The 115,504-nt window shown below is 47.6% G+C and overlaps 2 protein-coding genes across 2 annotated transcripts; one reads left to right on the forward strand and one right to left on the reverse strand.

Annotated features, from left to right (window-relative positions):
• Positions 1-21,162: 21,162 nt before the first annotated feature.
• On the reverse strand, positions 21,163-47,952 carry NSUN2 (NOP2/Sun RNA methyltransferase 2). Its single transcript, XM_019631643.1, has 19 exons — positions 47,602-47,952; positions 47,328-47,485; positions 46,699-46,803; positions 42,989-43,094; positions 40,523-40,594; positions 39,626-39,710; positions 38,147-38,339; positions 36,334-36,408; positions 35,165-35,295; positions 32,452-32,525; positions 31,586-31,716; positions 31,113-31,209; positions 28,329-28,489; positions 27,926-28,018; positions 27,050-27,185; positions 26,216-26,296; positions 25,719-25,857; positions 24,439-24,478; positions 21,163-22,571 (listed from the first exon to the last, which is right to left on the reverse strand). Exons 1-19 carry the CDS (start codon positions 47,704-47,706, stop codon positions 22,280-22,282), a joined length of 2,274 nt encoding a protein of 757 aa, XP_019487188.1. The 5' UTR covers positions 47,707-47,952; the 3' UTR covers positions 21,163-22,279.
• Positions 47,953-48,131: 179 nt separating this feature from the next.
• SRD5A1 (steroid 5 alpha-reductase 1) lies at positions 48,132-78,583 on the forward strand. Its single transcript, XM_019631642.1, has 5 exons — positions 48,132-48,590; positions 67,772-67,938; positions 71,062-71,163; positions 72,995-73,145; positions 76,887-78,583. The coding sequence occupies exons 1-5, from the start codon at positions 48,310-48,312 to the stop codon at positions 76,951-76,953; spliced, it is 768 nt and encodes a 255-aa protein (XP_019487187.1). The 5' UTR covers positions 48,132-48,309; the 3' UTR covers positions 76,954-78,583.
• Positions 78,584-115,504: the final 36,921 nt, after the last annotated feature.

The following is a 115,504-nucleotide window of genomic DNA, read 5'->3' on the forward strand; positions in this document are numbered from 1 at the left end:
TGCCAACTTGGGCCAGTGAAGCAACATCCTCCACAACTAGACTGAAGAACAAAACGACAGCAACTTGTCTGTCCCCCTTCCCCCAATTTCCTAGTGCTGTTCCCATCCCCCCAATTCCCCAATAAAAAAAAATCTTTAAAGAGTGCTAGCTCTGAGCAATAGGGTCGCCAGTTCAATTCCCGGCCCGAGCTGAGCTGCCACTGAGCTGCCAACAGGTGGCAGGATGGCACAACTAAAAAAAAAAAGAAAGGATGCAAGTGAGGATGTGGAGAAATGGGGCCCCTGGTGCCTTGCTGGGGGGATGCAAATTGGTGTAGACACTCTGGAGAACAGTATGGAGGGTCCTCACAAAATAGAGCTGCCACGTGATCCAACCATCCCACAGCTGGGGTTTATCCTAAGGAAACGGGAACAGTAACCCGGACCACGTGTGCCTGCCCTGAGTTGCTGGCACCCAGCGCTGTAGGCAGTCCCTACAGCAGGGACAAACCCATGTGGCTGAGGCCCATCCTGTCCCAGCTGTGACTCAGCTGTGGCATGACTCCCCCCAAAGCATGGCCCTTGGATGACAGCGATGAGGCTTCACATCCCTAACCTGCAGCCAGTCTCATCCAGGTGGGGCCGTGTCTTGGCTTGCTGGGGCATTGTGCGTGCCCTTAGTGACAGGTCAGCCCAGGAAGGGGAATGGGGCTCCCACCCCCACGTCCCTTTGGGCCATAAGGAAGCTGCCTGCAATGTCCCACTGGGGCCTTCTGAGGGGGAGGAGGCCTGTCCTGAGCGGGGCAGGGCGTCAGGTGAGGCCCTGGCTGAGCACAGCACAGAGTAGTGGGGGAACTGGGGAGCAGACAAGGCCCCAACCCCCAGTGCCCACTCCTGCCTCCTCTGCTGTCTGAGTCCCCTGAAGCCACAGAATGACCATTTTCCACTTGCGTCCCTTCCTTGGGGAGCCAGTCTTCAGGCCTGGGGGCTCCTGGAGACACCTGCTCTGGCTGAACCCTAAATAAACCATGGCATCCAGAGGCTTCCTGATAACATGGGGAGTCTGAGATCTCTGCAGTGTGGACAGGTGTCTCACAGACATGGATGGAGGGTGCCATTCCCTGGGAGAGGAGGCAGCCCTCCAGGGCACCCATCCTGGCCTGCAAGGTTCGGGGTGAGTCAGCACCGAGCGCTGCTCCATGACCCAAACCCGTCTGTCACCTCGCACATTTCGTTGATGCAGGCCCAGGGTCTTGGCAAGCCTGCTGTCTAGACGCCAGGGCTCTGGCCAAGACGAGCTGTTTTTCTAAAAGAGCTTGTGGCATTCTTGGCAGAGAGGGCAGAGAATGCCCTTCCTGCAGCACGGCCAATGCCTAACGCTCTGAGGAGCAGTGACGCTGAAACTCACTTGCAGGGGTTCCCCAGCAAAGCCTTCGGAAGCCCGTTGGTCCTGGGAGTCCTGCTGTGGCTCAGATGGCCCAAGGCAGCAACAAATTGAAGAGTGAAACCTCTACAGGGACCAAACCCCTACAGGGACCCTGTCGCCCTCACCCTGTATTGGTGCCTCCTGTGAAGGATGGACAAGGATGTTGGCAAGGAGACCCTTGGGCTGGAGACCCTGACAGCTGAGAGCTCAGCTCCTCCTACCCCCAAATTCCCAGAAGCCCTGGGGGAGGAACCTGGCGGGCTTTGTTTCTTCTCCAAGGGCTGGGGCTGCACATGGGCTGGTCAGCGTCCCTCCCACCTTAGCTGCATGGAGCACTGGGAACATTCATTTTTTCGAGGGGCATAGTGTTGCCTCAGATAAAATTGGGTTTCCATTGGTAAGGAAGTGGGGAGGAACGCTGGAGCGGCAAGCAGCATCGTCTGCCCCAAACGTGGAGAAGGGGTACCAGGCTCCTGGGCTGAGCAGTGAACAGGGCTGGGGAGGGTGGGCAGTGGGTACAGGCAATGTTCTCAGGTGGGCGGAGAGAAAGAAGTTTTTGAGTTTTCCTTCTTAGGACAGTAAGGTGCAGTCACACTGGTGGCGGAAAGATCTGGGGGAGGTTTGGGGGGGCAGGGAGGTGGTAAATCAATGAATAACATCCCAAGAAAGAGGGCCCTTCAGCCCACCCCCAGAGGAGGGTGGGAGGCAGGACTTGGAGGGAAGCAGTGCATCTCGTGGGGATACGGGTGCTGGGGGGGCCCCGGAACTTGCCTGCCTGAGGTGGGGGGAGTGCTGTCACACGGGCCCTGCAGCCGGACTCCCTCCTTCCCATCGCACCCCAACACCCTCACTCTGGCAGATGCGCAGTCTGGGGCAGGGCCCAGTTCTGTGTGTGACCTTGCAGGCTGGACTGCAGGAGGCTGCAAGGTTTTGCCTGGTGGGCCTTGGGGAGCTGCCCCCACACCAGGCTTAGCAGGTAGCACGTGGCTCATGGCTTTCTGGCGGCAGCTGCAGTCGGGACCGAAGCCCTGAAGCCACAGGCTCACGCGCACGCCTGCATTCTCAGCCCAGGCGCCTCCATTCACCTCCCTGGGGGTCTGGCCTCCCCGCTCTCCCCCTCCTCGCTCTGCCCCTCTCCTCCCCTGGCCCCCAGGGCCGGGCCGTGAGGAGGCGGGAGCCATGTCCCAGGTCTGTGGTGACCCACCTGCCCCGCCTGGTGCCCTCGGGGAGCGCGTGGAGCCCTGGGGGGCGCACCTCCTGCCTCTCCCACGTCACACTGCGTCAGTCACGGCTGTGTTGTTGCCTTCTGTCTGGCTCACTCATCACCTCGATGCTTCAGTGCTCAATAGTCTCCTGGTTTTTCATGTCAATCCAGGAGCCTCTGACCTTCGAACACGGGGCGACGATGATGTCGCAAGAGAAGCTGACTAGCTGACTAGGATCCACTGCAGGAGGGAGCTTCAGGCCCACAGCCGACTGCCCTCAAGCCCGAGTGACAGGAAAGGCTCCAAGGACCGCCCCCCACCCCACCCTGGGACGGCCACCCCCGCCGCCAGCTCTGGAGGCCACACTGCTGGGCACGCTCACGGGCACAATTTAACTCACCTGCAGGGGACCAGGATGACTGTCTTTTGCACACTGGACTTGAAGCGGCTGAGGGCCACTGGACCAGCTCTGTGTTCCATCACTGCTGTGTTTCCAGCACCTGGCACAGAGCCCAGCCTACTCACCGAACCATCCCTGAGGGAGTGAGGGAGTGAAGTCCTCAACTCTCTGAAGAGATCAAGCCAGAGCCTTTGGCTGCCTCGCGCATGCTCTCCGCCCCCAAACACCACGCAGCCTTCCAGTTACTCAGCCAATAGGGCCGACCTGGAAGCCCTCTGCATCGCAAGCCCCTGTGGAAACGCCTCCTTCACTGGAGGCCCCATGTCCCTCCCTTCTGTGCTCCCATGGATGGAGCCATGGCGTGCCCCGAGGGCCAGATTTCAAGCCCAGGCCTTGAGAAAGAGGCAGCTCCTTCTTCCTGTAGCCTGGGGCTTGGTCTTACCCAGCAGCCATGCATGGAGGGAGCCCAGGCCACACAGAGAGGCCTCATGGACTGTTCTGGCCGACAGCCCAGCTGAGGTCTGAGCTAACAACCAGCATCAACCACCAGGCGTGTGAGCGGGGACAGCTTTGAGATGATACTTGTTCCAATCGCCACCTGAGAGCAATCTTGCAAGAGGCCCCAAGAACCACCCGGCTGAGCCCAGTCAGCCCCTAAGGGAGGAGGACGAGGGCCGCTAATACGAATAAAAACAATAATAAAGTCATTGTTTTTGCTTTAAGCCATTAAGTTTTAGGATGATCAGATATCCAGCAATAATAACTGGAACAAATGACTAATAAGGGTTGTTGAAACTGCAGTCATAGCTCACCACCCGTCCATCTTAGAACAAGCTTACTCAGCTCTTGTTAATACTAGTAATAAGCTGTGCCTCGTCTTCGCAAAACTGCAGTACTCTTTTTTTTTTTATCACTTTGAATCTCGTTTGAGACATGCCACTAAGCACCACAAACATTGTGTGCCAGAGCAGAGAGAAGCCAGATCATTGAAGGGATCTATAAATTTGAAACTGCCCGTTTGCAACACATGCGCTGAAGGCTACTCATAAAAATACCTAAGTGAGTCTGTTTAGTTGGTTCATTGCTACAGTATTCATTTTCTGCCAACTTCTCTCTTTGAGCAACGTAAAACTGTTTGCTCAGTATTTGAGCATGAACAGGTTGCTTTAATAATTGATAATTAAATAACTTCAACATAGAATACAAGTTAGAGTGTAACACAAGATAAATGCGTACATGAAAATGAACTGGGTTAATAGCATCCCTGTGGAAAAGACCTCCTAATGCCAAGCAGGTTGGTGTTTACTTGACAAGAAAAGCTAGTTACCTCATACAGAGGGTCAGAGCATGTCAGCCAAAGGCAGGAACAGGCAAGGGACAGTTTAATGCCTCGGAAGGAAGTTCTTTCCATGTACCCAGGGACTTCTTCAAAGAGTGGGTGTTTACAGAGCAGGGACTCTGAGCCTCCTCTACAGCAAGTTCTTGGGAACACAAGGCTTCTCCCTGTTGCCAGAAAGACAAAACCAAAACAGTTTCAAGGAAGTTATTGACAGCTGCATGGTGGCTCCATGTAGACTCTATATTCTAGAGCAGCATAGAAGAAAAAAAGTAAATAAAATAAAATAAAATAAAATGGTGTATTTGCTCGGGGTTGAGGTAATCGAGATTGTCTGAAAGACTTTATAGTATCATATTTCAAGATCTTTTGACCTTTCACAATGCACCCCTTGAATCAAGAGTGTCTGTCTGTCTTGGAATATAGGTTTGGAAACTGAGGCCAACCCACAAGATTTATGAACGGTTCATTTGTTCTTCGGTTTCTTGGCATGTGATAGTTCAACCAAACTAAAGTTTTTCTTTTCACTTTCTCTCTCTCTCTCTCTCTCTCTCTCTCTCTCTCTCTCTCTCTCTCTCTCTTTTGTCAAAGAAATTGGACCCCAGATGCACAGGATTGGGGTATGTGCATAATCCTAGATTCAAGTTACAATATCATCACTGGTCCATGCATGGCCCTCTTTGTTAGTATATCTATCTATCTGTGTTATATAATGAATGACCTTGAACTCACCAGTCAACCCAAGGATGAGAACGTTGCAGATAACTAACTCCTTTATATGCATTCTTTTCCCATGATCACTTGTCTCTTTCCCCAGAGGCAACTACTATCTTGAATTTGGGGTTCATCATTTCTTTGCTGTTTTAAAAAATATATTGTGGCATACAAATGTAGGCCTGAATATATTTTGTTTGGCTGTGCTTTTTAAAACCATATAAAAAGGGTCTCATACTATATAAAGTCTTTTGGAGCTGGCTTTCACACAACACACGGTTACTACGAGGCATCCGTGTTTCCTGTAGCTCATGGCTTTTCACCCCTGTCTAGCAGCCTGTTGTGTGAACAGACTCCGATTATAGAGGTATTTGGGGTGTTTCCAGTGTTTGCTATCAGAAACAGCACTGCTATAAACATTCTTGTTCAAGATTTCTTATATGCATTTGCAAGTGTTTCTGTTAGCTATGTACCTAGGAATGGAAGTGCCAGATTGAAGGGTATGCCAATGTCCAAATTTATAAGACTGATTTCCAAAGTGGTTCTAACACTTTACACTCCCACTGGCAATGTATAAAATACATTTTTGATTCACTTGCTCTCCCATACTTGGCCCTATCAGACTTCATAATTTTGCTGGTCAAACATGGGTGTGCAACGGTATATCACTGAGTGACTGGCGTGTCCCTGGTTTCTAATAAGGTTTATCGTCTCCTTAGTTTATTGGCCCTATGTATTTTCTCTTCTTCAAAACACCTGTTGGTGTCTTTTATCCATATTTTTGAAATTCAGTTTCCTTTTTCTTATTACTTTGTAGAAGTTTGTTTTATACAGTCTGTGTTCATTACATGTGCTGCAAATACCTTCCTTTTTTTAAGCTTGCAAAATTTGTCAGTATTTTATAGTGCAGGCTTTCTATGTATTGTTTAAGAAAGCTTTCCTTGGGCCAGCCAAATGGCGTGTTGGTTAAGAGTTGGCTTGGGGCGCCAGCTCTGAGCAGCAGGGCCCTAGTTCAGATCCCACATGAGGGCCAGTGACACTGCGCCCTCTACAGCTAAGATGGTGAACAACAGCTCAACCTGGAGCTGGGCTGCCATGAGTTGCCTACGACGGTGTAGGCTGCAGCCCCTGCTGCAGTGGGCTGTTGTGAGCTACCGTGAGTGGCCAGCAGCCAGCGTGAGCAGCCAGCAGCCGCAGTGAGCAGCCGTCCAGAGGCCGGCGACCGATCTGCCTCGCCCAGGAAGAGCGCAATGATAACACCAACCATGGGCCAGTGAAGCAACGTCCTCCACAACTAGACTGAACAACAAAAGGACAGCAACTTGTCTGTTCCCCTTCCCCGATTCCCCAATAAAATATTTTAAAAGAAAGAAAGAAAGAAAGAAAGAAAGAAAGAAAGAAAGAAAGAAAGAAAGAGAGAGAGAAAGAAAGAAAGAAAGAAACCTTTCCTGATCTCAAGGTCAGAAAAATAATTATATTTTCTCCTAAAAAATGTCAAAGTTTTGTTTCTACTTTTGATCAACATGGAGTTGACTTCTGTGGATGGTGTGAGATAAGGACCCCGTTTCCTTTCTTCTCAATGAGTGATGGAAAACCAGCTTTTCCAGTTCCATTTACTGAACATTTTCCCTTCAGCCAGTGACGTCCCTTCTCACCTCTGCACTTATCAACTGGCCATACACCTGTGGTTCAGTTTCTGGGTTTTCAGTGCTGCCCATTGGTTGAGTTCTTATCCTTAGCTCAACATCACATGGTCTTAATTACTACAGCTTCATGATAAGACGATGTCTGCAGACAAATCCTGCTCCCTCTTGTTCTGCTGTAGAATATTCAGGGATATTCTCAGTGTTTTGATTTTTCCTACACGTGTTAGAATTCAGGAGTCAATTTCATGAAAATCTTGTTGCAATTCTGATGGGAGTTGCATTACATCTAGAGATCTATTTGAAGAGGACTTATATTCTTATGCCATTAAGTTTCCCTATTCATAAACAGAAGATATCCATCCATGTATTGAGTCCCTCTTTAATGTTTTTGTGTACTGGTTTTCTGTGTATGCGTTTTACAAATGATTTCTTAGATTTGTTCCAAAGTAACTTGCAGATTTTTGTCTATTATACATTTTTGGATATTAACTTCTGTATACCACTTTTATATCCAGCCACCTTGCTAAACACCTATTTTTCTAGTAATTTATAGATTTTTGTGTTATCATTGTAGATAAACATGTCATCTGCAATTAAGACAAATTTCCCTCACTTCGTATCTTTTTTGGGTGTAATGTCAAAAGAGGCATAACGATATGGGGCGTCGCTGTATTGTTGCTGATTTTAAAGTGACACTTCCAGTGTATCATCATTAGAATAATTCATTTTGTTATTGTCAGGTTAAGAACATTTACTGCTAGTCCCAGCTCAATAAGAAAGTTTATATTTTTCGTCATGAACGGTTAATTTTAGCAGATGCCTTTTCTACATCTACTGAGATGGTTTTCTCTTTTAAAACAATGGCAATTTGCAGATTTTCTAATAGTAAATTTTCCTTACATTCATAGGCAGTTCCTAGGTGTTGGTTATCATAATGTTGAATACACTCTGGCACTCAGTTTACTAGTGTTTTGTCTTCATAAATAAGATGAGCCTGCGATTTGGTTTCCTGGTACTATCCTGGTTTAGTTTGGGCTTCCAGGTCCTTCCTGGCCTGTAATGTGAGCAAAGGGCAGGTCACTCAAATAAATTACTGTTTTTCCTCCACGGGTCGGCTCACTCAAATTAACCTGGCCATCTCAGAAGGAAGATGGGAAGGGTTTCCAAAAGAAGCAAGAGGGGAATTTAAAAGTTATTAAGATTTAAGCAAGTACCTGTTTTATAGACTGCCTATTTCAGCGTTTTTCCATCCTGGCTGAAAAGTAGAATCACCTGGAGAGTTTTTTTGGGTTTTTTTTTTCTTTTAATGCCTACGAGAGGCACACCCAGGCCAATTATTGGGTTGTCGGAAAAGTCATGACATATTTTTTCTGTTTTTCGTTGCAATGGCTGGGCCCAGCCAATGTATCAATGAAAAGCCCCCTGGGTGAGTCTAACCTTCAGCCAGGACTAGCAAAGCTGGCACATCAGAGCCTGAACTTGCCTTTCTGTGAAGCAGTCTTGCAGATCTTCATCTGATTGGTGGGCCAGCCCGTCAGTCCATCAACCAGGGAGTATTTGCCAGCTGCTGACTCACTTCTGCATGGTAACAATAGGGCTGATCGCAGCATAAGCAACACAGGCAGTGAGCAGCAGGGGGCTCAATAACTAGAGTTCACTTTTCCAATGAAGTCTATGCAGCCGCCAAAAGAAAGCTCCACAAAGGTGTTAGTGAGCTAGCGCTCAGGCAGATTACAAAGCTGTAGGTGCTGACCACAACAGTTCATGGAATATGCAGATACAGAAAAACGTTGCACGGGTAAGCAACAGATGACCATGTTAACTGCTTTGTATGCACAGTAGGATTGGTTTGGTTTGCTTTTATGGTTTTTTCCCCCCCAGCCTGTTGGAAATGCATAGAAATTTCTTATGCAAAAAAATAATAATAATAAATGCAAACTACAGTACAACAGTTACATAGCTTACTGTATTTAAGGTGCTTGTGCTACCAAAAAGGTCGCTCATTTTAGCTCCAGCGTGAGGGGACAGAGAGGCTTTTTGTACGGGACTTCCACAGACAAGAACTGAAGGAAGTCAGGTGGGCACAGCAGTGGGGCTAGAAATTCAGATGCAGCACCTCCTCTAGGGTCCTGCCTCAGTCTCCCCGGAAGCCCACTCTACCCAGGTCTGCAGTCTGCTGTGGAGGGCTTCAGACAGTAGTCATGGCCACGTGATCTTTTGAATCCAGTGCGGCCCCTTTAGGCCCATTTGCGAAAGCTCCCCGAGCCTTACTTTGTCATTTATAAACAGGCACATAATAGAAAGAGGTCAAATATTTGAGAAGGAAATTTCTAGCCAAGTACTGTCCTGGGAACACACAGTAGCAACATGACGTGTCCTCAAAGCTGCTAAAATCCTGGTCTTTTTTTTTTTTTTAACACAACAGGGTTCAGCTCTGCATCTTATACTTTTTAGGTGATAAAATCACATCATGGGGTGTTAAGAGAACATGCATCTATTTTTTTCCTAGAAATTTATGAATGAAATGATAAAGTGTCTTGGGTTGCTTTAAAATAATCTGGAGCAGGTGTGTGTGTGTGTGTGTGTGAGTGAGTGTGTGTGTGTGTGTGTGTGTGTGTGTGTGTGTGTGTGTTAGGGGGAAGGGCCTGTGTAGACATTACGAGATCAGCCCAATGTTACTTGTTGGAGTTGGGTGATGGTTACATGAAGAAGGTTCCTTCTACTGTTCTCCCCACTTTTGTATGTTTGTCATTTTTTTATAATAAAAAATGAAAATTAAATTGATGAGTCAAGAGACAAAAGAGTTACATATCAAAACATATTGATAATAACATATCCAAAATTAAAAAGCAAAAGCTGAATTCAAAGGAAGTAGAGGGCTGCTGTTGTACAGAAGACCCTCAGCAGTAAGTACTGAGCCTCTAAACCATGTGAATCGTTACCTGACACAAATCTGAAACCCATGTTGGGCCGGGAGCCCTGCCCCCACCTGACAGAGATGGGCCAGTTCTGCTGTGGGCCCCTTGGCAGAGTGCTCCTGGGGAACAGGGTTAGAGTCTGTGTGTCTTGGTGTCCCCAGCACCTGGCACGATGCATGGCACAGAGACGTGCCTGAAAAACCAATGTGTGTTGAAATGAACCAACACGGGCACCTCAGTCTCTTCTTCTCCTACCAGATCTGGTCAGGTCTTTGTGGAAAACACTTCCAGTTGGGGAGTTCCCCGCTTCTGAAGGATGTAGACATATTGGGGAGGGTCAAGGTGTTAAGAAAGAAAGGCCTTAGCCACGGGAGCAAAGACAAACAGCAAAATTGCCCAAGTCTGCGAAAGTCTGGAAGAGGATGGCGACAGCCTGTTTCTCCACATAGCACCCAACAGAAGACACATGGGTTTCTATCTCAGAAATCGGGTGAGCCACGTGAGAGGCATAGTAAAGATCTCTGCTGAGTGGTAAACTCCACAGGGCAGAGATCACGCCTGCCTTCTCGCCAGCCATCCTGAGCACGTGTCACCATGCGGGGCATGTAAGTTGTGGAGGGAGGGAGGGAAGGAGGAAGGTTGGTTTGTGACAGACGGGCCCCCCTGCATTTGAGGACAGCACACGTGGAAATGGCTCTGTGCCTGGAGATGGAACATGCACATGTGTCTCGGGCTCCTGACCACCTTCCCAGCTCTGTGACTTTGGACAAGAGCCCTTCTCTATCCAGAACGCCACTTCCTCACCTATAAATGAGGAGGGAGGGTGAAGTGAGCTCTGTCTTGGCAGATAATGAGTCTTTCCCGTAATTACAGAAGCTTATAGTTGTCATATTTCTGTTTTCATGACATCTGTTTGGCTTTAGCTATGATTAATTTGATGCCTTGCTATGACAGGTGACTCCGAATCATTTCGTACCATCTATTCATTCCCATTGTTCCTTTGGGAAAATGCTGCCTGCCTTCCACAGCTGATCTCGGAGTGCACTATAGCAAAACACCTGCGGTGTGGGTGCCTGTGTCTCCCGGTCACCTGGGTGACAGCTTCCGCTACCGTCAGGAAGGTCAGTCTGAGGGTGCTGCTGTGGGTGACGCCCCATGGCAATGGTCCCAAAGGCACACGGCAATGGAGGGGCCAGGGGAAAAAGGCTGGGGTTACATGGCTCTCCAAGGTGCCTCCTGTCACTAGGATGCTGCCACAGGGAGATGGGGCACTGAGCAGACTCTCCGTTCAAAGCATTCCAAACATCTGAAAGTACTTCTCAAAACACCACTCTTACTTCCAAAGGGATCAATCTTCCTGGGATTGTCTGGGAAGCTGCTGGGATGTCAGCATGAGCTCACTCTCAGAAGAAAGGTAAGATCCAGCAAGAACCAAGGTCTCTTCCACAAAACAGGAAAATCTCCCTCGGCCATATCACATGCCAGTCCTGGCACAAGGAGGGACCTGGCACAACAGCCAACGTCCACCATCACAGTGAGGTTACTGGGTATCGTGGATTTGGGCCGACACAGAGGTGGTGCTGCAGGCCAGCCAGTGAGGGCAGGACTGGCTTCGCGTGCTGTGGTTCTAATGGATCTTCAATGGCTTCCATCCTGCTTTATTTTGTGTCACTTCTGGGCTGCCTGTTCCCAGGCTGTGGTCTCAGGGGGCAGGGGCCATAGATGACCGTGACACCTGTGGTCCAGGCAGCCCATCCCAGGCCAGGCCCAGGCGGCCAGGAGGCTGATGAACCACAGGACATCATGATAAGCACACACACTACAGGAATTTGCTACATGCATTTAACGTCCCTCCAAGAGGCAAGGAACCAGTGGAACGGTACACACAGCAATTCCACTCGGCTGAGTGTGGCATAGGAAACCACAATGAGTCTCATTTCCCACATGGACATCCAACTGCCTGGGAGGTTGTTCTAGAGTTTGAAGATGTGTTTCCTTAACCCCAAGCCAACTACTTCATCAGAGGCTCAGCTAAAGGAGGAATCTGTTCCAAAGCGGAAGCAAAAGCTATGTCCACCTCCCAATGGCGCCTTGCCTTATATGTCACATGAAACGGTTTGCCACATGAGTGAACTTCTGTCTCAGTCAGCTTGGGTTGCTCTACAGAAGATCACAGACAGGGCAGCTAAACAACAGACATTTATTTCTCACAGTTCGAGATCAGGTGTCAGCGTGGTTGGGTTTTGGTGAGGGCTCTCTTCCTGGCTTGAAGACGGCCGCCTTCCTGCCGTGTTTTCACATGACAGGGAGGAAGCAAGCCTCCGATCTCTTCTATAAGGGTCACTAGGCCCATCATGGGGGCCCCACCCTCCTGACCTCATCACCGCCCTAAGGCCCCACCCCCAAAGGCCATCATGTTGGGGATTGAAGTTTCAACATGTTAATTCTGGGAGGACATAAACATTCAGTCCGCAACAACATTATTAGTTTTAAGAATTCTATTGATTTTTAATAAGCAATACATGTACACAGAACACAATTTAAAAGTATACAATGCATTGCCCTCCAATTCCTGCCCCCTAGACACCCAGTGTCCTCCCTGGAGACTAGCACTGTGACAAGTTCCATGGGTATCTAGCCTTCCAGAGGTACCCATGTCTAAATGTAAATGTCTAAAGCCGGCAGGTTATCTGGGCCATTCTTACCAACACATATTGGAGAATCATGTCAGTAAATACAAAGCTACCTTATTCTTTTAGCAACAGCATAGTACTATTCCATTATGGACACATGATAAGCTAGTCCATCAATTCCCTATTAGCCAGCAGTGCCCGATCCTTTGCTCTTACTGTGCTGAGGTGACTGACCTTGCATGCACATCCTTTCACACTCACCAAAATATTTGTTGGCTAAGTTCCTGGAAGTATAATTCCCAAGTGAAAGGATATGGGCACTTCAAATTTGACAGAAATTGGGACGCTGCCATCCAGAGCGTAATCCGTGTGGCCCCATCAGCAATGTGTGAGGGAGCCTTGCCAATACAGTGCTACGGGGACGGCAGTCGCATCTCACTGCTTACACTCGCGTCCTCTTGAGAGTAAGCCCACGTCCCATGTTTGCTGGCTATTTGTATTTGCATATGTTCCTTATTTCTCTGTTTGTTCATCTTTTTCTTTTTGATTTGGAGTCACTGTATTCATCAGAGAACTTAGCCCTTTAATTTGGTAAGCCTTTCAATTTGTGTTTCGTCTTGACTATTTTCTAGTTTTTGGGGTTTTTTTCCACACAGATTTTTTTATGTAGCTGCATTTATGAATTTTTTCTTTCATGTTCCTGGGTTTGGGGTCATATTTTTAAAAGCCTTCCCCACTCCAAGACTGTAAAAAGCAGCTGACTTTAAATCCCCCCTACACACACACACACACACACACACACACACACACACACACACACACTGTATTAAATGCAATTCTACAGCAGTTAGATTGTTTAATATCCACCCACAGAATCACCTATCTTCTGAGCTGAAAGGGAGATCAAAGACCAATATGTACAGCTCCCCTTGTTCTGAGAGAAATGATCGAAGGAGACCCCTTGAGTGACTGCTATCACCTGATGTCACACGGCCAGCTGGCCATGTGGCTATGTGAGCTCAGGCCACAGGGAAGCCACCCTCTGTCCTCTGAATTCTTCCCAGCCCCACATCACCCATGTCTGCCATCTCTGGGGAACCCAGGAGAAGAGCTGACCTGTGACTTCCGCTTTATAATCTTCATGTACAGCTTTTCAATTGATTTTAAAATAATGCAACGCCTTAGACTGTGGGCTTTGGCAGGAATTTTGACATACAGATACAATTCCAGGGAGCAAAGAGAAATGCTTTCCCTGCCAATTCTTTTTCGGGGGAATAAAAACAAACAAACAAACAAACAAAACCCGAGTTCTTGAGAAAGCTCACCCTGGCTGTGGGTTCCCCTGGGAGAGGGACACTTCACAATACAGGACTGAGAGCTCAAACAGGAGGGGCCACACCCTGCCACCCATACACAGCCCCTGGGGAGAGCCCAGCGGAAGGCACCTGGGCACCAGGCCAGCTACTTGTGGTGGGTGTGGGGGCAGGGGTTGAGAATGGAGGGACAGTGGCCAACGGAAACCCTTTTTGGGTGCTGAGGGTTAGTTACTGCTCACTGGCAGCTAGCTCAGTGGCATCCAGTCCACCTGTCACCTAACTTTGAGACTGGGGTAGTAGGTGGCTGTCTTGCTGGCATGCTTTTCTTCCCTCCCTTATAAAATAGAGTCATTCATGACCTATCCATGGGGACAATTCATTTCCTAATACCTGTAAATCAAAGAGCCGGAATCTGTAACCTGGTCAGTGATCTCCAATAAATTCACGTAACCTGCTCCACACTGCAAGTCCTGGGGGCCCAACACTCAGAAAGCGCCCCAAGTCCAGTTAAGGGATGGCAAAGCCACCGCCCACCTGGGGAGCTGGCCGCTGTGATCCAGGTCAGGGGAAATCCGGCTTTGCAGAGAAGCATCTTTAGTGATTCTTCCTGGCTCTGCTCCAGCCAAAGATGAAACGGGAAGGCAGGCAGGAAGGGGAGAGGGGAGGGTTTATTCAGAGCCATCGACACCCTGTGGGTTTGATTGATGTCTGTTATTCAAGATACACCAGGGAGCCTGTGGCCTGTGACAGGGCCCTACCCTGCAGGAGTTAGCTCTGTAGGGGAACGTGGGATGTCCACATGCCTGTGTGGTCTCCCACACTAGGGGGTTTGCGGTCCCCACCAGCCCTGCAGGTCCCACCTTCCAGGCACCGGGGCTCACCCTGGTCATCCCGGAAGAAGCCGCGGGATGCACTCCCCCTCCCAGGCGTAGGGAGCCGACGCGCTCCTGGGTCACCTGGCCCCTCCCCGCCCTCCCCAGGGGCCGCCCAGGGCACCCGGGGCCCGGGGCCCTCCTTCCGCCCAGCCCGCCCTGGCTCGGAGCTGCCCCCTGCCGTCTCATCCGGGAGCGCCTGACCGCCGCCAGCCCAGGAAGGCCAAGTCCCAGCTGCGGACCCGCGGGCACAGCGCCGCTCGGAAAGCGAGGGGTCCCCCGGCACGTTCGCCCGCCGCGGTTACGTCCCCCGCTGCGGCTCGCGGGGCTCGTCCCCGGACACCGGCGTTGCAAAGGCGCACAGGTTACGACCGCACATGCGCGCTGCCTGGAGCAGCGAGGCGGCGGCTTCGGGCGCCAGTCACGGGTAGTCACCCCCAGCAGCAGGCACTTGGAGGCGTCTGTGCTGGACGCTCGCGTCCCACTCCGCCGCTTCCAGGTGACAAAGCAAGAGAGGCGGTCTGAGGCCCACCCTGTCGGCTCGCAAACCCGGAGCCGCCTTCCCGACCCAGAGCTCCAGGTGTTTCAAAACTTCTAAGACCTTTTCCAGGAAGCTTAGCCTGTCTCCCCGACACGCACCCTCCTAGAGATGTTGGTACACTCCCCGCGTGGGTGGGAGTGGGGTGCCCCAGGCCAGGAAGGAGGCTTTCTAGGTAACTCCGCCGGCCAGGAAGACGATGCCTCCGTTTTCTGCAGTTAACGCTTTAACGTTTCGGCGCCACCTTCCAAATGTAAGCTCCGCATTCATCGTGCTGGGTGAGCGCGCATGCTCAGCCACATCCCCACAGGGAGCGCCTGTCCTCTCTGCAGCGCAGTCCCTGGAGGAGGGGGGCACCCAGCGCTGCCGCCCGCGGGCAAATCCTTGGGAGGCCTTCCTCCTCACAGGTGTGGGGGGGGGCTGGGTGTAATGACGCCCTCCTTGTGGCCTGTGTCAGCAGGTGCTCAGCGGACGTTGGTAAGGCGACGATGGGGGGACCCACGCGGGGGCACCTGCCAGGTAGTCGCTTCACAAGCACCGCCCGAATCGCCGAGGGGCCTCAGCCCCTGGCTTCTCTAACACGGTTCCCCGTCATCAGTGACTCCGCCGGGGCACACGGGGGTGCAGGAAGGGGTTAGCATAGCAGGCCTGAGTGCAAGGCTGGCTGGTGCCTGGCTTCTGGGAGCTGGGGTTTCTGGAATGTTCTCCCCGCCCTAACTGATGAGGAAGGCCCCTTGTGCTAAACCGTTTATGCAGACAGACTGGGCACCCATGTTTCCTCGTGGAAGCCTGCAGTCACACAGGATGCCTATGTGACCAGCCCCCAGGAAAAACCCTGGGTGCCGCGTCTAATGAGCTTCCCTGTTGGACACTGCACAGGTGTCACGACTCGCGGATGAATCAAGTGCGTCCCATCAGAGTCCCATGGGCGAGGACTCTTGGAAGGTCAAGTCTGTTTCCTCGGGGTGTCACCCACGCACCTTTTCCCTGTGAGCGTTTGATCCTTTCACTGTAATGACTCAGGCTGTGAGTCCAATTATAATGAGTCCCCCTAGCGAACCATCAAACCTAGGGGTTTGGTCCGGGCCACCTGGCCCAGGGAGAGCGCCGGCAAGGCAGAAGTCACCATCTTCTGTAACCTTAACCTTCTAGAACCTTCTATAATGTGTGCCTTCTATGCGTTGGAAGCCAGTCACTAGGTTCAGTCCACACACACACACTCTCTACCCAAGGGCCTGAATACCAGTGCTGGGGGTCACGGGAGGTCGTTTTAGGGGGGGCGCAGATCCAGGATCCAATGGGGACCGGTGCCCCCGAGGCCAGGCACCCACCCTCCACACCAAGCCGTCCATGAGCGAGGACAGAAGGGAGCCCAGGCAGCCATTTTCTGAGAAGTGCTCCGAGGCTGGGTCTGTGCTAAAGTGAAACAGGTCCAGTCCAGGGGCCATGGGCACCCGCTGAGTTTTGCCCTGTGGACTCACATATGCACGGAGCCTTTCCGCATCACCTACTCATTTAGTAAGTCCAGCGCACCCACTCTTTAATATCCAAAATCTACCCTGACCTGGGCCTCTGCCCACCTAGATCCCCTCCCCCAAGGCAACCAACACTGATTTCTTCTGTATCCTTCCAGTTATCTTATGCAAATTCAAAAGCACCGTGTATGTCGCTGTTTCTTCCTGCTCACAGGAACAGCGGAGTAAACACACTCGTCTGCATCTTGCCTGTCTTACTCCATCCTTGGCCATTGCTGCGTTCTAGCCCACGGCAAGCTCCTTCTGACGGTGGCACTGTCCACCGTGTGGCTGTGCCTCATGGATTTATTTCCCCAGTGTCCAGGGCCTGGACATCAAGGGTCTTCCCAGTTTTCTGCTTAATAAACTTGCATCAAATGCCGTTGCAGACACCACTTTGCACATCTGCCAAAGCTAGGGAGTGGGCTTGCTGGGTCAAAGTGACGGGTGTTTGCCATTCTTTTTTCAGGAATTTATTTTATTCGTCTTCTCAATAGGTATCTCAAAGTTCATAGGGAACAGAGGGTTTCAAGTGACAAATGTGTCTCCCTTATCACCCACCCGTAATGAGGAAACTGTCATTTCCTGATGGGTGGGTCTCCTTCAGAGATGCCATTATGAGCAAGAAACCCTTCTTCGGCCAAAGCTGTCTTTTCTTCCACAATGCCCATATTTTGGAGTGAAGCTACTTGCCAAAATGTTAGTTAAAATTGGAGGAAAAAACTTTGAGTGTAACTGTTCATGTTCAGAACATTTTTTTTTCTAACTGGCTCATCAGGCTTTGCTAGACACCATCATTGTCTAGCTTAATGTTTAATAAAAGGGATTTTTAACAAATTTCCATCTCCCTGTGTAGTCTGAGCTCCTGCCTTTCTAGCTGCTTTCTCCTGTTTGCTTTGATCCCTGTATTCAATGACAAGGCTGCTTTCAGATGTCTGGCAAGCCTGGCCTTTCTACTCTGATTAAACGAGGAGGGGCTACAGGAGTGTTGGCAGCAATGCCAGGGCGACTCGTCTTCTCTGAGGGGGACACGAGCAGGTCATTTCTTGGGAGCCCGAGGCCACTATCTTTAGATCTCTTCTCGAGCTGGACAGGCTCCCCAGGAGTGTCCTCCAATAAGCTCCTATGGAGACGGAGACCTAGTTGCCCCTAACATTGTGGGGGCGAGGGAAGGGCTTCCTTCGTGTGTTATCCAGGCCCTCCGTGCACAGAGCCCGCTGTCTGGCAGCAGATGAGGGAGAGCTAGGCTCAGCGGCTTCTCAAACCACCGCAGCCCACCCTGCTCAGCCAGGTCTGAGCCTTAGGAATTCTGTGGAGCACCGTGGACTGCTTCTCGGCTGTTCCACACTGGTTTAGGGTTTCACTCTCTTGGTTCTATTATTACCACCTGTCTACTGGCCTTCCAGCTTCCAAAATCGTGTTGCTTCAGTACTCCCCTCTCCTGTTTCGTTGGTTAAAATGTCATTTCTGTTTGTTTTCCTGGGGCGTGGGAGGCAATGAAATGAGATTCATGGATCCAGTCTGTCTCTCAGGCCAGACAGACCCTCCATATTATCCTCCACTCTGAAAAAAGTTCCTACATTTACATTTGATAAAAAAGCTCCGAGGCTTTCAACAGCCTTTATTTTAAAAGAAAACGTACACTCAAATATCACATTTGTCCCTCTGGAGTTTGCTCATTTCTGGCAATTTTGGAAAGCTGCAAAAGTCATGAAAATGTGATGACTAAAAAGTGGCTGCTGCAACGCAACGGTCCACGTGGCACAGACCCCACTTACCGGAGTCCAGGCTCGGCTCCTGTCGGTCAGGACGTTTTCAAATTCGAATCCTGGCTTTGAGACTTCCTCTGTGACGCCTGCTTCCTTAGTTTGCTTCACTTTTCTTAGAAGTAGGGTAACCCTGCCCCCTCCATTAGGTTGTTGATTGAAATGAGTTACACGCCAGTTACCAATTTACTGTCCCATGGCCCTACATTCATCCATCGTGACTCGCTCTGCCCCAACTAGATCTGGGCCCTGAAACAGCTTTGGCAAGCAGGGACCATGCTACGCTTGGTCAGAAGGCACCAGAGAGGCATCACAGGAAGACCCGGTTTTGCTATTGGTTCTGTTGCCCCAGGGCCCCAGGCTGCGCCACTGCCCGTGGTCCCAGGGCCAGGCCCCTGCAGAGCACGGTCGCCTATGGCACGCGGCAGCCACTGTCTTCCCCAGTGTCCCCTCGATGCTCTCGCTGCAGAGAGCCTCTGCTGAAATACTTCCTCATAAAGAGATTCCCCCATCGCCCTAAAAGGTGGATTTCCAGCAAGTTCAGCCTCCGCAGCACACAGCAAGTCCTCTGCCATGCAGTGAGCTGTGATCACGCCCTTCCCAACAAATTGGGGGTGGGGAGGGGATTCCTCTCGAGGTGCTGTCTCAGCCCTGGGTCACAGCTGTTTTTCCATCATTCCTAAATTCTGCTGTGTTCTCTACTTTGCACTAGCCAGTCCCTTACTGCCCAACCCTCTTTGGGTTGTACTTCTATTAAATTTTCCCTGTTCAAACTGTGTGGTGTCTTCTGATTAGATGCTGACTGATACCAGTCGATGCAAATACATCACTTAAACAGCGTTTGCAGTGGTCAGGCATTGTCCTGTGTTATTACCCAGGCCTTGCTTTGCTTACACGTCAAACTGGGAAGAGATCTGTGTAAAACAGGTTGTTTCATTGTCCATCTGAGCCGATGGTAGCTAGGATGCAGTGTGGATGGACCTGGGTTTCAACCTTGGCTCTGCCACGCAGTGTCTGGTCTTGACAATCTACCCTTGCCTCCAGTTTATTGCAACTACTCCAATAATGCTCGTGAAGCTCCTCAACTAGACAAACATTAGCCACCTTTACTGCAAAGAGGACACCCAGGGCTATAATTTGTCGTTATAGATGAGCTAAGGTTATTTAAGCCGAAGGGCTCCAGCCTGGACCCACACATCAGAATCAGAATTTATATGAAACAGAATCTCCAAGTAGGGCCTGAGACCCACTTTAAAGGAGCCCCAGAAGGAAACCTGAGAACTAAGAACTTCTGCGTTTGCCTTGTGATTCCACATGGAAGTGATCCCATGCAGTACTGGTCTCTCTGACTTCCCTCACTGAGCATGACACCCCCAAGGTCCATCCATGTTGTCACACAGGGCAGGACAGCCTTCTTTTTCACAGCCAAGTAATACCCCATCGTGTACGTATCTTCTCTACCTACCCATCCAAAGACTCTTAGGTTGTCCCCATGCCTTGGTTACTGTCAATAATGCTGCTACGAACATGGGCGTGAAGATACATCTTCAAGATGCTGGTTTTATTCCCTTTGGCTACACACCCCAAGTGGGATATTGTAGTTTTTAATTTTGTGAGGAGCCTCCAGTTTTCCATAGTGGCTGTACCAATTTACATTCCCACCAGCAGTGCATGAGGGTTCCTTTTCTCCATATCCTGGACAGCACTTCTTTTTAACAGCTATTCTCACAAGTCTGAGGTGATCTCAGTGTGGTTGATGTCTTCCCCTGAGATTAGTGAGCTTGGAAACCTTTTCATGTCTGTTAGCCATCTCTCTGTCCTCTTTGGAAAAATGTCTATTCAAGTCCTTTGCCCATGTTTTAATTTTTCTGCTATTCAACTGTGAGTCCCCTGTGTATTTTGGATATTAATCCCTTATCAGATATGTGGTTTGCAAATATTTCCTCTCATCCCATAGATTGCCCTTTCATTTTGTTGATTTCCATTGCTAAGCAGCTTTTGAGTCTGATGTAGTCCCACTTGCTTATTTTTGCTTTTGTTTGGTGTCAAATCTGAAAGAAATCATTGCCAAGACCCACGTCAAGCTCACCCGCTGTTTCCTTCTAGTTTTGCTATCAGTCTTACAGTGAAGTTTTTAATTCGTTTTGAGTTGATTTTTGTGTGTGGTGGAAGAGAGAGGCCATTTCATTTTTCTGCAAGTGGCTGTCCAGTTTTCCCAGCACGACTCAAGAGGCTGTCCTTTCCCACTGTAGATTCGTGGCTCCTTTGCTGAAAACTGACCATATAGGCCTGGGTTTATTCCTGGGCTCTCCGTTCTGTACTATTGATCTATGTGTCTGTTTTTATGCCAACAGCATACTGTTTTGATTACAGCTTTCTAAGAAAATATAGTTTGAAATCAGGACATACGATGCCTCCAGCTCTACCCTTTTTTTCAAGATTATTTTGGCTACAGGGGTCTTTGTGGTTTCATACAAATTTTAGGATTGTTTCTTCTCTTCCTGTAAAAAAATGCCATTGGAATTTTGATAGGAATTACACTGAATCTGTAGATCACATTTGGTACCATGGACATTTTCACAATATTAATTCTTCCAACCTATGAGCATGGAATACCTTTCCATTTATTTGTCTTCAATATACTTTATCCATGTCTTACAGTTTTCAGTGTATACACATTCCATGTAAGCTATTTAGGAATTGTTCGTTTTTGGTGTGAAGTTATTGAGGCTATTTTTAAAAAAGGGTCCTCATCTTTTGAAATATTAGATACAATTTATTTCAAAATAGTACAAATAGGTGGGGTGAGGAAATAAGAAGAGGTACTAATAGGAGTATATTAATAATTTGTGAAGGCTAGGTGACAGGGACATGAAGGTCCACCATACTATATTCTTTCTTTTTTTTTTTTTTTTGAAAGTTTGAAATTGTCTGTCTTGATGAGCTGTGTCCCTGCCCCCAGAACCCTGCCTGGCATACAGCAGGAACTTAGTGATTACCTGAAATAGTCCCATACCTCCTGTCAGGTCGATATCACCCACAGGCTCTCTCACAACAGTGCCCGAGGGAGCCCATTCGTACAGGAAATGCCCAAATTGCCAACTGTGCCCGCCCACCTGTCTCTGCAGTTGCAGCCTAACACCGCCCTCTGGAGGATAACAGGTGAGCCCACAGAGAAGCCCTTCATGCACTTTCATGCCAAACTACTCTTTCCTTAAGGGCCGGCTTCACATTAATATTCCTTTTACTACCTATGAATCCTTTAATGCTAACATTTCCGTTTACTCAAATAAGTCTGTTCCTTCTGCCTCACGAAGAATAAAACAAGTCATACACACATACACATTATCATTAGTAACTCTTTACTTAAGCGTTCCAAAGATCCCAAGCCCTATTTTAAAAATTAAAATTGCAAAGCACTCCATTCAATCAAAGCACATAAAACCCTCAAAATGAGTATCACGATTCATGATAGTTTTGTCTTACTCTGACAAAGTTTCTTTTACCCTTTATTACAAAGGCACAGAAGTCATCTGAGACCTCAGATGTTAACCTCACTGCATATTAACGTCGCACTGCTAGTGTGCAACTTAACACGAGATTATGAAGCTGACAGTACTGTCTCCCAACGACTCGTAAGGAGATACAAAGTCTTTCTATAAATAATAATTAAAAGAAAAACTGGGCTTTAAGACTGCGAGAGGCATAACAAAAGGGACCTGCAACTTTCTCTAAGGGCGGCTGTATTTCTGGATGGAAGTAAGACCTTACCTGGGAAAGTCCACCGCATATACCCGGCACACCGGCCCTGGCCTCACCAAAGAACAAAGTCAAATGAGCAACCGCTAGCAAGCTAAAAAATACTTTTCTGAAGCTCCATGTGAAAGCAGGACCGAGGTCATGCCGAGATGCTTCCTCATTCCGTCAGTAGCCACAGGTCAGGCGTTCTGGCTGTGGGTGCAGACGCCAAGGGGAGCCTCCGTGGTGCCGCCGCCCCAGGGCCGCCCTGGGTCTCCTCACCGGGGCGGCGCAGCCCCAGCTGGGTCGCTGAGGTCGCTGCCTGTGCTGGCGTCTGGGCTGGCGGCCTGCTCTGCAGCCTGGTGGGCACCCCCCTCGTCCTCCGGGGGCTCAGAGCTGGCTGCACTCTCATTGGTCAGAACAGTCCCGTCTTTCTTCTTCTCTGCCAACACCTCTAGCCCCATCATCCTGAGATAATGGAACCGTTCATTCTTGGGCACAAAAGTTCGAATTGAGGCCTTTCCCCGCCATCCACACAACACGATAGGACACTGCAGGGTATCTGGTTTCCTACAATGAAAATGGCTCCGTGTAAGTATTGCATCTAAGGAGGAATGCCATGCCGTCTCTCTGAAAGACCCACGGTGACACCATGGAAGGCGCGTCAGTCTGTGATCCCAGGGGGTTTTCTCCAAGGAAGGCCAGCTTCCTTCTTCACGTCCTGAGTATTACCCACACCCTCGGACTGGCCGTTTGTCCTTCTAAGAGCTCTCAGTGCGATGACCCCCAAGATTGCCCAACGCTTTCAATGTTAGAACTTCTACACTTTTCTCACACGTGAAGGCCTGTCTAGGACACCTCATCCCGCCGACCACCACACATCTCCGTCCCGTGGCTTCACTGCCCGTCCCAGTCCCTGCCTGTTCTTACAGATGACAGCCTGAGGCTCCCTGGAGGCCAGACCCGCCTCAGTCCTGAGCGGCAGTGCCGCAGGTTGGAATGCGGGGCTGGGACCCGGGACCGCCCATCCTTCCGAGACTCAGCGCGCCACAGTTTGGTCTCAATGCCCCTATTGCTTCTTGGTTACCCACCCACGTACAACAGGACCCCCTGGAAAGCACTGTACCCCACCATTTCCAGCACACACACAGTGGCCTCTGGGTCAGAGCATCCGGGCCTCCTGCAGTCCACTCGCAACCACCTGCTCGCAGGTGGCATCAACTCCCCTGTCCTCAACTGAGATGGTCACTGCTGTCTGTTTCTCAGTGCCGCTTACCAAGTACTATGCGTATCATTATTTACTATGCGTATCGCTGTTTAATTTCTTTCCGATGTGACTGGTCTCGTTTTTAGGCTCCTACAGGCCCTGTGTAATTAAACGTAAGTCCCAAACCTACTTCATGGCAGGCATCAGGGACAGAGGCTAAGGAAGGAACGGACACGGGGGGTTTAATTCTATTTTTTAAAAAACAAACAAGAAAAGAGAAGGGCCTAAATCAAGAGAAATAAACCACCAAAAAGAGAGAGAAATACAGCAGTATCTTTCCATTTTCCCTAGGTCAAAACATGGACAATAAGTTAATTAAAAACAAAAAAAACCCTGAGAGAAAAATACAAGAAATTCCCAAACTCCCGTTTTGATTTTCAGTGTGAAAGTTCCTGAGGCTGTCTTTTCGCCGGGGCACTTTAACCACTAGAAACTGTTTGTAGGGAAAAGGCAAATCCATGCTCTCTACGAAAATCACCCAGCGCCGTTCTTTAGAAACGCACTGCGCGGTCTGCCCGCAGGACCCCGTGAACCCAGCGCGCCCCGAGCTCCGCGCCCCGCTTTTCCCGTCAGGAGAGGCGGCCACCCCCGCCCTCCGAAGCCCCACGCGCTGTCAGCAAGCACGGCGGGCCGACCCCAGCACCGGCTCCGCCTGCACCGGCTCTGCACTCCGACCCCAGCACCGGGCCGGCGCGGTGCCTTCCTCAGCCCTTCGCTGGGCGCCATCTCTGTCCCCGCTGGGTCTCCGGAACCGCTCCCCCTTGGCTTCTGCAGTCTGCCCGCCCCCCCGCTGCTCCCATGTTCACTGGCTTCTCTAAAGGGCAAGCCCCTGCGGACCGCGCTCTTTCCCACGGTGTCCTCTTCCTCAGCTGCCACATCAGGCCTCATGGCTTTAAGCAGGACCTATCCGCTGGCGGACCCCAAACGCCTGCACCTGGAGCGCCCCCCGCCTCAGGCCCCACGCTTCTCCTACCCGCCTACCCGGGCCGACCTGATGGCCACGCCAGCACTTCAGACTCATTCGCGCTTCCCTCGTGTTTCAGGAGACGACGACTGCTCAACGCGGCCACCCGAAGCCACCTGAGGCTCCCGGCCCTTCCTTGCCCCCACCTGCCGCCCTAGCCCCGCCCCCGCACGCGCACGCGCACGCAGGCTGCTCCCGTCACTTACGTGGGGTCCGGCTCGTACTTCAGGACGATGCTCCCCTTGGCTGGAACAGAAACAGACAAGCGTTGGCCGAGCTTCCGGTCAGCGGACACCCTTGCTGAGCACGTCTATGTGCCCAGAATTGTGGGGAGAGAACAACGAATAATCTACACTTTGATCTGCAGAATCTCATGGAGAAAAGACTTTCTAAACACACGAGGCCACCAGTCAGCCAAGCCCCGAGTGGCGCAGTCAGGACAGTGTGGTTGGGGACAGTGTGGAAGAGGACCAGTCAGACCGCCAGGGGCTTCGGTGAAGCGACTCGGCAAGTCTCTCACACGCATGGAGGTGAGAACAAACTACTGGTTAATCCTCGAAAGTCAAGGTTAAATAATCGCTGCAACTCCCAGAAACTGCATGAAACAACACATTAAAAATGTCAAAATTTATACTGCCATCATCTAAACGTAGGAGTGTAAGAAAAAAACAAGTACAAACGGTTCCTTTATCCTTTAAAATAATCTATCACACTGCAGTTACACCTGAAGAGACAAGAGGAGACAGACTCAGCACAGCATGTTTCAGGCTCCTGAGGCCTCTAGGTTTACGCTTAAGACATACGATTATAAAACCGCAGTAACTGATTTGCTCAGTTTCCATCAAAATCATTCAGAAATATCGAACAACAAAAATAAACAAGAGTGAAGAGAAAAACAAAATTAGGCTCCTCAGTGGCTTCTTGTACTCTCAGGTGAAAGAGCACTGAGTGATCGGAAGTGGAGGTTCCTGAAATATAAAAGCGGCGATGTGACGGAGCGCCCATGTGGGCTGCCCAGCACGGCCTGGCAAATGCCGGCAGGACGGCATCTCCCAGTTGAATGGGACTGATCACAACGCCCAGCTAACTCCGTGCCCTGTGCTGTGATGTCCTCAGCCTCATGAAAGGCGGACCCGAGCCCCACGCTTTCTTCTGCTTCACGTGGGGCCTTCCCTGGCTGCCTGTCTGGTGGCGGGCGGGGGGCTTGGGGCTCTGGCTGGTGAGGTGGCCAGGCCCCAATCCTAGACCACACGGGGGGCTGGGCGGCACAGGGCCCCCAGCAGGGTGTGGGGAAGTCGGGCAGCCCCAGGGGTGCCCCTGACCCTCAGTACACTAAGGCATCAATGATGTTTCCACAAAGCCTTCTGGAAACTGACAGTCACAGAAAGCCACATGTACTAAGTATGAGCTCGAAAGGGACCCAGCAGAAGGGAACACCCCCATCTTTCCAAAGACAGTTAGCCTCTCAGCAAGTCACACCGCTTACCCATGTCCTTGGCTTGGCTGTAGGTCTCACTGCTAAGCTTTCTAAAAAATGGGTTTTCCTGGGTTAATAGAATTTTAACATCTTCCAACGGTACAGTAATAATTCTTGAATTGATGAATGGATACAATGTATATATTCCCTGTGGGAACAAGAGGCCACCATTACGAATGGAAATGACCACCCCCTTCCCAGTGTAAAGTGAGCAGCCGCTGCCCTCGGGGCCCGTCCCAGGGCCCTGTCTGGCCCTCCCCTCACCACAGTCCCCGGGGCAGGTGCGGTGCCCCTTGCCTCGAATCTATAGAAATGTAGAAAACGTAAGCAAACCGTCCCCCAGAGCAGGAAACCCGCCCTCAGGGAGTTCAGCCAGGCCAAGGGTGTTAAGCGCCAGCGAACTGAGTCACCCTGACCCATTGGGCTGGCTCAGAAATACACACTTGTGCCCCACTGTGTCCCACTCGCTCGTGGCCTGTGCCACCCATGTCTACTCCCCAAGTCACCTCCTGTGCTAGCCGGAAAGCACAATCAAACTCTTCCCCACTGTTATTCCGGCACCAGACTTTTATCCCGGTGTTAATAACCTGTAAGTGAAAAAACAGGATGAAACACACACAGTAATGTCAGAGTAATCGGTTACAACAATCCCTCCCCCACAAGGAGGCAGAGCTTCCAGGAGCTGCTGCAAAGAAGGAAGAGGAACAGGAAAGCTCTGAAGTCGTCTGAGTAAAACGGGTTTCACAGGGGTTCTCACGGCCCAACTGACCCTCTCCAATGGCTCTGGGTTATGTGGCTTATACTGACGAACAACCACAAGAGACACTGAAACGAGGACACCCTGAAAACACAAGATGTGACACATTCCACGGGCCATCAGAGCAAAGATGCTGTCGCCATGGACAGCCCAGTGAACACGTAAGGCTGGAGCATGAACAAAGGCAGCAAATGTCCTCGGACTGTTCTGAGGACATGCTGACCCTGCGACCTGCAGCCTACACTTGGGGACGCAAAGCCGTAAATACACAGGCAAAGGGCAACCTGAATTGGGAAAGCAGTCAAGCAAGTGAAAACGGGCCCCACGCAGGCAAACACTATGGAACGTGAAACAAGTAACGGCAGAGGCACAGGAGCCAGGCAGACCCTGCAACCCCGTGCACCTTCCTCCCGGGACACACGGTGCGGAACGGAAGGGATGCAGGCCGTGCCAGCACACGCCGGGCTCGGGGCCCTCGGCCCATCATGGACGAGAGGAGCCGGCGGCAGGACCAGCTCCTGCCACAGGGAGCCTGGGCAGGTGTCCTCCGTGACGCACCCGTCCACACCCGTGGCACACGCACCTTCATCCTCTCGCTGTTGTTCAGAAGCACGTTCCTCAGCTCCTTGGAGACCATGTACAGCTGCCTTTTCTTCCCTTCTGTGGTTCGAGTTAGCAAGTTCCTCCTCGGGAACGAAGGATCCAGAGCATAAAACTTCCTATAAACAAAGCAGGGCTGTTTACAAGAGCAGAGTTCCAAATTCCACAGACTGGCTGTCTCTAAGCGTCCTTCTCTCCCCCAACAGAGCTGGTGGCTTGAGGGCCCATGAGCTCCGCCGTGGACTCGTCTCCAGCCGTAACCCGCCTCAGCTGGGCCTCCAGCCCACAGCGCTACTCCAACAGCGACGGCTGCTCCCCCTGAACTGCTGCTCCACTGACGAGGACCCACGAACACACTGCTTTGGAGACATTTCACCGGGGATTTTTACTCACGCGTGCAAAGGACCAGCTGCCCGCCAGACAACGTAAGTGACCACGTTGGTAAATATACTCATAAACTTACTGAATAAGGAGAGAGCCTGACCCTGTGACCGTCAGCACCTTTCCTCTCTGTTCCGCCTGGAAGCCCACGGAGGCCCCACCTCCCACCCAGACCTGCTAGTCCTCGTCTGCTGCCTCGGGACCCAGCAAGGCAGCCTTGGCCACTGAGGTCGTAACTCATCGACTAATTTATCTTTGGGGTCACTGTCCAAAGTTCTTCACCTCTCTATCGTCTGTACCTGAGGGCAGCATACTTTCTCTGACTGCTCACCTTCAAGCGTTCAGTAAGCACCCTGTAAAGTTTCATCCAGCTCTAATATGCTAAATGAAAAACTAGGGTTAAATGTGACTGGTTATGCATTTATAACCCCAGTAAATGTCTTTAAATGAAGAATTAAAAGAATGACTTAATCCTTACTGGATAGGTGAAAATAATGGGTCGTCTTCAGGAATAAACACAAATGGATCTTCTTTAAATCCAAATAACTTCATCTTCTTCGATGGAGGAGGACTAAGAAGGAGATGGATGCGGTTAGTCGGTCTGGAACCTGGGTACCAAAGCTGACTCCCAACAGCACATTCCCCCTTCCCGCCTCCGCCTCCCCGCTGTGCAGCTCGGGCTTTTGCAAACGCAGAGCTGGGCTCTACCTGCAGGCGGCAACCCGCACACACAGCTCAGCTCATCAGCACTGAACCGCAACTACGCAGGAAGGACAGCCCTGTCCCGCCCGGCCCCACGGCAGGGAAGGCTCCGGGACCCGTCAGTCCGCACGCTGGGGAGAACTAGAATGTGGGGCTCAAGGCAGAACACTGTTTCTTACCCACACACGCCATCTTTCTTATTTCCATTATTCTCTAAATCCTCCGTTCTTTCAGCTACTTCTGTGTCGCCCATTCCAGTGACTGGTTTCCCGTCCAGCTCGGAGGGACCGGCAGGGCTGGGCTGCACAGGCTCTCTCGGCTCCGCAGTGTCCCTCTGCAGCTGTCACAGGGAACAAGTCTGTTTACACTCAAAGCTCGACTAGCTTTGCACTGCTACAAATAACTAAACACCGAGCTCACAGAATCCATCTGAGCTGTTTTCCACAGCGCTTTCTATATAAAAGGCAACAGAACTTTTTAAACCAAGTACTTTAAATCTATTTGCTATTATAAACAATTCACAAACATGACTTCTTGGAGGTGAAAATCAATTCCACGTTAACCCCATAAAGAGCACAGGCAGCCCATTCCCTAGTAGAGCCAACACCACCAGCTCGTCTCCATTTGAAACGCTGCTTGCCAGCTGCTCTGCGTGAGGCACACTGAGTGACACAAACGTGTCAATGCCATCACTAAAATATTAAGACAAGCACACAACTAACTGCAACACAAGCAAGGGCAGTAGAGGGGCCAGCCGAGTGGCTCAGTTGGTTAAGAGCTCGCTCAAGAGTGCGAGCTCTGAGCAACAGCGGTTTGAGGCCCGGTCTGAGCTGAGCTGCTGCTGAGCTGCTGCTGAGCTGCCAACAGGTGGCAGGATGGCTCAGCTAAAAAAAAAAAGGGCAGTGGAAACAGGAAGAGTCCACCTCCAGGGACCCAGGAAACGCCTGCTGCGTCCCGAGTTTCGGAACTGCGGCGGTAGCATCAACTTGGTTTTGAGAATGAGAAAAAGGTTTTACTTATGTTAAAATGGTGAAGAGTATCTTACATGAAAATCTTATATAAAAGTTATTTATAAGCATGTGTCCTAACAAGTCACAAGCTTGGTAAAAGTGCTAACTGCCAGTCCCCGTGAAGACATGCGCACAAAAGTTAACCGTGTCCCCGAGTTCACAAAGCAGTAAGAGTGTGGGGCTGTCAATGCTACACAACACTGCCTCCCAGAGAGCAGCTTATTTCAAGGTAAAAAAAAAGCAAAAACGAAACCACCACCACCAACCTCCTGACGAGCCTAGTGCCCCCCCCCCCCCCCCCGTGCTTCTGGAAACGCTGCTTCTTTTTCAGAACCCGTCCCAAGCGCCCTTCTCCACAAAGCCTTTCTATTCCATCTCAGCGACCTGCTGTTGCCTCCCTCCAAACACCAACAGCCCGTGGCAGTGGGGCTCTCCCTGACTCCAACTCTAGATCAGCATCTAACGCCTTCCCTTCAACGACGTGCCGGGTCCCCAAGACGAAGAACCCGAGTTATCAGCGTGGCCCCAGCAGAGCCAAGCACAGTCACCCGAAACATGCGTCCTCAACAAAACGAACAGGAACCGACAGAGTAAGAAAAGGGAAGAAGTAATAATAGCGAGATGACACCATATCAGAGGAGGTAGGCTGAAGGAAAAGTCCAAAACTCATGGACGTAAGTTAAGCACCTACGTAGCCAGCTATGTGAGAAAATGTCAATGCAGCCCCAAATGCAAGTAAACCTAGCATGCACTTATGTGTAACAGGCTCTAGACCTGTGTGTGTGGCACAGGGGCCACAGGCCACATGTGCTTTACGACCACTGCAAACGTGACCGGTGTCACTTACACAGAAGGTGCATCTTAGAGTGTAAAGAGCACACTATTTTACAACACTTACTATGACAGCATATAAAACGCCTTATTAATAACCTCCCATTTTCATTATATGGAAATGACACTTAAATATACTGGGATAAATAAAACATTATTAAAATTCATTTCACTCTTTTCATGTTTACTTTAATTTAAACATGGCTCAAGGAAACTGGTCACAGGTGGTGACACTGCATGGAGCGTGCACAGCGCTCCTACTCCTGCCAGGGACTTGGGGACTGAGTGGCGTCCAGAAACCCAGGGACTCGTCCCGTCAGGGCAATGACCTGGAGCCTCACCGCCGCCGTGGTGCCTGCCCGGCGTGTGCATGTGAGGCTCGCTCCATGTTGGTCTGGGCTGGCCAGATCCCAGAAAACTGTCTCCTTCCTGTTTCTGCAAAGCCTAAGCACCATCTGTGCTCACTTTTAAGCTTGGATCTGACGGAAATACAGGCCTTCAGACTGCGACTCCACACCATGGTCTGTGATTATGGAAGGCCTACGCAGAGACTAACCAGTGCCCAGTTGACAGAGAGGACAGCACATTAAACCGCAACTTTGTGTCAAGACTCCCAAGGCGGCCCTTTCCCAACCAGGGACCCAGGAGGCATTTCACTGCTTCCAGCGCGTCAGGCCCTACACGTTTCCTTTTCAGCCAGGCCTGGACAAAGTCTGTCCCGGCCAAGGTGAAGGTGGGCTGGCTGGAGGTCAGCAGAGTTCTGTCGACCTGAAAGAGGCTGAACTGAACACAGGGAATGAGAGCTCAGAGCCAGCTGAAGGATGGGGGTGGTATTCTGACGTTGGCCACAGGGTGCTCTTTAAATCTTTTCAGTTTTTATTAAAGAATTAGATTTAAGATGTAGAAGAAATGCACTCCCCAAAGTCTGCCTTTTCCACCTACCTATCCCTTACAAGAAATTGCTTTTGGTTTGGCAACCTCAGAATCTGAAAGAACCCCACCCGCCATGTTCAGGCTCAGCCACCTTCCAACCCCCAACAGCATTCCACTGACCTCCGTCAGCTCCTGCCTTAAACGCACAGAGATCACATGGCATGCACTGTTATTTTGGAAGACATTTACCTTTGGTGGACGTTTATTCCACGGCATTGAAGACTTTTTCACTAACACTGCCACAAAGAACCCTCCAGTATTTTGATGATGTGGTAATATTCTAAGACTAAAAAAAACATAATTCTCACTTTTTAACAGATCCAGAATACATTGTTTTAGTATCAAATATTAAGACAAATACTGTAAAGATGACCTGTGACAGAAAAGGCATGCCTTGTTGGAAATATCCACAACCCTCGCTCACGGAATGGTCAACGTGTAATGTGTAAGTTAATTCGGTACCCAGTGTATTACCACTGAGGTTCTAGCCACGTTCATGATTCACAAAAGGCTTGAAGCCAGCAGCTATCAGGTACAGAGGAGTTGTTCTGCGCTGGGAAGTTCACATACCTGAGGCTGGCCACGGGCGCGCCCAGGCCTCGCAGCAATGCCCGAGGGCCCAGCCCCACCACCACCCCAGACGGAGGGCCCCACGAACTCACCACCGCTCCAGGTGCATGGCCTGTAGCTTTTCCGGGTCCTTGGGTGGGAACATGGTCGGCCGAATCTGAGTATGTCTGCTGTGGGGAACCTCATCCCACTCTGCAAACCAATGTCCATCTTTTGTCATTACCTGCAAAACGAGGATGGGTTCCCAAATCACCTGCTCTACCTCATTGTAAGAAAAACTACAGGGAGCCGGGGACACGCTCTCCAACCTGACCAATGGCCATTCCCATTTCCCTCCAAAGCTAGGGAGGCTACTTGCAAAGATAAAAATGAGGTAATCTTTTATTACATAAAACAGGACAATCATTTTATAAAAAAGCATTTTCCATGTGGGATTAAAAAAAAAAAACACAAGCCTCAGACTGTTTCTGGTTTAAAACTGAAAAGTTCAATGTTTCATACTGGACATGAAGCTTGAGTTCTAGTCAATAATAATAAAAAAGAAGTACTAGAGGCCGGCCGAGTGGCTCAGTTGGTTAAGAGCTCGCTCAAGAGTTTGAGCTCTGAGCAACAGCGGTTCAATGCCCGGCACGAGCTGAGCTGCCAACAAGGTGGCAGGATGGCTCAGCTAAAAAATAAAAAAATAAATAAAAAATAAAGAAGTACTTATGGGGATGAGAATAAACAAAGTTATTTCTAATTGGAGAATAAAGGCAGAAAAACTTTCCCACTGCCAGAGAAAAATATTTCTATAATCACAAATTTATTATGTATAATTTTGAAACTGATTCTAAACTGTATAACGAAACACAGTATTATTCAAGATACTCAAGCGTGGCTGTTTTAAAACTTGCCCGACTATGACAAGCCGCCTAAGTTGCGCCTGCTCCTTTGAGCCAGACCCTCACAGAAAGGCTACCTTCCAGTGTGTGAGTCCAGGCATCCATTTCAGTCCCGGCAATTCAGACGACACATCAGCCAGCTCCAAAGCACCTATGTATCAAAAAAAAAAAAAAATGTTTTCACATTGTGCCCAGTTCAAGAACCCAGATGCAAAAGATCACGTATTGGCTGCATGATTCTATGTACAGGAAATGTCCAGGGAAGGCAAAACCACAAACACAAAGCACATTAATGACTCCTGCATGAGGTGCTAATGGAGTGACTGCACACGGGTGGGGGGGGGGCCCTCTGCCTGGGGTGATGGGAATGGTCTAAAATTGGACTGAGGTGAGGGCTATGATGCAATTCAGTAAATTTGGTAACGATCGCTGAATTGTTCACTTAGAACGAGTGCATGTTACGGTATGTAAATCAGAAGAGCTCCATAAAGCTGCTCGTTCAAATAGGAAGAAGCTGCGAGTCCCAGGACGCACCCAAGACTGACTCCATAGCCAAGGCCACCCCAGGGGCTCGCAGCCTGTGGTCCACTCCTGCTTTCCAGGCACACACCAGTCAGATGATGTGGGTTTTCATGCCTTTATGTCTAACAAACATTCCAGAGCTGAAACACAACATCTAAAGTGAACTGTGGCAAGTTTAACACATTCAATTTTAGGCCCAAGTCAGAAGTCAGTTGTCTAAAACTGCCCATCAGGGCACCAATTTGAAAACCACAGTGTCTACAGCAGCAGTGAGATGGGGCTGGGAAACCTCCACATGAACGGACTCCGATGCACATTTGGCAGCCTCAGAGGAGGACCCGCCATCAAGGCCCCGGGGGCCAGGAAAACTCAGGACAATTACAAAAGCAAGGCCAGATCTCTCCCCAGGGGCATCGAGCTGTGCGACACCTGTGACAAAAGCATGGCCCTGCCTTCCACTAGTGTATGAGAAGCCTTTCTTTTCGATGTGTGACTCAACAATAGTGCAGGTTCAAGGAAACTTCTCAAACGCCATCCAGCGCTCAGCAGTGCCCTCCTACCAGCACTTGGGTCAGAAGCCGCCAACGCTGGCCCAGCGGGTGTAGACTGAATGTTTACCGACGGCTCTCCTCCAGCTAAGTGTCTGGGCACTTTCAGGCGGGGACCACAGTCGCCAGCACCGTCAAGTACAGAGCCCAGTGACGGTCTACTGTCGGATGGGGCCACGCCTACAAGTGTGGCCTGAAACAACCACGTGCCAGTGGTGACTGAGAGTGAAGCCTACACTGCAGTCCACCTGCCCGGGAAGAAAACAGGTTCCGTGCAGGACACCCCGAGCTAATTTACTATTAAATTTCATCACCCACAATCCTTCTCTTCATCTGCCATTTGAAATAAAGCACCAAGAATGTGAAGATTATGACCACGCAAAGAACAGCACTCAGAAACCACATCCTTCCATAGGCCAACAAAAACCAAAGAGCAAAAACAGAATAAACACGACACACTCACTTCAGGTCTAACGGTGAACAGGGAGGCCTGGCCCACAGCACCGACCCATCAGCCACTGAGAACCTACTGTGGATACCAACGCAGGAAACACATAAACTCGTTTCAGTGTTCATGTTTCCACTAATGTCACACACACACGTGTAGTAAATTCGGTAGCACTCTATTCTGGAAGTTTGAAATTGCTCATTGTTTGCTTTAAGAAGATGATAGGAAATATTATCACTTCAGTGAAAACATAAAAGATGACTATTTCACAGCAGAACATTACGGAAGTTGCTGTTTCAGACGTTTCCGAGTCTGCCATCCCTCAGTATGAAGCAGTGCCCTAAGACCTCACACCCATAGGAGGGCCATTGTCAAAACCACGGAAAAGAACAGGTGCAGGTGAGGATGTGGACACCTGGACACCCTGTGCACCGCTGGGGGGAACGTACAATGGTGCAGCTGCGCGGGAGAGAGCATGCAGGGTCCTGAAGCACAGACCTGCCCTGCTGGCCAGCAATCCCACTTCTGCGTACATGTCCAGAAAAACTGAACGCAGGGCTCAACGGGTTACGTGTACAGCCACGGTCACGGCAGCACTATTCACGAGAGCTAAGATGAAGAAGCAACCCAAGTGTCCATGACCAGTGGCCGGAACACACACACAATGGACTATTATTCAGCCTGAAAAGGAAGGAAAGCGACGCATGCTACCACATGCATAAACCCTGAGAACATCAGCCCAGAGAAATAAGTCAGGCACAAATCGACCAACGCCGTGACGCGCTCACACAAGGTACCAAGAGTGGTCACCCTCGCAGAGACAGAACCCAACCCTGGGGAGGGGATTCTGGGAGTAACTGAGCGGGTTCAGGATTTCAGATCTGCAAGATGAAGCGCTCTGGAGGCTGGCGATGCAACAATGTGAACGCACTTAACACTGCACGCGCTTAACGCTACTGGAGTGCATGCTTAAATATAGTTAAGATAGTAAATGTTATGTGTTTTACCACAATTACATTTTTTTTTTAAGTGGGATGAGGATTGGACGTAACCTTTCACACTTAGGTAAACAAAATGGGCAGCCTCATAATTCAAGCAATATGACAAACCTGTAATACAGTGTATTTTCAGTAGGGATAGCTCGTTTTAGGGTTTGCAGGCTAATCACATGAACAAATGCCCAGAAGGCCCACAGGAATAGACACCATAGCAATAAAAAAAAGCTTGTGAAAACTGCGTACTTTTACTGAGAGACTCACGAAGCAGACTTACCCTCACTCTTCTCCAGTAAAGATGCAATGACCGCTTCATCTTCAACAGGGTTCAGGGAACACGTGGAATACACCATCCGCCCGCCTTCCACGAGCTGTTCTGCACCCCGCGTTGCAATCCGCAGCTGTAAGCTAAGGGTGGGATATACTAGGTCACAGACAGACAGCACATCCTTTATCAGCACCTATCATGTCACATTTGTTACAAGTGTTTATGACGGACTTACAATAAGATACAAAATACTCCAGGTAAAGTGAACCATTCCCATAAAAAACAAAAACCTAAACTTTTTCAGTGAAGTTAAAATAAACCTACATAAGTGCTTCATGTAAAAAAAAAAGCATTTACGTTGGCTGTCTGTGCACCTTTCCCAACATATCAACACATAAAGCACAAAACTCAAAATATTAGGCGAATTTCATTATTAAAAAGCCTCCATACTTGGCCAAATATTTGACTTTTCTTCCTATGAACGATCTTTATCCCTCAGTACGTCCTAATCCTGCCTGTTTCACAAAAATGTTAAGTATTTAAGAAAAACAAAGCTCTTGCTAGAGTCACCAGTGGTTAATATTCATTCCTACACTTAGGTCATCTACAGCTCTACACTTAAAAACATGTAATTTTAAAGTTAAGTGAAAAAAATAGGGAGTTCTGTACACTGTAGAATCAGAACTGTTCAAAACATGTAATTTAAAAATCCTCAGGCACAGAAAACCACAATTCACTAGACATTACAGAAGTTATCTTTGATTTAAGAGATTTTTTTTCCTTTTAAGAATTTTCCAAATTTTCTTTCACGGCAAAAAACGTTTGAGATCAAAACGTTAAACAAAATACTTCAACACAAAACAGAAAACTGGAGAAAGACTGGTAAGGGAGTAAGGTAAATGGCCATGTCATGAAAAATACATGTTTGAAGTGTCACTGGAAATTTTTATAAAAGGCATTGTTGATAAATGTATATGTGAAATGTTTACAATCTTCAGTTTGCTACTCTTCAAAATTCTAAAACCAACCACCTGTGGTAAGTACGCAAACTCCCGTGGACGGTGAAGGCGGCCATTAGCATTAGTGCTTAGGTCCAGCCGTTCGGCCGTCCCGGAAGCTGAGCTGGGCAGCCCCGGGGAAGTGGCCCCAGCCTGCCCGCCGGCCCCGTGCTCACTCACCCATGCAGCTGCAAGCTGTGTGAGGGGCTCCACTTCTTCCAGACGTCAATGTTCTTCCTCATGGTGCCATCTCCACTGGAAGGGGAGATATTTAAGAACTTAAAACTCTCTACAGATAAATGGTTCGTTTAAAAACATGTATTCAAGCTAAATTACAAAACAGGTGTTATAAATTCAACTTTTTAATGAAACTTCAATTTTCAATTCAGTAAGGAAAGGCAGACTTGAAAAGGAAACCTCAGTCAACACTTCGAGACGGCAATTTGCTTCCACTGGAGGAAAGAACCAGCAAAACAAAATTTTAGACCCAGGAGAGACACAACAATGAACACGTATAAGATGTTTTGATCTTGCTACTCAGAAACTTGGTTAATTCAACAGTGGCATTTTAATCAGAATTACGTGTACATGAATAATGACAAACTTATAAAGGACTTCCCACAGCAAATTTAATTAAGCCAATTTAATTTCTTTACCAAGATTTTCCCATGTATCGGTTAAATATTCTTATTTTCTGCTTTTATTTAATGGATATTTTTTCCATGTAAATTTCAGAACGCACACTTGCTCCACGAATATTTCTGTCCACGTCTAATTTTAGCTCCCAGTTTTTCAGGGGTAATTCCTGCGTCTGTTGACTTTTTCTATGAAGTTTAATTTTCCTTGCTGGTCTAGTCACATATCCTTGAGGTGACAAGTACAGGATGGAAATGTTCTGTTAGGATGCTTTTCAGATGATGTCGCTCACTTGTATGGTAATGTAATTTCAGAGGTTTCCTCAGCTCTCTCTTAGGGCTTGCTCATTAGGTCCCCTCATTTCACAGTGTGAGACAGGTTATTACACTGCTGATGGAAAGAACATGGGGTAGGAAACAGCTGATCCAAAGGAAAATGAGAAAACTGCAAACCAGAAGAGCAGGAATGTAATTCATGCCTGATTTGAAATTTTACTTTGAAGGGGAATTCTTCCAGGTACTTAGGCTCGGCCACATTCACACTCCCAGCTAATTTTCAGCCTTCCGCCACCAGCGGGAAACACACCACTTGAACAGCATGAATTTAACATGGATGTATCATAAACACAGTGTTTACTACTAACAAAGTTTTGTGGTAGTTTTTGCACTCTAGTTTCCACAAACTCCTGAGTTTGGAATGTATTACAGCCTTGTGAAAATTGCCCACGTCACTGCCTGTGGACACTTAACAGCCATCTTTCATCTGATTTGTTTCTTTTTGGAAAAACTCGGTTATTCCATGAAATTCTTTTAAAGATAAACTCTAGAAGTCTAAAATGTGCATGTAAAATTTGAAGACAATCACGTGAACAAATACAGGTAAAAGGCGTTTCTCAAAGGTTTGCAGTCCTATTTTCATTGGCTAATGACGTTTAAGAGTCATCATAAAAACCCAATGTGACTATGGCTTATTCTATGACGGTGTTTTACACCCTTGCTGAAGTGCCAACAGAAACACTTGGGTGAGGAAATCCCCCAAGCAACAGCATCCTGGCACGCACCAGTGGGAGTTTAGGATGTTCTTTCCTCTCGGGCGTTTCCTTGCACCTCCTTTTGGGCTATTCACCGAGGCGCGCCTCTCTCTGTCTGTTCTGCACCCTCACTCTGCTGTGCTGCGCTGTGCCATGTGTCACTGAAACCCTGAGTGTCTCCTCGGACTGTGGCCCCCACGTCTCTCTTCATCCCGGTCGCCAGGAGACGCAGATGCATAGCCACGTTTGTGTGCAGCTCACTGGTCTGTACGTGACTTATTTCCTTGGTGCATTCTGGGCGTTCTGGCCACTTGAGAATACAGGTACCTGCAAGGGACGTCACACAGGATGCGGTCGTAGAACAGGATCTCCTTCCTCCCGTTCACGTCTACCCGGAGTCTCGGGATGCTGGACGCGTCGTGGTTGACCACCATGATGCAGGGGCTGCTCAACCTCTTGGCCTGATGCACGAGCAGATAGCAGCGCTTGTTGTCCACGTCATTTGCGATGACGAATCCCTCTGGGAACATTAAGTTATAGTGTCAGGGGACATGTGGCACAAGTAGGGCAACTTCCTGACACAAGTAACCTCTAGGCTGTCAGGTGAGAGTGATATCCACCCAACCTGAATCCCGAACATAAGGTTTGCCAGGACGAAGTAGGTGGCAGAAAACAAGGAGTCGCTGGGAGGTTCTGAGCTGCACTGCTGGCTACGGACCACTGCCGGGACGTTCCCCGGGTGCCACGTCCTCCCCTGGCTACGGACCGCTGCCGGGACGTTCCCCGGGTGCCACATCCTCCCCTGGCTAAGGACCGCTGCCGGGACGTTCCCCGGGTGCCACGTCCTCCCCTGGCTACGGACCGCTGCCGGGACGTTCCCCGGGTGCCACGTCCTCCCCTGGCTACGGACAGCTGCCGGGACGTTCCCCGGGTGCCACATCCTCCCCTGGCTAAGGACCACTGCCGGGACGTTCCCCGGGTGCCACCCTCTTCTTCTGGTTTCTCTCTCACCTCCAGCAAAAAGGCAAATATGCCTAGTAACATCTTATGATCAATATCTCTCTTTTAAAACAACATGAAACGTAAAACATTGCTGGTAAGAGAGGCTCATTACTACCAACTTGGAGAAAATAAGAATCCTTTTTAGCAAAGATATTTATCACAGAAAAGGGGCCTTTTAATAAACACGACTAACACGCATGCCAGTGAAAACAGAACTACAGCGGCTGGCTTACACGGAGGAAGCCGGAGGTGCTAAAGGTGATGCAATTATTAAAAGGCTAGCAAACACTATGAACAGTACTTCCCACTTTTTTTTTAAATCCCCAGAAAGGCGCATCAGTGACACTGCTCTTCTCTGAGCACTTTGCAATCTTGTGTAACATCCCCCAAGTTCAGAACTGATGTCTCATTTCATATGTGACATCTAGTAACATCACCAACTCGCCTCGTATATGGTGGTGGGACATGACCTTAAGGAGTCCAACCTCAGCTCGTAATCACTCCACTCCACTGCCTCTCACCAAGACAGTAAGTCATCAAAACAGCCACAAAACCCCACAATGTGGACTGTGACTACCAAAAATTCAAAAGGAAACCGAAATCCACTCTGGCTTAATAAAGGCCATTTGTTGTTAGAGAAAACCCACAAAATCTCCGCTAACTAAAGGCCCCTTGCTGCCCCGTGTGCTGGTTAGGGACCCAATGACGGCAGTGTGCAAACTGCCCAGCTCTACTCTCAGAGGCGCAGGTCACGTTCTAACGGCTCCCTCATCGACAGTCACCAAAGCAGCGTCCAGGGCCTACCTGGAAAAGGGACGTTCATGTCGGCGTGCAGCATTTCAATCAACTGTGCGGTCTTTGATCCGGGGGCTGCACACATGTCTAAGATCTGATAAACAGCAATAAATACATGGTATTTTTATTTTAAGAACGCAAACATTCTACATTTAATTAAAACAATTTATGAGTTATTCTAGTATTTGATTTCGATTCCAAGCCCTAAATATATTACGGGATGAATCAACAACATGATGCATTTAACTGATAGGGATCTCATCGTGTAGAAGGCCCCAAACCACAGTGAGAAAGCCACTCTCTCCACAGAGGATGGGAACAGGTGGCACTAGAAGCCAGTGAAAGTGACACATTTAGAGACAAATGAAAAGATACTAAATGCAAGAAGCACTGTAACACACTGCCGAGGACAGAGCTACCTGGGCTCCAAATCTCAGCTCAGCCACTGCCTAGCCCTGCGACCTTGGGCCAGTTACTTCAACTTTTCTCTGCCTCCATTTCCTCATTTGGAAACATGGGGACAGTGGCAGCATCCACCCTCACAGGGATGTGTGGATAAAAAACAATTTATGACAACAGCACAGAGCAGAGCTCAGTATGTAACAAGTGTCCACTGTAATTTTCAATCGGATTTAGTCAATTCAGACCCTTGAAGATAATCTGTGTAGTAAATAAACAAATTAAGAAATGAACTTTAAAAGGGAAAATTTGTCAAAATTAAATAGGATAAAAGTTCAAAAAAGAACCTAAACAGAAATGTCTATCCCTTTCTACTTTATCCAAAGTTGAAAAGAAAAAAAAAAAAAAAAAGAAGGATTCATTATATTAAGAAACAAAGGTGTCAACAAACAGAGGCAGGGCGGTGACAGCAGCCCAGCGCCACCGGCCGGACGGCGCCCACAGTACCTTGTGGTGTGGCTGAGCGCTGAGCAGCAGCGGCGGGACCATACTAACGGCTTCTTGGCGACTGATGTTTCCCTTAGAAAACAAAATGTTGCAAAATCAGCAACAACGTTCAAAAAGGCAGGAAATTTCAATACTGGAAATTGAAAATTTCAGATGCTACAGCAAAAAGCCATAGAGTCATACGCGGAACAAGAGTTAGCACTACCGCAAAAACAGTAATTAGGACAGGTTGTTATACTAGTGGGTAAGTGGTTGCTACCCGAAGGCCAAGTAAAAATGACCGTGAATACCACACTTACCACCAGGGTGTTAGAAACGCAGGGGTAACACTAAGTTTCATTGTTTTATAGAAGAAATCTTACACAAGAAAGGACTAAGCACACACAGTCCCAACTCCCTGCCTTCAGGACGTACGCAAGCCGGGTGAGCATGTCCCTAGGACACACTGCCACTGAAACACCCTCAACAGTGGAAGCAATCGAGGGGGGCACAGGACCAAGTCCCCGCTGGCGAGTTTTTCCCTCAGCTGAGCTTGTAACTCCTATTACTTAGTCCCCCGTTTTCAGGGACAGTCCACGCCTGCTTTCTAGTCCTCAGAACCGCCTCTCAGGAAGATGGGGAGACATCAGTCGTGCTCCCCTTTCCTTCTCAAAGATAAACTGTCTCCAATTCCTCACAAAATTCATCTGTGGACCAGGGCATGTGCTCAGCTGTTTGCTCAGACGTAGACAAAACGTCCTTGATGAAGTCCAGCACGTGCCTCAATCATAACTCTATTTAACAGCCTTAAGAATGAATGCTTTAAACTGGGGGCAGGGGGCCCCCCGGAGGCTCCTGCTCCTCTACAGCCGGGTCCTTGGCACCTGACTGCAGAACCTAAACCCCAGCTAGACACACCTGCTGATTTCCACCTGATGGTTTTTGAGCCAACAGTTAAGTGTGTGAAGACAGAACCCTGACCAACTCACTGGGCACACTGGTTCCAAGCTTTGGGTTATGCGTGTGATGCTGAGGGGCCTGCCTTCTGTTTTCATCCAAGTTTTCAATTAAGCATTGGGCTGCAATGGGGACATCGGGCCCTTGACTCCACACATGCTGGCAGTTAGTGCTGGTTCGTAAACACGTCCTGAAGAGGGTTTGCAGCCAGATATGAATGACCCAAAGAGTAACTCACCTGGCTGACTTCTGATCAAAAACTAGACTGGTTCCCTACAATATCCGACATGAAACTCTCATCTCCTCCATCTTTCGAAGCCACCAAAATCTGGCTCCTCACAACGTACCTCCCTGTGTATCACTCCACTCCCCATGAACCTCTGCTCTGTGAACCTGACTTGCTCTCTACCAGTTTGATCTTCATCTGACCTTGCATCTCGATTGAAGGTGAGTCCCGGAACTCTTCCTTGACTGGCCCAAGTACTGAACCAGGAATGTGGCAGCGCTCACTGTTTATTCCTAACTGTCGGGGTGGGGGTGGGAGGTGGACAGCCTGACAAACAGGAGCGCGGTTTACCAGGTTACCTAAATGGATAGAAGGCCGCAATGCGTGGCAAGAGCGAGCTGTGGGTCGAGGAGGTTAGAACTGGGTGAGGTGAAGGGTTTCTAACTCGGTTGTGGCTTCAGGGAGGAAACGTGGGAGACAGGTTAATTCTGCCACGTGGATACAGAAGACTGAAAAAGAATTATCATCTGTTGACACACAGGTTTCCTTGGCTAGAAGATTAGAAAATGGTAGGAACTTCTGATTTAAAATGTGAGACTATTAAGAATTCCAAAGAATGAAAAGGAAACAGCAAAGCTTACAACAGCCAAACTCCATGTATTATGCGAGAAAAAAGCTATTTTGTTGGTCAAAGTTTGATGCAAACAGTAAAAAGTTCAGCGATCATAATGATGAATGAGCCAGGATCTGGAACGGGAAGTAACCCTGAAGGTGAAGATGGTGCTGTTTTAGGAGAATCAAAGCCACCTCATTTAGGTGTTTTTTTGTATGTTTGTTTGTTTTCGCAAAGGTGAAATACAGAAACAAGAAAAAAAAATGATAAAAAGTGAGTTCAAAAGTCTCACTGTTAGGAAAGTAAGTAGCAGAGCCACAAAATCATTTACTTTCTCAGTCGGACGAGCAGCAGCATGGTGCACCTAAGAAAGTGAGAGTGAGCTGAGTGGCCATCTCCTGAATGACAGCCGATCGAGCAGGGTGCTGTGTGCGCCCCAGTTCTGCAGCCATGTAAACCCAGGAGCAGCCAGAAATACAGGCTGACACCTGTGATGATATCCTCCATTAAATTAATTAGTCCAGCCCAACAAGTAGCAGCTATATAAATAATCAGATTAAAGCTGGCATAGACACTTAAAGGTGCCTTTCCTTGGTCGCTCCCAGTGACAAACATGGTTAAAATATAACTACGATACTAACGTGCACTTAAAGCTTTAAGCAAATCAATAAATCTAAAGAACTCTACTTACAGATTCGGTTTCGCTAACCAGAAACTGGTGAAACTTTTCCAACTGCGGAGACTTTCGCAAGATTTTTCGACTTAAATTTGTGTGCCAGGCAAGTTCTTCAGGATACCTGACCAGAAAGAAAGACATCTATGGATCATATACATCAAAGTGCTCTCTTAACAACTTCTTGCTGATCCAGGTCATACACCAAACGACACCGATTTTGGTCTACTTGTTCATCCACGACCCTCGCTAGTCCAGTCAGCCAACACTGCAGGATGTCCCTGGGACGTACGCAGCGTGATTGCACTGTTTCGTGGCCCAGGCAGAAACAGGAGAGCCTGGGGGGTCACAGGAGACACACGCGCATGGTATCACTGTAAAACCATGATGTGGAGTGCTCAAGAGACAAAGAAAAAGTGGACGCTCCTCTGCTCTTCACTATGGATGGTCAGTTAACAATGCTATAGAGGTCATCGAAAAAAAGACGTAAGAACAAATTTCTCAAAGTTCAAGTGCAGATCACATGGAATCAAAATGTGGTAGGGCAGGTATCAGACTGTTTTACAAATATATACCAATCTTACTATAGTTTTCATTATTTCTAAAACAAGCCAGTTCAATAATGTACTGAAATGTTTTATATATCAAAAGCCCTTGGAAACCACCAATACATTAATTTGAGGCTCCTACGCTATTATTTATACAGACCTAAGAATGAAGCATCTTCTGCCATTTCTGTGACTGTATTTCAACTTGCTATAAATGATGACATCACTGGTCAGGAAACACGTGGTGTTTTTTTAAACTTGGCTTGCTCCCGACCACCAATCTCCAATTGCATGGGTCAGTACACTGATATGACACATAGAGCCATGCTCAATTAACCCAATGCCTAGCTAAGCATAACATGGCACTCGGTGATAAAATCTTACTTCAGTTTTAGCAGCTGTTATAAAGTCTTGGGTGTTATAATAAGCTCAATGTAACAATGCAAGGCCACAATGTTTCCATGTGTCCAATTGTAACTAAGGTAATAGCCATGAAAAGGAAACCAGAAAGTGTGGAATATGATACATTTGACTGCTCTGAAAACTTTTGAGTGATTAACTGACAGAAACAACCTCAGGTGTTAAGATTTTAAGACACTGCTTAACAGGCATGACACTAGTTACATTTGACTCTACCAAACGACAAAGGCTAAACTAGCTGAATCTGTTCACAGTCACCCTCCAAATATACCAAGCGCTTTGGTTCTATTTCCTATGCCTGGCTGCTTCTTCAATATTTCACCTGTTTCAAAAATACAGACGGTGCCAAAAAAAAAAAATATATATATATATACATACACATTCTAAGAAAGGAAAATTATTAAAATTGTAATAGTCTATACCAATAACAAAACATGAGTACAAGTCATGTTTGACTTCTGCAATTACAAGAGGTGATCAGAGTGGTTACCATCAGCGTCCAGACACTTCTGATTACAGCGAACTACTGCTTCAGCAACACTGACCAGTGTCCGCTTGTATACATTTATTTGGCATCCCCGGTATAAAAACAAAATACAATCATATTTACCAGGCAATTAAGACTTTAGTTTTACATACTCCCTTTGGCCGAATTACAGGTGAAATGGTAGGGATACACTCAAATGTGGCTTTGTTATTATTCCTCAAAATCTGCCGTCCCCTTGCAACCTTTACCAGGTTGAATAGCTAAACACCTAGTTTTATATAATTCTGGCAACTCTGAGTTGCCTGTGATTAATGACAGATAATCATGTAAATTACAACCTTTCCAAATCACCGACATCATTAATTTGAATTCTGCACGCCATTACTGATTACAAGTATCTTAATTTTCATTTTCATATCCACATAAGCAATCTAAATAGATCTTGAGGGAATATTTCCCTACGTGCCTTAAGAGTTAATTTCTAATAGCTAAAATGGAAATTTATTATAACAAAACTAAAATTCCACCTAAGTAATTAACGTCTTGTAAGCTATCAATCTTAGGAAAATATATACTTAAGAACTTTCAGATAATTAAATACAAAACAGGCTGGCTGTTAAAATGAATTTAAAAATGTTTCTTATATAGCTTTAGAACAACTTTTTTGAACAAATGTTTATTAAAATCTTTGTAGATTTTTAATATCAAACAAAATAATCTCAAAGAACTATTTGGAAACTTTGAGGATCAATTAAAACCACCACTGACACCTTTATACCTCAAAAATTCTTAAGGGAAAATAAATCTCTGTAAATATATACATCTATGATAAATCATCTTCAATCCAGACATTGAAAAAAACAAAGAGAATGACAATAAGGTGTTCTCTACAAACGACCCTCAAAGCAAGACTTTTTTAAGAACACTTTGGGATAATTTAACAGTTCTGAGTCGATGAAAAGGAAAAAGTGAAATCTGTCCAAGCTTTAAGTCCTATACTTACTATTCCTTCTAGAAAACAGGGTTCCCACAAACACCTTCCTGAATTTTATTCCACTATGTACCAAAAGATTAAGAATAACATAGGATCTATTTCTGCATTTTGAGCAATACAGAAATCCATCAGACATCTTGGTCAAGTTTCCGCTTTACTTGCTTGCTGAGAGATTCATGGGTATCCCACACCTAATAAATGTATTCGATTGACTGTTTATACAATAAAACGTTTATGCAGCTGTCACTGATGATGGAAAAAGCTGAGTATTAGGAACCCGAATCATACAATACGCTGTTCACACCCTCCTGGTTTCCGTTGTATGTTCAGAAAGTTAAAGCAAACACTAATGTGAAGAGAATGACTGGTGATTCACTTTTATTCTTTAACCACAGACAACTTCAGCTGAATACTGATCTTAGCACCTGGCCATTCATGATTCATTCACTACGCTGCACACATTTGTGATATGGATACTGAAAATCCAAATGGCCAACAAAAGAAAAGGTGGAAAACTATAGCCCACAATTACTGAAAACCTGACCCCGGTTTGCAATCACTAAAGGGTATCCAAAAAAAAATCCTGTGATACTTAAATAATCAGAAACCTCCAAAAGTTGTCAGAAAATGCTGGTTAAAGTCACCTTTTTATATCAATCATTTAAAATAGTTATATTTGGTTTTGTGAGAACTTTCAATGCCTCAAAAAGTTGATCATCTGAAATGTGGAACTGTAACAATTTAATGACTTCCCAGGGCTGGCCTCTACAGTTTGTGCTTGAGCCTCTAAGGCATTTTACAAGACAGGCTACGCTGTCGAAAGAAGGGATTGTCTTCAGACAAGAGAAACAAGTGCGCATGGAGGGCAGGAGTCCGCCTGGGCGCTGGAGACAGTGGAAAGGCAGAATCGGCGGGAACCATCTTGGTGAACCTTTGTCAGCTCGGCTGTCATTTTTCTGACAGTAGGAGAAGCCGCTCTGCAAGTTCTGACATGAGAAAACAAGGGGTGTAAATGGAAGCGGTGGAAGTGGTACTGTAACGTCAAGGAAAAGAAAGAGGATGGATCGACTGGGAAAAACTCAGTGACTCAACTACAGAGAGCCGCAAAGCATACCTGCGCACGTTCACACCAGTGTAAAAGGGGTATCAGTAAAAAGTCTGGAATTATATTCGGGTTCTTTCGTGTTAATAGCAAACACATTAGCAAGAATTACACTCGAGTGACCAAGATTAAAATCCCAAGGACACACCCAACAGCATGGAGTCTCGTGGTACCTACCAACTCAGGGGCTGTGGGACTTCAACTTTCTGACCGTCCACCTCCAGGTCCTCCAGTTCCTTGAAATACTTGTTCTTCAAGCAATGGAGAATCTCTTTGGCGTGGCTATTAACAAACAAGCAAGTTTCAAACCACCTGTGCATGGAGCGAAGGCATTCTTGAACGGCTGCCTTTTGAACTCCTTCGAAATTTAAACAAACCTCGCTGTTTAATCGCTAAAGGGCGACACACTAATTGCAACACTCCTGCATCTCTTCCCTCCTAAATATTCCTACAGTTCCGCTTTTACTTGCAACTCATCTTGGAAAGGTACGACTACAAACATTTAAAAAGAGAGAAAAGACTAGAAGCTTTACAAAAACTCCATAGTGCCGCAAATTCTCACGTGTGCCAAGGGGTGGGCTTCCTGGGCTCCCCAATACCCAGGGGTCCGCTTGCACGTTCAGCCCGGGCCCCAGCCTCCCGTCTCCCCGGGCCTCCCCCGGATCCACGCCGCGGACACGCAGCAGCTCTCTGGCACGGTCACTTCTGCGGGGGGGGGGGCGGGGGCGGGAAACACCCGCGTTTTCTAACTTTAACCTTGGGCATCCCAATCCCAGCTCTCTGGGAAGTGACGGCGCGGCGCCTACCTTTTGTAACCAGTGATTCTCAAAGTGGCCGGGAGCGGCTCCCTGAGCGCTTCCATGAACTGGTCCCACTCGCCCTCGGGCACGATCTTGAGCTCCTGGTAGAAGTGCTCGAAGAGCTTGTTCTCCTTCACGATCTCGGGGTACCCGCCTTCCCAGCCCTGAGGGACGAAAGGGGCATCTACCCAGGGCCCGAGGGACCGGCCCTCACCACCCCTCGGGCCTCGGGGTAGGGGAGGCCACGCGGGGCCCCCGCCCACCTCGTCGGGGCTCTTACCGCGTCATTGCGCTTCCCGCCGCCTCTGGCGCCGTCCTCCGCTCCCTCTGGCCGCTGCTGCTGCTGCTGCCGCTGGAGCCGCCGGCCCCGCGACCGCCGCCCCATGGTCCACGCGGCCACGCACGCCGCCCGCACACACCGACCCGCCACCGCCGGCCGCGCGCACTTCCGGGCTGTAGCTCGAGGCCCCGGCGGGTCTGCGCCTGCGCCTCTCCCGGGCCTGCGGGGACCTTCAACAAGTAAGCCCAAAACGCCGTGACCCGTACTCCCCAAAAGCAGCGAGCGAGGGGACCCGCTGACAGCCTGAGTGGGAAAGTGAGCAGCCCCAAAAGCGTGTGGGCGCCGAGCCTCCGGGTTTCCCACGCGACCTCAGGCAGCAATGCGGCCAGCCCGAAGTTGCGCGTGCGCACAGCGCCGAGGACGCGGAGGGCCTGGGGGCGGGGCTCCGGCCGCGGGGATGGGGCGGGGCGGCCTGCAGGTCCGCCTCCAGCCCCGCCCCCAGCGCCCCGCGCGCACGCCGGTGACTGGCTCAACCCGCGGAAGCGGCGCACCCGCCGCCTGGGAACCGCTGTAAGCGTGCGGATCGCAGCTCGGGCGTCGGCGGTCGGCCCCTGCTTCAGGTAACCGCGCCTCCCGCCCCCTCGCCGCCACCCTATATGTGGCCCGCTGCGGCCGCCGGGCCATGGAGCGCGCCCGCCGTCCTGCGCGATGGAGCTGGCTGAGCGGTTCCTGTTGGACGCGCTCGCCTACCTGGAGTGCGCCCTCGGCTTCCTATGCTTCGCGCTGCTCACGCTGTTCGGCTCGCCCTACGGGCGCTACGCGACGCAGCCCTCCGCCTGGCAGCTGACGGCGCCCACCGCCTGGGCCGTACAGGAGCTGCCCTCGCTGGCTGTGCCGCTCATCGTGTGCGTCGCCACGGCTGCCGAGCGCCTCCGCCGCTGGCCCAACCGCATCCTCCTAGCCATGTTTATCGTCCACTACATACAACGGTAACGGCCGGCGCCCCCGGCCCGGCTCCCTCTGCCGGCGTCCCCCCCAGCTCGCGGCCCTCGCCAGTGCACCTGGCTCCCTCTCCCAGAGCCCTTCTTGCCCCTTCCTCCTACCCAGTGCCTTCTTCCCGTAGCCCCCTCTCCCTCTGCTACCCCTGGTGTGCTCTGTGCTCCACCCCACCCCGGCACCCTCTCCCTGCGGGACCCCCCACCTCCCAGTCCCTGGCGTCCTCTCACTACACCCTGGACACGTCCCTCTGTCCCCTGGCGCAGAGAGTTAAGATTATAAACAAACATTAGCCTGGAAAAGTGAGGGAGACTTTAGAGAATGTAAAAGGGGTGATAGAAAAGGTTTGGGGTTTGGTTTGGTTTTGTTTGTAAAACTTGGACCTAGAAAGTGTTAGCCATACAATAATCCTGGGCTTTGTTCAAGATCAAAGTGTCCTTGGCTAAAGGTAAGCCACCTAAGCCATCATATCTGCCTCCTCTTCTACCGTTTCCGCTTGGGTGTCTTTATTGTGGGTGGGGCTGTTTTCTCCCGGCCAGCTGATCACCTGGAAGGCTGCTTTCCTAAAAGAAATTTGTGATTCCTCCTTCGTAATACTCATGGGCAAAAATCGGTCGCTTCTGGGGCCCTCACCTGCACATTATGCAGGGAGCCCAGGATTGTGAGTGTGGCTTTCCAAGCCATGACTTTGAACACATCTAAAGTCTTAAAGATGACTTCCAAATTTTTGGGTTTTTTGTGAAGAATTTTAAATGGCTGTGTCTGGTATCTTCAGGTTCTTTTGATAAATTGGGGCTCCCTCCAGCTCATAAGGCTTTGGCTTCTGCATAGCTAACCCAAATGGCTGAACAAAAGCAGGAAATCAAAATTTTCCAAGGCTGCACAGTTCAAAAGGATGGTCTCTGCAACCTGGAGAGCTGGGTTCACGTATTCTGTGAATGTGGGCAGGTTGCTGGACCGCCCTGATTCTGAGTCCCACCTTACATCACCCACTGCATAGAGAGGTAGGAAGAAGTACGCCTGAGTGCATTTGTGTGTGTCTGCCTGTTCGTCTGAAGCCTCTCCTCAGTGCCGTTATCAGGATGTGGGAGGCCTGGGTGCAGTGTGTCCTCATCCGCTTTTATGCAAGTAATTGAAACAGGCCGAGTCAGTGTTCCTCAGAGGTCCTGAGCCCTGTGCTCTGGACACGCCTTGAGCGTTCCATGAAGCAAAGTTGATGTCAGATTGCTAGATTTTCTTCTTAAATGTGATTGAGCATGACTGCAATTTCAATATCAGTAGACCCCTCCTGTCTGTATACACTTCTCCATACATATACCAGGCCCTGTGTCTGTCTGTCTCTCTAGTGACTAAAAGCAAGCTCTGGAGTCCGATTGCCAGGTGTTATCTCAGCCTCATCACTGAGCACCTGAGATAAGTTACGAAGCTGCTCTGCAGGCACATCTGTGAAACAGGCACAGTGATGGTGCCAGCCTGTGGGATTGGCAGTAAACAAAGGCAACTCCATGCAGTGCTTGCACAGTATTGGCAAACCTGTGTGCTCAATACATGATAAATAATACCGTTTTGTGTGTCCACGTACATCCTCTGTGTCATTCATGTACGCTGCTGCAGCCTTGAGTGGTGATAAACAATTTCGAAGATGTAGCATTGGAAATTAAGGGAGCACTTTACAGAGTTTTGTCTGAAAGCCTGGAGCAGAAGCTTTTGAACTGAAGGCATCGTGTTTGTTTCTAGGTCACTGTAGTGGAAGAATCAGAGTGAATGCAGCCTCCCAAAGGGCCGAAGTCACCCCTCGAGTGGTAGAGCTTGAACAGATCGTCATATACAGACGGGGATGTAGACACAGCATTCGGGGGTTTTATGCGAGGCCCAAGGGTTGCTGGGATGACAGCGCCTGGTGCCTAGACCAGTGGCTGTAGAAACTGCCCCAGAGGCTTTGCTGGGTCGGGTGTAGTTTTTTAAACCCTGGGCTATTTTTTTTTTTTAATAAACCCTGGGCTATTTTTATTTTTTTTAAGTCGCAGATGTTACCGTACACATAGCCAGTGTGCTTTGGGGACATTGAAGTTTTCCAAATAGAAAAGATAAACATTTTCCATTCTACCCAAGCAACTAATTTATTAAACGGTCATCTGACCTAAGTGAGGTGAGCACTTGGAAGACAGCAGAAATGCCAGTAGCATTAGCACTTGTTAGAGGCCACGCAGCGAGCTGGGAGGCGTTTCTAGAGTCCCTCATGTGTCCAGGGCACTGCAGGTGACACAGGAGCCCAAACGGGACAGGTGACAGGAGAAGCATGCGCCATGCTCCGGGGATGCCGACCAGGCGGAGCGGGAGGCAGCGCACAGAGCTCCACAGGTGTCTGCAAACCCTGCGCTGGGCGCTGAGGAGAGGGGCCGGGCCCTTCTCTAGGCGAGTTGTAGCCTCTTGAGGGACAGGTGAGGACTGAAGCCAGATGCAGGGACTTCCCAGGGTCAGTGGGAAGGGTATTTGCTTGTAGGATACGGGGAACCTGGGCGTTCGTGTGTATTCGTCCCACAAACGTTTCCTGAGGATTGATTCATGTACCTGCGCTGCACTCACAACGGGGTACAGCGACAAGATATGCTCTTAGGAGTCAAGTTGTAAGACGGATTGTGGGGAATCTGCAGGGCTTTTTGGCAGAAGAGCAAGGAGAGAGGGAGGCCTGAGAAGGGGAAGAGGGGACAGCTGTGGGAGAGACACACCAGACCCTGCCCAGTTCCTGGTGGATGGCGAAGGACATTTGTGGGAATGTTGTTAATCCATGACAAGCAACTAAGTCCCACTGGAGCACACGGTGTCACCATCTATACCATGACTAGCGGGGGGCCACAGATGGGGGGCATTGAATGGCCCCCGGATTGCAGACTTTGAAAAACCCAACAGGCCTCCTCTTCCTAACACCTGTCACAAGGCCTGGCTCAGCCAATGGGTGACCCGGCAGGACGTGGATTCTGTCATTATCCCGGATGAAGATGCTTCAGAGAACCTCACCTGCTTCAGGTGCTTTGTGTCCCATGCTCGGTTTAGTGCTGCAGATTTCAGTGACCTCAAATTGTTGAGAAAAAAGTCATAAGGTCAGTTATTAAAATTCACAACTACGCTCAGTTGTCAATACTTAAAAGCAATTACATCTGCTATTATCAAAATTACTCCCAAATTATCAAATTAGATATTTCATTGTCCCCAAACCTGGGAATGAGACGTTGTAGGTTGTCCTAGGAGGTGATGTCCGGTTGCTTTTATTTTGAGAGTTAAATCATTGCTCCTTGAATGCCCTATTTGTCACTGCAAGAAACCTGGGGGGTTAATATTTCAGTTTGTAGAAAAACAAGTTAAGAGATAATTCTTGTAGTTTACTGTGGGATTTAAGCAGGCATGGAACATGAAATCTGACTTTAAATGTTTAAAGAATAGTTATTATCAGCGGTTGGCTGCATTTTGACCTCTGAAGGGCATGTCTTTCCCCTTTGAGCAGATCACCTCTAGCAGGTGGGCACAGTGGTTGTCCGCCAGCTCGGTGGCTTCATACAGGCAATAATCTACTGCCTAGGAGGGAGGGATCGCAGCTCAGAGCTCCAGGTACCTAGTGCGAATGGACACATAGGCCAGCTTGGTAACTCTTGTTCTTTTTGGTGACTCATTTTTCTTCGTGGATGCTTATATGATACTTTTTTCCCCCTTAAAATTCAGAAAATTCCCCACAGATACTGTGTGTTTGCTTGTTTATTAATTTTGCCTGATTCTCTCTGAGCCCTTCCAATAAGCAACGTCAGGCCTTCAGCCCCAGAAATCTCATTTCTCCATCATGGTCACCTGGTCTGTTCTGAATGTCATAGGTACCAGGACTTAAAATACTTGTCGACAGTACATGCAAACAAGCCTGCAGTTGAAGTACAGGCTCGTTGTAGAAAACTTAGAAAACGCACAAAAATTCGGGGAAGAAAATAAAAATCACGTGTACTTCTATCACTTAGAGATAATACTGATGATATTTTGGTGTATCTCATTCCCACCTCTTTCACTGTTCTCAATAACTTTTTGATCATTTTGTTTCTAAGCAGTAAGGATACATACACACACACACACACACACACACACACACACTCACTCCTGTATCCCACTTTTGTCACTTAATATAATATTTTTCTGGCTTAGTTCCTACATGTAATAAAAAGGACTTCTGACGACTATTTAATATGCCATGGAGTGATAGGCAGTGCCAGCCCAGCCCCCGTCCTACTCCTCACCCAGTCCTCGAGATGTGGTGGACGATACACCTGGATAGGTGACCTTGCCTTCAAGCCACCATTTCCAAGCGTCTGTCTCCATTGCCCAAGCTACCATATTCCTCTGAGCCTCCAGGTCCTAATCTGTTACATGGGATGATAGTAACAGTTTTGAATGTCACAACAATCCATGTTGTTCAGGATGAGCAATTATTAGAAACATTTTGATAAGGAGCTATAAGAAGCACTTTCAGGCCTTGCCTAACCTCGTGAACACGCCCAAAGGAGACAGGCGGCAGGCTGCCCTTGGCCGTAGTAGGTCCCCAGGGATTCAGGCTTCGCAAAGCCTTTGGTTCACCCCGTCATCAAACCTGCCCCACATTTACCGTTACCTTGCAGACACAAAGAGTGTAAGTTTCCACAGGGAACGAAAACCACTTGGTGAAAAGTAAATCTGTTTGTCTACGTGGAACAGAAAGAAAATAAAGTGGGAAGATTGTGGATTTTCAACCCCACCCCCACTCTGATGAGCCACTCGGAATGGCTTTGGAGCTCTTGGGACCTGACTCGTTGGCATCCTTCAGCTCATTGGCAACAGAAAGTGGATTTATAACACACTACCGAAATAAAGTATTTTTAAGTCCAAGTGCCTCATAGTTACTCTTAAAGATGATTTCCATGTAAAGGGGTTTTCAACTTCTGACTTAATTCCCTTTCTCAAAGGCGGGTAATACGCATTTCCCGCAGTTCCTGGATGGAAGGGTGACTGAGTTTGGATAAGACAAGCTGTGAGAAAGGCTCTTGAATACCAGGACCTGCTGTAGCTGAGACACCTGGGCCCGGACCCTGGGTCGTGACAGGTGCTAAGTGTGAGTCCGGCTGGCGTGCCACGTTCCTACTGCCTAAGCCTGGCCCCGTGTCCCCAGGTGAGCCTTCACCATGAGAAACTACCCGGCATCCTCTGCAATCCTAATGTGCTTCTGTTCCTCTAGTCTAAATGAAAGTTCAGATAAAGGCCATGCCCAGAAGCCACCCTCTCCACCCCTCTTCTGGTTCCTAATTGACCCAAGTCCAAGGGAAAGAAACCTTTCTCACAACAGCTGCATAGATTTCTAAGGAAAAGAGGTAGAGCTAAAGGGAATAACTCAAAAGGAGAAAGAGCACCCAAAGATGCCCGGCGGGAGTGGCACGCCACCAGGAAGGTGTGCTGCCTCTGGGCGCCTGTGTCCTCAGAGCCGGGTGCTTGGTCCAGCTGGTGGTGCTCAGCCCGGGGCCACACAGGGTGGGGGAGGAGACCTCTCCTGGAGCTCAGCATTGCCCAAGCCATCCTGCTCTCCTGACCTTGTTGGCTCTGTGGGCCTTGGGGTCACTGCTGTCCACTGCAGTGGCAGAGGTCAGAGAGCAGCAGAAGAGGTCTGCGTCATCCTTCCTAAGGCCATGGCGGGTCACGGCCACTTTTCTGACATTCCCCCCGAGACCCCAGAGAAGCCAGTCTTCTCCCAAGGCCATTTGTGAATGCCTTTTCCAGGTTCTTCCAGGGCATACGCCGGAGCAGACGTAACGCTCCCTCCATTCCGTAGCCGAGGACACGGATGCACAGCTCGTCCTCACCACAAGCTCAAAGTCCCCAGAGCCCAGCAGCTGCTTGCAACCCACGTGCGGGGCCTTGAGCAAGAACAGTTTCTAAGGAAGGCAAAGCGATGTTTCCAGAATAGTACTGTGTTAATCTAGACCAGGCATTAGCAAGCCCTTTTTGGAAAGGTCTAGATAGCTCCATTGTGAGCTTTGTGGGCCAACAGACAAAATAGGGGACACTGTGTAGCTATTTACAACAAAAGAAAACAAATTTGCACAAAACTTTTATTGACAAAATTCGCAGTGTAATACCTCAGGGCAGGTTTTGTAGCACGGGTGTGGTGAGAAAGATCGACTTTTCCTTTTGGCGGGGGTAGCATTTCACCTACTTGGGCTTCACAGTTTGTATTCCCTTGACCAAAATCTATCGTAAGTGTTCACCCAGTGCTGCCCTGCAGTGAGATTTTATCTTGGAGGATGTCTTCGCACGGGTAGGCACTGCCAGATATTGCAACCAGTCCCGGTGTATGATTTCACTTTAGCGTATCCATTGCTTGGAAGACATCTATGGAATACTATTAGATTCTTCTCGATATTTGCCTGTTAGACTGGCATTACTTTGTAAATTACTACCTTCCAGTTGAAGATTAGGTGGCAACTCCACAATTATAGTTAAATGGTTTTTGAAATGTGGAAATCAAGGTTCAAAAAACCAAATTTCTAAGTTTGAGCTTAGAAATGATCACTGCAAATTTCTGAGAGGGTGGCTCCCTCACCTCTTAAACTCGAACAGCATAGCAAGCGGCTTCACAGGACTTGCGATTCAAACAATGTCAGTTGTTGAAATGACTTGGACAGTATAAGTTTCACACATTAAACGATGTTTTCCCTTATAGTTTTGGGTTGAATTCACTAAGAAACATCAAGTCTGCAGCAAAAGCTAATTCCCAAAGCCCTACAAAACTCGTGGTTGAGGGCAATTTTTCTCATTGAAAAATTTTACGGGTGTGGTGAGAAGGATCAGCCACATCAATCGACCACGGTTGAGAAAAATTTTAGTCTCAGCTCTGAGCTCAAAATAGGGTTGAGGCTGTAGAGGGAATGTCAAGTTCACTGTTGACGGGATGGGCTCAGGCACATGCAATAAATTGCTTTGCAAAAGGCCTGATGGTGCAGGGAGCAGCTTCAAGCACCTTACATCTTCACAGATTCTGTCAGTTTGTAATGGGTCCATTTTTCTGTTCCACACATTTTACCACCATCAGTTATAACATCTTAGCAGATTCCACTTTGGGTTGTACTGAATTTGCGTTTCCGCCACTTCTTTGGGAATCCTCTCACTTCTAGTTCCACGAAGGCTGTTCAGAGAACCTCATTCCTCAGTCACGCCAACCTCGGCACTGACTCTTCAAATAAACAACTAAGCAGTGTCGGCGACATCCGTGGGCCCAACAAGAGCCGGGGGAAGACTGCTGGCTTCATCTTCTGCCTCGTTAATTGACTATGAGCGTTGCTTCTGGTGTCCCAGCTCCTTCAAGGAGCTGCTGTCACAGAAAAGGCTCATCGTGTTCAACAAGTTCCTATCGCCTGGACATGTTCCTTTGGCAGCTGCTGCGAACGAACTCCCCGGTGGCATGTGCTCTCCTCGCTTGCCTAACAGATGAGCCACTTGGTAACTTCCTGTGGTTGTGGCCTCATTTTCATTTCTTTTGGACAGAAATTCCCTGATAAGATTCTGTTTGAAATTCTCTTAGTTTTTCTGACCGTTTCTTTCCTGTGAGTTGGGGGTATTGTGATGGGCATGTAGTGGTGATGCTGACCTTGAGTGTGTTCTTCTGGCAGAGCTGTCACGTCATTGCTTCATCATCTACTACACTAACAAAATTCCCCAAACTCCACTGTGCCTCAAAGCACAACACGTTCAGGGTTCTTGTCTTGACATGACCAGTATCGTGGTTATTAAAATAATTTAAAATGTGTTATGCAAGGATATGCGTGGAACTCAGAACACTGCGTCGCGGTGATTTTAGTGTACAGGACAGCCATGCAGAGGGATGAGATGGCCACGTACACGCACTGTCACAGCCACTTAAGTCTGCAGGCGTAGCTGCAGTACCCCACAGACAATGTGTAAATGGGTGATCAGGACGTGTTCCAATACGACTCCATTTATGGACACTGAATCTTGAATTTCCTATGATTTTCATGTGTCATGAAATCGTCTTCTGATTTTTTTACCTTATGATGGAAAAGGGGCCACTTGTTAAACCTGATAAGCTCAGGAGACTGAAAATAACCACACAAAATGACATGACCATAAAAATGCCAAACTGAGGTAGACCATGGCAGGATGTCTCACCCTTAGCCTGTAGCTTCCTTGACAAAGGTCAATCTTTACCTTAAGTGAGCCTGTCTATTGTCTTTTTGCATCTAAGATAACATACCCTTGGAATGTTAATAATACCTTTTTCTGGACCAGAGCAGGAAGCCACAAAACCCCTCATTGTTATTCTTGTCCCCTGATTACCATCTCTGTGTGCTGTAAAAAGTGAACTATCAATATTAACCTATGTAGAAGTACCTGCCTCTCCAATTTACTTTTATCCAATCTCAGAGGTTTCCCCGCTTTGCTTTCTCCCACCCGCTTAATCTACCACCAATGGTTTCATGTAACCCTCCTCCTTTGATTCTACCTATAAAATAAGCTGCAAACCGCCATTCTGCCAAGCATTTTCTCAATCTGTTGAGACTTTGCTTCCCAGCAATGGACAGTTTGGCTCAAATATATAAACTCTTAGAAGCTTTTTCTTAGGCTAGATGTTTTTTTGTCAACATTACTTGACATAGTTGGCAGGATCCCAAAGAAAAGCCCACCCAGGACCACCCTGTGGACCCGGAGTCGGTGCTAGGTACCAGCAGAGGCCCTTCGAGGCCCACCGGCTCCCCACTTTGCATCAGGTGAGCTTGGGTGAGTCATCTCTTGGAAATCCAGGACCTTCCCCTCACTTCACAAGTGAGCTGTTCTTAGAAAATCCTTGAGGTGGTAGTAAAAGATAGAAGTTGAGATTGGTGGCTGATATTAATTTCAGTTTTTCAATCAGAATTGCTTACTGTGAGTCTGAACAAACTTTTGCTGGATAAGTGAGAGTCTGAACTTGTTCAGCTCTGAAGATAAAGGGCATCTACTCTCTCCAGCTTGAATTTCAGGTATTCTTAGGTGACTAAGAATCTATGTGGAGGTGTTTGAGGGGACTCCTCAAAATGTGCAGTGGCCCCATATGGATGGATTTCCAACACAACTGTAATTAAATAATTGGCTCATCCAGGGATGTGCATATAAAGGCTGGTTACCTAGCGCTCCGAGTCCTCACGGTTGTACTAGACAGCTGGGGAGAGAAACCGAGGCATATAAAAGGGTTGAAGTGACTCAGGAGGTGACAGCCCCTTGAAGCTCAACCCATAAGCAGCACACTTCAACCCACCACACAGTACCCCTAGAAATTTGTTCAGACTCTGATGACATCTAAAGAAAACGAAAACATGGGAAATCATGCCTATAAGATCAATAAACTCCAAGAACCCCAGCCTGCTGTTAATGCTCCTGCAGGCTACATGAATAATTCCTATGGAACCCCAACTTGCAAGTACCTACAGAAATTGGAAAAGTTGACACAAAATGGTATCAGCTTGAAATGGCCAAAGTGGGGAAGTTTCGACACTCCCAAGTTGATATTTTTTGCGTGCTCAATTGGAAAAAGCTGGCTCTAACATTAAACAGGAAGCTTATTTTGATTGGAAATTAGAAGCTTCTAGGTGGAGCACAGATAAACTCCTTTCTCTACAGGAAGTTAATAAGAAAATTTTAGAAACTGTCTCTAAACTAAAGAAGGCTCCTAAAACTGATAAATGCCAACTCCTCATCTCCCCTTCTCCAGCTGCTCCGAGATACCCTTTGCTTTCTGAGCTCCCTTGTCCAGACATACCCCAACCCTCTCTTCCTCCTTCTCCTATCTCCTCTATACCTCCTCCACTACCACTCTACTGACCCAGGGGAAACAGAGAATAGAAACCCAGACCCAGATAAACCAGAAAAGCCAGAAATGCTGGCAGCTCCCTTCAACAAGAAGCTGGTCTCAGGCAGATGAGAACCAGCAACTGAATATGTTCCTTGGACTAGAACAGAATTAGGGAACCTAACTAAAGAATTCCCTGATCCTCTCCAGGACCCTGGAGAATTTGATTTGGCTGGTAGAAATATGATCCTGGCTATTCTGACCTATTCCAATTGATATTCCTACTCGTTTCCGAGAGCAAAGCAACAGAATGGCTGAATAAGGTTCACATTGAAGCTCCCATACAGGACTTTTTGAAATAAACACAGACCGGGAAAAATACAGGGATTTAGCCTGCCAGCTTTACCAAGCCGTATCTGAGATCTTTTCCCGGAAAATGGACTGGACCAATGTCCAGCAATGTAAAAGAGAGCCTGATGAACCAGTGCTTGGTTTCTTTGAATGTTTTGAAAAAAACCTGCAAACAATGCTCAGGTCTGTCTCCAGACAGTTTTAAGGATCATCAGAATGATGCTTTACTAAATTCGGCATTTTTGGAAGGACTAGATAAAGCGCTTGTAACTCTGATTAAACAGCATAAACTATACTGGCCAACCCACATGTACTGATGAACTGGCCATTGTGGCTGATCAATTATCTAAAACTATTCAAAAGAGAGAAAGCTGCCAATATCATGAACTTACAGTTCCAACAATTAAGCAATCAGTTCAGACCCCCCCCGAAGTCTCTTAGACAAGAGGAGAGAGGAGTCTGTTTTTTACTGTAAAAAGCCAGGTCACCTTAAGAAGGATTGTAGAAAACTGAAATGGGATTTAGAAAAAGAAAAGAGACAGGAGCAAGCATAGGGTTGCTCTGAAGATTGCAAGAGGGTATTTCCTCTTCTCCTTAACAATGCTTTAGGAGAAGTTGGAATTTCCATAAAAGGGAAAACTGCTACGGCCCTTGTACACACTGGGACTGCTTTATCTGTTAATACCATCCAACTAAGCTGCCCTCCCCGCCAGAGTAAAGCTTCTGTACAGATGGTAGGAACATCTAATCAACCAATGTCTCTTTTTTAAAACAGAACCTGTTCCCTTCCAACTAAGAAATGTTACAGGGCAACATATTTTTATTAGTTAGATCTCCCCCAGTTCACCTGATAGAGATTCTTCTTGAAACCCATGACACCCACATATCCTTTCCCAAGAAGGGTGAAATGTATTTAGAACTGAATGATTCAAATACTGAACCAATTGGGAAAGCAATGATTTTAACGGAAACTCCACAGGATATAACTAACCTTGAGACTGAACAATTATTGCAGGATGTCCCAATGCAATGTTAGGCCCTTTCCAGTACAGATATTGGCAAGATTAAGGCAGCCACTCCTATTAAAATAACTATAGTCAATACTCTGCATCTACCTAATATTTGCCAATATCCTTTGAGACCTGATGCACTAGCTGGAATTAAACCCATAATACAAGATTATTCAAACAGGGGGCTTATAATTCCTTGTACAAGCCCCTGTGATTCTCCTCCCCTTCCAGTAAAGAAGCCAAATGGAAAAGGATGGAGACTTGTACGGGCTCTCAGAGCAACAAAGAAAACAGTCATTCCCAGACATCCTGTGGCTCCAAATCCACACACCCTATTATCAGCCATTCCTGTAGACTGCCAGTATTTTTCAGTAATAGATTTATGTAGTGCCTTTTTCAGCATTCCTGTAGAAAAGGACACTCAATATCTCTTTGCTTTCACCTGGGAAGGTCGCCAATTTACTTGGACTGGGCTGCCCCGGGGTACACGGAGAGTCCCACTTATTTCTCCCAGATATTAAAGGCTGATTTGAATGATGTTGATGTTCCCGGAGATCCCACTCTAATCCAATATGTGGATGACTTACTTTTCTGCTCTAGGACATTACTAGACTCCCAAAATGACACAATTTACCTATTACAACAGCTAGCTCTAAAGGGACATAAGGTCTCAAAGGAAAAACTTCAATTTTGTTTTGTATTCAAGTGAAATACTTTGGCCATCTCATATCTAAAGATGAGCTACTGATGAATTCCGAAAGACTCAAAGGAATCTTATCTTTTTCCCTTCCAAAAACAAAAAAAAACAGCTTAGAGGATTCCTGGGTCTAACTGGGCACTGTGGCAATTGGATCCCAAGGTTTTCATGAATGGCCCGGCCTCCATATGCCTTATCAAAGTCAGACCGGCCTGATCCAATTCCACGGAACGCAGAAGGGGAACAAGCTGAAGAAGCTCGGAAGGAAGAATTATCTAAAGCCCCTCTCGGGGGCTCCCTAATTATAAGCTTCCTTTCTTCCTTTTCATACATGGAAACAAAGGAAATGCTTTGGGAGTTCTAATTCAGAAACATGGAGACCATCAGAGACCTATAGGATGTTATAGTCAGCAATTAAACTCAGTATCAAGGGCTCCCCCCTTGTATGATGGCCATCTCTGCTACAGCCATAATATGCGAACAAACGAGATAATTATGGGCTCCCCTTTAAGTATTTATGCTCCTCATTCCGTTGAATCTTTACTGAACTCACATCACACTCAACACTCTTGTCAGTCGACTGGGTTCTTATGAAGTACTCTTGCTTTCTGCACCTAATATTACTTTAACTCTATGTAATAGTCTGAACCCAGGAAAACCACTCCATGGGTCCTAAGGACATCTCCCACTTCCTTTAGGCCCATTTGAGATATGGTAATTAGGTTTTATCCAAATGCCGCCATCTCAGGGATATAAATATATATTAGCTATGATTTGTAGTTTTCTCACTGGGTTGAGGCATTGCCTTGCAGGAGAGCAGTAGCCTTAATGGTAGGTAAAGTGTTATTGGAAAAAATAGTCCCCAATTAGGGAATGCCCTCTGTGTTACATAGTGACCGAGGGACTCATTTCACTGGGCAAATAATGCAATCCATCTGTAGCATTTGTCCTATTGTACATCATTTTCGTTGTGCTTATCACCCCTAGACCTCTGGACTGGGGGAACATACCAATGGTACAATCAAAATTCAACTAGCCAAAATTTCAGAAGTTTTTAATCTTCCTTGGCCAAAGGCTTTCCCTGTCATGCTCCTCAATCTGAGATCTACTCCTTTTGGTAAACATAGCCTTTCTCCTTAAGAAATAGTCACCAGTCACCCTGTGCACCTGGATGAAGGGACATACGAGCCAACCTTATTAAAAGGAGACATTCTGCAGTATTGTCAAGGGCTTATTCAACAGCTTAAAGGGACTGATATATTAGTAACTGATTCATTTCACAGTGCGCTCCCGGGAGACGAAGACTTCAAAGACCATGGCTTATAACCAGGAGATTTTGTCTACTAGAAAATACATCAAATAAAAGATTCTCTCCAGCCTCGCTGGAAGGGACCTTATCAGGTGTTACTAACTAATCTATGTGTGGCCAAACTTAAAGGAGTTAACTCATGGATTCACATTTCTCATTTTAAAAAGGCACCTAACAGTGAGTGGACATCTATTCCTGTCTCGGACACTTTTACCTCCGTCTACAGCCAACATCAAAAACTCTTCAAGGACCAGAAGGCACTGGCAGCAAAGGCAGACAGCTACCCCAAGACATTGCTAAGGCCTGTAGACCCACAAATAGATGCTGGACTCAGGGGTGCTTATTTAATCATTTTTTTTCTTTTCTTGACTAATAATAATAATAGTTAAATTTCTTCTTTGAATTTCTCTCAAACCTTACTTTTATATCACCTAATTGTTAGATAAATCAAATAGTTCTTATATTGTTACTATTCTTATGGTATCCTACTGGAAGCAATATCTGTCTCCCTGGAACCCCTCCCTTACTGGCTATGAAAAATTTAACTTTGGGACCTGCTAATCTTTCTCATCTCCTGGACAACGACGTTCTCATTATCAGCTACGGCAGTGAAGCGAACACTTTTTAGCCATGCCTTGGTCCTCTCCTGCTGTAAATACAACTGTTGGTACATTTTTTTCTGGGTATATCTATTATACAGGACCCATCGTGAGCAAGTACTTTCAAGGACACATCTCTGATAATTCTCCTGGTAGAATTATATATGGACCCAATTTAGATGAGTATTGTATAGCTATAGGAATGGATGATAAGAAATTAAGAAAAAATACCTGGGTATGATGGGAAAAGGTTTGCAGCAGCCTGTCCTATCTGTCACAGAATAGCTTGTCTTCAAAACCACCAGCCATGTTCCTGTGGCTGGATGCCCATTAAACGGGAAAAAAATAGATGGGTCCCCATTTCAGAAATTATTGGGATTACTTGGTGGGTAGTTATCTCTGTAAGTACCCCACCCTCCTTGCGTCCTGGACATCCTGGACACTTATGGGAAGCCCTATGGAATACTCAAACCTAGCTCATTTTGGGGTTACCACTACTCATTTAACTATGGCTTGGGGGACTCAACATTTTTGGGTCCATTCTGTATATCCCAGTTGCTCCCAGGCCATAGGCACCCAATGGTAGCAACATTCCTGGTGGATCCAACAACGTTGGCCTTCTCTCAGAAATGAGAGGGAAATGTTTGGAGGGTTGGGAGCTGGCCTTGGCATTCTGGGACAAGCTGAATTTCATTTGTTAGAAAAAGACTATCTAAAACAGGTCGTATAGAGGGAATGTTATTTAAAGAGGAAGGAAAAGGATGGGAAGCAGCGTGGAAAGATAACGAGGCCCTAGCTAAATGGACAGAACAGACTTGACAGACTGCCAAATCTCATGCACAAACCCAGCCATGGGACCGTGCCTGCACCCTGACTCAACAAGACCTATTGTCTGTGCTAATACAAATGGAATCCGAAGTAGCTATGAAACAATGCCAACTATAATGGGTACAGAAGCACAGGCCAGACACTTATGGGACTCTTATGGTCCCCCTGGACTTTGGAAAATTTTTATGGAAAATGTGATCTAAGACGGTGTATCTTAAAAACTCAAGCACTCAGTTAGATCCTAAGCTAAGGTTTTCAATAGTTCAGCTGGCTTGTATAGGGACCATCCTTAATAATACCAGGATACTTCCAATGGGAAGTAGATGGGCCATATTAAACAATAATAATAAAAAATGGGAACCCATCTCATTATCTGATTGTGAAAATCAAAAAGCTGAATGGTTATGTCCCCAATCTATATGGAATTCTGAATTCACCCAATATTGGCCTATCGTATTCACCCCAACAAACAACAATATATGGTATATGGGAAGAGGAATTTTTTATTAGGAAGGGTTAGAAAGTTCTTCTGTCATACGAACTGATTTCTGTTGTAATGACACCAGGTTTACAGTAAATGCTACAGGAATATGGTGCAATACAGAAATCATAGGCAAATTAACTTTGCCTGAGATTAATTAAATCTATGGTAGTATTGATACTGAAAATCCAACGTATTGGAAAATTGAGCTTAATCCTCCCCATGAAGTTATTTCTATGGAAATTAATTGGCCAAGAAGAAAAATTTGAACTTCTAGATCATGAAATAATAGAGAATCTTCATTTATCTGGCCAAACGTATCATAAGGTGCCAATAGCAGTAGATGAGGGAAGAAAACATATTAACTTAATAAAAAATTATGATAATGCATGTGAAGATTCTTTGATTGGCTAGGATGTTTGCTCCCCTCAGACTCATGCTTGTCTAACAGACATTTTCTGCTCTCAGTCGGTGTTACTGGTTTAATACTATTGCTCTTGGTCCTATTTGTACAAATGATACAAAAAGCAACATAAGACAGACAGGAAAAAACTCAAATTGTGATACCTCAAAGATTAGAAATGATCCAGAATATATTTAATGAACACATAGGCTCTGACTGCCTCCCGTTTGCTCACATTATATTTAAATATAAATAAATAATTCGGCCTTGACTGTCATGCCATCTAAGGTTCTAGTCTTGCCCAGCCCCAATGGCCCAACATTCAGCAAGACAAACGCTGACACTATGACTTCCTAGGAATGAGCCTTCCTAGCACCGTGGGACCACACTGTCCAACCAAAAGGTTGGTGGTCATCAGTGCATCCTTTGGATTGATTTATGAAAAAAACAGGGGAGTGTGGACAGAAAAGGGGCCACATATTAAAGTGACAAGTTCAGGAGAATGAAAATAACCACATAAGATGGCGTGAGCATAAAAAACTTTCATAACCAAGTGGGCCATGGTGGGAAGTCACATCCTTAGCCTGAAGCTTCCTTGGTAAGGTCAACATTTACCTTAAGTGATCCTGTCTGTTGTCTTTTTCCACCTAAGATAACATCTTTGGAATGTCAGAGTAATCCCTCCCCTACCACCATCAGAGCAGGAAATTACAGAATCTCATATTGCTATTCTTGTCCTCTGATTACCACCATCTCTGTGTGCTGTAGAGAGGGAACTGTTAGCTATCCTGCACCCACCTATGTAAAAGAAGCACCTGTCTCTCCAGTTTACTTTTATCCAATCCCAGAGATTTCCCCGCTTTGCTTTCTCCCACCCTCTTCATCTACCACCAGTGGATTTCATGGAACCTTTCTCCTTTGATTTTATGTATAAAATAAACTGCAAACCGCCATTTTGCCAAGCATTTTCTCAATCCCTTGAGACTTTGGTTCTGGGCAATTGTTGTCAGTTTGGCTGAAATAAACTCTTCCAAGCTTTTTGTTAGGCTGGATGTGTTTTCCTTCGACAACCCACCATTTAAAAATGTAAAAACTATCATCAGCTCCCAGGATCTGCAAAAACAGGTGGTGGACTGGGTTTGCTGACACCTGATCTAGACTGTGTTGCTAGCACAGGCACAGGACTTCAGTTGCAGAGGAGAAAAGAGGTGTGAGGGAAAAGCAAGAGAGGTCTGGGTTTCACCTTTGCAAGGTGCCAGCCAGTGTCTGCCAGTCCTTCAGAATTCAGCCCTGATGTTGAAACTGAATTGAGCGGCGTCTGTCAAATGTTTGCCGTTGTACATGATTCGCATCTCCTGCAGGGCAGTACCTGCTGCGTTCGCAGAATGTTCCCTCAGAGTTGCTTCTTTAACACTTCACTCATCTGTAATTGTGAAACATACACCATCAAGCCCAGAAGACTTCCTGAAGCCGTTTTCTTTCAGCACCCGCTCTGTGTATTTCAAGCTTCCTGGGTTTTAGCCCTCCCCTTTTCACCCTGCATTCCCATTATACTTTGTTGAGTTTCGCATGGGTTTTGTCCAGCTCAGCAGTCTGAATATCTTATGAACTGAAAACGCTACAGTTTATCAGGCATCTTTCTAAGCCACATCCAGCCCTTGCCTCTCCCACACTCTTATTTCCTGTTCTCTTTTTTCTGTATTTCTTCAAACTCGGAATTCTAACAGTTTCTCAGCTCTATTCTGCACTTTGCCTCCTGGAAAATGTCTCGAGACCCTCACTGCCAGGGAAGGTGCGTCTCAGTGTTCTCCTCCTGCGGTCGCTTCCCTGCTTGCCAGTGGCTGGAGAATGCCCCAGGCTGACTTCAGAAATGTGGCTGCCTGCTCTTGGTGCCTGTCAAGTCTGCATCCTCAGGAATGGAGTGACAGCCTGTTGTCCCTGCCGTTGATTGTGTCCTCTGGGTCTAACTCAAGTCCTCTGCCCTGGCTAAGAGATGGGGAGGAGCATCTTGGCGACAGCACCTGATCACAGGTCACTATCTCTGCCTATGTTTAAGGCAGCCCACATTGGTCCAGGCCACACACACTTCCCCTGAGACTGAATCCCGCTGTTGGGTGCAAGCTTTGCAGTCAGCCTGCATCCCAGATGCCAGCACACTCTACCAACCAGCTGCCCAGCTGTGCACCATGTTTGTGAGACACAGAGAGGAGTGGCTGAGGTTTCCTGTTCTTTCTCAGTTGCTTGCCAACACTACAGCTTCCAGGCGATTCAGCGCCTCACCGATGACATGCGTCGTGGTTACATGGATGCCTACTATCCCACCAGTGCTTCGCCCTAGACCTGCGTAAGTCCTTCTTTGGGGGGACCGGCCTGAACAAGATGAGAACCCTGAAGGCTGCTTCTGACTCATGTGACTGTTCCCCCAAGGAGCTGCATGAGGCTGCTGCGGAGGGAGCGCCTTGAGGATGCACAGCCAACATGATGTGACTGCTGTCATGCTGTTACTATTCCTGCTGTATTTTCTCCCTGGAGTGGATGGGCAGAATGGAAACAAATAATAAGCTTTTACATTTTTCCCTTAAGGTACAATTTACATAAAATAAAATTCACTCACTTTAAGTGTGTGATTTAATCAATTTCGATGATTGCATACAGGTAGTCACCACAATCAAGATACAGAACAGTAGTATCCCCTTCAATATCCCTGTGCCTCTTTGCAGTTAATCCCCTCCCCTGACTCTAGCTTTGCTTTTTCTAGAATTTCATAATTTCTTTCATTGATAGCTGTTCAAGCTGTCGATTTGTCCTTGGGTCAATTTTGGTCACCTGTGTCTTTTAAAGATTTTATCTATTTCTTCATCCAACTTGTCAAATTTACTGGCATGAAGCTGTGATAATAGTTTCTTATTATCTCCTTAAAATCTGTAGGCTAGGTAGTGATCCCACCTCTTTAAATGTACAATGTGTGCATTGACTTTAAAGAGTAAACTCCAACACAAAATATAATTTTGCATCTTTTCTTCATAAGTTTCTAATTTCTCAGTCTTATATTTTCTTTCTGTAAACTTTCAGCAGTGTGGACCTAAGCCAGCGTGATGTAACAGAAGAACATGGCCTTCGAATATCCCGGGGTTGACACTGATACTCAGCCACTCACTAGCCCTCTGACCTTGAGCAGGTTACTTAACTGTTATGAGTCTTAATCTCGTCCTCTGTGGAGTGTGTGCAAAGCGTCTGCCACGCAGGTAGCTGGGGTCCTTGTAAGTGCTGGTGCTCAGTGAATGGGAGCCATTGTGATGGTAGCAGATGATAAAACGGTATCCCCCAAACTGTACTGCTCAGGCTAGAACGAGTTGTGAGTTTCAGGATAGTGGAGACTCTGCGAGCCTCTTGAAGCCTTCAGTTTGCTGCAACCCAGTGTGTCTGTGTCACGTTCTGTGTAACGAGAATCCTGAGTTTGTGCATTGAAACATGGTTAATTCTTTATCTGGAAATTCTGCTTTTAACAGATATGGTAAACAAGTGTGAGTGTTACTGAGAATGACTTGTGTCCTCAGACGGAAGCAGGATTAAAACTGCAAGGCACTTAGAACTGCAGGAATGCTCATCTTCACTGTTGTTGTTTGTAATTTGTTTCTGCTTCTTGCTTCCGAAGGTCCTTGATTTTCCCGTTTCTGATCCGAGGAGGAAAGCCGACACCATTGTACTCGTGTGTGCTGGCGTTCGTGTTCTGTACCTATAACGGCTACTTGCAAAGCAGATACTTAAGCCAATATGCAGTGTATGCTGATGACTGGGTCACTGACCCCCGATTCCTAACAGGTGAGGTCCTTAATGACGCACTGCACCGTTCTAGCCATAGCTTCGGTTTGTGTGTTCCAGTCCTTTCCAGTTAGAAAGCCCACACTTTTTAAGAGAACAAAGAGTTTGTGACGGTCCATGACCTAGCCTTGGGGGTGCTGGAGGGAAACAGGCTGCCCACGGCAGTCCAGCACCTTCACCCACCCAGACACTGAAAGGACCCCAGATATCCACAGGTTCCCACAGAGTGAACAGCCACTTAAGATTCAGGCGACTTGGGCACTGACTGGCCATGTAGACTAAGAGAGCCCCACACCTACAGTTTCTTCTGGAAGGTGAAAAAAAGTCGGATTGGGTCATCTTCCCACAAGGCCATTAGACGCTTATGATCATACTACACTGAGTAAACGTTTACATTTGTGAAGTTTTTGACATTTTTATCAATGTAAACTTATATTTTCAAGTTCTGATTATAACCAAGTTCTGAACAAAAATGAAAATAAAACATCAGCAATCAAAAATACTTGCAAGAACATTAAAAATATGTGACCTTGGGCTCTTTTCTATAAAGAAAATTCTTCTGTATATTTACGTAGGTTATCCTCCTGGTCGTTAGAAATTCTAGCACGTTCAGCTGTAACTTGCCCCGTGGTCATACATGAAGAGGCGTGACATTGTCCAGGGTGTTTTCAAGCTGCCCCCAGCCCTTCACCCTCAGCGCCCTAAAGTTTTCTCTGTATCAATTTGTAATAATAGAGAAAACTAACATTTGCTTAATACTTTGTTGTCGACAAAGCACTTTTTCATTTCTCAGTCATATTGTTTTCTGTGAATTACAATTTGATTCCCAGGGCAATGCCCTGATCCCACCTGAGAATCGTTCCATGGGCTCTGCTTCCTCATCTGTCAAAGAAGGACGGTGGGTAAGAAGGCTTTTCAGGACTATTTCCCAGCTCCGCAAACCCATGCCTCCCGCAACACTGGACTAAATGACTTCCTTCTCACGGTGCCCCGAACATCTCCTTGACGCACGTGCTTCTTGACGGCCGGGTTTTCTTCTGCCCCAACCAGGAGGAGGAGAAGCTTGGGTGCCAGCCGGGAGCTGCCCGTGTATGTGCCTTATGCTCCCCAGGGTCCTGACAAGGGCAGAACGTGCCCTGTCACAGGGAAAGGGGAGGGCAGAGTGTGAAACAGCTGGCCCGGACCTCGCCTGAGCAGCAGAGCCGGGGTTCAAACCGCCTCACCACACTGGTCCCCACAGGTGGGCCAGGAAGGAGAAGAGGAAGGGGAGTTTTTAATCTAATAGATAAGGAAAGGTTTTGTTTTTGTTTGTGATTCTCACAGGCGGTGTTTCTGTGATCAGTTGTTGGGATACCTTTGTCACCTGCCTTGGAAGCTGGTGTAAAATTTAAGACGCCAATAAATTGCATACAGACCTCCCGGCTTCTCTGCGATTGAACAGAAGGAATCAAAAATGAAAACATGGGCCAATTAGGAAACAAACTAGGTTACTTTCTTTGTACTGTATTTGTTTCATAGAGTTTACAGTTTTCGTAAGGAGGCAAACATGAAATTACATGAATAATTAATTATATTTACAATAGTTACCATGAAGAGCTAAGCAAATAATGATAATATATATCCTGACAAAATGTTTTCCAGAGAAGCAAAAGTCATTCATCTAAAAGATTTTAATCAAAGATTTTAAGATCCCCAAAATGGACTTAAATATTTAGCCTGGATGAGCACAAATGCCTTTCCTGCCAGTCTAGGCAGTGAAGGGAGCTTGTCTCTTAGAAGATAAATAAAGTAAGCGTGGGGTTTTAGAAACAAGGTTCTTCCTAGAATCTCAAATGGGGGCCAGATCACCTAGAGGGGTCATACTGAAATGCAAAAAAAGGTAAAAAATCCATAATCAACTTATGGGTCCAGTAAGTGACTTATAAAACATATTACAAAATTTGGTACAAACTGTTTAAAAAGGTGCTTCCAGTGGTAAAATCAGGAGGAAGCGATGTGGGAACCCTCCCCAGACACCAGCTTTACCTGCCCCGGCTCCAACTGGGAAGCCATGTAATGCCACATTTAATAGTAATGTTGTTCCAAGCGTACATTTCTTTGACGTTGAATGGAATGCTGCCATTAAACATTGTCTGCTTTTCACATTTGTTAAGTATCTCAGTTAACTCTTTGTTATCAAACCAAGTTATTTCTTTCATAAAACACTATTTTGGCGCTTTGGCTTTTCTTGTTGGGATTAATTGATGTGATACTAATAAGTCTCCTCTAAGTGATGAAAGCCCTCTGAAGACTTTTACACATGGGCGGGAAACATTCCGGAAGTGGAGGGAGGTTTCGCTGGGAGCTGAGGCAGATGCACAGACCAGGGAATGCGGGCTGGTGAGTGAGCCCAGAGTCAGTGGTGGGGAAGCCATGGATGTGCATGAAATGTTCAACCAAGGTTACAAAGAAAGAGGGGGGCCAAGTTAGCCCCCCAGGACCAGCGGCCCTGCAGGGGCCTGCGCAGCTGATCATGAGGGAACACACCCCAGGATGTCACCTGTCCTCCTGGGTGGAGGGGCATCATGCTTCACACAGTTGCTGTGACTATAGGTAAATCTCGTGGGCCGAGGAGCCTTGGGCCGAAGTCATAATCACATTTCTAATCGTACCAGTCATGCTAAAAGCGTAGACTGTGGCTGTCAGGCCAAAGTATTTTGGTTTTTATTTTTTATTTATTTTTTTTTAGCTGAGCCATCCTGCCACCTGTTGGCAGCTCAGCAGCAGCTCAGCTTGGGCTTGGAATCAAACCAGTGACCCTGTTGCTCAGAGCTCCCACTTTTGAACGAGCTCTTAACCCACTGAGCCATTTGGCCAGCCCAGGTCAAAGTATTTTGAATGGATCAGTTCATTTATTAATAAGAAAAACTAAGCCCTATTGAGCACACCTGAGAACAGTGCTTATGAATCACCTTTCTAAATAAAGGACAGTATTTATTACAATGACTTTTACTGCCGGTTATGGCTGGCTTGGTACACTAATACTGATGCCGTGAAGGGCCCCGGTGGTGATGCTCATTCAGGCACAGGCCATGAATTTTGTGGTTTATTAATGTAATGCCCTTGTGTATTTTTCCCCTTCAGGTTTTGTCTTGTGGTTAGGAGGCATGCTGATAAACATCCACTCAGATTACATCCTAAGGAATCTCAGGAAGCCAGGGGAGACTGGCTACAAAATACCGAGGGGTATGTACTGAAATGGAGAATTGATTCTAGAATTGCATTGCGTGGTACCTTGTTTTAGCTTTGCCAGATCTCATAACTAATGTGTAGTGGATTAGCTGTAGTTTGCAGTGTGAGTCACTGCTATTAAAAGCCATCACTGTGATTATTTTTTTATTAGAATGATAGAAGAACCAGTTCTGGCCAACTGAATGGTTATTGAGCAAAAAGGAAACGCTAGTTAACTCTGTGTTCTGAAAGAGAGTGTGAGGAAGCATGCGTGGTTTGCAGGGGTGTCCGGGGCCTCATTTCCAGCCATGTCAGAGAACAGATACCTTGACCCACCCTCCCTCTGAAAATGAACAATATTGAGTGAATTTTAAAAACATATTTTCAAGTGTGTCAGTGTGATGTCAGGAGAGGAAGTCGTCGATCAGAGGGCAAAGCCCGAGTGAGCGCCAGCATCCAGAGCACACTCGTAAGAATCCGTAGCCACTAGCTGCCCTCACGCTGGTTTGTAGCCCAAATTCATGTCACTTAGATGGTCTGACAAACCTCAAGCCGTGAATTAGGACCATGTGGTCCTAGGGGGTGGTGCCCACATGCATCGGCCAGTGCGCGTCCATATCCCTAAAGGGACCGGCCTCCAGCTCAGGCCTCAGCCCAATGGGCCAAGTGCCAAGGAATACGAGCCGTACTCGAAAGCTGCAGAGCCGATGAGGAAACCGGCACAAGAGTTAACAGCACAAGTAAACGAGAGGGACCTGAGATCTTAGAGTTAATAGAAACGGATTACAAAGTGAAGACTTAAATGTTTAAAAAAGAAAAAGGGATTTACATTATGAGTCACAGACTGATAGACTATACAAAGGACTAAGCAGATATGAGTAGAAACCGATAGAGCTTCTAAGATAAATTCAGTACGTGAGACTAAACTCAGTGGAGCTGGAAAGCACACAGCCGTGATCAGCCTGAACCCTTCCCCGTAGTTTCTGGGAAACCATACTAGGCGAACAGCAACAGAATGAACAAAGGACCAAAAATTCCATTGCTTAACGCGGGAACCTGAGGCTGGTCCGCAGGGTGTGCAGCTCTGCTCTCTGGCCTCAGGACCTTTGCTTCTCCTGCCTGGAGGTTCCCACCCCAACCACTGCAGCCCCACCCCCACATGCAGGATCACACCCCACCCACCCAGCTGGCCTTCCGGGCCCTGTCGGCCTGCTGTGCCCCTCATGGCATCCCACACCCTCTGCCCTACCCTGGGCTTCCTGGGGTATTTATTGCTCTCAGGGTTACTGTTCCAGATATGGGGGGCGGGGGGGGGGGGGGGGTAGGTCGTGCCCGTGGTGCATCCCAAGTGCCTAGACCACGGTCTGGCCCATTATGTACACTCGGTGAATCTGTGAAGGTTTGATGAGTGAATGAATGAATGAATCTGTCCTTGAAAGTGAATATTTTCTTCTATTTTTGGTCTAGAGTTCTGCGCAGGTCCCTTTTATTAAGCTAGTTCGTTATTTGTTATTCTGTGGTCTCTGTCCTTGCTCAGGTGTTCTCAGCTTGGTCCATTAACTAGAGAAGCACTATATTAAAGTCGATGAAAACTGTAGCCTTTTATATTCAGATAAATGGATAGGTATTGATACAGGTATAGAGTTAGTACCAGGCATTGTGATCTGAAATAGTAAAATGAGTAGCATTGCATGGGTTCCATTGATGACAATCCTGTAGAAGTGGGATTTTCCCGCAGTTGAAGGCATGTGCTCCGGGGAAGTCCTTGCCGGCTTCTTGAGCAGCGTCTTATCCCTTTGTGGTCTGTCTGTCCCTCAGCGCATCTCCGCTCTGTGCTTCCTTCCAGGAGGCTTGTTTGAATATGTGAGTGCAGCCAACTACTTCGGAGAAGTCATGGAGTGGTGTGGCTATGGCCTGGCCAGCTGGTCTGTCCAAGGGGGGGCCTTCGCACTCTTCACCTTCTGCGTCTTGCTCTCCAGAGCACTGCAGCATCACCGGTAAGTTTTAAAGCACGTTTAGCACTCTCAGTTTGTGCTTTGACCTGATTATACCGATTTCTAGGTTAGATTTTTGAAATGTGAATGTTAATTTGAACGGCTGAATCCTAGCTGGCACATGCTTTGGCCAAACAAGCTGGAAGCCATGCAGGTATCTGAGGAATAGCCCAGCTGTCAGGAACCCTGGGTACAGGGCAGCACCTGCACGCTCCCCACCCTGTTCTGAGCCTCTCTGAATTGGCGCTGCTGGACTCTGGACGCGATGGTCAAATTGAATGTTACCAGGAGATTTGGGATCTGACAGGGGACACGCTGATGGCGGGGGAATGCTGACCTCGCAGCTGCGGGAGCGCAGAGCCCAGCAGGTTGGGGAAATCCTGTCCTGGAGGGGAGCCCAGCGCAGGTCCTCACAGGGCCCTTCTCACAGGCTCTGCACTGTGCAGACCTGGGGTCCTCCCAGGCTCACGCACCCCCAGATCACATCTAAATGCTTTTCTCAGAATCAGAAGGATTCAGACTCTGAACAGGCTTGGCTGAAATAATACGTTACCACTTGAAATGTACATTACAGAGTCCTAGAAAAATGAATAAAACAAGCTAGATTCCATGCGTCAGCAATGAGGACAGCCCAGCCGCAGCTAATCCGGGCCCAGCCTGACGCCCTGTGTCCTGGGAATCCATCCTCTCCCTCTTCCTCCCCCCACTTCTCCCCTCCCCCCTCCTCCTCTTGACCACCTTTTTAGTAGCTGCATTTGCCTCTGGGGGCAGATGCTACTCCTGGGCATTTGTGATATTAGATATTAAGAAGCAAATGTTGGCTGCTTTCTAGTAATACAAATAAATGCGATAATAAGAAATTGGATCAGAGGGAGATTGACCAAGAGGATGCCAGGTCAGTTGTAAAGATGTTTCCTCAAATGAAAACAGGGAACAGGAAAATCCCTCTCGGCATTTGAATATAAAACACTCAGAAATAGAAAATACATAATGCCAGTTCCCAAATGAAAATCTCTGTTAGTGAAAACCCAAGGGATTCTTTGCAGAAATAGTCGTGAGTTGAAAGGGCTGGTTCGATGTTTAATTTGATGTCTGTGTGAAACCAATTTTAATGGCCAATCAGGCGATTCAGTTTGATGGGAGTGTGTTTGGAAACATTGGCTTTACAAGCTGAGGACAAAATAAGCACTATACCACTGTTCTTTTTCTAATAATCCAGTGAGCCCAACTATTTAAACCGTCAGATAAACTGACTGCAAAAGAAAGCAGTCCATGGGGCTGTTCCTGCACCAAGGCAGGATTGTATTAGTGCTTCCATCTGTCACAGCTAGAGCTGAATTGTTTAATTCCTAAATGAGTAAAGTGATCATTAAGCTTTAGGTCGGGCACACTGGGTCAGCTGTGCCAACTGCGAACCGATATCCTGGTTTGAGGCAAAACTTCAAGGAATTGTAAGGAGGCGTTTTTGCAATGCTTCCTCCTCACCACCCCTGGCAGCCACGCTTCTGTAGTGGGGCCGTGTGCAGGCCACACTGGCTTCTGCAGCGGCCGTGGAGAGACAGGCTGAGGACAGATGTGGACTTGTCAAGTCTACATGCTGTAGCTCGGACACTGGCCAGTGAGGCCAGCATTTGAAGAGGGGCTCTGTCGAAATAAAAAAAAATTACTGTATGCTTACCTATTAAGCTTAATGTCACTTAAAAAAATTAATTCGGTGTGTCTTCAAGACACTGTGATTGACGGTATTGCGATTTAACCTGAATGTGAGAAGTGGGCAGCCCTAGGCTAGGGGTCATTTCTCTTTCAAGCCAAAGGCAGCGGAGCATTACTTCAGGCCCAACTGTAACAAAATCAGGACAAAAAGTCGGCATCCAGCCCATGACAGCGTTTTGAGTCTAGAGATGGAAAAATGCGTGAGAAATAGACTAGACATCATGCTGCTTGCCAGCCTTTGAAGAATACTGATGCATATACAGAGTATTTCAAAATCCTCAAACACAGTTTCTAGAGGTGGAGTTGTAATTTCAGATTAAATGATTGAGGTAATTCCACTCTACTCAATCATTTAACAAAAAGTGCAGTTTATTTGTAGAATGATTTGCGTGAATAAACGTAATGTATCTGATGAGCACAGATTTATGGGTGAGAAAACTCTGCCCTAGTAAAGGCTCTTTGGAAGAGCGTGAGGATGGCCCCTTGCCGCTCAGCGCAGCATGCAGAGCGGTCCCGTGACCCCTGACAACCCGCCGGTGTGCGTGGGCGTGCAAGGCCAGCACGTCCTCCTGAGGGGGCAGTTTCTAGGGGAAGCACTCAGAAACTTGCTGGTGGCCCATGTTCCAATCCCCAGTAGGCTGTCTTCGTCAGCTCAGGCTGCTAGAACAAAAACACCATGAACTTGGTGCTTTAAGAACCAGACATTTATTTCTGACAGTTCTAGAGGCTGGAAGTCCAAGATCAGGGTGCATCTCATAAACGTGCTCGAGTTCAGGTGAAGTCTCTTCTGGGCCGCAGACAGCACCTGCTCACAGTGCCCTCACAGGACAGAAGGACCGATGAGCTCACTGGGGCCTCTTCTGTCAGACACCGGCCTCCTCATGTGCTCCACCCTCAGGACCTGGTCACTTTCTAAAGGCCTGCCTACCGCTACCATCCCTTTGGGCATCAGGTTTTTAACGTGAACTTGGGAGGCAGGCCTATGAAAACTGTGCGTGCCTGAGCTCTGTGTATTTGCACTTCAGCGCACGTTGCACGGCGTCATCCGTGATCCGTGCACACGGTCCGCGATGGGCTCTCTTGTCTGCAGCCTGTCGCTGCTCTTGAAAAAACGGCTGTTACTACGCCTGACGCACAGGCCCGCTGCCCAGGTTCTCTGCGCTTCTCTTGTTACCCGCTGTGGGGTATACAGAACAGCATCTGGAGAGAGGCGCGCAGCCTGTTAGCGTTCTGTGCTTGTGGGTTACAGCGCTCAACTCCTCCAACGTCTAAAACCGACAGGACCTGGCTGACTCAGTGTGCTGTTGTCATATATTTCTGCCATATTAACAAATAACTAGTCGTGATTTTTAATCTGTTTAGCATTCTTTTGTGCTTATGGGAACTATCTTTCTTCTGCTGTTTCTTCATCAAATTATTTAAAATGTTTCCTCCATTTAGCTTCTACCCTCCCCAACTACCCATTTCCCCACACAAGTGAGTGTGCCTTCGTTGCTCTTAATTTATGTCAAAACGGGAAATATCTGCTTATCCCGAGGGCAGGGCCAAATTATGACCGACCCCGTGTTGCATTTTCCCAGGTCTGTGTGACTGACAGTCACCAGGTTGGGTGCCCTTTCCGGAGACCCTGGGTCTCAGGCAGCAGTTCTCTCCTGGGGACGGGAGAGAACTGTCAGAGCCACCAAAGGCCTCTCTGCCCCCAGTCTGCATGCCTCTGGGGTCTGGACAGATAGCTCCCCCGGGGCCGGTCACATCTCCATCACACATCAGTGATTGTCCTTGCCAATATAAAGGTGAATAACAATATAGGGGTCACTTCTGGTGAATCATGCTTTATCATCGGATATGTTTAAGTATTCATGATGAGCCAAAATCAAACTGTGTATCTGAAATGCCAAAGTTGTTATTACTACTTTTAAAAACTCTGTATGCCTTTGTAATAAAAAAATATTATCCATTTTGTTAGCATCTGTTAAATGTTTAAGTGACAAAATTATTTCCTTTTTTAATGTCCCTTTTTCCTTATTTTAGGTGGTATCTTGCGAAGTTTGAAGATTATCCGAAGTCCAGAAAAACTATAATTCCATTTTTGTTTTAAGTCCATTGTCAATGGAATTATCTTCGACTTGAAGTTTTTAGATGTTTCTATGGGGATTACACAAATGCATTATTTCTCAGTAGTTTTTATCTTTTTCAAGATTTGCTCTAGGAATTGTTTTCCTAGTACATTTGCAAGCTACCTAATAACAAGCTAATCAAATGAAATGTAGGTTAAAGTGTCGCACTGTGTTGCAGGGTAGGACTGTGGAACTCTGGGTAATTACCACTCTCCATCTCTCTGATTTCGGGCTTACCTTTTTGGGTTCTACACAGCGAAGCGTGCACAAGACCAGAAGGTGCCCGCTGTCCTCAATGGCCTCTATGGACCGGAACCTTCCACTACCCCTTGGACAACCCCCTACAACTGGTTCAAGGTCAAGGGCGATGACCCCTCCCCCCATAGAGGTGTGATCTACCTTCAAGGACCCTCTCGTCCTGCTGAGTCAGAGAGGCCTGGGGTGCCCACGGTGCAGTCACAGACTCAGGGAAAGTCATGAGTTCTCCCTGTTGGGTCCTGTGTAGGCGGAGAGCACGGGAAGAGAGAGGACACGCGGTGGCCCAGGTGAGGCCTGGCTCATCAGGTGACTGCACTCATCATCAGGTGGGGCGGCCCCCACCCCGGCCCCTAGTCTCCGGTCACTCCGTCAGTCTCCAGTCTTCTCTGGTCCGAGGTGCTTTTCCTCCCCCCCCCCCCCCCCCCCCCCGTATTTCCCTTCTGAGCAGAACTAGAATGTCTTAAGGCGTTGTGTTAAGTGCTTCTCAATGTTGCAGAACCGTATGTTGAAGCAGAATGTCTTCCATGCACGGAAGGGTCCGCGGCGATAACCGGCACTAACAACCCCACCGCTCGCTGCCAGGTGTCTCAGAGCACACCAGGCGGCGAGAGGATCTGCGGGCACCGCGGCCTGGGACAGAGCAGCCCCAGCCGCCGCCCCTTGCGCGGGGGGCGGCGACCAGAGGAGAAGTGGAAACGCGAGGCGGCGCTCGCTTCCGCCCAGAGCCCCCCCAGAGCAGCCTCACGCTGCTTCCTGGGGGCTCACGCCGCGCCCCCGCCCGCGCCACGGGGCTCGCCTCCCACGCGGGGCTCCTCCCTCCCGAGTTTTCACGCAGACACTGTATCCTCAGTGGGCTGTGAGAATCACACAGAAAGCTTCCTGATGCGGCTGCGCGTCGTTTTCGCTCAAAACGCTCATCACCAGGAACTTTTGTTATTAAATGAACTTCGGCCCTTTTTGTGACCCCATGACCATTTGAAACCATAGAGCAATAGACATTTCGCATCTCCTCAGGGAAACTCGAAGCCCGGGCCAGCCTTGCCTGATGTGGGCCCCGCGCTCAGAGGGCGCGCCCGGGCGGAGGGATGGAGCCACCGAGAAGCGCCCCGGGCTGTGACTCCCGACAGGGCCGCTCTGTGGCTGGAGGGGCGCCTGTACCCAAAAGTCTGATGCTTGGCCCTGCTTTCCCAGCATGCACTGGATGGTGGATGATTGACACGGGAAGAAATCCCGTTTGGGCCTGTCACTCTGCCCTCCGTTTCCTTATAACTTAGTAAGCTGTCATTGTACAATTAGCCATTGTACTAATTACACTAATTAAGGAGATTAATAAAGTTACTGTCACAAGTCCAATCGTTTTTTGTTAGTCCTCATTGTTACTCTGTCGACACTTGTTTATTCTGGAAGTTCAGACAGTAACATTGTCAGCCCTGAAATCTGCCTCCCGCCTACATTAACATTTCATAACATCAAACATTCCTGTCGCGATAGAGCCATGTAATATTCTTCATGTAAATCTTGTGCATTTCTGTTAAGGTTCTTTTCAGATATTTGATATTTTGTTTATTGGGAATGAGACTGTGTACCCAAATATGTTTATGACTAGGCTACATCAAAGCTATTGAGGTTTCTGTATTTGTCATCTCCAGCCACGCTCCTGAAGTTATAAATTCCAACTTTTTTGTTTTGTTATTCTTAGGTTCTCTAGCTTTGCAGTCACATCATTTGCAAATATCTTGCGTTCTTGTTTTACAACATTTGAAGCTGTTGCTTTTGTTGTTTTCTCTTTATATTAGCAAGAAATTCGAGAACAATATTGGATAATAGAGGTGATCATCAGGATTCTTGTGTGATTTTTAACAGGAATACCTTTTTCAAGTTTACAATTTTAGCATTCTTTTATTTTCTTACACGGTTATTGGTCTGTTTTCTACTTTAGCCATTGGGATTTTTTCTTTTTAAAAAAATCATCTAGTTCTTTTGAGATTTTCAAATGTACCCCATACAGATGAGAAATGAGAAAGAGGGTTTGCCAACAGGTGTACAGGAGATGGCAAACTGTAAGACTATGTCGACGCTGACATTCTAATCTTGTGGGTTATTTTCTTCATTAGATATTTTCAAAGTTTATTTCTTTTGTTTTACTGTAAACTAACTTTTATTATGGTGATTTTCTCTGAATTTCCTAGTTTATTAATACCTGCTTTTATCTCATTTTCACTTGTAATTTAGGGGAGATACTGTGTTCATAACTGCTTAAAAGGAGTGCTTAATGCACTTATTAGCAACATACTTTTAGCTTTTAAGGCTGTGTGTTTCTGCTGAATAAGACTGACTACGTTTCCTGCGCTTAATAATGTTCCTATCATTATGATCCTAAAATGTCTCCAGCTGGACTTCTCAGGTTTGCTTTGATCCAAATATTTTTAGGAAACAAATTTCTGTTTGGAGTGATGCTTTTAAGTTTTCAACCACTTGGGGATTTTATTGAAAGGTATTTTGTTCTTTATCACATGTGTGGATAGAGATCATTTATGTGAAATTTCTCCTTTGTGGATTTCGAGTTTTCCTTTGTAGCCTCAAGCCTTTAACAACAATAGCAAGACCATTTTTATTAAAAAGTTTATGCTATTTGTTCAATAGTTTGTTAATTCAAACACTAATTACATTGTTAAAGTTCTCTACAAGCTTATTTTTCTTCTATCAAATTTTCGTTGTATTTCTAGTAGTTTTTGCTTTATGTTTTCTGTTATTTTGCAAAATTTCCACCATATCATCTGTACCTGTTATCAATATAAGACAATCTTCCTGCCAAATTCTTTCATTCTTTGAATTCTACTTTGATAAGGATATTGACATACTGTGTTTTTTGTTGATAAATTCATGATGATAAATTCATCATTTCTTTGCCTGTCCTGTCAGTCTACGTTTTTAAATGTCATTTGTTTTATCTTTAACAACATAATAATAGACTTTCCCATTTAGTAAGTTAGCTCAAATGATCACACTAATTGCTATACTGGAATGTCCTGTCTCATGTTTTCTGTTCTTATTATTTGTTCGTTTGCAGCTTCCTTTGTTTACTTCTTGTAGTGATTTGGAAAGATTTCCTTTTTCTTTTTTTAAAGCATCATTAAGAATAGTTTTCATGCGGGCTGGCCGAGTTGCGCGATGGTTAAAGAACTGGCTTGGGATGCCAGAGGGCCCCGGTTTGGATCCCACGTATGAGGGCCAGTGACACTGCCCTCCACAGCTAAGATGCTGAACAACGCCTCAACCTGGAGCTGGGCTGCCGTGAGTTGCCGACAACGGCTAGGCTGCAGCCCCTGTGGCAGTGGGTTGCCATGGGCTACCGTGTGTAGCCAGCAGCCAGCGTGAGCGGCCAGCAGCTGCAGTGAGCAGCCGTCCAGAAGCCAGCGACTGATCTGCCTCGCTTGGGAAGACGCAATGATGGTGCCAACTTGGGCCAGAGAAGCAACATCCTCCACAACTAGACTGAAGAACAAAAGGACAGCAACTTGTCTGTTCCCTTTCCCCCAATTCCCCAGCGCTGTTCCCATCCCCCCAATTCCCCAATTAAAAAAAAAGAATAGTTTTCATGCTTTTTAGGAGTGCACTTGAAAGTTCCCGGCTTAGTGGGATGACCTGAACATATGCGGTGACTCCTCTCCCTATCCCAAGCCTGCTACAATCACCGTAAAGCAATTTGGAGGTGTGGGAGGGAATGGCCTGTAAGCGAATGAGAACGAGTCGCCACTGCAGCAAACCACAGCATGTGTGAGAATGGGGACACGCGGAGCTGTGATGATGGAGAGCCTGTACTGTGCCCTGCTGAGATGGTAGATGCTAAATGCCAGGGCTGACAGAAGGGGGAAGTGAAATGTGCACCTCAAAATGACGGCCAACTGGAAGTCTGTACAGAGCAGATGCCAGGGTCCCCTCCATTCCTGCTCCTGCAAACAGCACGAAAGCTCAGAAATTAGCTATATATTATTCCCAGGGAAAGGTGGGGGGGGGAGGAAGAGAAAAGGTGGGAGGAGGAATGAGGAATCTGGGGAGAACCAGAATAACTAGATGTTAGCATTCCAGAGAGGAAAAAAAACAAAAAAACATTTCTCCACATTTTGACCTTTAAGGATCCTCCAACACAATGGCTGGTTAGCCCCCTGCCTCCTGCCACATGGGAGCCCAGGAGGCACGGACCCCTCAGTTCAGGCTTCTACTCAGGCTTTCCTGGTGCTTTTTTTAAAAATGTGAAACGGTGACCAAGAATCACTGCATACTTAGGAAAGTCTATCTATAGAAACAAAAATGAGTGCCTGTGGATAAAACATCATTCCGGGAGCAAAAGGGAAATGCTTTTTAAAAACTGTAAGGTCAGGGAGTGTCGGCATCAGCAGGTGAGTGGCCACCCTGGGCCATCCCGCACAGGAGTCAGCAGCGAGGGATGGGCTACTGATGCAGATTTACAAATCACATGTAAAGGTTTTGTATCCAAATATGTAAAGAACTCCTGGATATCAATAACTCTTTTAAAACAATGTTTCATGGGCAAAAATCTTAACAGACACATCACCAAAGAATATGTACGAAGGGCAAGTAGCAGCTGCGTAGATGCTTACCATCTTTAGTTATTAGCGAACTGCCAATCAAACCGTGAGAGCCAGTCCCCATCTCTCAGAATGACGAAATTCAAAAGAATGACCAACCCTTTGGATTGCGTTTTTCATTCATGATTCATTCCTTATATAGGGCTCCCCTTGAAATATGGTCAGTTCACTGGAGGGTAATATTACAACGTTTGTGATTTGCGAGGGGGACACAGAACAATACTATTTATGGAAACGTGTAGTGAAAGGATGAAAATACGGCCAGGATACACATAAGTCCATGAGTGCGGCTGTCTTTGAAGACAAAGAGGAGGCTGGAAGGGAGGAGGGGACCCTAGACGACCTCAGCATTCTGTGACGGGTTTCTTTTTTCTCGTTTGTAGTAAAGATCTGAAGTAAATACATCTATTTTTTTCAAATATTAATATTAATGCTGGGTGGTTATATTTTGTAGTTTTATGTATTTTTAAAATTTTAATTAAAAAAAAAAACACAGGATACTGAGATGGTCCGTGGAGCCTAGATTGTGAGAAAGTGCAGCCCCGGCGCTGTAAACGGGGAAGGAGAGAATGGCAGTGAGGGAGGCGTGCCTGGAATCAGAGCGCTGAGCAGGGGGCCCTCCCAGGACCATGGAGAGCTCCACGCGGCACCTGAGGCAGCCACGTGTTCTCAGGGCGGAGGTTCCTCCACATGGCATTGTTGTCAACATTGTTGTTCGTGTGATCAGAGGCAGCACGAGGAGTTCAGGAACCCTGCTGAGATTCGAAGGCAGTTCCTCCAACGGAATGGGGCAGTTTCACAGAGAATAGATACTGTACCCCATGTCACCTTCTCCCAGGGGAGGAAAGCAGGATTAGGTTAGTCAGTATATCTCGGAGCGTCCACTGCGGCCAGGCACTGAAATGCACAAGGGGGTCAAAGGCCAAATACAGCCTTGTCCTCAGTAGAGCTGTGGTCTGGTGTGGAGACAGATGTACGAGGAAAATACAATATGATGTTTGCGTTGCCGGGAATGAAAAAGGCAGAGGGCTCTCAAGCTTGCTCAGAGAGCTGTAGGATTTGGGGACTAACAACTTGGGTAGTGGCCACTCATAACTGCAGAGGCCAGAGGAGTGAAAGAGCAAAGAGACTTCCTGGGACTGCATTTAGTCCCCTGTTGGTGGGGAAGGAAGGAAGGAAGGAAGGAAGGAAGGAAGGAAGGAAGGAAGGAAGGAAGGAAGGAAGGAAGGAAGGAAAGAAGGAAGGGAGGGAGGGAAGGAGGGAAGGAGGGAGGGAGGGGAGGGAAGGGAATGTTGGGAAGGGGGGCGGATATGGTGAATATTTAAGAGTGAAAGTGGAAGACTGTATTTTTATATTTTTATTTTAAGGCTGTGTTTTTAAATGAGCAAAAGATTTGAACGGACACCTCACTGAAGTAGATGTACATATGCCAAATAAGAAAATGCAAATTAAAACCCTAAACATATCGCTACACATGTATGGAATGTCTCCAATTTAAAAGCCGGGCCATACCAAGTGTTGCTGAGGATGTGAAGCAACCGAAATGTTCACACAGGCATCACAGGGGGAATGGACAACGCAAGACCACTTTGGAGAACCAGCAGTTCTCTCTCTCTCTCTCTCTCTCTCTCTCTCTCTCTCTCTCTCCCTCCCTCTCCCTTCCCACTGTCCTTCCTTTCCTTCTTTTATTCTTTCATTCTCTCTCTCTTCCCTTTGTTTTGAATTGTCAAATATTTATTGCTAACTGAAGGCCAATAATTCATGGTCATACATTTTTACCACCATTTGATCCTGAACAGCAAACGCTGTTGGCCTACACAAGAGCATCATAACATTTTCCTAACCTCTTCACTGGGTTTGAATTTAGCTGAATTTCCGTTAAAACTTAGGAAAACTTAACTACAAAGACGGAATTTCTTAATTTTTGGGCTTGTTCCCTGAAGACCATTCACAGCATGAATTTAATAAGTACACCATTGCAAACTTTATACATTAATTCGTGACATTCATCTTCCCTGGACTTAAACTTACTGAAAGCCTTCCTTCACAGTCAAAGCTCAGAAGTATTTATCCCATGACATCCCGAGTTACAAATGTGATATTACATGACTTGAAAACAGTGTATCACAACCCCAAACATAGACCTTAATGCCATAAGAGATCCCAGTTCAAGTGGGCAGGCGAAAAATGACTTAGGCTTAAAGTGCTATATTCAAAAAGAAAATAAATTTTCAATTTGGGTAAATAAAAATAGTTTCATTCTCAACGCTTGGCACTACAAAGAACAGATTGCATGCACGAGAATTATTCCTGCACCGCTGCCATCCTTTGTTCTTTCTAGAGACCTGCAGCTGGTCAAGTAATGATTCAGATGTTTAATGATTTATAACCCGAGAGATCCCAGGTCCCTCCATCAGTCAGCTTTTCTCAGGGCTCTCTGATGTTAAATGTTGAAATCTATGAAAAGCCATTCTCAATTTGGCAGTCCCCAAAATATGAACATTTTCCCACTAACTCTCATAAGTCATAACTTATTTACTTTCCATAATCAAATATTGCTACATTTACTTCAAGCACTTTAAAAATGACAGGTTTGCTCACAGTGGAGGTTCTCCAGGCACAGTGAAAACTGGTTTGACCAGAAAAAGCAAACATTATTCACTAATAATGCAATCTTTACTAACAAAATGTTAACTCTTTTTTTTTCATTAAAAAAAAAAAAGCTTGTCAAAAGTGGCCTCATCCTGTAAAGATGTGTCTTTTCCAAATTGCAGGGAAAGAGACCTGAGAAATTCCTATTTTCTTTTCTACCACGTGCCTTAGAATTGCTCACAAAATCACTCTGACCCCCAGAAGAGCATTTGCAGATCGTCGGGTACGAATTCAGGAAAAGCAGGAGGCTGGTTGTTACCGTGTTCACGTAGTAAGTGGTTATATCCTAATTATTTACATAGAGCACTGATTCACTAACAATAAAATAAAGAAGAGCAGCCGGGAGACGAGCTCATTCAGTGTTCAGAGGGCCAACCGTTCTTCCCGCTTCCTGCGGGCAAGTCCTCCTCCAGACAGGAATCTCATGGCCGTTGAACTCTGGCATTTTCCCAAGCTGTTGCCTAAACGGCACGCTAGCAGTGAACTGAGAAGTGAACTTCATCCTCTGAGTGTTCCCTTCACCCAGGCTGACCGGTGCCCAGGAGGTGGGGTGCCAAGGACCACCTGTGAGGACAGCATGGCCTTCGTGGCTCACATCACCCCCACTAAAGCCTCACCCAGGGCCCTGGGCTGCCGGAGAGCAGCAGCCGTACCTGGGCTGTGCACTGCAGTCCACCCGGAGATCTAGTGGGGAACCTGGGACACGGTCAGGGCTCACAACACACTTGTTAAATGAAAAAAAAAAAAAAAAAGGCTCCCGCCTTGCCGCTCACTCAAACGACAAAACCACAGCAGAAAAGCTCCGTGCCGTAGTGTCAGCCCAGGTGGGGCAGCATGGCCCCAGGGTCTAGATCCCAAAATTGGGGGCTTTTGGGAGGACAGTCTGGATGGACAAGTGGTGTGCCTGCTGCTGCTTCTGGCTAGCGTCTCGTCCATGGCCAAACACAAGTGGCCTGTGTGTTCAGACCCCTGGGGGTCTTGGAACCCTGTCTCCTTGGAAGCAAATTAGTGGGTGTGCACAGTGGCCTGTGGGGGTGTCCTCTCGGGGGCCTTCTTGGGCAGAAACAGCTGCCAGAAGCCAAAGCCCCTGTCTGAGCCAGTTTGCCACCCTGCCGCATCCACCCACATCTGCCTCTCTGCTTTGTTATCTGACCTCATTCTCAAAGTGTTGACACAGCTCAGACAAGTTTCACCAGGGATGAGACCTGGAGATACCCTTGGGCTGTGATGAAGTCCAAGAGTGCCAGATAAATCACCACTTTAGACCCAGTAGCGTAAGCTGATCCTAGTCCCTCTAGCCTTCTTCTACGTCCCTGGGGGGCCCCACTGTGTTTCCCCTCTGAACATGCATGGCCCACCAGCACTGGCATCAGCTCTCAGCTAGGAGTCAGCGTGGGACCCTGGGGCTGACCCCTAGCCCCAGGCATGAGACTGCTCCACAAGGAAAGGGCCCTGCTGCTCCTGGGGGCAGCAGCCTCTCCTCGGGGACCCCAGGCCCAGCCTCTATCTGGTTGAGACCAGTGGCCCCTTGCGCTCTGCCCATCGCAGCCCACCCTCATGGTGTGGGATCCCCGGGGAACCAGATGTGTGCAGACACCCAGCCCGCAGCTCTTCACCCAGCGAAGTGAGCCCCTGGCCACCCTGCCCACATCCCTGCTTCCTTCTGAGCTGCCCTTTGGCCTCTGCAGGGTCCTGTGAGCCTTCTGTTCCCCTAAATCCAGCCTCCTCCACCAAATTTGCTCTGCTGTGGCCAAAAGCCCTTTTGCACTGTGCTCCCCTGGTTCACCTGACCCTCGCCCCAGCCCGCCTTTGCCAGGGTCCAGAGGGCATCTCCTTTCTCCCCTCACTGTCCCCAGGGCTCAAAGGGGCAGGTCCCTTGTGCTTGTTGTCTGTTGCCTGCTGGGCCTTTTCCTGACTCCGGCCTTGTGTTTATACCTTAATGGTACAGGAGGTGCAAGACGGGGGAAGGACCGGCTTAGCATGAAGGGGTTGAAGTCGGGCCATGTTCCACAAGTTGTCATCTTCTCACAATTGCCAGCTGCCTTATTTGTTTGAACCCCAAGTATTCTCCTTTGGCCCAGACAGTCCCTTTCCATCATGACTCAGAACCCTCAGGCTTGCGCCCACTTGACCTGGTGATATTTGGTCCTGTCTCTCGCAGGGACTTCTCTCTCCACCTTTCACATGCTTCTCACCCAAGCCACTTGAGTGCCAGGCCCCTCCCTCAGAGACCCACTGGGCACAGCCCCAGTCGCCTGCTGTCTGCTCTCTGCTCAGGTTGCTGCTGTCTGTGGGAAGACCACACCTACCGCTGTCTTGGCCAAAGCCAAAATCCAGCAAGAAGAGAATGTACTGTACCCTTGTCCTCCTCAGTGGATGCTTATCTCAGCCAGGGTGCACTCAACACTATTTTCTGAGCACTGGGTGTGTGTCAAGCACAGTCAGAGGTGCTGGGGCAGCGGGCACACAGGACACTGCTGCCCAGGTACAGTGATAGGCAGGAGTCAGATAAGCAGCTGAAGTCATGGCTGGCAGGAAAATGGGACCAGGACAAGCACAAGGCAGAGCGAGGAGATTATGACCCTCGGTGGTGCCTGGACCTCTCCCCAGGCCATTGTGGTGGCCAAGCCCTGCTCACCTTTGACCAGTGTCCTCCAGGCCCTCCCCCACCATCAGCCCCTGGGGGACGAAGGAGTGGCCTCCACTGCCCTGTCTCCTTCTCTGTTGGCAGCACGCACAGGTTTCATCACGGTGCGTCCCTTCTCAGGCTCCTCCAGTAACTTCCATTTCTGCTGCATCCGCGGAGATTTCCGCTCTGGGTTCCAACGCACTGCAGTTTGGACCACTGTGCCCTACCTCTAGACTCCACCTTTAGGACTCCCTGAGCTGTTGAAAAGGCCCTCTTCGCAGTACATCTCAAAAAGGGAAAATGCCAGAGAGGCTGGACCCCCAGGGGGCCGCTTATATGCAGAGGCCTCCTCCAGCAGCAGCCGCCCTCCCCTGGCCAGGCCTGTGGATCTAGCCCACTTCGGATGCACGCTTGCAACCCGTGCTCCGAGATTTGCAGTCACTGTTGGGAGTCGGACAAAGGACTTTCAGCTCTAAAAAACTCATTGAATCAAGTCGTTACAAAATTAAAAAACTTAAATCCATAGTTTAGAAATTCAATTGTATTTTAGAACAATTAGAGGAAAAGAAGACAATGAACTTGATGCAAATCAAAAGGGGAATTTATAACAGATGAACTCACATTCTTTTTTTGAGGACCCAGATGTGTGGCCCTCGGAGGCCACATCTGTCAGTGGCTTTAGCCAAATTCATCACAAGGAAAGGCGTCGTGCCATCCTGCCTCAGCCATCGGCTGGAGCTTTCATTCTGCAAGTCACTGCGGCTGCCATGGCCAGGCCCTCTGATGACTAGCTCCCTTGTCACATGGACAACACTGACCTCTCATTCTAACTGAGCCACTCCGTCTCCTGGCGTCCGAGGGCACCTGGTGTGCTGCCGTGCCAATATGGAATCGGCTTCCACCATCATGGAGGCTGAGAAATCCCACAGTCTGCCATTGACAAGCTGAGACTCAGGGAAATTGGTGGCATAGTCCCAGTCTGGGTCCAAAGGCCCAAGAACCAGGACCGCTAAGAGCATCCAGTCTGACGGCAGGAGGACACCAATGTCCCAGTTGGAAAACAGTCAGGCAGCACGAGAATTCGTACCCAGTTTCTGTCTTGTTTAGGCCTCCAACAGGTTGGAGGAGGCCCGTGCTGGGGAGGAGAGCCATCTGCTTTGCTCAGGCCACCGATTCAAATACTGTCTCCTCTGGAAACACGCTCATAGACACACCCAGAGTAGTATTTAACCAAATTACCTGAGCACGCCGTGTCCCAGTCAAGCTAACACATAAGGCTACTCATTGAATCTCTTTATGGCAAAGGAGCCAGGAGGTATGCAAATATGATGCATTGATGGTACGACCGCTCTTGTGAGGATTTGTCCCCTAGCTGTCCTTGAAGAGGCCAGCTGCCATGTACAGAGCTGCTCTGTGGCGACAAGGAGCTGAGAGGCCACCTGGAGACACCCAGCAAGACGCTGAAGCCCTCAGCCCTACAACCGCCAGAACAGCACATGGCTAACATGTGCTCGGAAGCAGGTTCTTTCCCAGCACAGCCTCTGATGAGACCCCAGCCCAGCTGACCTTGATTGCAGCGTGGTGACACCCTGCACAGAGGACCCCCTTAAGCTGTCACCAGACTCCCCACCCTCGGGAACTCTAAGGTAACACGTATGTATTGTTTTACACCTCTAAGCTTGTGGATCTGTTGTTATGCAGCAAGAGATAACTAATACAATTATAAAGAGTATGTTGATTTGCTTTTTTTAAAAACCACAATTGACCAGGGACAGAAAACTTTTCAAAACAGCTAGAACAAATATCCAGGTGTCACGACACCATCTTGACCTCACAACGAACCAGACCACGTTCATTAGAAGACGGCCTCTGGTCCGTTTGTCCTAACCTCAGTGGCAGTGGAACACTCTGGTCGCATTGTCCTAGCTGCTTGAGGTCATTTCAAAAGCTGACTTGTCAGAAGGAAATAAATGAAACTGCTGAGTCTGCAGAAGTGTTCCTGACCTGCTAGGACCTTTTCCACAGAGGGATGGAATCTAATCAATCAACTGTGAGCCAGTTCAGAAACTGTTGGAAATAGACCACTTTCCCAGGTTTTATTTGTTTAATGACATTTTCTACTTTTCCCTAAAGAAAATAGGACTGAAAACTTATATTTATATCACCACTGACTAATGGAATTTCAAGGTAACATTTCAGAACGTTCACCTTTCATTTATAAAAACCTCATCTCTGTCAAATACAATACACACATTACATTGTTACTTCTTCAATCTCTGGTTCTCCTAAAGCAGTATGTTTTTACCTAAAATGAGTGTATTTCTAAGGGAGCAATATAAAAATTCTCCTGCATTTAGTGGTCTTTCTAGACATCTGTTGGCAAGTGGGCAGGTGTCTGTCCCTGGTGAGAACATGAATTCCGGAAGGATGGTCGGCCCCTCTAGCCCCTTAGGCAATGAAAGGGAAGGGCATCTCAACATGTTAAGGAAGCAAGACAGGTCCTACTGGACCGGACCGTGGAGCATTGAAGGGAAGTCTCAGCATTAAAGAGAACTGGGCATTTGCATCATTCATGCATGATGAGGCATCGTTTTCTGCCCCAGGTGAAAAGGGGACGTGGTTTTCCAGAGCTCTTGAAGAGCATCCGTGCAGCTCTCCAAGGGAAGAAGAACCCTGCCCACAGGCACCGCTTGGCCAGAGTACCTCCCTAACTATATTCCTCTAGGAAGACGCTGGACACCCGGTTGCTGTACGGATTACACTGGAAGAATGGGTTCGTTAATGTCTTCAGATTAGCTGATTAAGGACGAATGGCCGCGATTGTTGAAACTCTGTATTTTGGAGGAAATATTTAGAGAATCTTTATGTAATTCTCAGAGCTGAGTGAAAACCATAGTAAATGGAGGGTCCTTGGGTCAGAGATAAACCCCAGACAATGCTAAAACACATTTCACCTCCCATGTAGCTTCGTAGAGTGAAGCTCTTGAACTTGGCCAGGAAGAGGCTGAATAGCAACAAAGCTCAAGGCAGAGCTCAACGCGTCTGGGTGCATGTAGGAAGCATCAGCCTGGGGTTCTGGAAATACTGACTTAAAGAGTCACTTTGGAGAGCTGAAGGCTCACTGTTTCCTAATACTTCAGGAGAAAAGGAATGGAAGCTGTGAGCCGGGGCGTCTGACCACGGCAGCCTCCCACTGGGGATCTCTGACTGAGAGCACCAGACTGTCACGGAATCCTACTAGGATCAATTCCTTCTTCAGAGAGGTGCGCCTCGGAGCAGACAGTTCCGATCATCAATGTCAGACTAGAGATGGCAGTAGCTCTGGCATCCTGGTCAAGCTGGACCTTGAAATTCCTGGCCATTGCATTCTCATCTGCAGACGTTTGCTCTCCCCACTGTGGTCTGTGTATTAATCCTGTCTTCCCACCACAGTGAGGAGAGAGCCGGCACTCTTTGCTCTTTGCATCTCACATGGTGGTCCTTCGTAGATACATGTTAATGTCCTTATAAATATTTAGCTTATGGAGAATTGGCAGCCGCAAGTGCAGACACTGAGTTTCACTTCTTTAGTTGCAGTGAATTAAAAACAAGCTGGTTTTCTCAATGAGATAATGATTTCCATTCTCTCTTAAAAATCTAGCTGGTCTGGTCTGAAATATACATGTGGGAGGCAGGACTGTAGAAATATCTCAAATTAATTAGTGTCTAACTCTTTGCAAAGAATTCAACAGTCCAAATTGATGGCTTCCCTCCATTGCAAAGCAGCAACATCTGGCTGGTCTCAAAGACTACACGAAGCTGAGAAAACTCCATTCCCAACTAGGATGGGGGGCGGGGGGCACTAATTATCCCCTATTGTTTTTAGCTCTGATTGTGCTGTCTCATTTGAAAGCATCTAAAAAAAGAAACGTTAGTTGGCATTGGTATGGTTCCCCATAACTTTTGAAAGGTGTGTTAAGGGAATGTTTGACCCATAATGATAAGCCAATTCTTTTTTCTTTGACTAGGAAATATCTCCATTAGGCCCATGGGGAAAAGTAAGCCAACAGAATGACAGGTATATGAAAAAAATGCTCAACATTGTGTGTCAGCAGGGAATTGCAAATTAAAACAATAATGACATACCATGACACACCTATTAGAATGGCCAAATTCCAAAGCACTGATAATATTAAGTGCTGGTGAGGGCGTGGGCGACAGGCACTCTCTGTTGTTGCTGTGGGGAATGCGAAACGGTTTGGCCATTTTGGAAGACAGTTTGGCAGTTTCTCCCAAACTAAACATACTCTCCCCATTCAACCTCGCCATCGTGCACCTGGGTGTTTCAACCTCGCCATCGTGCACCTGGGTGTTTCAACCTCGCCATCGTGCACCTGGGTGTTTCAACCTCGCCATCGTGCACCTGGGTGTTTCAACCTAGCCATCGTGCACCTGGGTGTTTATTTACCTAGCTGAAATGAGTTGAAAATTTATGTCCACACAAAACCCTACACAGGAATGTTTATAGCAGCTTTACTTATAATTGCTAAAATTTGGAGGCAACCAAGATGTCTTCCGATAGTTGAATGGATAAAGAAATTGTAGTGTATTCATACAATGGAATATATTTCAGAGATTAAAAATAATGAGCAATTATTCCAAGAAAAGACAAGGAGGAAAGTTAATTGCATGTTATGAAGTGAAAGAAGCTAATCTGAAAAGCCCGTACATTGTATGATTCCAACTCTATGATATTCTGGAAAGGGCAAAACTGTGGAGACAATAAAAGACCAGTGGTTGCCAGGGGTTGGGGTGGAGAGGGGAGGGATGAACAGGGAGAGCCCAGAGGGCTTTTAGGGCAGAGAAACTACTCTGCATGACACTATCTGGTGGATACATGGCATCACACATTTGTCCAAACCCATGGAATATGCAACACCAAGAGTGACCCCTAATGTAAACGGTGGACTGTAGATAATAGTAATATATTATAATATTATTAATTATTTTGCTATATTTATTTTAATTTGTTATTTAAAGTTTAACTTAATTATTACATGTAGAAGCTATTTATTTTATTTTATTTTTATTTTTATTGGGGAATTGGGGGATGGGAACAGCACTGGGGAATTGGGGGAAGGGGAACAGACAAGTTGCTGTCATTTTGTTCTTCAGTCTAGTTGTGGAGGGCGTTGCTTCACTGGCCCAAGTTGGCACCATCATTGCGCTCTTCCCGGGCGAGGCAGATCAGTCGCCGGCTTCTGGACGGCCACTCACTGCGGCTGCTGGCCGCTCACGCTGGCTGCTGGCTACATATAGCATACGGTAGCCCATGGCAACCCACTGCAGCAGGGGCTGCAGCCTATGCCGTCGCCGGCGACTCACAGCAGCCCAGCTCCAGGTTGAGCTGTTGTTCAGCATCTTAGCTGTAGAGGACAGTGTCACTGGCCCTTATATGTGGGATCCGAACCGGGGCCCTCTGGCATCCCAAGCCAGCTCTTAACCAACACGCCACTCGGCCGGCCCTATTTAGATTGTACTTTAATTGTATTTATTATATTATTAACTGTATCACCAACTATAGCGAATGTTCCACACGAACGGGAGATGTAGTTACCAGGGAAGCTGTGTGGCGAGAGGGAGGGGTGTGGGGACTCGGTCCTGCCCACGCAATTGTTCCTCAAATCTAAAACTCCTCTACAGAGTGGTCTGTGAATTAAAGAAAAAATAACAGAAGTGAAAAGAGAGGCCATTTCACCCATTTGACAGACTGTTCATACCTGTGATTGGATCAGCCTGGTGATGTAACCTGGGGGAGGTGAGCAAGGCCCCGCCCCCACCCCCGAGGTTTTCCGGCCTCTGTGTTCATTTCCACAGGCTGTGGGCCACAGCCCTCCGGCTAAAGGTGGCCAGGAAAACAAACATTGAGCACCATGAGCTGCTGGGTGGATTTCTCAAGGGCAGCTCACCTTCCCTGGAGTCACATTCTAGGACATTTGTGCTACCTATTAAACAACTAGCCCCGCTCTACAAACTGGGACCTGGGGAGGAAGAGTTACGGACTGGTAGGACAGGGCTGCGGCTAGCTCAGGTGGCACTCTGGGGCAAGTTATAAGAAGGTTTTTTTCATGACACTTTGTGTCTTGACAGGTAGACACCTGTCAGAAAACTGTCACTACCACCCATTAGCTCCTGGTACATCCTTCCTGGTGGCCAGTTTGGCTGCCTCTGTCCTCCAGGACAGACCAGGACACTGAGAAGCTGCCTTCTCCACACTTCCATGCCATCCTCAGGAGCCAAGAGACATCTCAGTGCTGCTCAGAATCCCTTATTGCAGCCTCATCAACAGCCCTTTGTTCCTTAGATTGATAGCAAACGAATGGGCTATTGTTGCTCATTTCTATGTATTGCCATCAGTTAATCAGACATAGTTCTGCTGGAGTAGGAAGGGTTTCTATCTTGAGCTCCTCACATGGAAATAAATCGTCAGGGGACCGACTCCAGGCACATCACCCTCCCATACTGAAAGGCCACGTGAGTCCTGAGAATATCTGATGCCCATATTTTACCGGCTTTTTTTTTCTATTATATGTAACAATTTACTACAGGACAAGAGATATTATTCAAAGAAATATAAATAATAGCCTTTACTGAGAACTTTTTTGTGTTGAGAATAATCCATTGGGAAAGGCAAAATGACCAAGGGAATGCCAAAATCCCAAATTTTCCCTTCCTACTAGGGAAACCCCATCCTAATCTGCAGATGGGACAGATCTCGGTATCCGTTCTGAGCTGGGCCTCCCTCCCATCTCACCAGTCTCTTGAGATGCACTCATTGAGCACCTGCCCTGTGCCAAGCAGAGTGACAGGCTCAGGCGCTGAAGAGATGAATACAGGACAAGTTTTAATCTTGAGACACTCATTACCTGACAAGTCAATAAAATAATTTTTAATACAGTGTGGTGTGTACTGTGATACAAATTATGTATAACACATGTGTAAGTGGAGGGGGAAATGCCTGATTCAAAGACAGTAGATGAAATTTCAGGTTGGTCTTTGAGGCAGACACAACTCTACTTATTGTCAGTCATTTACTTACCTTCCTAGGCAGCCAGGATAATGCTATTTACCAGTCCCCTGGTACCCGAGTGGGACCATGAAACTAATTCTGACCAATGAAATGTGGCCAGGTGTGATGTATGGCACTTCCAGGCTAACCCATAAAATATCGTGCACACCTGACCCTCTGGCTTTTCTCCTGTGACAAATTTGGAGCCACATGTTGGAGACAGCAGCATCCCAGGATGGGAGGAGTCACAGCCCAGGCCTCTGACTCACTGCCTGAAGGAGAGCGCGCTGCTGGGAAACCCTCACTGGCCGTTGGGTGGGTGAGAAATAATAAACTTTTATTTTGTTGAGCCACTGAAATTTGGCAGTTGTTTGCAACAGCTAGCATGATTCATTGAATACCATGGGAATTGGTGCCTTGCAATGGGTTGCTGCTGTAATAAAAACATGTGGCCATTTTCTTAGCAACTGGGCAAGAGGCTAGGAAGAAACATCGCATGCTGGGTGGCTGGACGTCTGTGTTTTGTTATGACAGAACATTTGGAAAAGTGGTCACCTGCAGAGACTTGGAAGACAGACCCCATGACTATGTACTCGTAAGGGAAGTCATTTCAAAATGGAATGTTAGAAATGTGTTGTCATTGGAGATGGCTCTGTTTGGAAAGGCAATACAAGAAAAGATGAGCTCAGGGAATAACTGGCTATTTTGTAAGCAGGAAACAAAAGGGAATAGAGAGTCCAGAAATCCAGGGTCTTGTATGGCTGTAGACGGGAATGGCGTCTAGTCCCCAAACAGTAAAATATGGGAGTAAAAAAGTAATTTGAGCTAACCAAGATCTGGCGAGCTTTCTGAGCAAAATAAAATGACTCAGGGTAAAGGTATGACTACGCATGTAAGACATCCTGCTCAAGTCCAATGGCCTCAGAGAGGCTGCAGTAACGTGGAGAGAGAGTCACAGGAGTGAAGGGGCAGGGAAGCACAGGAGATTCTAGAATGATGTCCAGGAAATGCCTTGGGGTCTGGTTATTGGTACATGGAATTGACTGGAGGCAAATAGATGAGAAGTCACTAAATTTTTGAGATGATTGCACTGCCGAGAATACCATGAGTCTGGATCGAAATATCCTTTGATCGTTTGAGACTTAAAAACAATCGTTGAATTCCCAACCTTTCCAAGACAGGAAGTGAGCTTCCAAAGCTGTACTGTTATAAGGAGAACACACTACACAAATTCTGTTGTTATACGGCTGTGCATAACAATGACCAGGAAGGCGTCCCGAGGGCAAAGTCTGGGGCCATGAGCACGGGGTCCCAGAGAACAAGTGCAGGGTCTAATCAGTTTCCCCACCACCCAGAGCAAGCAAACCTCGCCAGGCCTGTCCTGCAGGAATAAAGCACATTTATGGACCAGTGATCTGTCTCCAAATGGGAGAGGTTCACGCAGGTCTCCTGGGCTGATCCCCCCCTGTATATTGCAAATCAGGAAAGCGAGATGGCAGATAACTTATCTGAGATCACAGAAGACCAGACCAAAAGGAACTCTTCGTGGAGAGGCCTGCAGCACTCAGAGACGTTGGGCTCTGAGCTGGCTGCTGTAACTGGATGAGTGTGTGAGTTCCCTTTCTTGGGAAGAGAGTGAGCGAGTTGTATTATGTGGGGAGAAAAATAAAGCAATGTGGTGGCCAGAATGGTGGCCAGCGGAAAGAAATGCTATAACTTTACTCAACTGCTTTATTTTCCTCCTGGCATCCAGGAAACTACATTTCCCTGATCTCTCGCATATGGCTGTGACCACACGATTTGTTTTGACTGTGTCATATGGGCGGAAATGATGTGACGCTGTGTTGGCTTGTGCTACATTAAAACAAACAAACAAACAAACAAACAAACAAACAAACAAACAAACAAACAAACACACTTCCACATGCACTCCTCCTTTTTCTTCCCTTCCATGGTGACCTCAGAGGCCATTTGTTGAGGATGACAATACCCCAAGATGTTTCCACCTCTTGGAAGAGAGTTTCCTAGGAGAGCCACCCAACTGGGAACAACTGGACGGGACCTTGAGTGAATAAGAAATTAACCGTTATTAGGTTCAGCTGCTAAACGTGGGGGAAGTTGTAGCTTCTGGCATTACTCACCTGAATAATATTGTCTCAAATAATGATTAGGGGTTCACATGGGAGATAAAAGGGAAAGGAAAAAGGGGTTTTAGGTGCAGTGAGGACAAAGATGCTGGAGTAGATTTATGAGAGGGGGTTCAGGATGGCTGCAGAACTGGGCGATTCTAAAGGACACAAAGAGAATGATAGGACAGCAAGATCAAACGATCGAGTCCATATGTTCAGATAGAACATTTAAGCTATTATTTTATAAGTGATATGAAAACAGGACTTTTAAGCCAGAAATAAGATGATTCAATATTATCTTTTAAAATACTTCACAGGACACAATTGAGAGACTTTTTAAAATACCCAACTAGTATTCTTCAAATGTATCAAGGTCAGGGAAGACAAGGAGAGACTGAGGACCTCTCATAGGCTGAAGGAGGCTAAGAAAACAATGTCACCACAAGGGATGTGTGATCCAGAGACAGTGAAGGACATTCATGGAAAAATGGTGAAATTTCAACAAGGTCCTGAGTTTAGTGGAGAGTCCTCTACCAGCGTTAGTTTCCTGGTTTGATAATTGCACGAAGGGTATATGGGAACTCTCTACTATTTTGTAACTTCTCTGTGATCATCTAAACCTTTTACAAAATAAAAGGAAAAGAACTAAACAAATATGGTACAAAGCATGGTATCAGGGCCTCTAGAAAGAGGTGGGGTGGGGCTGGTAAGACAAGTGGGGCAGGTGAAGGGGACAAGTGGGATGTCAGCCAGCAAACTACCACCCAGATTAAGTCAAAGCTCAGACTCCAGGGCAAACGACGCCCAGGCACATGGAGCGGGGATGAGTCCAGAGTCAGATGACTGTAATGGCTGACTTGATGCTCAGCCCCAGAGAGTGGGCTGGTGCTTCTTTAATCCTTTCTGTGTTCAGCCAAGTTCATCCTTGGAGCTGAGACGGGTGAACATGCAGGTGGTGACCAGTGAGGTAAGTAGGGGGAAAGAGGCTATTTTTGACCCAAAGAGGATGAGAGATGGCCAAGATCTAGTATCCTGGACACCTAAGATCTGGTCCTGTCAGTCTGTCGCCAATAGGGATCCCCCACCCCCCAGAAGACAGATGCACCTTTGGATGCTGGGCACTCTATGGCCAGTCTGATGGTTTTTGGTGCCAAACCTGTGTGTGAGTTGGGCTCAGCGCTGTGCATGCTCCTTTCCCACATCCTGGTTCACCCATTCAGAAAGCCACTCACATGCCCGTTCCGTGTCAGCACTGTGCTTGGATCTGGGCATCCTCGTATGGGGGTGAGCCAAGCAGACATGCCCTAGTGTTTATGGAGCTAGAGTCCAAGGGAGTACAGCTATTCAACAAATAATTGCACAACTAAGGACTCTGTGATTTGGCTACAGTATATTCTGGAAATCTCCTGCCCAGCCTTCCCCCAAAGGACCAGGGTCCATTTAGTAGGATGGAATCACAATGGAGAAAGGGAAATTCTTAGACTTTGTGGATCCCTAGACACTGGCTCTGAATTGATGCTAGCTTGTGGAAATAATACCACTGTGTTTCACCAAACTGAAGACTTATGTTGGTCACATAATAAATGGGGTTCAGTCCAAGTCCCACAGTGGGTCCAGGTGGCTCCTGGACTCACTTTGCTGATATTTTCCCAGCACCTGACAATAGTAATTGGAATGCACACAGTCAACACCTGGAAGATCTACATATTGGGTCCCCCGTGCTTGTGTGAAAGGAAGTGACAAGTGGAAGTTCCTGGAACTTTTCCTAGGACAATAAATAACAGCGACAACAAAATGTCATGTCTCTGGGTGGGTCTCTGACATCAGTGTGATCATCAAAGATTTGAAAGCTACAGAGGTGGTGATCATGTAGTATTTCTGCAGTAAGCTTTGACCAGGTTACTCTTTTTGAGTAAACTGAGAGAGTATTGCATTCCTACTTCACTTCTGGGGCTTCTTGGAAGGTAATGGGACTATGGACACCATAACTTAATTACATGGTGACCCCCAAAGCAGTTGCTCTTCCAGATGTGGTGCCTTTATTGGCACACTCCTAGAATTTGGTGTGTAGCTATTGATTTGACCAATGAATGCATATATACATGCAATGCATGCATAAAAAAAAAATTCCCCCCCCCCCTCTAATTTGCTAGTACTTGAAGAAGTTTGCTGTCACCTGGCATGGTCAATAGCATGTCTTCACAATCTTGCCTCAGAATTATGTTCACCTTCCTTCTCTGCCATAATCCAGTCTGTGGAGAACTTGATTATTTCGATACCCTACAAAACATCACACTGACCCCTTATATTCCTGGAACTATTCAGATGGCATCTGATGGTCACGAAGTAACGAGTACCTTAGGTGGTGTCTTACTTGGCTTGGGCTACCGTAACAAAACCCCACACTAAGTGGGTTAAGCACCAGGCACATGGTTATGGTCACGCACAGGTGGCAGTTACTTAGGGACAGTATCTCCCTTGGGCACAAGTTTACCATGGCTTCATCCTGGCGGTCCCACCTCAGAGGCTAGACCTGCAAGCTCCCACTTGCCTACGAGCTCTGATGCTTCCGCGAGCTGGTGAGTGGTTGCTTCCCTGGAGCCCTACCGCCCTTTACCCACCTTCATGTCCTCAGCTCCTCTCACACCTGTGAGCCCTCATTCCCAGGAGAAGTCCCTTATTCTCATAGCATGAAGAGTGGCTCTGTTTTGCTGAAAGAATGCTGACTCACATCCGAGACAAAGAGGACTGAATGGAGCACAGGAGGTCATTTTATATGTTAGGGCGTACAGTTGAGAATGAATATATAGCTTTAATGAATCTTCACTTACCAAGCTATGGTGCTGAAAAACAAAAGCAATTTAGAAGTACGAAAAAAGAAATTGATAGAAATACAACTTTATGCTATACGTATACACTAGGAATCATGGATGTTTTACTAGAAAGATGCACATAACTGAAATGGGTTTGATAAGAAACAATAAACCAGGAAAGAGCTCTTGAAATGTTAAAAGTTTACAAAATTCTTTCTTCAATAGTGTTGCTGTAGCCAGGTGATTTTATAAATCATTGCCATGAAATCTTTAAGGAACAAATGCCACTATTTAAACTACATAAGAGTCTCACAGATGGAAACGCTTTAACAAAACACTAATGTTTATTGTCCAGGAGTCTATTCCAGCGATAACCCACCATGTCTAAGTATATTTTATTACTGGAATGCAAGGATGATTTAACATAAACGAAGCTGTTCTATAGTTTTTGAATGAATAAATGGATCAAGAGAGAAAGGCTATATAAAAAGGTGTTTGATAATATTCATTTCTGAATTTTAAAAAAACTTCTAGAGCTAGGAACAGAATGTTATTTTCTTAGTAATATAATAGCCGATTGGAAACCAGCATTAGAGTATATTTAGCATTGAAAAATATGGGTACTCTCATTAAAATCAAGAACAAGAAAATGCCTACAGTCACTGATGCAGTTTACCATTGATATGAAAATTTTACACATTGAAATAAGATGACTAAAACATGAAGCTGCATACTGCAAAGTAGGAGACAATATTATCTGTCTTTACAGGCAATTTGATTGTCTACTTGAAAACTCAAGGGAGTCGACTTATTAAAACTACGTTAATTAACAACAAACTCAAATTGAGTGGTTGGTTAGCAATCCAGTACAAAGAAATCAATATCTTTCTGACATTGCAGCAAGAATCAGTAAAGTTAAAAAAATCATCTGCATATTTTCAATAAACCATAAAGATACTAGCAATAAACTTTAAAAGAATTTGCAGTCACTACAAGCCAGTAACAACACTTAAGACATAAAATTCTTGAAAAAATGAAGAGATAACATTCCTCTGGATAGGAAGACGCACATTAATTCTTCCATAGATTTAATACAGACATTAAACATGCCAATTCACAATCTAATAATTAAGAGTACTGTTGTGATAGTGGAATGGACAGGCACTTAGTTTTATCAGAACAGAAAAAAACTTTAGAAATACACTCAAATGTTTGTAGTATGTGATAATCTTGATAATCAGAGAAATTATCTATTGGACTGACTGACTAATTATTTGGAAAAATTAAGTTAGATTTCCTATCTCACCTTTTACACAAAAATCAATTCAAAGTGCATTACAATTTTAAATGCAAAATATAAATGCAGATGGCGGAAATAAATGTATGTATTTGATTGGGTGAGAACTTTCTAACCATGACTCAAAGTCAGAAAAATTATTCTATGAATAGTTCACTTTAGTTCATTATTCTTAAAACATTGCACTAACTCATCGAACTATTGTTTTATGGTTCATGAAAACAATATATATTTTTTTCCCTCAAATTATTCTCTCATAAAAATATCATAAATGTAGAAGATATTTTTCTAGCGTTGGTCTTATATTTACTGTAAATATTTTTTTCCCCATGAAATTATACGTCACATTTTAGACATGAGGAGACTTGGCCCTAAGCAGTCACAATTTCAATTTAAGCTTGTCTAGCTTTTAAAAGCTTTAACAAGCAGATTATAAATAACGTGCCAGTGTTGGCAATGATTGTTCACAGCTATTTTAATATTTTGAATTCTGGAAATGCCTTTGCCTCCGCAGCATGTTTTGTTCACATTAGGCATTTTGCAAATAAGTTGCTTTTGGAACACAATTTTCTGTCTCCCCCGAAATACTGTGAGAAACTCCCCCATGGTTTGTCTTTGTCGTTTCATTGTTTAGACATGACATGATTTACATCTGTCACTATTCAGGCCTTTACTAAATGATAACACAATTACAACATTTATGCATGCATTTCCTAAGACACTTCAAATTTTGCAAACTCATTCTTAGAAATTCGTGGTAAAAGAACACAGTGAAAGTTTCTCCCACCTCCTCGCAACAGCTGTGTGTCTTGTGCAAAGCATGTACTGCAACCTGTATTTCTAAAATATGCTCAGTGCATTGTCCTGGGAAAAGCCAGCTTTAGGGAAGAAAGGAAAAAAAAAAAAAAACTTAGCCAAGATCACTCTTTCCAACTTTATGATAAAATGTAGTGTTCCAATTAAAAAGCACATATTCCATTTCAAAAGGAATGAAACTAAATTTTAGAATATTATTCATTGAGCCAAAGACAAAGACAAAATAAACTGAATATCTTCTTTCACTGTAAGTGACATTTTCTTTGAAAGTTTTAGTGCCCAGATAATCCAATGTGTCAGCAACTGTGCTAAATTCATGAATACTACCTAATTAAGTGACCCATTTAAATCTTTTAATTATTTGTCAGCAAGTCCTTACATTTTCAGACCAGTGTGAACAAAACCTCTCTCTCTCCTCCCTGCCCCCCACTAAGTTGAGGTCACCTGGAAGGTGGCTGGCTCAGAGCCTGGCATCTTTGGCATGGAGCGTTTACCCCTTAAATATTTACAGATCCGAATGCGTGTTTGCCCTCAGACTCTGCCTTTCACTGCCCAGAGCATTAGGAAGTGAATAGTGTCTGTCTCGTGTTACTTTGGGACTTCTGTCGTTTTTTAAAAGATCTATACCCAACTGCTATTAGGCACATGCCCCCTCTCCCCCCTCCTTTCTGGCGTTGCCTGGCAACAAAGGAGCAGGAAGCCAGCAGGCAGATAGAAGCCACACTGGCATGTACTGAGCGCCTCCTGCCTGTAGGCCCAGGGCTGGGGCCACTGGAGGGCTCAGATTCCCAGGAGGTAAGGCTCCAGCTATGACACAAAAGGCAGTCCAGTGGGGACACTGAGCAAACGAGTGAAAATTTAAGTAGACCAAGAAGTACCTAATTGCAGGCAATGCGAGAAGTCCATCATTCATTTTCAAAAGCATTACGGGGGCCGGCCGAGTGGCTCAGTTGGTTAAAAGCTTGCTCAAGAGTGCAAGCTCTGAGGAACAGTGTTGCCAGTTCAATTCCCCGCCCAAGCTGAGCTGCCAACAGGTGGCAGGATGGCTCAGCTAAAAAAAAAAAAAAAAGTCACTATGGTAATTTTAACAATGACAGTAAGTCTCTGCATGTGGAGGAAGGACTGTTCCATGACGTGACGGCTGCCTGTCCCTTGAGCTAGACCCGGGTGAGAACGGAGGTTGCTTTCCACAACCCATCCTCTTAGAGACGGATTGTAATTGGTGTTCACTCTGACCTAAATGAGCACCCCTCCCTGCTGCATGCTGCTTCCTGGAACAGGTTGCTATGCTGACCTGGCCACATACTTGTAGCATCCACGACTAGTGCCCATGACTGTCCCCTGCTTTATGCTATAGCATTCCCTGGCGCCTGCCAAGCAGTGTGGGGATCTACCTCCCCAGACACACCTCATATGTAAGTTACCGTTAGCAAAATCCATTACTTACCAGACTGGAGTGGTTGGCCTTTTCCTTCTGTCTGTCCCTGCTCTCCATGCACAGAGGTAGGTTTTCAGTCTCTGGGTATACAAACACTGCCTCCTAATTGTATTGCGCTAGGTTGACGTGGCCAGGAAACCTTGATGAAGGTATTCGTTGGACCTGGGTCTGGAAGGTTTGGGTTGCCCTGGGAGAGGCAAAGACGATATTGAGAAAAGCTTCTAGAAAATTGATGCACCCTGAACCACAGGTCAGAGACGGGCAAGCCTGCAGCTCGCTCAGGGGCCATGAGCAGAAGTTCTGAGGCCTCGGGCTTCAGCAAGGCCATGAGTGGTTGGAAGTGGGGCTGGTCTGGGGTTCAGATCCAGCTGGGAGGATTTTGAACGTCAGTTCTTTTATTCAGCTGACACTGGGTATGGGACACAGCTGAGAGCCAGGCCTTTGCTGAGCTCTGCCATACAAGAGTGGGTAGCGCTGGCACTCGCCCCGTCCCCAGCCAGTGGCAGCTTATTATGGAACCTAAGTGTGTAAACTTTCAATGACCTGACACTCAAAATGCAACACGGCGTATTGGCACGATGAAAATGGCAGTGTGTTCCCATGGTGTGTCTCCCCGGCTGTTTCTACCCCTTAGAAACTGACTTTACATTAGTCGGTGGAGAACAGCGAGCTCACACCCTGTGAGACGGCCCACGTTCCATCACATTGTTGGTCACACTGAGATTTTTTTACCCAGAACATTTAGCACTTGCTCCAAAGGATTTGCCTTCTGCTGGTGGGGGTGAGGACCTTCCCCAGGGACCCAGGTACCAACTCCCATCATGGGACTGCAAGACCCTTTCCATCACCACCTTGAGGAATTGTCCTCCTTCAAAGTGTCTGTGCGAGGATGGAGGAACGCAGCTTGGAGAGCCTCCTCCAAGCAGGCCTCCTCCAGCCCCTGCGTGCACCCAGCCCCCCGCCCTCAAAGGCCAAACTCTTGAAATGCAATTATAACCCAGAGTCCACATCAGGAGGTCAGGAGTCAAGGCCTTCAAAGTCCCATGGCACAACCACGTTTTCTGAGCTGCGCTAAGACACTTCATGGCTGAAATTAAACACTCCTTCCTTTCAAGGGAATACATGAGTGGACAAGTGCGGTAAAAAACTCCCTCTCCTCTGTGTTTTTCCTTAAACATTGGTGCTGGCCATCATGTCTTCGCTGGTAGTGGAAGTCACTCCTTTTTCACAACGAGTGACCTGTTAAGGAAGCATTGTGACATCATTTACTGACTCAGAACTCGGCAAGGGACTCCCTGGGTCACATATACGTTGTCATCAGGGGTGCTGTCCTGTGCTTCTCCCACCTGCCACACCATCTCATTTCGGCTGTGGCTGTCCTCCGCGACGGGGGCCTCCAGCCATTGTCCTTTCATAGCTCGAATTCAGAAGGAAGGCGACATTACGAGGAGCACTTTTTCTCAACAAACAGTTGATTGGTGGACGAGAGCCCAGTCACCGCCTACATCTGTTTTTCTGCTGCACAGAATCCTCTGGAAAAGTCTCTGCCAGCGAGTCTGTGTCCAGCCTCTGTCGGAGCCTCTAAGGGGGCCTGGCTGGGTCTTTGAGGCCTCGCCGTCATGAGAAAAGAATCCACAGGTCTGTAAACTCACTATTTTTAGGCCTCTGTGGACTTGAGCCAGTTTCCCGAGCGCAGCAATTACCCAAATATTTTATTGAATAGGGCCTTGAAAAATGACAACACACGTCTGAAATCTACTCCGAAACTTAAACAGGTTTAAACTGCCATGAAGCTAATTCACAAAGACAAAATGACCACTGTCCTCATCCTGGTCCCACCCCCGCTCCTATGCACTTGTCACCCCCCACCCCCATCTTTGGGTGGGCTCACCTGTGCCACAAGTTACATGCCGTCAGGGAATGCAGGCGCAGCTTTCCAGACCAACTTCTCTTCTAAATGCAGGACTTGTGCATCCCTCTGCCTCCTGGATATCTCTCCAGGATGTCCATGGGCATCTCAAACCTAATGTTTCCAGAAGGGAGTGCTCCCGGCTCCCCTCAACATGCTCCATCTGGGGAAAGGGGACTTCCGTCAGTCACTCAGGCCACCAACCCAGATCCACCCTTTGCCTCACTCCCCACTGCACCCTGACGCCTCCACCTTCTAGGCCTATGCTGGCTCTGCCTGCTGGCCCCCCCTCACTGCCCACCACCCTGGAACCTGCACCCACATCTCTTCCTGTGGAACTGCCGGAGCCCCAGACTGGCTCTATTTCTCCCCCCACCCAGTGAGTTACCTTGTCACTCGGAGCGCTGGGGGATCTGCTCGAGAACGTAAGTTCCATCCTGACTGATAGGGTCAGCATCCTTCAGTTCTTCACCTCTCGCCACCTCTCGCCACCTCTCGCCCTGGCCTGTGATGAGAGACACACGCGTCTGTGGGTCTTGAGTCTGCTCTAGTCTCTGGCTGTTAAATGTCAGGTAACAGAAGCTCATGACTCGAGGTACGGTTTAGGGGCGGTTGGAAAAGGAGATGCCTCCAGCCTCCTCTCCATGTCCCAGTTTGCACAACAGAACAAAACAGACACCCAAAGGGTTCGGCTGGGAGGAGAGAATAGTTAGAGAAATGGGAAAATGAATCAGTTCATGAGACCTGGGGAGGAATAAGATAGTCTGTTCCGTCAATGTGGGCATTGGAGCCCGACCAAGAGCCAAAAGGAGGAAGAAGTGTCCATCTTCCCCTTAATTAGCAGAGGAGATAAGCAGGAGGGTGAAGAGGCAAGGAGAAGCCCAGCTCCTTTACAGACCATGGAAACAACACCATGGACACACAGGTAGGATAGGTGCTGTGCTGGTCACTGTGGTAAGCACGTATGTGTGTCAGTTCTTTTCATCTTCACGGTACAACTATTGTGCCCATTCTGCAGATAAGGAAACTGAGGCCATCAAGGTTAATCAGCTTGTCCCAGGCCTCACAATCTGGAATGGCAGAGTGATTGCAAAGTAAACTGGCTCCACAGTCCCTGTTCTTAACCAGAGAAACAGACCTGAGTTGGAGAATGGGCTGTGTGCCCTGATTCAAGCCCTAGAACGAGGACGTTTTAGCAAACTCCCCGAGACAGACAGTCTGGGTTTATTTACCTAGAGCTGGTTCTCTGTGCGGAGTCATTGTTTACTGACACCTCCGGTGATGGCAGTAGGGTTTGGACTGGGCTGCTAACGGCCTCAGTCGGAGAGGGACCCCAGCTGCAGGAGGTGTCTGGGAAGGCAGTGCCAGCAGAGGCTCTGGTGTGGACAGTAAACACCCAGTAAGCGCTTCTTGTTGTAATGGCGAACGCCAGGGAACAAGGAGCAATAACGAAGCGAAAGGGCCTTTACTAGAAAAGCATGAAATACTGAAAAATGAGAATTTTCCCGTTGCACATTCAAGTTGTCTTTTTACATCGTAGATTTATATCCATTTATGTAAGATCCCATTATAACCCTTTATGTAACATCCTTACCTCAACCATGTCCATCACAATTCCATCTGCTAAGGCAGAGTAAGCCTCTGAAATATATATATTTCTCCTATAAATGGAACGCAGGTCACACAGTAAAACAGGCAGCACATGCTAAGTGTTCTGTGGTGCTTTGAAAATAGACCCACCGTCTTCCTTGCTAAGGCGGTGGCCCTGCGTCCCGCCCAAGATCCTCGCTCTCCCCTTCCTCCATGTGGAATCAATTATGGGGCCCCCGGGATTTTACCTCCGAAGCATTTTGTGGTGGAGTCAATGCTGTGTTAACCAGACCCATTTCCTTCCTGTTCTGGGCTCTTGGCTCAACCACACTTTCTAGATGCCCTCATATTGTGTGGAGCCAAGAGACTGAGTTCTGACCACTGTGCTGGGGTTGGTGACCCCAGGCCTGGCCCCGAGCCTCCTGCACGACCCTCTGTCCTCGTGTTCCGTCTCCTGCTGACCCCACGCAGAGAACCAGCAGAGGACTGCAAGGCCCTAGGGAGTGGCAGAGCTCCTGAAAGACAGAGCCTGCATTCGTTCGTGGTTGCGTGGACCAGAGCCCTGCCCTCCCACACCCAAAGCCCATTGCAGACCCACACTGGGCTGGGATGTGACTACGAAGTAAACTCTTATTCTAATTCTCACGACTACGCCCTGCTGCTGAGATTTGATGCCGTTTCTTATAGCAGCTACACAGCTACTTACCTTCACGAAATGACCTCCTCCTCAACAGTCCTTTCCAAACCTCGTACTGACCTTCAATTTCTCTCAACAGGCCATGTCCTCCCAACCTCTATTCCTGCCTTCAACCAGGCCCATCACAATTCCATCTGCTAAGGCAGAGAAAGCCTCTTAAAACACAAGTCAGACCATAGCACAACGCAGTGGAGATTTTTTAATGGTGCCTCCAAATACGGCCTCCACGTGCTGTCGTGTGGCTGATGTCTTTCCACACAGGGCTGTGGTCTGCAGTGCCGGCCTCACGTTAGATTCCTGCTGCACCCACGGGGCCTGGCCACAGGGGGTCCTGGAGGTGTCCGTCCTCAGGGCTGTGTCTCTGGCCAGGCCTCTTCCTAGAACATCCTGGGCCTGCTCTCTACCTCCCTCTGTTGGTTTAACTTCTCTGGGTACCACCTCCTTCGGGCTCCCTTGCTGCGGATCCCATCAGTAAGCCACACGCCACACCCATCACTGTGTTTGCTACACTGAGAGCACTTGGGACGGAGACCATGTGGGTCGTCTGTGTGCCTGACCACAGCAGGGGCTCAAAAACTGCCCCCAGAGGTGACGGTCAAACACGTCTTCAGACATTGCCACACGTGCCCTGGGAGAAGCACTGCCCTGGAATCATGTGGGAGAAGGGACCAGCTGCTCGCCCTGCCCAGAAAGCACAGGGCACCTGATCTTTGTGGGATCACCTGAGTCAATGTTGACCTGAAACTAGATTTTGTCAAAAACGGCTCTCAGCAGCTGACATATGGGACCAAATTCAGAAGAGATTGGGGGTGGCAGACACTGGGCCCACATGATACCTACCACCTGCCTTTGGCTGACAGACCCCAGTTTATTCGATGTGGCCCTAAGCCCAGCACAAGCACGTCTCGTGATTGGTCCAGGCCATTCATGATCGTTCTGTGTCTCGGTATCCCAGGCTCCCTTGCAGTTAAGGGTAGTCTTATAACCAGCCCTAGCCAGTGTGATATAACAGGAAATCTGGTGTGGTGGGTTTTTGGGAAATTCTTGCTTTCCTGATGAAAAGGGTCACAAGCAGTAGACACTCCACCACCCACATCCTTCTGTCTTTGACTGTGGACATATGGCCAGGGCTGGGGCAGCCGTCGTGCAAAGGCCAGGGGAGTCACAGCCGATCAGCTCGGACATCCTGGGGTGCTGCACCACCATGGCAAGGGCCCTCTACCTCCTGAGTTCTTATTTTGGGAGAAAAGTAACTCTTCGCTTTGTATAAGTCCCTGCAGTGGGTTAAATAGTGTCCCCCTCAAATCCATGTCCACCCAGAGCCTCAGAATATGACCTTATTGGGAAATAAGGTCTTTGCACATGTAATTGGTTAAGGATCTTGAGATGAAATCATCCTAGATTTAGGGTGGTCCCTAAATCTAACGACTGGTGTCCCATGGAGAAGGACCATGTGGACACAGAGGTAGGGACAGGAGTGACGCAGCCACAAGCCAAAGGACGCCAGGAGGCCCCCAGAGCCGGAGGAGGCCAGAAGGATCCTCCCCTAGAGCCGTCGGAAAGACAGTGGCCCTGGTGACACCTTGGTCGTGGACTTGTGGCTTCCTCAACTACGAGAAGAGTGGGCTTCTGCTGTTTTCGCCACTCGGTTTGCAGTAACTGGTTACAGGCAGCCCTGGGAAACACACATAGCCACTGCTAGTGAAGTTTTTTGTTACTCTCCATCTAACTATTAATTGATACATGAAGACATAAATCAAGGGCTCTTAGAACCCACACTGCAGGGTTTTATGCCCACGAGCCCTCCTTTGAGGATGAGGAGCCGCGAGGAGCCAGTTGGAAAGGTGCTCTGCGGGAAAATGAGCTCGTTTCTTCTAAGTCTCGGCGGAGCCCTTTTTAAAAAAATGTTTCCAAACATTTACCACTAATTTATTTTTTGTTATGCATCATCGAGACATTTAAAATGGAGAACACGCATACGTAACACTTGGTTTATCTTACATTGTGAGGAAATAAGACTTTTCACACACATTCATATTACAGGAAGCGGAGGCTTGCCATTTTTTATGTTCGCAAACTTCTAATATTCTCTAATCTGTATTTATTGAATATTCATTTTGAAGCATTTTGAAATATATATTTCCTGCTTTCTCAAAAACCAAGATTTTTTGGGCCGGCCGAGTGGCGCGATGGTTAAGAACTGGCTTGGGACGCCAGAGGGCCCCGGTTCGGATCCCACATATGAGGGCCAGTGACACTGCCCTCCACAGCTAAGATGCTGAACAACAGCTCAACCTGGAGCTGGGTTGCCATGAGTCACCGGCGACGGCGTAGGCTGCAGCCCCTGCTGCAGTGGGTTGGCCATGGGCTACCGTATGTAGCCAGCAGCCAGCGTGAGCGGCCAGCAGCCGCAGTGAGCGGCTGTCCAGAAGCCGGCGACTGAACTGCCTCGCCCGGGAAGAGCGCAATGATGGTGCCAACTTGGGCCAGTGAAGCAACGTCCTCCACAACTAGACTGAAGAACAAAAAAACGACAGCAACTTGTCTGTTCCCCTTCCCCCAATTCCTCAGCACTGTTCCCATCCCCCCAATTCCCCAATAAAAATCTTAAAAAGAAAGTTTTAATAAAAAAAAAACCAAGATTTTTTTTAACATGTATGAATTTTTTCCAAAATTCAATTTTATTTTCTTAAAAATAAAAATAGTATATATTTAAGGTGTACAATGCGGTAATTTGACATACCTATACCTAGTGAAATGGCTAGCACAGAATCCTCCTTGCATAGTTGTTTTTTTGTTTTTGTTTTTTTTTAAGGTGGAGCCTTTGAAAGCCTCCTCCGCCTCCCGCACAGAGCTCACCTTTTGGTGAAGGACGTGTGTGCCCACCAGGACCACGGTGCGCATCCTTGGACAAGGAGAGTCGAAGCGTCATTTGGAGACCCCCTGTTTACAGATTCCCTGCAGACCGTCTCCCCAGTTCTGTTAATAGCCCTCTCACAGGAACATTCCTTCCGTGTTCCGTGGCACGTAATGGGGTTAACATCGCATGGGATCTAACTCACAGGGCGCGCTTTGCTGAGCCCCTAGTCTAGTTATCCTGACCGAGCTGTGGTTTCAGACAAGCCTCAGAAAGTCAGGGGCCAGACCTGACGATGTGCAGGGCGCCTGCTGCTTCTTCGATGAGATGAGAAAAGGTTCTCTTGGGATCCTGTGCTGTTTGGAGGTAACGACTCAGCCCTGAGGAAACAGTGGACTGAGGGTTTTAGGTAACACTCATCCAAGGTGCTAATGTCACCACAAGAGAACACCAGGTGCCAGGAGCCTCCAGGTGGGACATGGTACCACCTCTGCAGTCGTCTTACCTAAAAAAGACCAAACCCGAACTCCATCAAGACTCTAGGTCCAATGGCCAATTCACAGAACAGAGATGGCAGGGAACATGTTGAATGATACCACACGCAAAGACAGAATTGCAAAATCCAGACTGTGGGACCAATCAGCCATGTTCTTCAACAACAGATTGAAAAAAAAATATTTTTAGGGAGATTAAAAGCCTTAGAAGATACAAGTCAATCAATAGCAATATAGTCTTTTTTTTTTGGAAAAAAAAAAACAAATTAAAAATTTATGAGATATTCAAATGATCAGGTATTTGATTATATTGATGTTATTATTACTTTGATGTGATACTATCATAGTTATGTTTTAGAACAAGGGTGCTTGTCACTTAGAAATCCATACTGAAATATCTATGGATGAATGATATATATTATCTGGGATTAGCTTCAAAACCACTGGCGACAGGAGTGGGTGAGGATACTGGTGAATGAGTGTGGGCATGGGTTGAGTGAGGATTATGGCAGCTGGGTAATGGGTATTGTATACATTTTCTCTATTGTTGTATAAATTTGAAACTTTCTGTCATTAAAGGTAGAAGAGCATTTATTTTACAGAGTAACTCACTGCCATGACTTCCTTTACTGCGTCACACCACTGCTTGAAACTTCCAGGAAACTCAGCACCCACCTTTGCAGGAGACCCCTCTTCCTGAATCCATCCCTCAGGGCACAGCATGGATGGTCTCCCAGCACCCCATTCCCCTTGCAGGATGACTGAAGCGCCTTCCATCAGGGGGTGAAGGCGGTTTCCCTGCCCCTTGAATATTGTCAAGGCCTCGTCACTTGCTTTGGCTCACAGAATGGCGAGGAAGTGAAGGCATGCCAATTCTGATCTCGTGCATGTCCGCTTGCCTTCTTGGAAAACCCGTTCAGGCACCCTGGGGACAAGCTGGGGCTAGCCGGCTGGGTAATGAAAGATACGTGCCAGCCAGCCAATTGTCAGCCATGTGAGTGTGGCCATTCTAGAACTTCTACCTTCAGTTCACCTGCCAGCTGACTACTGCATACAAGTGACCTGGAAGCCAAGACTGGCTGTGTCTGACCCAGATCAGCAAAACCACGCAGTTGATTTGCAGACTTGTAAACAATAGCAAACCCTTATTTGGAGCCACTCATTTTGGGGATGGTTTCTTACCCAGTAGAAGCTGACTAATACACATAATCCTGTGATTTTTCAGTTACTTACATTACCTACTCAGCTCCTGTGAGCAGTTGAGTTTGGGAACCCTGGATTAGGCAGAGGTGTTTAAACTTTACTGTGTTTAATAATTGCTCAGGGAATTTACTTAAAATACAGATTCCTGGGCCTCACCCCTAGAAAGTTTCAGTAGATCGGGTAAGCCCCAGATATTTTAACTAACCTGCATATCTGATTCTGGTGCAGATAGGCCATGGTAGACCACACTTTGGAAACCATTTGTTCATGAGAACAAACCACGAAAACCACAATGTAATCTGTAATTAACAGGGGTCTGCAAACTTTTGAGACAGCCGCCAGGGGTCAGCAAACTGCGGCTCGCGAGCCGCATGTGGCTCTTTGGGTACATACACGTGACTTTGAAGTAAAATTGAAAATGAAAATAAAACTATTATACTTCCATTTATAAATTTTTTAAAGAATATTATTCACATAATTTATTCACATAAATATATTCACAAAATATATTTATGGCTCTCGAATAATTTTTAAATTGTTGTGAGGGACAGGATTAGCTCTTCCAGGGGTCGGCAAACTTTTGAGATGGGACATACTCAAAGAGCCACATGTGGTTCGTGAGCCACAGTTTGCCGACCCCTGCTGTAATATTACCCCTCCTCTACTATCAGGAGAGAAATAGGGAGAGGGAGAGAGAGAGGGGGAGAGGTGGGTTTTGGCCAAAAAGGGACAATGCTGGGCTCATCTGTGAAAATAGATAAACAATGAGAAAGACCTCCCATGCCCGGAGTCTCAGGGGCTGCAGTTTACTCTGTGTTGCTTCTTGATTTATGTTAAGAAATATATTACTTCTAATTTATGTAAAAAGATTCATGACCAAATACATAAATAACAAAATCCCAGATCTAATTATAAGAAGTTGACTGGTGGCTAATGAAATCGAACTAAGTGGATTAGCTAGAGGTTAACGGCAAAGATGGAGCATGAAGCCATGGCGGGGAGGGGGCGTGTGCGAATCTTAAAATGCTGAAAAGAAGTAAACAATGACAACCTGTGTACTAGGTCCCGGAAGCTAGCAAGGCCACTTGGGTCATGGGTTCGGTCAGTCAACCCTTGGTCATCCCAGCAGTGATCACTGGGGACTTACCATGTGGCAGACAGTCCTTGAGCTGGCCCGCCTCATTGAAAAGAACAGACAAAAATTCTCCTTGTGGAGCTTACATTCTATTGGGGTGAGGGGACACAGATAATGCACAAGATACATACAATTGATATTAGATGGAGGAGAGGGGTTGAATTGTGTCCCCCGAAAGATATGAAGCCCTAACCCTGGGTACCAGTAGAATGTAACCTTTTTTAGAAATTGGGCGTTTTGCAGATGTAATCAGGTTAAGATGAGGTCATCAGGGTGGGCTGTAATCCAATGTGACTGCTGCCCTTATAACGAGAGAAGAGACACAGACATGGGAGAACTCCATGCAATGACGGAGGCAGAGGTTGGAGTCAAGGACACCAAGAATCGCCCCAATACCAAAAGCTCAGAGGAAGCAGCAGATTTTCCCCTAGAGACAGCGTGGCCAGGCCAACAGCTGGATTTTGGACTTTTAGCCTCTAGAACTTGAGAATAACTTTGTTGTTTTAAGCCACCCAGTTTGTGCTATTTTGTTATGTGGCTCTAGGAAACAAATGGAGATAAACACTAAGAGAAACATAAAACAGGGAAGGGAAGTAGGGAGTGCTGAGGGTTGGGTTTGCAGTTTAGATAGAGCCCCCTGGAAGCCCGCACTGAGACCTGGCAGTGTAGAGGGGGAGCCCTGCGGATACCCTGGGGGAGAAGCATCCCAGGTGATGGAACGCTAGTGCAAGGGCCCCAGGAGGAAGCTTGCATGCTGTGCTGTGGTTGGAGCAGGCTGGGTTGGGGAAACGCTGGGAGAAAGAGGGCGGAGCAGCCGGTGTAAGGGTTTGCAGGTCATAGTAAGACTGAGCGAGGAAGCAAGCCACTGGAGGGTTTTGAGCAGGAGTGACATGACCTCAGGTTTCAATGAGTACTGCTTTCGGTTTTTGGGTTTTTGTGTGTTTTTTTGCCTTTTTTTGTTTCAAAGGATCACTCAAGCTGCTGTGTTGAGAAAATGCCAAAGGTGGCAAGAATGGAATGTGGAAAATGAGCTAGGAGGCACTGTTTTAAAATAGACTAGAAATAGTGGTGGCTGGAAGGGGATGGAGGGAAGGAACACTGTTAGGTTTTGACTGTTTTTGCAGGTGGGACCAAGAGCACGTGTTGGTTACGGAGAGATGGGGGGGGACTGAGGTGACTGTAGATTTGGGTCCAAGTCACTGGAAGCAAAAAGTTCCAGAATATCGACTGTTTGACTTATTTGTGACTTTCCATGGTTTACTTAATGCACATGCTCTAATCCTTGTCATAATATCTCCATGTACAAGCACTAAAAAACGTCCGAACTGAAATCCTCATTTTTATTAAGTAACACCATTTGCCAAACAGCCTTAGAATGTAACACATATTTGCATGTTGGTACAGGTTTGAACAGTTAAGCGCTTAGCAATGTGCACTCGTGTCTATGGTACAGACGAGGACGAGAGCAAGTAAAACACAAGGCCTTGCTCAGAGCGTGCCTAAGGACGCGCCTGCGCCGTGGGAGCGAGCAGCCAGCCCGGGGCCTGGCGGGGCTCCTTTCGCCAGCCCCGCGAGCGCATTCTCCAGGCTCCGGCCAGCAAGGACCCGGTCCCTCCGAGGCCAGGCATCGGAAGGGGATGGCAGTGTCCCTTCAGGCTGTCTGGACTGGCATGGCACAACACTTACACAAGGACACTCGGGCATTCCCTTTGGACGTCACAAAACGTGGCTAGTCTTGCGTTCCAAACAACACCAGCGTCCTCCGGACATCAGCGCCTCGAGCGGCAGGCGGCTGGCGATTCCCTGGGGAGGCCTGCCAGCCCGGGGCCAGCTTGCATGAGCCAGGCCCAGAGGCCCAACACCAAGCACACCGGCTGCTTGCGACCCGCCACACGTGCGGCCACGTTCGCCTTTCGGGAAAGCCGCACCTGTGAGCTGACTTGGACGTTTGAACTTCATTTTCTGCACACAGACCATTATGAAAAGAAACCAGAAAACCTGTAAGGTGACCCACACAGAAGGGCTCTGCCAGGCCACCCCGGGTCCTGCTCGGGGGCAGCGCCACCCAGGCCGCTGGGCGAGGCCTTGTCCTCCAGGAAGCCGCCGGCGAGCACGTGGGCGTGAGCAGACACGAGTGACTGCAGCGTGACCGCTGCACACGGACCCCTGATGATGGACGGTAGGGGACTTGGGGCATTTCTGTCTTTTTTCCAGAGCGGCGGGCGGAGAGCTGTCGGGCTGGCCCGGCCCTTACGTAAGGCGGGCGGGCGGGCGGCCAGCCGGAGGGCACTGCCGGGGACAGCGTCTGAGGCCCCCACCCGGCTGCGCGGAAACTCCCACCCGGCGGCGGCGGCCTCTCGCCCCCGCGCACGCGCCGCGATGCCGGGGAGCTGACAGGGACCCCGGCCCCAGCGCGCAAGTCTCCACGCCTCGGCCAGCGCGAGGCGGCGGGAGGAGGTACCCGCGGACACAGCCGGGGGAGGGCGGCACACCGACCTGCCCGCTGCTCCCTCTCACCGCAACCGAGTCTGGTCTGCAAGGGCCCACGTCGCCGCCACCCTCCAGCCCCTCCCAGTCGCGTATCCTTCCGACACTGTGTGCGCCCTCCCCACTCGCCCCGAGGAGAGCCCCAGGGCGCAGGCGCGGTAACCAAGGTGGCGGTGTCTAGTGAGGATTTGAAATCGGCTGCGCGTGCGCACTGGCGCCCGGCCCTGGCGAGGGAGGCCGCGCTTCCTCCGCACCTGCCCCGCCCCCTCCCCGCCCCTCATTGGAGCGGAGGCGGTGGCGCCCCCTCCTTCCCCCGCGCCCTGTCGCCGCTGAGAGTGTCTTTTCGCTGCCGCCGCCGCCGCCGCCGCAAGAGCACGGAGCCAGCGGCGCGAGCGTGACTGAGGGCCCGGCGCTCGGCGGCGGCCCTCCCCCGGGTCCCGGGCCGCGCGGCGCCTGGGCCCGCCCCCTCG

Source organism: Hipposideros armiger, unplaced genomic scaffold (genome assembly GCF_001890085.2).
Source record: "Hipposideros armiger isolate ML-2016 unplaced genomic scaffold, ASM189008v1 scaffold_1026, whole genome shotgun sequence".
Taxonomy (NCBI): domain Eukaryota; kingdom Metazoa; phylum Chordata; class Mammalia; order Chiroptera; family Hipposideridae; genus Hipposideros; species Hipposideros armiger.

Excerpts from the sequence above, each read along its gene's own strand:
- SRD5A1 (XM_019631642.1), top strand. The coding sequence starts at position 48,310 with ATGGAGCTGGCTGAGCGGTTCCTGTTGGACGCGCTCGCCTACCTGGAG. Across the intron at positions 48,591-67,771 it reads ATCGTCCACTACATACAACG|GTCCTTGATTTTCCCGTTTC; the intron begins GTAACGGCCGGC and ends TTGCTTCCGAAG. Across the intron at positions 67,939-71,061 it reads TGACCCCCGATTCCTAACAG|GTTTTGTCTTGTGGTTAGGA; the intron begins GTGAGGTCCTTA and ends TTTCCCCTTCAG.
- NSUN2 (XM_019631643.1), bottom strand. The coding sequence starts at position 47,706 with ATGGGGCGGCGGTCGCGGGGCCGGCGGCTCCAGCGGCAGCAGCAGCAG. Across the intron at positions 39,711-40,522 it reads GCGCTCAGCCACACCACAAG|ATCTTAGACATGTGTGCAGC; the intron begins GTACTGTGGGCG and ends GCTGTTTATCAG. Across the intron at positions 26,297-27,049 it reads ACAACAGCGAGAGGATGAAG|GTTATTAACACCGGGATAAA; the intron begins GTGCGTGTGCCA and ends TTTCACTTACAG.